The sequence below is a fragment of the Rhinolophus ferrumequinum genome, chromosome 23 (assembly GCF_004115265.2).
Source record: "Rhinolophus ferrumequinum isolate MPI-CBG mRhiFer1 chromosome 23, mRhiFer1_v1.p, whole genome shotgun sequence".
Taxonomy (NCBI): domain Eukaryota; kingdom Metazoa; phylum Chordata; class Mammalia; order Chiroptera; family Rhinolophidae; genus Rhinolophus; species Rhinolophus ferrumequinum.
In genome coordinates, this window is record NC_046306.1 from 5,064,699 (window position 1) to 5,207,142 (window position 142,444).

Consider the following 142,444-nt stretch of genomic DNA (forward strand, 5'->3'; position numbering starts at 1 on the left):
TCCCCTATCTGAGGCCTGAAACTTTCCGATGCTGTCGTGTACATTGTAGATAAATGAAAATTTGCGTACAGTTTGGACATGGATGCATGTCATCCACAGCCTCCTGAAGTCTGAAAATTTTTTTATTTATTAAAAAGTAGGTATAGTTAACAGATAAAATTATAACAGGTGCACTGATGTTTAAATGACCTAAGAGACAGGCTGTATTAAATCTGTAATGAGAACTCAAATCTCTTGCAAAACCCCTGCTAACATCCATGATTGTTCCCTCTCAGCTCTGGACTGTCTCTCTATTTGTTCCATTACTTATTACAACTATTGGGGGAAAGTCGACCCATTGAGAGGAAGGTGGACCTTTATGATTGGATGTTACCATGTTGACCAAAGTGAAACATAAAAAAGCTGAAAATATTCTCCATTTGGGGACAGAAAATATGTGGATATCAAAACTTTTAGGGCTTAAGATTAGGTTATCTGTTATTGCAACTATTGGGAATTAAAAGAAAATAAACCCTTTACTCAGTTGGTCCCTTGGTCTCTTATGATTTATTCTTACACCAATCACAAGAATTGTAAAGTCCGGGAGGGTAGGGACTTTTATTCCCTAATTATTTATTCCCCATTTTGTTCCATTGTTTCAGTGCCTAGAAGAGTCTTTGGCACACTCAGTAGTCATTTCCTTAATAAACCAAAAAAAAGTACAGACTCGTTCAGAGAGGGGTGCCAAGCCCAGTTTCGGCAGCCCCTGAAGCTGATAAGTACTACTGTGTTTCCCCGAAAATAAGACCTAACCAGAAAATAAGCCCTAGCATGATTTTTCAGGATGACATCCCCTGACAGAAGGCCTAACGTGTCTTTTGGAGCAAAAATTAATATAAGACCTGGTCTTATTTTCGGGTAAACACAGTATTAGAATCCCCTTTGCGGGTAAGGAAACAGAAGCCTGGAAAGATCAAATGACTTGTCCACGGTCACACAGCTAGTAAGTGAGAGAGCTGGGAATGAATGGGTTCCAAGGTTAGGTTCCCCCCTGACAGGACAGAAAATCAGATATAGAATAGCATAAACCCAAGGGTCTTTAGACAGTCCTCTTTTTTGGCAACTAAATCTGCCTCTCACCGAGTTCATTTGGGGGAGAAAAGATAAAAATAGGTGCTCCTTATTAAACCCTGACTGCACTAGGGGATTTGGAGGCATTCTTTCCTTTCTCTCCTCACAACAACCTTAGGAAGTAGGGGGTATAATTCCTCCTTTTTTTCCCAATGACAAACCTGAGAGTCGGATGCACAAGGTGTCTTGGGTCAGGTGAGTAGCAGGCGGGTGAGTAGCAGGAGTAAACCATGAGGGCCTTTCTCAAATGAGGCCCATCTGACAACAGCTGTGTTCCTTAACATTTCCCCCAGAAGCTGCTGATGACACCCAGCAGTCCTTCCTGGGCGGGCATGAAAGCTCAGGCGGCTGAAAGTTTTTCTCTTCCTCCTTGGTTTCCTCTTTTAGAATTTTGGTCTCTAGGATACTCCATGCCACAGACTATACACAGCTAACACCTTTATATGGTTTGTTACTAATTTTTGTGTTGAAAGAAGCTGGCTGTGTGTCAGGCACATTTTGATCCCCCAGCCAAACTGGGAAGCCGTTGTCATTATCTGCTGCTTCTTTCCGCTGCCTTTGTTGAATGAACTAGAAATGGGTATTTCTTTACAAGGGTGCTTGCTTATGATTTGGCCTCCCCCAGCCCCCAACCCATCGAGCCATGGATTTGAAGGGTGGCAGAGGAAGGAAATCATGAAAGAGAAAACCATCACCCTCCAGGAAAACCAGTATTTCTTAACCTTTTGGGGTCATTGGACCTCTTGGAACATTTGATGAAAACTTTCAACTTCTTCCCAGAAAAGTATCCATTAGGACATAGGAAATTTTGCTACCGTTTATACATGTATGCATTTTAGTCACAGCCTCCAGAGCCCCAGGCTAAGAACCAGTATTTGAAAAGTTTCTGCTATCCATTACAATAGTTTCCCAACTGTTCCAGACTTCTAAATTGCTGAGGGTTTGATTTCCTGTTAGCTCTACCCATGTGCTCTTCCATAGCTGCAATTTAAAATTCTTTCTGGAAAAAGCTGACATGCTGAGTAACTCATTTTAAGAGTTAGCATGAAACAAACAAACAAAAAAACCCAACCGAACAAATGAAAAACAACTATGAGTTAGGAGTCTTTAAGAATTCCACAACCATCACTTTAGGTTACTCTTAGGAAGATGTCCCAAAGAGGGTTAAAGTAAAATAAAGTGGGAAGTGGAGATAATTCAAGACAAAATTCCCTTTTAACTTGCAGCTTTAGGGAACTATGAAAGCTATTCCGGGAATGTGCAGGGCTTACATGAACTAGCCTTTGGCTAGCCCTCGAGCTCACACAGGCCTCTTTTCTCTCCCTTGCTCGCTCCAGCTCATTGGCTGTCCTTCTCGTACTTGACGTCTCCAGCTGCCCTTCCACTTCTGGGCCCTTGTCTTGCTGTTCCCTCTCCAGGAACACTCTTCCCTGGGTGGGGAAGAAGGGCATTAGCAAATAGTTTACACAAATGGGCAACTTTTGCAAATGTGCAGCTGTTGGCGACCTGGGGAGAACATAAAATTTTAAAAAGATGTTTTATTAAAAAAAAAAATTTGCCACCAAACCAGAAACATGGCTCCTCACTGCTTGTCACACTGGAAGATCTCACCACTTCCATCCTCCTGATTTTAACTTAATTGAGGTCAAGCTGTTACCACCATCACCGATACCACCATAACACCCACCGTTTCCTCTTCCTACCTTAAGAGGAAACACTACAGAATCCTGCGCCCTGACGAAAAACATTGAACGAAAAGATGCCAAAAGCTAAAACAAATGTGATTTTATGCTCCTATTAAATTTTTTTCAGAAGTAATTACGCTATTGAATTCATCAGTGAAACTCACCCCATAACTGCTGTTTTTCAAAAAGAATAAAAAAAAAAAGGAAGGAAACACATTTAGCTAAGAGCAGCACTTTTCGTTATTTTAAACCCAATGGTTTTGTACTTTGTCATCAAAGGTCCTTGGTTTAAACTTATTTCAAAGATAGATAGAGATAGATAGATAGATAGATAGATAGATAGATAGATAGATAGATAGATCTCTCCTTATACATCTATATCATTGATCTGTGCACCTACATACATATATAATATTCTGAACCCTACAGGGACATATTCATTACCTATTAGAGATTACGTCGCTTAAGAAGTACTAAATGAGTTAAAACATCTAAGGCATTAGAACAGTGTCTGGATTGTATTAGTCACTTACTACACATGTGTCATCACTATTATTGTGTAAGAGATAATTTGCCCGCTGAGCAAACACTTATTGGTGCCTGCCTGCAGCAATCCCTCCTTCTTCCGTAACTTCCCTGGCTTTGCTAGGGACTCCTGCTGGGGCACAGTTCTCCAGGGTTCTCTCGTGTTTCTTCACGTCTTCTGAGCAGGGGCATTGATGGCATTTTCTTCTGGACCCTCATTTCAAGGATGTCTGCAGCAAACACCGCGGGAAGACAGAGACCACGTCTCCCTACAGAGCAGAGGGCAGGTTTGTTTGCTGCCCGATGTAATCAAGATGCCATCTTCCTCTGAGGCGAAGCTTGGTCAGGTTTGCACACAGCCCGCTGAAAAAGGTGGGGGTTTCCTACGCTCAGGGCTCTCTGGCTTTGACACAAACCCACTGTGTGCCCACATGTGCCCCCCTTTGTATTGCCCATGGGACTTGGGGGCCATGGGGAAATGTAAATATGAAGCATAAGCTCTGTAATGCTGGAAGAAAGTCCTTTGTCTCTGCGCAAGAGTTGACACAGCAGTCCTGACTGATACTCTTAGAACGATATTGGGACATTAGGAGGTCCTTGCAAGGTTGGTCTTCGTTTGTTGTAGAGGAGCTCGGATCTGGGAGGGTCCCTACCACCGCCAGAGTTGGTAAGAATGGCTCAATGTGCCTAAACTATTTGTACAAACCACAAGACTCATGCTACATGCCTGCTTTCCTTCTGAGAGTCTGGAATTTTGGTACACGCCCCACAAAGGCTGCCCCAGTAAAAACCCTGGTTGTGGAGGCTGTCAGGAGCTCCCCTGGCTGGCAAGATTCCACATGCATTTCACAGTTTATTCTGGGGGGAAAGAAAGGGTGCTCTGTGACCACTGGGCCAGGACTCGGCAGCCTGAGCCTGGGTCTGTCTGCACTCGCCCCACTGCCTTTCCCTCTGCTGTATCCTCCCACTGTAAGGGTCATAGCCACGAGAACGACCACGTGCCGAGTCCTGTGAATCCTTCTGTGGGATCATTGGACCAGGGGTGGTCTTGGGGATCCCAGACATAGTCTCTGACCCCAGGGTCTCGTGTCTTCAGTCAACGTCTACAAAACTGTGGCAGACTAACTTGAATTTGGAGTCGGGGAAAATCTCAGACTCTTCACAGTTCTTGGCGGAGCCATCTCTGTCTCAGGACACATGGGAGTGCGTGCGTGCGTGCGTGTGTGTGTGCGTGTGTGAATTCCAGGTCTACGTCCACTTGTGTATCGCGTGCCCCACACACCGCGGAGCTTTGAGCTTCACGTACCTGATCTAAGCTAATCCAAGTAGTACCATCTCTTTCTTTTCCTCTGACCACAAACCAAGAAGAATATAATGTGGCGGCAGCTTCCTTACAGTCATGAGAGCTAACCTAGAGAAAATCGGACTAAGAAACTGGGCCTCATGGATACGGTTGGAGCGCCCCAAACCAGCAGGTCTCGGTCAGTCTGCCCCTGGACTATTTTAAGATACTTGAGTCGATGAATTTCCTTTATTGCTTAAGACAGATTAGATACGGTTTTTGATCCTGTGTAACAGAAGGAGTCCTAACTGATACAGATGACAGCTGTTCAGAGAATGTGGAAATCTCTGTTGTAGCATAGAGAACCAAGTCTCAGCAAGTGGGCTTCTTCTTCGGGAACCCTGAGACTAACAGCAAAAACAATCAGCCTTCCAGCAGCCAACAATTTAAAAGCACCTACTAAGTGCAGAGCAGTAGACAGGAACTGGAACCGGTAGCACTTCAGGGGACTTCCAGCCTGGAGATGCTGTTTCCAGGCAAAGGTGTTTAGTGGCTAAGATACACATAGGATCATAGCCCTTCACTTAAAATGCAGTAGGGATGATGTAACCATAGCAACATGAGCTAAAGACCCAGCTGCCAGGAAAAGAGGAAGAGGTGGTTTGAAGAAGAAGAGAGGAGCTCTGAGCCACTTCTAGATCTGTGCCCGGAAATGGGTATCCTGTCCACAGCACACTTCCTGGCTGTACCACGATGAGGGAGTGATGGCTTTGCTTTTCCCAGACTAGCCTTGAGAACAAGAACTTGGCCTCCACTGCATCTGCCCGCACACTTTGGGGAGCATTTGAATAACAAAAGTAAACACTGGAAGCTTTGTTTTGGTTCCAAAACAGGGATAACACGGATCAAAGACTTGCCAAAGAAAGGATTGTTGCAAAGGATGTTTCAATTCATGATTATATGTATATAATATTATAAATGATAACAGATTTGAGACTGTTGAGGTATAAACATTTGCTGATTGAGCATACTAAATTCATCAACACAGAATTCATAATGTACAAAATAAATTAATAAGGAACTTAACAGAACATGTTATGTTGCAAATACAACATGCATCTGTAACTCGGTTAAAATAAAATAGCAAATACATATACGATACAACAGAAATGAATCATTTGAAAATAATTATTTTCCCCCTCTCCTACTTTATTTTCTCCCTAGCACCCAATGTTATATATGCATTTCTCTATCACTTTATTATCTGTCTTCCCACTAGATTGTAAGCTCCCTGAGGGCAAGATTCTGTTTACTTTACTGCTATACGCTCAGCACCTAGAATTTAACATATAGTAGGCGCACAATAAATAAATAAGTGTTGCATGAATGAATGTAAAATAGGACACATTTAACCAACGTCAAAACTGGTTTCTACAATATCACTTTATATATGATAAATACTTACTTAAACAAGGTCCTTACTTCCTTACTTAACACTTGACTCTCTTCCCTGATACTCTGTGGGATAAGCCAATGGCCTGGGGTTGCCTAAACACTTGGTAAAACTGGCTTTGGGCACCATGGCTATTTCCCTCCATCGGTGTATCCCCAGGCTGGCCTGTCCAGTAGGACAGAGGTGCATAGGAGGGACGGAGCGAGGGAGGGAGGGTCATTCCAACGTTCCTCTGAATTGCCGTGTGTGGTGCTCCAGCCTCTGGGCCTCGGCCTGGAGGTGCCCCAGCGCGGTGGGGCTTGGGTACTCGAGCACAGCATGTTTGGTGGCCAGAGCTACATTCTTGAGCAGGCTGCAAAGGTGGCTGCTGCGGCAAAGGACCTCATTGCGTGTGTCCCTGTCCTGGGTCTCCTTGCACAGCGTGTCCACCAGCTTCTGCCCCACCATGATAATCAGCTTGCTCTGGGCGATAAAGCTCTCCGGGGGCTGGCTGTGGCTAAGGCTGTTGTTAAAGACGCTGATGGCTTTGAAGAGCGCCCCAAAGTAGAGCCGGCAGTGTTCCGAAAGGTGGATTTTCTTCTCGGGATCCTGGTGACTCCACGGGGGGTGCAGAGCGGGGCTGGGATTCTAGGGAAGAGGAAAAAAACAGTAGATAAGAGGTGGAGCCCATCAACAGGCTGTGCTTGTCTCCCTCTTCCTGGTTTTTCTCAATTTGCTAGACTTTTTAGAAGAAAAAGGGCAGTTTTGTTTGGGAAGCCCCATAGTGCAACATTGGCCTAACAAATTCGTGTTAATGTTTTAAAAGCATTTTAACCTTTAAAGCATATGTAACGTTTTAACTGTTACATAAAAAGTATTGTCTATATGTTGAGTATAATCTTAAATATTACATTATGTATATAATCTTACATATTTTATACAAACGTATGGAGTCTTATTTAATTCTCTCAACAAACCATTAGGAACCCATTCTAAGAAACACATTGACAATTGACTACATTTATAACTTTCCAAAACGCAAGAACACTTCATGGTGAGATGAAAACATGTGCTCGAACAACAGATTTTAAAAACCCTTTCTCTTATAATTCCAGTATCAGAGGTCAACCCTAACTCCAAAAATTTCCAGAAGAAATCCAAATATGCTGACCTACCTGCCTTAATAGTGAACTATGTCTCTTGCTTGCCAATCCAATGTTTCATCTAGAATTTTGCTTTCCCGGATTCCATTGTTTGGAGTACGGAACCAGTGTCACCCCAAAGCCTCTCTACTATTGAAAGATACTCAGCGTCTGACTTAGTGGCGACCACTCTAGGTAACAACTGAAAGCCCCGTTGTTGGGTTACAGGTGAGGGGACCAAAGCTCCCTGAAGAGAAGAGGCTGCATAGGGCCGTTTGATGAGTGAAATAAAGATGTAGGGCTCTTTGCCACGTCAGCCAGGGCTGCAACTTTCATTCTTTCTATTAAACTGCGCACTCTCTCAATCGCTATATGGTCGCAAAACGCACAGCCCAGAAGCACTCAGACAGGGTGAGGATCTGACTGTGTCCCCCCGGAATCCATATGTTGAAACTCTACCATGTGAATGTATTAGGAGATGGGGTCTTTGGGAGGTGCCTAGGATTACATGAGGTCATGCTGATGGAGACCCCATGGATGGGATTAGTGCCCTTACAGGAATCGTGTGAGACCTTGCTTCCCCTCTCTGCTCTCTGCCATGGGAGGACATGGTGAGAAGCCAGTCTGCGACCTGGAAGAGAGCTGTCACCAGAGCCGGACCACGCTGGCACCTGATCCTGGACTCCCAGCCTCCAGAACTGTGAGGATAAGTTTCTGACGTTTATAAGCCACCCCGTCTATGGTACTTTGCCTATAGCAGCCCCAAACGGACTAAGACAGACAGATAAAGTGAAGAAAAGATCGCGGTGTTGGTTGAGAGGGACTCTCTGGGGGCAGGAGGCATGAGAAGGATACAGCACAAGCAGGAATCGGGAAGCAACAACCTAGGCATCGGAATATCGGCATCTTAGCTTGAAAGCGGCAACCGTAGGCAAATAAACAATGTGCCGTGATTCTCCTCCTGGCATGTTGGACTCATGTGGAGATCTGTTTGGTTATCTCTCACATTGACTAGGAAGCAATGCAGGCAGTCAGAGGGCAGGGGCCAGAGGTACTGAGTGTCTGTCCCACACACTGGAGCACTGTCCACCCAATGTTCAGTGATGCCCACCCCACTGAGACACACGGCCAGTTGGAAGCAGCAGTTTTCCAAGTGTGGTGGGAACTGCTGGGAGTGGGGCCCAGCTCTCTGGGTGTTAGCAAGCCCTGTAGTGGACTGTGATACACTCTCCAGTTTGAGAAGCACTGGTTGAATACTTCATGTTGGACAAAACAACATGACCTTTCAGGAAATCTGGTAGGCCCAGACATTGGTGTTTGAGATTTGGGAAACTGAGTATCAAGGGGTCGGGGTTCCCGGCCTAGTTTGGCTCTGAGAAGACAAACGATCTTGTCCGCATGATTGGACATCTCTGTCCCTCTCTCTGCCACCCCACGCCCGGCCAGGGAGCTGAGTTGGTTCACTGCTTCCCAGGCTTCAGTTACTCAAAGCAAACTGTCACCAGTTCCGCCCTTCCTGCCTTCCTCTTAACTTCAACTTGCTTTGTCTTTGTCTTTAAACGGATCCACTCCTTCACTTCTGTCAACTTAAAGGAAACTTTTAAAATTGGTCAACGGAAAACTACTGTCATTTGCCACCAAGAGAGGGTCACCAATAAAAATAAGGACAATGGTAACATCTTTGATTAAAAAGAAAGAACATCAAGGGTCAAAAATTTTGAAGATACACAAGCCCCAAACCAAAATGGCCTTTGGGTTGTAATCGGGAGCATTCAAAGTGAATTGTCAAAGGGAACGTGAGGGAGTCCGTGCTGCTTTCTGCTGTGCCAGCACCACCCACGATTGCTTTGCAGGGCACCTAGGATTATTTCCCAAATGGTCCTAGGATCACAGTCTACATCCTGGGGCTCACTGGACTTGTTCATCTCCAGGGTTCCTTCTACCATAAAAAGGAAAAACTATTACAAAACCCAAATCTGCTCCCGAGCAGGTAATGGCCATAATGTGGACTTATTCATAGCAGGAGATATCTCTAGGGACAAAGCATATGTAGCAGAAGTATTTGAGAGGGAGCAGACTTTATTTGTGTTTCTAAGTCTTTGTTTTCAGCCAATCCTTGTTCCAAGATGGGTTTTTTTTTTCTCTCCTAAGTGAGTCAACTTCGGAAAAATACAATCCCTTTGAATTACCTCCCTGGGTGGTTTGCCACTGCTGTATAGTTGTTTAAGCTCACTTTCAAACTTGAGCATTCCTCTTTATATTTTTGTTCTGCCTATTGATTGATGCCTTTTTTTTAACAAAGGACACTTTGGCAGCCCAAGGACTGAATTTTGTCTACCAACATGGTCTAGTACAACGACACACAGTTTTTTGTGTGTGTTTTTAAAAAATTATATATATATATATATGTATATATATATATATAATTGGGAAATGAAAAATACCTAAATTTCTACCTTCTCTAGAATGTGTTAAAGTTCTTATACCCTAAGGCTTTTTAGCAGGATATCAAGACTGGGGCTGAAAGCACCAAGTTACCTCCCGACACAGCCCTTAGATGCCCTGTGGGTCCTCTTGAGACAAGAACAAAAGGTTCTTTTTCTCTAGTGTCTGAACTCATGTGGCAAAATACTTCTAAGAGTAACTAGAATCTGGAGGATGCTATGACCATGTACAATTTGGAAGAGTGTTCACACTTCCTCTTCTGTTTCTAAGAAACATGCTGACAGTGACCAAATTTATATCTTTCAAAAGTGCAAGAAACCTTGACAGTGAGTTTAAGACATGTACTCAAAGAATGGATTTCAAAAGGCTTTTAAAGTCCTGTCCAATCTTAGTATCAGAGGTAAACCGAAAACTCCCAAATTTCCGGAAGACATCTTATCTGCCTTAATATTAAAATATTTACCATACTTCTTAAAAAGACTTCATCAAGAATTGTACTTTTTGAAAAATGAACCATTGTCTCAAAAAGTCTATACAGCTATTGAAAGATTTTCAGCATCTAACTTACGGGACAACCACTCAAGATAAACACTGAAGCCCCTTTATATTATACCTCTCGGAACTCTGAACTCACCTGCTCACAGACATTTGTCCAATTTTTCTTTAAGACTTCAGGGGAGCGTTCACTTTCCCTGTGTTTAATAAAAGGAGCACTCCTCTGGTATGATTCAATTTCCCTTTGGGGAAGCTGGATGCATTTTGCAAGCTTACATTCTGCATTTAGAGTCAATTGCATGGTCTCTTCCTTGTCACAATTCTGCTTGAAAAGGAGCTTCCCGTTGGCAATGATAATGGAAGCAAACCTCTTGATGTCTTCTGGAACCATCCGCGCCACCATGACAAATCTCTCAAGGTCATCAGGGCTGTCTTGGACTTTGTCTGTCACAAGGACATCCAGGGACCAACTGCAGCGGTCCAGGCTTTCCTTTGTCTCAAGCAGGATCTGGTAGGAGTCGGAGATTGTCTGTAGCTGATCCCTAATTCTGGCCTGAAGGTTACTGTTGGTGAGGTTACAGGCGGTCCCACAGACTCCACGGGCAAAATCCAGAAATTCTCTCAAAGATTCTTCTATGTGGTCGGTGGCCCTGTGAATCGCACCGAGGTTGGCCTCCAGCTGGTCTCTGGACCTCCAATTCCTACTGACAAAGAGCATCAGGCCCGAGACGGCACCAGCTACCTTGTGCTGCAGAGCTGTGACTGCCCCTCTGGCCAAGTCCAGGTCCAAGGACAGCTCCTTTGTGGCCTCCTCCGAACAGGAGCTGGACGAAGACTCAGTGGATGTGATGGAGCACGAGGAGACGACGCTGACTCTGCTGTCAGAACTGTGAACGGACAGTGTGTCCGGCTCCGGGGAGGCCGACGTCACTTGTGTGGAGAACCAGGGGGGATTACTGTCTGCGGAATGCTCGAAAGCTCCATCGGCTTTCCCCGGCTTTGTCACCGCCTGACGGGCCACTGGCACGGCTTTAGGGATGTCATAAATGTTGGGTGTGGCATTCTGCTTTTCCACGCGGGGAATCAGAAAGCTTGAGGGAACCTTGTAGTCGACACCTTCGTCCCCGGGGGTCGGGAAGCTATAAGAAGGGATTTCTGGAAGGCTGAGTTTTTTCTGCACAGGCACATTTTCTTGCAGATGTGGAGTTGGGGACCTTGCTGTGCTCTTCGGAGGACTGTGGAAACTGGACATATACCTGGGGGGGTGATGAGGCGCTGATGCTTCCCCAAAGCTGGTGAGACAGGCATTTCTTACATCCGCTTTCTCTGCAGACACTGGAGTGTCATAAATCCATTCTGATTTCTGAGGGTTTGGTAGTGTGTTGTAGCAGGCTCTACGTAAGGCGACTGTTGACATCACGGGAACACTCTGCCTCTGGGAAGAACCACACAAAGTAACCCAGTTTAGTCAAAAAGAGCTGTGAGCAACTCATTTGACAAACGTGTATTATACCGAGGACTTACTAAAGGCTGCGCATGTGCATCTTGGCACCTTTTTGGTAAGGCCTTCCTTCCCTGATGACCTTGGGCATACACATACTTATTGTGTACATGTGACAGAGTCCAGGGCTAAACACAGATTACACACATTTCAAATTAAGGCATTTCTCCTATGTGCAGACAAAAACCTACTCTGACACGCCATGTCTCTGAGGTGTATACTAATAAGAAGCGTTTATCTAAGGTCTTGCTCTGTGCCAAGCACTGCACTGCGCCCTCTGCAGAGACTACGTGAATACTTGCAGTACATGTGTAATAGAAACGGAGACACGGTGAAGTGAGAGGACTTCTGCCAACCACGCAGCTCGTCCTGCTCCTGAACTCCAGTGCAGTGAGGGGACTCCCGTGAAATAAGGTCTGCTACCAGGAGCTGGCAGTCCTCACTGTGACCAAGCTATTAAATGTCCTCGAGCATGTTCAGAGTTTGTCATAGCCTCGAATTTCAGCATCTGCTTATACTTACACTTGGTTGGCCGCCGGGGGCGCCGTGTCCTGCTTTTCGGGGGCTGGCGGGTATGTCATATAACTGCTGCTTCACTGGCTCCTGGAGAAAGACCACAAAGGAAGACATGAAGCATGTCTTACACATTTGATGTACCCATTACTCACGAATAAATTAAAAAAGACCTAATATTTCACGTCTCAGGGATAACATTTCCTTCCTGATCCCATCACAAACTCTCCCCCACCAGTGATTTTTCCACGCGAAACCACAAATCACTGACGATTTGGGGGCTTTCAATCATGATGTTCTCTGGTGGAAGTTTATGTGCTGCCGTGGGTAGTTTCAACAGTGGACTTTGTACATTAAAAAGATGCCTCTTCACGGAAGGTGGGACAAACCGTGGAGAGAATGTACTACCGCTGCCTGAGTTAAACATGGTAGTCCTCTGCCTTCCGTAAGTTAGTCTTGAGATTGAATTACAGAAGAATAAATGAGATGGGGACTTCCTATGTCCTCTGCCTTTGTTTGTTTTTCTCAGTAGAATTTTTCCTGGGCTTATTACTTGTGTATTCATCCTGCAAATACTTACTGAGTACCTACTAGACACTAAGCCAAATGACATGTATACACGCCCAGCAATGAGCAAAAGACATGGTGCCTGAACAGGTAATATACATTTTTTGCGCCTTAATCAGAAAATACATGGATTAGGATGTGAAAGATAGGTTCCATGTTCCAAAGTGAGATGAGAGAGCACCAAGACAGGTTTTGCAAAGAGAGGGAAAGATGGAATGTGGAGAGGGGGTTTCTTTGGAGAGCGTGGGCTGTGAGTTTTCTACTGACCCCTTCTCAGGTGGGGAACATGGCGGTGCTTTTCACTAACCCTCATGCAAAGTGTGAAGGGCTCCAATGGGAGCGTCCATGGCTTGAGCTGTGCCACCTGAGCTTGGGGTCACAGTGCACGGGGGCTAACGCTGGCTTGAGAAAAGTTAAGGGTGAGAATCTGATGGCAAAGCTGGCTGGGAGGGCCTGTTCTCAGGGCCAGGATGACTGTGAGGTAAGTGCCGCCTTAGTCACAACATTTAAGGGGGCACATAAAAAGGAAGTAATCAAGGTAAAAAATATTGTCATGCAGTGTTTTTAAAAGTCACAATTCATGTGGAAAAAAAATCACGATGAACCAAATGTCAGCATTTGAAATAAAAATGGGATCCACAGTGCCAGGGGGAGGTGGAGGTAGGAGAGGTGAGTCCTGCGACTGTGTCTTCATGTAAAACTCTGGGGCCCACGTGAGGCCTTACTTGCTTCACATAGTCCCAGCCCAGGCTGTGCCTCTGGAATCTATCCCAGCAAAGGGAGGGTGTGCGTTTTCCATGGACCAGACATGGATCACAGGCGAGGTGGAGCAAGAGCCGGGCTGGAATGGGGAGAGAACCTCAGGAGGATGAGGCTGGAGGTGGCTCTCCTGCCTGGGGAGCTAATGGAGAAGCCTTCAGCCACCCGCCAGAGATGGAACTTGCAGGAATACCTCAGAAGAGAAAGGATCAGCTTTCAACACTCGCTACTTCCACAGAGTACCACTGCAACATGTCCCAACAGTACCCAGCAAGCAGGGTATTTCTACCTGTGGCCGCCCTCTGTCTCCGTGCCTGCCTCCTTCAGCCCTGCGGGAGCCTGAGACCAGCCGGGCAGGGGAGAGGAGTAGAAACCTAGCCTGGGGAGCTAGCACAGCACACAGCCAATCCTTGTGCCCGCTGCAGGAGCCTGGAGTGGCCAGCAAGCCAGGAAAGCAGGAGCTTTTGCTTTAGATGAAGTAGGAAGTCGGATTCTTGCCTGGCCTCAACATTTAAATTTCTCCACTGAGACTGAGGAGGTGAAAGTAACTTCTTATTACTCATGAGTGACCACCAGTAAGTCACAGAGCTGGCCTGAAGTTTCATTTAGACTAGAGCTGTGGCTCTCGGCCCTGGCGGCACTGCAGAATCACCCGGGAGCTGTAGTCTTTCTTCCTGCTGGCTGGTTCTAGTACAGACCTCAAACAAGAGTCTGTGGGGGTGGGACCGGGCAGCAGGAGTGATCAGAACTCCTGATGGTTCCCTGTGCATTGATGGGGCGCAGGAAAATGTGGCACAGAGCAGTTTCAATGTAAGAAATGAGCGAAGTTGTTTGCTGGTTACATGAAGCATGTCTGGCACATTTGATGTACCCATTACTCACGAATAAGTTAAAAAAGACCAAATATTTCACCTCTCAGGGATAACCAATGATTATCCTGTGATGCACAGCCTTCAAAATATTATTTTTTTAAAAATTCACATATACGAGTATATGAATACACAGAGGGTGCCAAAAAATGTGTGCATATTTTAAGAAAGGAAAAAACTGTATTAAAATTGTAATGCTCAATATATACCGATAACAAAAGATGAATACAAGTCACGTTTGAGTTCTGCAATAACAAGAGGTGCTCAAAGTGGTTACCATCAGCGTCCAGATATTTCTGATTATGGCGAACTACTGCTTGACCCATGTTGATGAAAGTGTCCACTTGTGTACATTTTTGGCACCCCTGTGTGTGTGTGTGTGTGTGTGTGTGTGTGTGTGTGTGTATAGATATAAAATATCTATTACAAAAGAAAAGCAAAAGTTTAAAAGAATATTCAGCACTCAGGTAGTCCTAATGTTCTCCTGAGCAGGTCTGGGCTTCCTGGGCACAAAGCTGGGAGCGAGGAGCGGACAGACACTCCCTCCACAGTCCTCTGTGGGTGAAGCTGAAATGGACCGTCCGTCCGCGTGACGCTGAGAACCCCACAGTCTGGGCGGAGAGGCCGGGGAGCAGGCCTGGACAAAGCTCACCTTAATGGCTGGGGGCCCGCGGCTGTGGACCGGCACGTCGTACAGCTGGGAGGACGGCGCTGACAAGGAGGCCTGAGCAGGTCTGGGAATCGTGAAGAGGGCCTTGGGGAGACAAAACCGAGAGAGAGGAGGCGTCACTGTGGAGTTCACAGATCATGTCCAGCGTCACCCGTCAGACAGAAAGTGAGCTGCGACCCTCTTGAGGCACTCCCCCACCACCCCACACCTGCAGCCTTGCTTGGAGCCTGGGAACAGCAGGATGCTGGTGGGGAGCGTCTGTGGTGGAGGGTGGTCTCCCTCACTGTGCCGGCATCAGCCTCATGTGGGAAGCAGGTTAAAATGCAGACGCCTGCACTCCATGTCAGTTAGAGCAATGGGCAGGGCCTGGGAACAGGCAATGTTATAGGGCAGTGGATGCTGTCTGCCAGGGGCCTAACGTCTACAGGGGAAAAAAGACGTGGGGACACCCAAGGCCCAGGTTGGGAAGTGGGACAAGGCCCGAGGAAAGGGAAAGCCCAAGTCCAGAGCCTCCAGCTGAGGGAGACTGTATTTCCCATCGGGCACCAGAAGCCATCACTGAAAGGTTGGATCTTACTATGTGGAGATGAGGGCAGAGAGCAGCGTCTGAGGGCAAGATCACTTTGTTCAGGACGTGACCCAGCTCTGTGCCTGGCAGGAGGTACGTGCTAGCCTCTATTTATTTGTTTGTTTTTGGTCAAAGAATGTGTACAGCTTGAGACAGCAGGCAGCAGATGAGTGGGGCCCACCGTGCATCAGTCTAATAACAGGAGCAGATAAAGCAGCTGCAAAGCAAACAGGACAAACGCTTCTCCCCAGATCACACTCAGCTGTCAAGTATCCAAACAACCTCCCTCTGAGGGACGACGGCTTTCTTACTCATGGAGGAACCTGGTTCTCTAAAATCCTAGGCTCTTGGAAGCACTGCTCCCTGAAACTCTATTAGTAAGAAGGAAGCATCCCACTCTTACCAGAGAAGTAGCCTCGGTTCCCACCCGCACGCGGAGGCTTGGATGAGGGGTGTCGGACAGACATTCCGCATCCAATTCAACTTCGCAGCTCCGGGGTGGGAGCAGCCTGCGTCCACTTTGCAGTCTGGGGTGATATGGACCCCTTTACTCACTGCCCTGCTTTGCATGGAGCCCAAGCAGACACAGCTTCACTTACATCTCACCTGAGCCCCGCTTTTCCGACGACCCCGTAAGTACGCTCTCTCTCTGTTAGAGACGCCTGTGGTTCCTCTGCTCTGTGACCCGCTCACTGCAGTAGGTCAGTAAACCTGACTTGGTCACTGCAGGTCTTAGGCTGACTGGTGTAGGACAAACGTGTCAATGGTGCCCCATTGTCCTCCGAATTAAATCCAAGCTCCTAACAGGGGAAGCGCCGTCCAACCCCGGCCACCATGTATGGTGTGTCCCTGGCCATCGGCCATCAGCTCCACTCTTCCTCCCTCTCTGCCTCCACTTCGAACACAGCACGATCTCTCCCACCTCTGAGCCTCCCCAAATGCTGTTCCATCGACTATTACTCTGCTAGGATCCCAGGCCTATTTGATGTATGCAGCTGACTCTGTAGGAACACCTACAGAGAGCAAAGGGACTTTCCTGTGTGTGGAATTTCAGGTGGAAGGAAGTCAGTTCAAAAACTCCCAGTGTTTCTTGGAAAACGTAGGTTCAAGATGACCATCAAGTAAGGAACATGTGTTAGGAATATGGTTTTGAAAGGTTTGGGGGTGGGAGGCAGAAGGAAACACCAGTTCAGGAACCAGTGGGTCCTAGAGCAGGTTCATCAGGAAATCTGAGACCGTTTTCACTTGAAATACTGAAGAGTCCCCTCTCTGAATTGAAAGCAAAATCAAATGTTTTCTAGATGGTGATATTTGTGTGTTTTTTTTAAAGTCAGGCCAGCATATTGTATCAAGGAAGTTGGAATAAAAAGTAAAACAAACTCAAGACTGTGGTTACTGGAGGGAAGTGGTTGGGAGAAGGCGCCAGGGGCTACAGGGGTGCTAGTTTTATTCTGTTCTGTTTCTTGATCTGGATATTGGTGATGGAGCTATACCCTTAGGATTTGCAGGTTAAATTTCAATAAATAGTACATGGAAAGAGTAGTTAGAGTCAGGCAAATGAAGATCCAGGGCGTGCCAGGGGCTGTCGGCAGTCTAGAGGTGCAGACAGACAGGCAGACACAACAAGAAGGTTTAGTGTCTGGTCGTTACCAGCCATGTGATGCCGGACGACCCTCCTCACTTCCCTAGGAATCAAGTTCCTCATTCGTAATATGAAGGGTTGTTCTAATCTAAAGACCCACAGATGTCTCTTCCAGCTGCAGAGACATCTGAGGCTGACACATAGACTCCCCTTGGAGGACAATTTGAGCAAAGTGACTTGTTTCCACCTTCTGGGTTTTTCATTTTTGGCTAACTTAATCTAGAGATAGTCTACCCAGGTGTAAAGGGCATCTGTGAAATGGGTCTCCCGGCTTGTGTTGGAAAACAGCTCAAAGCCAGTGGATTCGTTCTACCGATAACCGCTTCTGCTCAGGATGTATTTCTTGGGCAGTCTCAGACTCTGGTCTAACCACCAGATTACACAAGCAGGGAGGACATGTATGCCTGTTCAGTGTATTGGAAGATTCCTGATTATCATCTTCCGTTTCTTCTAGTTCCTTCCTTCTTGTAGTAGAAGCAGCAGCGAAATTATTTAGAGTCACCAAACGGTCCAACTGAAGGTGACCTTAGAGGTGGTCGGGTCCAGCCCTCTCATGATACAGAGGAAGAAAGAGAAGGTCTCTAATCGCCCAGTATAGCCATGGCTGCCCCAGAAGCCAAAGAAACCAGGACTCCTAATTTCTAAGCCATAGATGGCATCTCTTGCTCTAAGAGACCCCTCCCCCACCAAGCACAGAGAAGGCAATAAAAAAATGGGGGTTGGGTGGAGGAAGCAAAAATGCAGACAGGGATGCCATGGAGGGAGGGGACTTCAGCAGGAAGAAAAGGCAGAAAAGTTCCCCGGGTGTTTTACTGGAGCCACCTCAGGAACCTACTGGATTGACAAAGAGCCCCCGGTTTCTGGGTTTCTGAATTCCCCCTCGGCTGGTTGGTAGCTGTGGTTTGTGTGTCACCGCCACAGCCTGCAGAGGCGAGGCTTCCAATCCCTGGCACACTTCATGTCAAGGGCAACTCTTTCAGCTAATGCCCGACCCTTTTCTGTTGACACAGTAGACTCCCCTTTTCTTTTATGCCCGTGTCGGTCTAGACGTTGAAGTCCATGGTTACAAAGACTTAAATATTGTATCTGGTCCCGCCATTCATTCAGCAAACATTAAAAGTGTTGGGTGTTTGGGATACCTGGCAAACAGTGAACATTGCCTCTGTTTTCCTTTTAGGAAGGGTGGGGGTGGGGGAATGGCCTTTGTTTTTTTTTGTTTTCTTTAGTGGCTTTGAAAAGAAACTCAAATTAACTTCGGCAAAAGCCACCTGTTGCTCCTGGAGGAACCCCACCGAGGCCCCACTCTGAGCCAGCTCTCAGACAGCAGCTGAGCATGCCCGCCTAGGGGTGGGCCAGCTGTTCCAGACGAGCGATGGAGGGTCCACCTTATGGACTGCTGCAGAAGGCACAACCAGCTTCCTTCTGGTGTCTGTCGCCAGTGCCTGAGTAGCAGCTGTTCTGTGTAACAACTGTCTGGTTCTCTGCCCGGCAGCCCAGGGAGTTAGAAAATCTGAAGTATTCCAAATCTTTTGAGGGAATCACCACACCTTCCCATCTGAAGGTGGTGGAAGCTGGTGTGGAGGAGCCTGCGTAGTTAGTAAGCAAGACGTTCCCGGGGCCCCCAGCACGTATATTGGGGGAGCGGACGTCCCTGGACACAGACCTTGCCAGGACCTCTGCTCAGAGCTGTCACCAGGTGGAATGTGTCATTTGAGCTCAAAGCAAAGTGTATGGTGATGGCAGGAAATGCTCTCAGAGACTGAAGACCATGCCAATCTGTTCTGCATTCTTAACACGTCCCCAACGCCAAGGCTGGGGGACGCTGGGACATTATTTTTTTCCCTTTCTTTCTTAAATGCCTTTCCTTAAAAAAAAAAAAAAATTCATTCTGCATTTACTAGTGCTTCTTTTCCTTTTTTTTTTAATTGCTATTTTTAAAAATTGCAGATGTAATACATGCGCTATACTATACCACACGATCAACTTCCTAATCTCTTCAGCAAATGTTGGAAACCACCCCATTCTAGGCACAGTCCTGGATGCTGGGGACATAAAATAAAGTCACTGCCTAATGCCTTCTTTCACTTTCTCCTTAACCCGTTCCACTGCCTAAGGGTAACCACCACTGGTGTGTGTTCTTTTCAACATGTGTGCGCACGCACATAGACACACACGGGGATTTTTTTTTTAAGGTTTTTTTTTGTTTTTTTTTTTTTTTTAGTTTTTGTTTGTCTGCTTGGTTTTTACTTAAGTGTTTTTTTATTCCCCATATAAATATTTCATAGAACTACTTCATCATTTTTCACAACAGCACAGTAGCTCGTTGTAGGGGTATGCCAAAATTTATGTAACCAACTGCCCCCTTAACAAACATTTAGGCATCTTCAATTTTTCTTTATAACAAATAATGTTAAAAATGCTATGGCTTCCCCATCTAGGTATAGGTTTGCCTACTTGTGTATTTCTGGAGCGATTCTGGAAGTAAAGTTTCTGGGTTGAAGGGCATATACATTTTTTTTTTAACTTTTATTTATTTAAGTGTGTTTTTCCAGGACCCATCAGCTCCAAGTCAAGTAATTGTCTCAATCTAGTTGTGGAGGGTGCAGCTCACAGTAGCCCATGTGGGGATTGAACTGACAACCTTGTTGTTAACCAACTGAGCTAACCGGCTGCCCCAGACACTTTAAATTTGAGTAATTTCTTGCCTTTGAGCCCATGGAAATTCAACACCTCCATTTATCATCAGCAGTCCTACTATTCCTTCCCAGGGTAAGAAAAGACCACCGTGAACATCTATAATGCTTTCAGCACAGCTGGACTAAGCATTCAGTTTCCCACAAAGCATGGGTTCCTGGAGAGCTGGGGAATCACAGGGGTACCGAGAGAATGAATGACAACTGACCCGGGGCCAGATCTAAGCTCGCCCGACCACGCCAATGGTCCGCTTCCCGTTCTGCCCATTGGATCTACTGCACAGCGGTGATTCAAGGGCTGGGTAAGCCCCTGGGTGCTCCATACTGCTTGCCCTACCTCTCCCGTTTGGCAACATGCTTACCTGTCTCGGGATGCTCACAGTCTTCTCACAGACGATTCTGGCACAGGCAGGAGGGTCAGGGAATTCGTAGACTTGGATTGTGGGTGGCAGGGGTCCCTCCACCCAGCTCTTCATCTGCTCATAGATGGCGCCTGAAGGTGGGGCGTTGAGCAGGGTGGGCACGTGGGTGTCCTTGGAGCTGGCGAGAGCTTCTTCCATGCCTCTCAGCGAAGGGGGACAGGGCCTGTCTGCGGGGGCCTCCGTGAGGATTTGGAGGCGGTTGGCAGGGGCCAGGCCTTGCCTCCCATGGAGCAAACACTTCCACCAGCCCTCGCTTTCTGGCACGTTTTGTTCCAGAATGGTCAGGATGTCTCCTCTAGAGAAAGCCAGCTCTTCGGAGCAGTCAGCGCGGTTGTCATAAAGTGCCCTGGCCAAGAGTGTCTGCGGGTGGGAGAGGAGGAAGACGCCATGGTTATTGCCAGTGCCAACACCACTGCACCAACACCGCTCCTCTGGGGACGTTGGAGCATGTGCACGGCTGCTACCTATGTCCTTTCCTCCACGCCAGAGCTTCTTAGCCCTGCTGTTTCCCTGATTCATTCCTACCTGTCTTTGGGGGCTCAGGTGACATGTCACATCCTCAGGGAAGTCTTACCTGCCCCCTGAGGCCAGGTCCAGTCTCCCTAATACGCTCTCGTGGCCCTGACTTAACTTGTCCTGACCTTGACCCTCATCCTTACATAGTTGAGGGCAGCGTAGCACATAGTTGGGTTGAAACACTGGCTTTGTGATTTCCGAGCTGTGTGCAAATTAGCTACTCTCTTTAGGCCTCAGTTTCCTTGTCTGTAAAGTGGGAATATTGCTAATATCTTACCTGATGGAGTTATTGTGAGAATTAAATGGGTTGATATGTATATACAACTTGTTGAACAGCACCTGGCACTTAGTAAGTGCTCAGTAAAGGTTGGCTGTTACTGTCATAATTATTATATTGCACCTTATCTGGTTCTTGTTATTTTTCTCCCGAATTGGATGGGAAGTTTCATGACTGCTGGGACCCTATCTCGCTTATTTGCTACTCTGTTTCCAGCATCAAGGATGGACTCAGGTGGTTGGGAGATGCTCAATAAATGTTCATTAATGCGCAGACCATGAAACAAAGGCGCAGGGGGTTAGTGACTTACGCGTGGTCCCACAGCCAGGATCAAAACCCAGTCAGCCTCCCTAATTCTCAGACCCATGCTCTTTCCGTCCACTACACGGTTCTCCCATGTGGACCCTCTGCCCACCCTCAGAAGGGCCCAGAATATCATCGGCTCAGCTAGTGCGTTTGCCTAGTGTGAAGGGCAGGGATGCTTTTCCAGAGAACAGTGGGCTCGTATGGCCATCTACCCAAGGTGGACAGCAGTAGTCTTACTCTGGAGCCATACACGGCTTCCTTTGTACTTCCGGCCTACTGTCTACAGTGCAGCAGCCCATACCTTAAAGGAAGGAAGCTCCCAGCAAAGGAAAACCCTAAATACGTGGCTAGAACATGGTGCCCATCGGTGTGGTATTTTGTTATAATTGACATGGGCTGTGTGCATACCTCAGGCAATCAATTAATGTCTCTGCCCAGTCCTCCTCCTGTACCTTCCCTCCAGCCACGCTGTTTGCTTACTTTTCTCGGACATGCTAAGCTTGCTTCCACCCCAGCACCTTTACCCTTGCTATTGCTTCTGCCCACAACACTCTTCCATGGGATCTTTGCATGACTGGCTCCTCTTGCTTCAGATCTCAGCTCAAGTCATCACCTGCAGAGGCTGTCCCTGATCCCCAGGGGCGAGGCTCCGCCCCACAGTGTGGGGAGAACAGGAAGTAGCCCCAGCCGCCAATATCCTGCACCTCTGTTCCTGGCACTGTACCGGCCTCTGTCTAGATAACGCATGGGAGCAATTGATAAGCCTTGTCAAAGGAACTTAGTGACAATTGCAATCATCACGGAGGCCACTCACAGGGCATTTTTACAAATAGGGTGCTCATTTGGAAACGTGTGTGTAGATATTAAGAAATGGAAAAGGGTGTATGTTTATATTTTTGTTCCCTGTGGCACACAGGCAGTTGGATTCTGGGTTCGATGGAAGAAAGCTTCTTTACCAACTTCCAGAAAGGGCATCGCCCCCAAATGCCCATCTTTGTACAACAGCTGGGAGAGGGGAAAGGAAAATTAATAAGGATTTGGACGGAAGAAGGGGAAGGAGCTTACGGAAACAAAGGCAAAGAAAAAGACACTGCCTGTTCTCACGGTGATGGCAACCTCTCTGGGGACTGTCACACAACTGCCGGATGCCATGTGCTAGTCTAAACGGAATCAGCAATGAGACATGGGCATCACTAGCTACAATTGGAGGCGTCTGGGAGGCCATTCATCATTCATTCATTCATTCATTCATTCATTCATTCACCAAGACTGTATTGAGCCTCCACTATGTGCCCAGTGCTCTGCTGGAAATACAGCGCTGAACAGAACAGTTCCCGATCTCATGCCAATGCACGTTCCAGTGGACGAGACAAACGCCAATCAAATCAGAAATAAATACAGTTGACCTGTGAACAATGTGGAGGTTAGGGGCGCCGACCCCCTACAAAGTTAAAAATCTACCTATAACTTTCACCCCTGCCCCCAAACTTAACTACTAATGGCTTACTGTTGACAGGAAGCCTTGCCAATAACATAGTCGATTAACACGTATTTTGTATGTTGTATGTATTATATACTGTATTCTTACAATAAAGTAAGCTAGAGAAAAGAAAGTGTGATTGAGAAGGAAGAGAAAATACATTTACAGTATTTATTGAAACAAATAGGCGTATATTTTAAACGCCTGTTGTTCAAGGTCACCTCTAGAGAGTGTTACTTCAGAGCCATGAAGGAAGACACAGGAGCTCTGGGAGATTCTGGGTGCAGCGGGGCAGGGGTGGTTGGGGTGGAGGGCTCAGGGCAAGTTCCCCTGGGAGTGGGGCTGTGGAGGTTGTGACCTGGGCGTGAGTAGGCGTGAGTCAGATCACAAGCAGGGCAGAGATGATGTGGGCAGAGGAAATGTGTGAGGGCTGGAGGGAAGGATGGAGAGTGTGCCTGAAGTGAGTGGGGGTGTTGAAGGAACTGAAAAGCGACCAGGCTGCCTGGAGAGAAGTTCGCAGAAGATGTGGGGCTTGATTTCTTTATTGGCTGCTGTTTATATCTGGTTGCTGGGCGGAAAAGGCATTGGAGGGAGCCGGCGTGGAGCCCAAGAGGCTAAACAAAGGCAGTCGCCCAGCCAAGGTGAGATGCTCACAGCTCCGCTGAGGGTGAAGGATGGATTCAGGGTAGCTGTAGGGAGGAGGTGGTGAAAATTTGCGTGCAACGTTTGAGGTGAGTCTTGAGAGAAAGGCAGGATTATAAGAAAGGAGAACAAATGCACGATGGACCAGAAAAAGTAGGAAGCAGAGGGAGAACGGCTCCACGTTCTTTGTCTCCTACATAAAGAGCCAGCAGCAGCGGCTGATGTGACGTCATGGCCACGTCCATGTGTGAGCTGCTCATGCCTGGGGCTCTGTCTACCCTCTCCTGCTCCATCCCTCTTTCCCTTCACAGGGCTCAGAGCAGCATCCTGTGATCCTGCTTCCTCCTCCTTTCACGAGCGCCCCTTCCCCTCCAACTTGTACTCCTAAAATTAAATGAGTTAGCGGCCAGGGGAGAGAAGCATGGAGATCCTGAGATGGTTTCCCTCAAAGTAGCCAGAATATCATCAGTTCCTGAAGAAGGTCAACCAGACCACGAGGTCACCAGCTCACAGCAGGACGTAGTAGATGAGCAAGTGCCCCAAACCAGAGATGGAGATTGTCAAGTGGAAGGAACCCTGAGTGGCAAGTGTTCATTGGGCCCCTGTCCAACACGTCATGGAACCCCACTAGTAACAACATGGACGTTTTCCTTCTATTAAAATCCTTCCTTGAAAACAGGTCTGTGTTTGGCATTTTACCTCCTTTCTCACTGATTCCGTGACTTCCTTCCAGGAATTCCTAGTTCGTTTTAGAGGACGGTGGTGGAAGTGTTCATACTTCCCCTATGAGGGGCTATGACAGAATAGTTAGTTGTATATAAACCACAACCTTCTTAAATATTTCAAATCCTTTGCTGTCTGAGAAACGCAAATCCCTCAAGCTCACCAGGGCTTCCCCGGGACACGTAGCTTCTACTTTGAGTTCAGTGAAATAGTCTCTTATGTCTCTCTCTCTCTCTCTTATATATATATATATATATATATATATATATATATATATATATATATATATAAATTTTTTTTTTTAAGGAGGGTGCAGCTCACAGTGGCCCATGTGGGGATCGAACTGGCAACCTTGGTGTTATTAGCATCACGCTCCAATCAACTGAACCAACCGGCTGCCCCTTATCCTTATGTCTTTCTTTATGGGGAGGCGGCTGAGTCCAGGCTCAGAACAGCAGGACTCCATGCAAAAGGGAGAAAGCTCTTTGATTATCTTTAAAGACAGCCTTCTCCCCTTGAATGTACTTGGAAGTACTTCATGTTATGTAAATACACAGATTAAAGCAGAGAGAGTGGTGCAATCTGTTGGCTTGTGAATGTTTATTTTCCGTCATTTTTAAAAGCTCATTATGTAAAGTAAAAAAAAAGGGAAGAAAGAAGCGTTTCCAAGTGCGTGTAAGACAAATCCCTTCACCATCTTCATTTTCCCATCCACACTCTCCAAAAGAGGAAAGACAGAGGAAGCACAATCCCCCAGGAAGAAACGGAATATCTACACGACACTTCTTTTGATGGGTGACAACATTCTGTGAGACAACCTCTGGAAAGTTGAGAGAATGGCAGAAACGTTTTAAGGGGTCACAGCAAAGAGCTGGAAGGATCTCCACTTTGCAAACCCCACATAACCTGCAGACTTCTTACTCACTAATGCGTCAGCTAGTATAAATTCATCAAAGAGAAAAAAATTCTCTTTGATCTTTGGTATATCTATTCATTTAGGTACCTTCGTAGTTCGATTGTTTGCCATTATCCAGTGCTTCACTAATAAGGACAGTTCACAGGTTTTCAACTCAGCCAGGCATCACATAGTAATGTGATGTAAGTAATTAGTATTGAAAATCTCACTTGAGGTTCACCATCTCATGAAGCAGATGCCATTATCCGATTTAAGAGATGAGAAAGCTGAGGCACAGAGAGGGTGAGTCAGTACCCCAAGGTTGCTCAGAGAGCAGGAAACAGAACCAAAGTCGGAATCCAGGCAGTTTTGACTCCCGAGTCCACCCTGTTAGCCTACAAATTGGAGTGTTTGGCACAAACTGCATCACAAGACGGCACATTTGTTTCTGTAAGTGAGTGAACGACAACGTGTGCCTCTGGAGAAAGGGATGGGAAGCTGATAAAAAACATTTTAACTTGGTTGGGTAAGTTGTGTGGTTATTTACCAGAATTAGATTCTGCACTAAGAATCTGGGAAATAACTTAAATGTAATCACTGGTAAATAACAATACATTCGTATAGCTGAATGGCATACAGCCATCAAAAAGAACAAGGTAGAGTGTACATGAGCTGAAGTGGAACAATCTCCAAAATATGGTATTAAATTTTGTAAAAGGTAAGATGAGAAACTGTGCAAATGGTGTGTGTCCATTTGTGCATCTTCCTGGAAGATTTAGATAAATCGTTGGGGCTCCCCCTCTGGCCGGGGTAACTAGAGCCCAGGAAACTACAGAGATTTGGGATTTTAAAAAACAAACACGCTTTCAGTCTGTGTTCATTGGCACCATTTGAATCTTTAAGCCATGCGTACATGTTCTGCTTTTTCAATATAAAAATCTAGTTTTAAAAAAAAGGGTTCTGCTCTATTGGAAGAAAATGACTTCTGTGTTGGTGAACATAAGCTCCCGCCTGTTGTGACCCCTTCAGCCCCGTCTCCTCCCAGACTTGACAGAAGGGAACCTCCACTCCCAGTTAGTCTTTGTCTTGGCTGAAAGCAGTTTGGGCACAAAAGCATCTCGTGTCCCGGAAACCCTCTGTGAACTTCCGGACAACTCACACGGTGGACACAACTGCCATAGCCCCACCCTCAGAGGGCCTGTGCCGTTTACAGCATGCAAGATGCTGAAAAGTGCTCGAGGGGTTTCTGAGAAGCAGCCGATTCCATCAGTGCATCTCTCTCGCCCGCTCGCTGAGAGCAGAACCTCAGCTCTCAGGAAGGCATACAGAGCGCGCACACACCCGTTCCATTCAACAGGGTCTGGCTGCAGACCATCCAGAAACACAGTTTAGGCTGGAAGAAGCTTGAACGGTTTTTCTGTCCTGGCGCCCCCGCAAGTTAGAGAGGCAGCAAGTGAGTCGGCAGGAAGATGGGGGAGGCTCGTTGTCCCCTCATCCCTGCGCTGCCTCCCCTTTTGGTCGGCAGCAGAATGACGTGGGGCCTGTGCACAAACAGTAGACCAGACAGGATGGCCTCCCACGAGGGGACCGCCACCAACATCGAAAATTAGGAGAGCAGTCACAGGACACCTCAGCTGTGTCTTGCATGCATGTGACACTGGGGAAGGCAGTGAGAATAACCCTTTGCTACTTCCCTTGCGCGTGGAGTGGCGCTACGAGGTCTGCAGTTGAGAAGGGAACACCAGACAACCCGCCCGTGTCCTCCTCCTTTTCTCTCCTCATGGATCATTTCCTCTCTTTCCCTCCCTCATTTCCCTGTCTTCTGTTCGTCCCTTCATCTTCCTCACTTCCTCGGTAGTCATCTCCCTCGGAAATAGTTTCCAGGAAGCTGTTACCTTAACTTTTTATTTTTTCCTCGTGAGTTTCAGTAGCTTTCCTTAGTAACATTTACATTTAAAAGGAAAACTCCACAAGTTAGAGAGAACTGAGTCACTTAAGAGAGTTCAGCGGTGTACTCCATCATCAGAACTTGCCCTGAGACTTGCGACCATGTTAAAGTGATTTCCCTTTAACGTGTCCTGGCTGACGTACTGAGGGAATTAGTTTGCAGTGTTGCACAGCTGAGACACTAATCTGCATTTCATTCTCAGACATATTTAGAATTTTTTAAAGGAGGTGACAGCTAAGTAATTTCTTGCATCGTCTTAACAACATAAAGAAGAGTTGTTCTCTTGGAGCTGTTTCTAAAAAAAAATTAGCGAAGTCGTTAAGTGAGAGATGCTGAGAGAAAACTCTTTTTTGTGGTTAATATTGATTTGCCAGATAGGCTAGCAAAATACCCGAGCTTCTGCTTCAGATCCCCTTTTGCAAAAGTTGAAAAGTTTTTCCATGAGAGGCTCCAGAGTGTGTAGAAATGATCTGAAGCCATTTAACTGAAATTCCATTTTCCCAATTACTTTGATATTCAAAGTAACATTTAAGCTCTTAAAAAAAAAAACTTCACTGAGTAAAACATAGCTTTTTAAACAAAATATAAATTCTTTTTTGTTTCAAAACCTGGCCCATAAAACAACTTCCAACTATTTCCAGTGGCGTGATAGTTATGTGGGAAACAACCTACTTCCTTAACTCAGGGGTAAAAAAAAAATTGAAACAACTAATGGACATCTTTACACTGTTAACTCAGAGTCCCACGCAATTCCAAAGGTACAGGAAAGGGATGCCAGAGGAGAGAGACTCAGGTACTCACATTCGCCTTCATCTTCATCCTTTAAAGAAATTATTTTTAAAGGAGATTATTCCACACTCTTGGAAACACCGACAGAAACTGCTGCGGAAGGGAAACCTTCTGTACCACTCGGTACTGGAACGCGGTGAGGTTTGGGGTCTACAACACTTGTGCCCAAACAGAGCTCTTTCTGCAGCTGTCCTTGTCAGGCGATCTGGGCTGAGAACAACGGCCCTGGAGGGCTGGGGACGAGGCCTGTTACATAATACATGTCCTGTGGCTCCCTCCCATCCATCGGGATACAAATAGCATCACGGAGGATTTATTGGGAGGCACTGGGAGCACAGAAGGAAATAAACCTGGTGACCTTGGAAATGACAGGTGATTGAGAGAAAAAGAAAAACTTATATAAAAGAGGGATGCCTTGTTTCCCTAACACCGGTGAAAGTGACCCTGGGTGATGGCGTATTCTGTGAATAAGCACAAACACTAACTGATTTCTCTGTGATAACGTTGAACTCTGATCCCTCCAGCTTTGAATTCCTCCTGATGGTTCAGATGAAAAGGCCACTCATTACAGGGACTTCTGTAGCCGCAGAAGGCACTTTGAGGAAGAGGCTGTGGCCAGAAAAAAATTCCTAAGCTGCCCAGTGGAAATGAAACATTTTCTTCCCTGATGCCTCCACGCTGTGGTTTTCCAATCGGTTTGGGGCTTGAGCAGATAAGCTTGTTTGAATATACTACTCACGGGAATTTTGCTGACTGCACTTGTAGTGCTTCATTGATTCGACAGTTACTTATTAAGCACCTGCTATATGTCTGACAACCCGTGCAGGGCGGGGGGAGTGAGGTGAACCAGGTCCTTTGATTTAAGCTCAGGATTGAATGCAACAGTAGAGATCTCCCAGGCCTTCCAGTAATCGGTGTTTTTGGATATGGCCCAAGATGGTCCACATTCTACCAAACTGTCTCTGTAGCCTGAAGAGCCTGCAGATCCGGAGCCGGCTCCCCCACCTCTGTCCCACCCCCTTCAAGTCCACTCCTTGCTAGCCTAGGCCCTGAGTTATTGTTTAAGACACTTAGTTTGGAAAAGAAGAGCAGTTCCGAGCAATATTTCATGAGGGGAGTGTTTGAGGATTCAGCCCGTGCTGGTGAGAAACTCATGGAGGGAGGAGGGCAAGTAACTGAGAATGTCTCGGTCCTCAGTTTCCTCCTCTGAAACTGAGGGGGCTTTTAGGGTTCCCACCCATCCAGCTGCAGCGCCGATATTTTGCATGGCTTCCTTTCTCACTCTTATCTCTTAGTTCATGAAAACCATAGCAAGATGAAAGAAAATAACAGGTAGGTTCTTTTCCTTTCTCATTTCCTTTCTTTTTGGGGGAGGTGGGCACGGAAAGAAAACGCATGGAGACAAAAGAAGGTGTCGTGTGTTATTTGATTGGTCATAAGCAGTTATACCAACTCCAATTAGGAGAAAGTTTTGTCAAACACTGTTTCTTCAACTTTGTGTGTCAGCTACATGTTCCTGTCACATCCATGAGCCATCTGTACATTTTTTTTTTACATAAAGTAAAACATGAAACCAAGCCAACTAAAACTCTCCCTAAGCAATACTACCTATCAAATTACAAGTTTGATGAGCTCGTTTTAGTTTTTCCTAATGCACATTCAAATACATAACTAGCCTTAAAAAAATGCTCTATCTGTACACTGCACCTAAAATCATCTCATGTGCCAGGGCTCAAGGTCCCTGCGGGGTGTGATGTTTCTGATTGATTAGGAAGAATTAAAGCTATTTAATGGATCACAGAGACAGGAGTGAAGGTTCGCTTGTTCACCAAATTCTCCATTTTTCGGGGTCATTTTTAGGGGCGTTAGGCAAGCAAGGGGCCACCCTATTATTTAAGCTCTTTTTCTCCCATTCTGTTGGTGTGCGTTTATTCCAGCTCACTGGGTTTATTTGTTGTCAATAGTGGGCTACAGATAAACCCATCGCAAGCCTTATTTGGGACACCACAGGGAAGGTTAGGGAGAGGGTGTGTAACTGGCCCTAATGCTTTCTCAGGGCTTATTGATCCCCCCACTTTGGGGAATATCATGTAGGAAAGAAACAACTTTGAAGTACTTGCTTCTAGCAAGCGACTCTTGCCTTTTCAACCTCGCGGTGGATTTAAATCCTGAGCCCAAAGCACTCTTTACTTTTTGTTAACCAGGTGGCAAACCATCCAAGGCAGAGGGACCCTACTGCTCTCTTTTTCCAAAGCGCCCTTCCCCCGCCCCCCACAATGACGGACTGTCTGGTCAGGTCTTAACAAAAGCTGCTCTTGAGTCTAAGGAGAAGCAACAGTTTAAAGAAAAAGAGCAACACTTTACATTCACCAACTTATAAACGTATGGAGAAATTCTCTCTGGAGGAAGCAGCCGGATGAGGAGCCCAGACTCGCCCAGGAGCCACTTTTCAGTGGTTTGGAGGTGTTTTAAGAGGCGGCAAAGCCTCAGTGCAGAGCCAGGAGATGCTGTCCAGGTGCTGCGGGACACAGTAGCTGGATACTCCGTTCTCGGGTGCTTACACTGGGGTCCTCTTCCATTCCAATCAACAAAGGCTTATGAGGAACAACTTGGAAACGATCCCTAAAATAGTCATTTCCCCTTTTTGCAACTCATGTTGGAGCATTTGAATATCAGTCTCAGTGGCATCTTTTTTACCAGGCTCCCACCTTCCTTCTTTGAAGTTATTTCCTCTCCAGGCACTTGTCATTTCCTCCCTTAGTCATCACAGTTCCAAAACTACCATGCTACATTTCTACGGTCACTTCCCCATTTCATTATCGTGTAGGCCACTTGCTTTTGAATAGTTTTGTAGCAGACTTTTAAACTCTTGGGGTTTTGGTGCTCGGTTTAGCTTTCTTTGCTTTTGTTTTTTGTTTTTCTAGTGAGATCTAGAGCATAGATGTTGAGATTAAAGGTTATTAAGCTACTAAGCAGGGGAAAGGATAATATAAGGTTATGGATGTTTAATTAACTATAATGACAATGTTTCAAGTATTGAGAAAAAAGACTAGACATTTTTGTTTTTTGTGGCATTTAGAATAGTGCCTGAAACGGAGTACGTACTCCATAGCTGCTCACTGAACGAAAGGTTTTGTTTGTCTCTACAGAAAATGGAAGCAAGCAGGGTTGGTGGGAAAAAAAAAAGTTTCAAATAAAAAATCGAAAGGTATATAGCACTTGTAGTTGAATACAAGTATTCACAACATCATGTACTACTCTTTCTGCTCACATCCCCGGACAGTCTCAAACACCAAAAGTTTTGTTTTGTTCAAAAGACGGAGCCAGCAAGTCTTCTCAGTGTCCACTGAGAATAGCATGGCACCGTCCGAAATGGAAAGCGAAGCCGCCTGCCCTGTCTCCTAATTCATATCCTGCTTCTGTTGTTTCCTACTCACAATCCATTCACTGCATAGCAGCTTCAAAACATAAATCAGGCCATGTCACCTCGTGCTTTAAATAGGCCAGTGGCTTCCTTGCCAATTAGGAGGCACGTCTAAGTTCTTACAGGGCCCCCGGCTTACCTTTGAGATCTCACTTCCGACCACCCTCTCCCCTTGTCCACTCTGGTCCCACCACAACGGTTTTATCATGGATACTTTACTCTGCTGACTCCATCCTACTGCAGGGCCTCTGCACTCGCTGTGCCTTCTGCCTGCAGTGCTTTCCCCATCTCTCAGGCCTCCAGACAGGCCCTTTCTGTCCATCAGCTCTACCAGAGCACCTTGATTTCTTTTCTTTATGGCAGTTATCACCACCCAAAACCACTGTGTCCATTTACTCATTTACTGACGTTCAGAACCTCCAGAGCCCCATAACTGTGTTGGGTGAATGGCTGAACAATGAACAGTGAGTCGTATTTTCAAGCTGGGTGTTATGTCTGGGCTGTGTTGCCTTGTGAGGTGGGTGAAGGGAGGAAGCTTCTGGACAAGGTCAGAGGGCAGCCACAGGTCCTTGGGACCTTGACTTCAAGCCCTGTAACCTTGACTACAACTGCAAAGGCTCAGATCTAAGACAGCGTCTGACTATGGCAGAAGGAATGGGCCAAGTCTCAGGAATCTAGGCCGAATGTCGGACAGGCTGGGGCCAGGTAGGTGTCAGAGAGCTGCAAGACAGGGACAACCGCTGCTTCCAGACAACGAGGAAGTGCCGTTCCTGTCCCCTAGGCAGGGCTGTGTCACAAGGCTTCCATGTGCACTTCCTGTAACCTCCCATTCATCCCCACACAGCAACACAAAGCACTTATTGAGCATCTACTAAGTGCAGGCCCTGCTCTAGGCATAGAGATGCAGGGCTGAACAGGAAAGCCGGTCTGTCCTTCACAGAGCTGACTTTGCAGAGGGGGAGACAAAGGCAAGACAATTTCAGATCTTGACAAGTGAAGACGAGACAGACGATGAGAGTGGCGGGGTGTGTATGGAAGGGGAGGCGATTTAGAGAGGCCTCTGGGAGGGGAGGTGCTGGAGTGCAGGACCCATGCAATCCAGCCTCTGTGAGAGAGGAGCACTCCGAGGCAGGCAACCGCGGGGGAGAAGGGAAAGGCACGGAGGCAGGGGAGCTGGCAGGAGTGGGATCAGGCAAGGCCTGGGGCCACGGTGAGTCTCTGGGACCACACGTGATCCCACTTACCCTTCTTCAACAAAGACTGAGTATAAAATGCCTTGCTGACCATCTCAGAGCTGCTCAAGGTACAAGGGGGGCCTGAAACTGCTCCCCACTCAGAAACAACGTGACTCAGTAATCCTCCTTCACTTCCTGGGCATTTGCCCCCGTGAGACAAGATGTCTATGCACCAAGATGCTAATTTCAAGATCACCTCTACTGGTGTGTGCACGCAGACACACACACACACACACACACACACACACACACACACACTCAGAAGTAAACCCAATTTGCCACAAACAGGATTGAATCACTAACGTTTATGTAGACTCCATATTCACAAACAAGGCACTTTTTGAACTACCAAAAATCCAAAGCAAGGACTTACATATAATGAAACTACATATTCACCTTGTCTTTTAGACCTAATTTCATAGCATTTCTTGAGTGGCGCCAAACATGGAGTCAACCAGCGACGGTCCAGTGAGCCCAGGAAAGAGTTAGGTGTTACACTCACCACTCTGCACAATGATTTCCACCATTGTTCCAATCGTACTATTTGAGGCCAGCGTTTTCTATCACGAATACCATGATGTTTGTTTTTCAGTTGTCTCCTTGTTGTATAAAACAATTAGGGAAAAACATAATGGAAGCCAGACGAATTCCACGAAATATGCCATGCACAAAGGTCAAAGCTCCACTGACCTGGAACTTTTGGTCGGCCAACAACAACACTAGGGCATGGCTGGGAAGGGCAGTCAGTGCCCACCATCCAGTGAACACAGGCCATCTTCAGGGTCTGCAAGGTGACCTGGGTGTCCCGACTGAAAGTGCTGTAAAGCCCAGAGTCACCTAAGCTGAGAAGCACCTACGCGGTATGACCCCGAAAAGCATTGCGTTACCATTTGAAAAGCAATCGGACGACGACGTAGGCATTAAAAATAACGAGGTAGATCGACGGTGCTAAAATGAATGGAATGGAAATATGTGCTTTTCATTGTAAAAGGCCAGAACCTCAACCATCATTCAGTTACTGTTCCTATTTGTGTAAAGCCTTTTAAAAGTATAGTATTGTCTGTGTGTTCTGACAGTAAGGGAGGGATACCCAAGAATCCGTGAGCTGAGGTTGCCCCTGGACTGGGAGTTGAACACTGGGGTTCTTGCCCTGGTACGTACGTCATTACTGGGCGGACTTAGCCTACATGAGCTGAGACGCCATTCAAGGAAGACGGGGGCTGTCCACTATGGCCTATGGACCAAATCCGGATGACCCAATCGGAGGGTTCAGAATGATTTTCTATTTTTAAAGCGTTGTATAAACAAACAAGAATGTGCAACAGAGATCGTAAGCGGCCCTCAACACATAAAACACGATCTGGGTCTTTAGGAGTTTGCTGGCCCCTGGTCTAAGGCTCAGAATATAGTGAGCTGGTTAAGAGCTGGGGCTCTGGGTTCAGTCTGCCTGCGCTACACTCTCTACTCACTAGCGGGTGACCCTGGCAAGTCAAGGAATCCGACTTTCCTTGCCTGTAAAATGGGGTAAGAATAACACCTCTACGTCATGGAGACATGAGGGTGCAATGGAAAATGCAAGTAAGAGTACTGAGCATCGGGCCTGGCAGGTAGATAGCGGCACGTGCCAGCTCTTCTTATAAGTTACATGCATATGTTCATGTTAATTACAAATTGTAAAGGGCTATGGAAATTAGTTAGGCAGAGTAAGTGGCACATAAATAAAAAGAAGTCGGGACCATAAAAACATCTGGGATGTTCAGAAAAAAATCAACGTTCAGAAAAAATCAACAAAGCGTAGTAGATTGTTCTAGATGCAGGACGACAGAGACCTGACAAACAATGCAGCATGTGACCCTGGAATGAATCCTGGATTGAAAACAACAGACAAACACACAAATAACAACAGCCAAACAAAGCTGGAGGGGAGAGTTTTGGAAAATGGGAATGTGGGTTGAATATCAGAATGGCATGATTAATTCAATGGTACCTTTTCTCGGGTGTGATGATGATATTGGAGTTGTGTAGGAGAATGTCCTTGTTTTTAGGAGCCAGGTTGACATATTTAGGGGTGAAGTATCATTACAGCGGCAGTTTGTTTTCAAATAGTTTGACAAGATCAACAACAACCAACTGTGTGCCTGTGACTAAATGTATACAAATAAACACAGACACGTGACAAAGTGCCAGGAATCTGTGAAGCTCGGTAAAGGATACACAGGGGTTGACACAATGATTTGTTTTCCATTTTCCTAATGGCTAAGAAATTTTCAAAGAAAATAGCTGGGTGCAGTCTTCTAGCTAAGACATATGCACACAATCTGTATAGGAGAGGGTGTCCCGGGTTCCTGAGCTATAAATTTCACTAATGGCACCTATAATTACTACGGTAATAATAAATAACACATATTTAATTCACATAAGCAGGCTCCCCATTTAGTCATTGTCTCATTCCTTGTTTTCCTGTTCTACTTAAATTTTTAGAAGGGGTAGCAGATAATCCTTGAGCTTCACTTTCCTTGTCTCTGAGCAGTTTGTTTTTTTTTTTTTTTTTTGGTAGCCATTTCAACTTTCTAAATAGTGACTCCTTTGGATTCACGTCCCGGACTTGAGCTCTGCTCACACACATCAGCACAAAAGTGACCGCGAGAATAGCATGGAGCATACGCACTGTGGACTCAGCACGGGAGGCTGGAGCCCAGGTGCGGCTCTGTCTGGGGAAGAGCACAGCATCCGTCAGGACACTTGGGAGTGCCACTGGGTGACTCCAGCCTCTAGAGAAAGGAGAGCTCAGGGTGGGCTGAGGTCTCGCTTGAGAAGTTTCTTAGAAGGCGAATGGACACAAAGAGATAGGCTGCGTTCTCATTCCCCGAAGCTGGTTTCTGCTAGAAAGTCATTTCCATCCACCTCTGAATCAAACCGGTAAGGGCTTTACAGCACATACATTTGCACACTTCAACTTCCATCCAACCCTCCCTTCTCCAACTTACATCTGACTAGTACCCACCCTTTGATTCCATTAGGAACTCAGAACAAACACAGGTGACTGTCCTTAACTGTACCAGGTTGTTTGGCCCCCCGCCCACTCACACAGCCCCCAGCACTCACCTTGGGCGCCCCGTCCTTGAGGCTCGCTCCCTTCATGTTGGTGTGAAGCAGGTCCTCTGAGCTCCACGGCTGATATCTATGGCTTCAGAGGCGGGTTATGCAATGTCACTGCATGCTTCTGGCTGCTTCTCAGAAACTGAATTCTGTGGAGCTATCTGACGGCATGGGAAATTGTCAAGAAGATTGTCCCAACAGGCAGACTTTCTGGAAAGCAGGATCAGAGTACAACGCAAGGGGTGAAGGCGGGGAGACCAGAAATCCAGGCCACACTCAGTGCATGATGGTCTCACTTCATTTATAAGTAGGGCCTGTCACACATTTGCTGTATGAAACCACAAAAGAAGAAAAAAAAAAACCACTCTTCTGCTTTAATGGGTTCAGTTCCTACTTTGCAAAGCTCAGTGTATGGAATGCACAGCATCTCTGTCTCTCGAACACTGGAACAACTCCCACCAAACAGACCAAGCTGAGGCCACTAGCCTAGATTCCTGATGGCCATCAGTGTTCCATCCTTCCTGTTCCCTAAAACTTGCCCTGCGACAGCCAGGAGAAAACAAGCCAAGGGGACTGCCTTAAAGGACCTCGGCACACCAGACCTTCCCGGCTCAGGGCCACCCTTCTCCCTGCTCTGACCCTCGTAGCCCCCTTCTGGTCTTTGCTCCCAACACTTAATGGTGACCATTTCCTGAGGGCTGACTCTGCACGGGGGGCTAGGCTGAGCCCTTATCAATACAGTTATATTTATCTCTTAATCTCGCCAACCTACTGTCTACTTGAAACCACAGCCCTAGCTCATACAGTGTTCAGTGTTACTTGTTAAGTCTTTTTGCTTTCCCTAAATTCAGACTCAGCATCCAGAGAACCTACAGGGGAGCAGACTCCTTGACAGGCACGTTCGCAGTTTTATTTCATTTAGACAAACTAGTCCCCAGCCTTCCTAGCCAGGCTCACGGTCTGTCTCCAACAAGCTGTCTCACCACTTGCTCCCTTCCTGCGATGACCGCACTTACGGTCCAGTCTGCTGGTTATCCGTATGTAGTTCCTAAAAGTCTGGGCACTGGGTTCTACTGATAGAAAGAGCTGGCTGACTTCTGGCTGAGATGATCTGTATTTTAAATTGTTATCATTGTTGGAAGTTACAATGGGACCAAGTTACTTCTGGGACCAAGTAAGTGACGTGTTCCTGATGGGAACAGATAACAGGGAGGGAACAGGGACCCCGCAGAATGAACACAGACTGAGTATGCAACAAGTTGAAAGTGGAGATCCATAGACAGGAGGGCAGAGGTGGGAGAAGTGGGACGAACTGCTTCATGAGGAGGATAAAGTATGAGAAGCTGGGCAGATCGCTTTAGAGGCAGAGCTGGGACACCATGAATATGCAAAAAAAAAAAAAAAGGATGGAATTAGCAAGTTCCATTTAAGGAAAACAAGCACTGGTATGAAAGAGCAATGAGTCATAAAGGCTGAGGTTATAAATGGCAGCCTGGACTAGCGGAAGTGTTTTCTAGTGTTAGTCGTTACAGATAAGACACATCATTAAAACGGTACTACTGCAATGCAGTGACATCGGACGGCAAAGGGCCCTACAAAGCAGCAGGTGACTTCTGGCTTAAAAGGTCGGTGCGCTTCTTTGCCCCTGCATTCTGGCTCTACCAGATCTTCTGTGCTGGTGGGCATGGAACACGTAGCATCTCAGGGGAGGAAGGTGACGCTGTACTGCCGAGCCGAGGCTGAGGTTTGTTTTCCAGGGCAGGAATCTATAAACCCAGATTCGACACTTCCGTATATGTATCCATGGGGAAAAATTCCAAAATAGGATGTTCAGCCCATCCTTTTTCTTCATTATTTTCTAAAAATCACATATCCCTAATATTTGGGGGGAGAGGTTAATTTGGTCATACAACCAAATTACATAGTTTCTTCAATAAATAAACTGCGAAGGGGGGAAAAAAGACATGGAATCTATAGATTAAAAGAAATCTAAGAAAATAAAAACCACAATGAGATACCACCTCACCCCAGTCAGAATGGCTATCATCAATAAATCAACAAACAACAAGTGCTGGCGCGGATGTGGAGAAAAGGGAACGCTTGTGCACTGTTGGTGGGATTGCAGATTGGTGCAGCCGCTATGGAAAACAGTATGGAGGTATCTCAAAATTCTGAAAATGGAACTACCTTATGATCCAGTAATTCCACTCCTAGGTATCTATCCGGAGAAATCCAGAACTTCAATTCAAAAATCTCTATGCACTCCTATGTTTATTGCAGCACTATACACAATAGCTAGGACATGGAAACAACCAAAATGCCCATCGGTAGATGACTGGATTAAGAAACTGTGGTACATTTATACAATGGAGTATTATGCAGCCATAAAGAAGAAAGAAATCCTACCATTTGCAACAACATGGATGGATCTAGAGAACATTATGTTAAGTGAAATAAGTCAGACAGAGAAAGATAAGTACCATATGATCTCACTTATTTGCGGATTCTAAAGAAAAGAATAAGTGAATGAACTAATCAGAAACAGTTTGGGAGACAATGAGGAAAAACTGAGGGTTGCTAGATGGGCGGGGGGGGTGGGGGGTGGGGGGGAAGGTGAGGGGATTGGAGGGCAGTCGGTGACCACAGGATGGCCACGGGGTTTGAAAATTAATCTGGGGAACGTAATTTGGTGGTTACCAGAGCGTAAGGGTGTTGGGGGGTGGGGGATGAGGGTGAGGGGGATCAAATGTATGGTGATGGAAGGGGAGCTGACTCTGGGTGGTGAACACACAGTGTGATTTATGGATGATGTGATACAGAATTGCACAACTGAAATCTATGTAATTCTACTAACAATTGTCACCCCAATAAATTAAAAATAAATTAAAAAAAAAAAAAAGAAATCTAAGAGACACATCAAATCACAAGGAATGGGACTTATATGGATTCTAATTCAAAACAAATCATTGATTAGGAAATTTGAACACTGACTAGAGATGTGATAATATTAAGTAATTGATATTACTATTTTAAGGTACAGTTAGATTGTTTGAAAAAGTCCTTATCTGAGATATATCCTGCGATACTTATAGATAAAATATACCTGAAATTCATTTCAAAACAATGCAAGAAAGGGGAAGTGGATAGAGGTATAACAAGATTGGCCATGAGCTTAAATCTGGGGAGTCTGGGTGATGGGTACATAGGGATTCACTGTCTTGTACCATTGACACTCGATTAAAAAAAGAACAGTTTTATTAAGATAAAATTCACGTACTACAAAGTTCACCCTTTTAAAGAGTACATTATTTTTTCAGTGTATTCAGAGTCGTGCCACCAACACCACTCGCCAATTTCAGAACGTCACCCCAAAAAGAAACCCCGTATCCATTAGCTGTCACTCTTCATTCCCCTCTCCCTGAGCTCCTCCTGGTAGCCTTTTGTATACATTTGGGAAAAAGTAAAATGGAAGGATAGACACACTTGCTCAAGGTCACCCAGTGAAATGACAGACAAAATGTGAACCCAAGTCTTTTTTCTAAAAAAAGAGGCCGCTGGGGGTGCGGCCAACTCAGGTTTGGACGAGTCCCGTCAGCTTGTCAAACTCCTAACAGTGATTCTTCCTGATACTGAAGGGCCAGCCCGAAGTTGACAGTAGAGATCAGAATGCTGTAATTTTTTGCATGTCTTTTCTTAGGAAAAACAGCCTTGATCAAAAAACCAAAACCAAGACACAACGGTAATAGGATTTGGCCCTGAAATTAAACAGACTAACTCCTACATAGAAACTAGTGTAGTTTTTGTGAATACAACCTCGACTTCTCATCTGGTATTTGGTCCCACTACGATTTTTCTGAATGAAAGGCCTTGGACATTTTGTTGCAATCCATTTGTATTTACTTCTTAAGGCAAATGAGTCTCCTGCGTGCACACACACTGCACGAGTTCATTCTTCTAGGAAACTGGCTGGCTTTCGTAACATCCCGTTGACCCAGAGCTGAAACCGCTCGAGTTCAAAGGAACTAAGTTAGGGAGACGCTCGTGAGATAATTATCTCCCCTCTCCTGACAAATAGGCTACTGAGAACAGTATTTTGGATTAATTTCCATTTCCAAACCTCCTGAGTCTGTACTTCAATGAGCAACTAATACTGTATGTGCAGAAGACTGCTTTTGTGCACTGGTTTCTGTCCACTTTTCTAGTTTTCATGTGGCCTCCCAGCTCTCAGGCTCCTGGAGTGGTGGCAAACACTGAGCACTCGATAGCTGACTTATTATAAAGTAGAGCTGATCACCAGCCTTAGAATGTCCAATGCATTACAGGCTTGGCAGGAAATTGCAGACCGCACTGCTTTAAAACATCTGATTATTTGGTAGATTTTCACCTCACGAAGATCACTCAAACATAGCTGTTTTGGGCAAAGGAGAATTTCATCATTTGCCAACAAATTCATCTACATACCCTACTGTAGGGACAACAGAGGGAGGACTGCAATCTTACAGCCACCAGAATGAGTGGTGATAACTCAGCCCGAAAGCCTGAAATTTGATCCCAAAGTGGAGAGGGTAAAGGATGTGGAAACACTACAGGAGTGGAGGGGCATAAAGCTGGAGGAAAAGGCTGACAGGAGGTGGGGGAGCAAAAACCAGGAGGGCTGCCAAGGCACACGGTTACTACGGGATGAGCAGAGTGTGAAATGTCAATCCGTCAAAAGGTGACTGAAAAAGGCTTCAGAGATGAAGCACCCAGGGAGGCAGGAGGAAGGCCAAGGGTAAAAGTTCCAGAGAAAGGGCAAAAACGGAGCAGGAAAGCTATAGAAAAGCTGAATGTTTTCTAGAAGTTTTCTTTGTTGTTGTTTAAATCTACTTGGTCACTTTTGGAGTCTCCTGATCCTCGGTCCCTTTTTAGTTGTTCAGACTTAAACATTGCGCATCTGGTAATTCCTGTCTTTCCAAGTCTGACGCTTGTGTCCTGTTTCTGATTCTCTATGGTGGCGGTCGCCTCCCATATTTGATCGTGAATCTGATTCTCAAAGCTTCATCTGGGAGCCCCGAGGCCTGGGGCTAAGATGTGTTCTTCCAGAGAACTAGTGCTGCTTTGGGTCAGGCCCTCAGGCCCACTAGCACACCTCCCACAAGCACACCGCCTTGAACTCTCAAGCTTGCTTTTCTCCCAGCCGCATAGGTAGTCATGAGTTGTTCCAGGTTCCCTGAGAAGCAAACAGCTTGTGGACGGGATTCTTAGAGAAGACCCTCCCCCATGCCACCACTCCCCCAGCCCCTCCCTGCAAACCCGAGCCAAGTCCCCAGTCAGGCAGGTATCCTTCCTCTGAGGAAGGGTTTTTGTCCAATTCTCCCTCTCACTGAGGAGGGCACCTTTTGGGTTCTGGGCTTTCTTTCTGGGTCTTGATCAAAACTCCCACGATGAAGGCTCAGAGCGGAGAAATTAGGCCACGAGGGATTAAGAGACGTCCTTGGTGTAACTGGCTGGTGGCTGTCACTCCATAACCCTCTGGATTTGTGCTTTCTGGTTGTTTTTGCCTCTGAGGAAGCCCCTCACTTTCTTGCTAGGTTGGCTATTTGGAGCTAAAACAGAAATTCTATCCAGGCCTGTCCTGCAAGGGCTCTGAGTATCTAGTCTGCCGTGTTTTCTCAAAGAGAAGTTTTCCCTAAAAGTAAACGCCTTCCCCTTCTCCCAAATCTGTTTTACATCATGATGTGTTTTGAAATAAAAGGAGCCTCACTGAAGTGCATGTTGACGGTTTGGACTAAGCTCTTTCATCACAAAAGTGGAAGCTCTTGCTCAGAGGCATGACTCGCCTTACTACTCAACGAGTCAGGGATGGAGCTGAGACCCGACTCTCGCCACGGCACCGCCCTTCCAGAGAAACCAAAGCTTGAGGCCAAACGCAGGTTTTTCTGAGTGATCTGAAGCAATGGAATTGTACTCGAGTTCTTCAATTTGTAGAGTAGAAGAGCAAAGATACACAGCTAAAAGTGATTAAACTACAAAAATTTGACTTCTAGAACGAAGCACTAAAGAAACTGAAAAGTACCAGGTGAAAGTCATCACTGCTGTTCGAGAACTTATGTTCAAACATGGAAACATTCAAAGCAAGCTCCAAAAAATGAACTAGCATTAAGTTATATAAAAAAAGGTTTATTTTAGAAATCACATACCTTTAAAAAGTAACAGATATTATTCACCATTTGAATGCCGGGTGCTATGTGGTACAATTGATGGTGTGTGGATACCAAGTCCGTTTAACATTCCTGGCATTTACACCAGTTCAAAACCTTACTGTAATTTTAAAAAGAAAAAAAATTTAAAAAGTTCATTTTGGAAACACAAAAATATCTTAATCTTGTAAATAGACGTCCTGAAATTAGAGATCCATTGCTGAGACTCTCCTAAAAACTGGAAAAAGTAGGAATTATCATTTTAATTCAGGAAGAGTTAAAAAGATCCAGTGGAACTTACGAGGAGCTGTGTGGTCATTCTAGTGCATGTGCCAGAAGAATACAGAAAGTTAAAGCTCTCCTTTACAGGTGGACAGGTTGAAAGCAAAAGAAAAGGGACAAAAAGTGGGAGGTTTTGTTTGGTAATTTTTTGGTAGGATCGGTTATCCTTGTTCCGACTCAGGTTTCTCTTCGTCTGACAAAAACAGCAGCACTCACAGACGGCCAAGTTCAAATACTAGGGAATGAGGGCACAAAATAAAAACAAATTTTACTCACTATGGACTAAAAAATATAGCGCTGTAAATCTGAACCAAAACCCTGCGATTTAACATGTTAAGAATGCTTAAAATGGTTTTATAGACCAAAGGGCTAGAATGATCCTTAAAGGTGATGACTAAAGTTGAATTTTTATGCAATAAACTTCAGAGGACTTTACAATTCCTGTTAACACAAAACGATTACTTTAATCTATTTAATATTTTGATCAAATGATCCCAGATTCTATTTCTAGGTACTCCTACACAGATCACGAGGTATTTGTATTTGGGGATAAAGATAAACCTAAGTTATCCCTGGGAGGAGAAATTCAGGGTTTTCTGACCTAGCTAGAGCCAAATCCAGAGAACTAATGTCACCTCCTGAAAAGTTCCAAGAAAAAGAAAACTTGAGTCAGTTTTATTATAAAAAATCTTCTGAGAACATGTTGCCGTGGGCAACCATGATGAGTAGTGATAGTTCAGGCTGAAAAACAAGATTTAAAATTACATAAGAACAAAGTCCATCGACATTAATTATTTGGGAAGATAAGCAACACCTGAGAGCAGCAGTGGGCTCACCTGATTTCGATCAGACTGGACCAATCTCCAAAATTATGTTTCCCACCAAGTGGTGACAATCTTAGCAGAAATACATTTACTGAAGATAAGCATCGAGGTAATGAGAGCATAATGTGGGAAGGAGGATGAAAGATGTCTCCTGTCACTTTTTCAGGAAAACTGCCCATTAATTTTATTGAAGTGAAAAATGTGTAACAGTGAAGTTGCAGATCTGAGCTTTATTTTCAGAATGATGTCATTTTAGAATAGAACTGATAGAGTCTCTAAAATGGTTTTACTATGGTACAAAACTCTTGATTCTCAGAGCGGTATGCCTACTTATCCGCTAAAATGTCTTATGAAAGGAAACAGACACAGAGGAAGTGGAACAGGCACCAAAGATGACAAAGAACCCAATGAAAATTCCTCCCGACAGATCCACTTGAGATCTAGAAAGAGAAATGGCAAGTCCTGTATTTACAAAACCGATGAAAATCACACTGTAATAATCAGTGAATGCAGAACTGCGCAGATCTGCGATTCCCGCTTTTTCCACCATGATTCTACATCAAGGTAAAAAAAGATTCTTTTGTACAAATCCAAGAGGTGGCAGCCCAACTGCCAGAGATGGTTCGATGACTTACTACTGAGGCTGGTGACGGGACCCGGTGGAGGGGTGGGGGCAGGAGGGGCAGAGTCCTCAAGGACAGAACCCTCTGTGAGGAGGGCAGCGCTAGTCCGTGGTTGACCGCCGGTACCAAAACCTGGCTCTGAAGTCGTCGCTGCAGGTCATGAAGCCGGGGTTGGTGGGCGAGTGCACGATGCAGCGCACGATATTGTTGTGGCCCAGCGACAGCAGGTTCCGGCGCTCGGCCGTGCGCGAGTCCCAGCAGCACAGACTGATGGTCCTTTCGTCAGGCAGCAGCACGTAGTCCTCCGTGTGGTTGAAGACGGCCTGCGTCCGGTGCACCTGCCGCCCGCTCAAGCCGGCGCCTGCGCAGAGAGCGAGAGGTTAAGGGCCTGGCCTGGGAGCAGGCTAGCTAGCAGCTCTCCGAGTTCACGTCTTGGACTCCCAGACTGTTCTACTTTTGTTATTAACACTGTCCATGGAAAGAAGCATTTTAAAATTGTTGAAGCAATACACATTTATTGTGCAATTTTGGAAATTCTAAAAAAGTATGAAAAAAAATCACCTCGGGGCCCATTATCTAAGGCAGCTCTATTAACATTTACTTCTAGATATAAAAACCTATAAAAAAATACAAAACTCGTGCCACATTATATGTCTTTCCTATCATACTTTAAACCAACTTTCTGTTGGGTACAACCTCCCACCTTTTTCACCCGCTACAAAGTAACCCACTGTTTGGAAACACCATTACTTCTTTTCCTGGGAGACATTTAGTTTGTATCCAATTGCAAGTAACGTTATGATAAACATTCTTTGTATAGAACACATTTTTTCCTTAGGATTAAATTCCTACCAAGGGAATTACTCGGATGTATGAACATCTGCTCTCCAAAAGGAAGCTTGATGCTTTTTTATGACCATGAAAAAAGTACATTTTATGTTTAAATATTACATAAAGCATAAAAAATATAAACTGCCTGACAATTGTACACCAAGTCCATTAGTTTGATGACTATCCTTTCCAAATATCTCGGTGTTGTACACTCACTTGTAAATTCCATAAATCAGAGCATACACCATATCCTGTTTTTATTCAATACTATGTAGTGGAGCTCTATGGAGAGGGAATATACTTTCATGGATAAAAATACAAACTTATGGTGTCACATCTGGATTCAACACACTAGTGATATGACCTGGGACAAATTACTTAACACATCCTAAGCCTTAATTTTCTCCTCTGTTCGGTGGGGACAATTACAACGCCTACCCACAAGGCTGCTGTGGGGATCAAATGAGGTACAATGCACTTGGAGATCTCCTGTGTAAGTGTTCAACAAACGTTACTATGAATACTTTTAAAGGCTGCAAGCCACAAAAGGATGCATAACACTCAGTGCTTCTTGGTGGACATTTATGTTATCTAACCCCCACTGCTCCAGATAACGTTGGGATGGACACTTTTTTATGTGTGCATGTGCATGCCAGCCCAAGAATCTTTTTACATTGAATTTCTAAGAGTGGACATAGCGAGTCAAAAATATATGTTTTTAAAAATTTGATGTATGACACCAAACTGCCCTTCAGAAATACTTTACTAATTGACACCCCTGATTTCCTGAAGCGTTTATCAATAGTAGATAATATCAATCTTTAAAATTCCTGAAATCTGATGAGCACAAAGTACTTCCCTTTTCATGTTTCAGGTTTACAGTGAGGTTGGTCATTTCTTTTCTTGTGTTCACTGAACAGTACCCGACATGTGTCTATTATATATGCCATGGATATTCCACCCCCACTCCAGCATTTTAATTTGTTTAGTGTTTAAAATTAATTTTTAACATCAAAATTTCTAATGTTTACTTGGTAGTTTTTCCTTTTTCTTCATTATTTCAAGAGCCCTTTGAAGTCTAACTAAACATTAAAACTGGAAATACAGATCTAAATGTGCTGACACAAAGGGGACTTAACGCTGAATTAGAAAAAAGGATTTTGCATATAAATTCAGTATAATGTCATTTTAGAATCAAATCCCAATTCTACACCAAAACCAAGCAAGCCATCACATACAACCATGAAACATCCCAAACACTCATAAAAAAAACCAAACCAAATACAACAAATTCTTTCCAGCAGTCTGGTGTACCCTTCCGCATACGTCACACTCCTAACAGTGCTTGCTACGTCTAAAGAGGGAGGCTTCCCCATTTTTACTTCACTCACCTTTGTATCCTTTTTGCAACAACCAGTCTTTGCATAGTAACACTTAGATATTTTTCAAAATAGCTTTATACAAAAGTAAGTATTTCAATGAAATCTCCAAGAATTATGATAAAAATAACTCTTCACAAAACTTGCTAGTTGTACTATCTACATACTCGGATGCCAGAGACAACAGGAAGCAAACTGCGGTTTCAATGCGCCAAATCTAAGGTAGGTTATGCTGCACCCTAGTGGTTCACATGTCACCAACTCTTCAGTTTTCTTCCCTAAAATGCTAACTTAAAATCACACCACAGCAGAGCCCCTTTCAATAGTGTTTTCTTGTGAGTTTCTGAGTGACAGTCATGATGATTTTAGCACATGACACAAACATCTCACAACAGAGGAAACGAGCTGAAGTTGCTGGGAAAATTTTCTACCGAATAACAGCCTTTGTTTTGCCCAGGAACAGGAGACACAGTATTTTAACATTCACTATAAATAGACTTGAACAGACTACTATGATAGGATACATTAAAATCCCATCATAAACAAGGAGCTCGTAGGCACCACTGTTACCAGTTAGAGACCTACATGAATAATGGGAGAATCAGATCAACTTAATTTTGTTTTCCTGTCTGAAGGGCCCACTTTACATCTAGATTCAGAAGACTTGCGGTCTCATTTGGGGGCTACCTCTGCTCGCTTAGGAATGAGGCAAGATCTTCCCTCTCCGTCTGTCCCACACAGGCACACACTGAGGCTCTTCTCTGGACTGCTTTGATGTTTTTGTGGAAGAGGGCAGGCCATCAGTCTACAAATGGGCCACCAGGTTCTCAAATGTTACCGGCACTGAATCAGATCTAGTTTAAGCTGCAACGCATTGAGCAAAGGTAAGGAACTGTGGCTCTATTTCCAGCTCTGCCTCTTAGTAACTGTCGCCTTGGCTGAACTATTTAACTTCTAAGCCTTGTTTTCCTCTTATCTGAGAGTTCTGGAAACTGTAAAATGCTACACAAACACTTAGCAGTATCAATTTCTCACATACCCGTGTATCTGACCAGCGTTCGTCCTGTTGATATTTCCCAGAGCTTAGCTACAGAGTCTTTTCCACTTGAAAGAATGTATTTAGAATTTTTGGAAAAAATGGCAGAACAGACTTCAGCACCGTCATGCGCTTTCTCAAAAGTTGTGATGCATCGATTTGAAACACCATCCCATAGCTTGATGCAGCCGTCCTTGCTACCAGTCACATACATATTGGCACTGGGATTGTAATTGACAGAACAGATGGCGTCGGTGTGCTGGTCTTGGGGATTGCAGGAGACAAAACACTGAAATGTGTTGATATCATAAAGCCGAAGAGTCGGATGCTGAGTCCCAACAAGTATAAAGTCTCCAGAAGGGTGAAAGGAGATGGAGCGCAACATTTCAGCTTCCTGTTAGGACAGAGACAGTGACATTAAATGACCAACTGGTGAGCAATTATATCCAGAGGAAATAGGGAAAATATCTGGCTGACGCAAAGAATCTATGAAACAATGATCAGATATCACATAGCTATGAGAGAAGGAACGAAGTTCTTCTTTGAAATGTCTTTTGGACAGAGATTTCCAAAACTATTTACTGGTGAGATCGTGCCAAAAACCAGAGCGAGCGAACTTCATGATGTGGAAACGAACCCCGAGTGTGCAGAACAGTATCCACCTAGGATACATTCACACACGATTAACAAAGGAAGAGAAACGTAACGTACATAAGGAGAGCTTTTTTTCATTTGTCCCCAGGCTCCAAATATTGAGTAAAAAATTAAGTTAAATTATTAAAAGATGGAAGCCACCGCTACAACATCAGTATTCCTGAACTGCATATTCAAAATAAGGTCCCAAATGTCACTTTTCTAGGAAAACACCTGATATTAGGTCGGTGCAAAAGTAATTGCGGTTTCAAAGACTAAAAACTGCAAAAACCGCAATTACTTTTGCACCAACCTAATAATTTCAACTGAGTAATTTTTTATTCCCACGTTATACTTTAGAAAAGCCGGTGGTGTTTTGTGTTTACACGGGAATCTGCAACCTTTAAAGTGATACGGATTCTGAACGCTTGTTGCATGAACTATGACCAGCAGCGGTCCTGACTGGCCAGAGGAAGTGGGCGCATGACGGCACAAAAACTATGTGCAATGGAAAGTGACCCACATGCCACCTGAGGCGTACGTCCGATTGTACTTGTTTCTGGGATGATCACTGAAAGACTACTTTAAAACAAAAGAGAACAGTCATACAATAGCTCATTGTATTTAAGAAACAAAATGTAAAGCTTCTTCCCAAACATTCCTAACCTGAATGTACTTGAAGGCTCTTTTTGCAGATGGTTTGGAATAATCAAATAATTTAAGGGTGTAATCCCTTGAACCAGAGGCGAGGATCTGTTCTGTTGGGTGGAAGGCGAGACACGTGACTTCATCCACGTGGTCGTAAAGAGTCCGAATCACTGGGTGGTTTTCCATATTCTGTTGCGCAGTCTCATTCATCATGACCTAGGCCAACAAGATGTGCAAAACATGAAACGTGACTCCCAGCACACAATCTACAACTCTGCTCGGTGAAAGCCGGGTCAAACTATTCTCTCATTTCTCATGAATGAACAACAAAAGGCAACCAGTAAGCTGGCGCGGGGATTTTACCTCTATGGGCATGGCACTTTTGGCCAGCATTCTTTCGGTGTCGAGGATCTTTATGGAAGCGTCAGCGGACCCAGTGGCTATTAACTGCCCGTCTCTACTATAGGTAGCGACACGGCACGGCCCTTTGTGGGATGTGACATAGCAGGTTTCGTACTCTGAAGCCTCTGGGGACATAGTCTGGACATCGGCATCAAATTCCAGGTCAATTCCTGTGCCCGGGGCAACCGTATCTGAGCGACCAATTGCGTACTGAACTGCAGTATCGTCATTTTCCATTCCTGAAGGGAATAAAAATTAAGGGCATGAAAAATGTTTTAAAAGACCAAGACAAGCTCTGGGTCTAAAATCGGGCAAGATGTTTGCCAATGTCAACTCACTGTGTCGTGGAGGTACATGACTTAATACTTTACAAAACTAGGTACACCGACCAGGTTGCATGCTTGGAGACAACACTGTAAGGCAATGCGGGTTAGGCTTCAACACGCAAAGTCACCGCCCCCCAGTTTTTGCCTCCAAAATTCTCTACCTTAACTGCAACTACAGAAACTCAAAAACAGCATTCGGTAGTTAAATTGTCCATTTCTGCCCATTCCGGGTTTTAATATTTTTAGTGCTGAGATGTTAGCAGCTACGACGCTCATTATGTCAGAGGTAGTATTAGCATTAACATGAAACATTTGAAAGAATGCTGCTACTTTATCAACATGCATTTTTAAATTTAAAAATAATTCACGTATCATATAAACAATGTTTTCTAGCATAGGAAAATATCCATAGGAAGGAAAAAAAAAATGATCTTATGTCGCCCAACGGTAATTACTGTTAACATGGCAGTATGAATTCTTCTGGACCTTTCCCCCTGCACAAAGTTGTTTCACTTCTTAAAAATAGAAGAACCACACTATATGACGTGTTCATTTATTCACACAGAATAAACATCTAGCCAGTGTAATAAATGTTCATCTACGTCACGTTGTTGGATCCAATTGTATGGCTATCAGAACATTATTAACTAATGATACACGTTGTGCATTTCAGTTGTATTCATTGTATTTCCTCAGGACAAATTCTCACAATTGGCCCTGCCAAGTCAAAGGGTATAAGCATGTTTGGTAATTCTCTGTTTTACTGAGTGTTTTCCGTGACCCAGGCAAGCAGCAGGGTACACTGTCGAACAAGACAAGACAAGGTCCTGATCTGGCGCTTGCGCTTCTTTTGAAGGGGGAGGTATGGATTGTGTGGAAAACCTACAGCAATAAAGAACATTTCAGACAGTAATTCTGCTAGGAAGGAAATGGGACTGTTGTTTTAGAGAAACTGGCGAAGATGGTGGGGTTATTCTAGAAGAGGAAAAGAGGACTCAGAGATGACAATTTGAGCTGAGACTTGAAAAAAATTACACATGACAGAATGCTCCAGATAATTCGCATAAAGATGCTGAGGCTGGAACCAGCTCAAAGTCTTCATAATTTGGACGATCCTTACTCCTTCAGTATCTAGCACTGTATTTGACACATACTAGGCACTAAAATTAAGTGGAAATGTCTTGAAAAATTCTGATGTGTGAAAACATCTGAAACCTCGTCATGGGCTCAATCAACGTGCACTCCCAAGCTACCGAGTTTGATGAGATGCAGGAGCTGCTCTGAGGGCGCACAGACAGACTGCGGCTTGATCTCGTTGATGAGGCCATTGGCAATGCTGATGTAGCCGTCATACAGCAGCTGGCTAATGATCAGCTTGTAGAGCTGCTGGCGGTCCTTCAAGCCCACTTTGGTTCTGTACATCTTGAAGACGCGGAAGACACTTTCCCTGTCAGCTGCAAGAGAAAACGAGTGGCTGATGAGGGGGAGGGTCACCGGTAAATCACAGAAGCAACCAAGAAATCGGGTCAGATTTGCGGCTCATCAGTCACAGCTCTACCACCTGCATTATCTTTGCCCAGCGACCTCGTTTCTCAATCTGGTTCCTCAGCTGTTAAATAAGTTAGTGATGGCTAAACAAGATAGTGTATGTAGGGCATTTCTTCTCTGCTAAACTACCCACCTGTGATTTTCATTTTCTTGCTATCCCAGAATTTCCATTCCTTCTGTTAATAAAACATTGACTGGTGTTTGCAACAGGTAAGATAGCTGTTATTATTGGATGTCTAGGCACTACTGTTTCCACCAGCTGAGCTGTATGCTTACTAATGTCAGCTATATTCATTCTTAAAAAGTTTTAAAGCAACTGAGGTTGTTAAATTATATAATTTAATTAAACAGTAAATAAAATATGAAGGCAAAAAAGCTACTGTGCTATGAAAACTAAGTCAAGTGAATGCTTTGGAAAGATTCAAAGGTGAACTGCTTAATAAAATATGAACAAATAGCATATGGACAAAACAATAATAATAAATGGAAAAAAATGTAAAACTCTGAAAGACTGTACACTTAGATTGATTTATAAGTGTCTGAGTTCTCCCTCAGTCTTAGAAAGTGAAGAGAAAATGGTAGTGATGGTTTCTGGTTCATGCAAAAAAGAAAAGGACTCTAATAGGTGGACATGACTAGACAATATGATTATCAAAAGTCAACGTGTGTGGAGCCGGCCCGGTGGCTCAGGCGGTTGGAACACGTCCTCAACCACAAGGTTGCCGGTTCGACTCCTGCAAGGGATGTTGGGCTGTGCCCCCTGCAACTAGCAATGGCAACTGGACCTGGAGCTGAGCTGCGCCACAACTAAGACTGAAAGGACAACTTGAAGCTGAACGGCACCTTCCACAACTAAGATCGAAAGGACAACTTGACTTGGAAAAAAGTCCTGAAGTACACACTATTCCCTAATAAAGTCCTGTTCCCCCTCTCCAATAAACAATAAAAAAAATCTTAAAAAAAAAGTCAATGTGTGTATGTATTTGTACTCAGAAGGCTGAAGGAGCCTGGGGACAGCAATAAATAAAAGTCCCATGTAGTTATGGTAGAGAAGAAAACTGGAAGGAGAGCATGGGAGAGAGATGAATAAGAGGGAGGGGAGTGAGTGAACAGTAACACTAGCACTCCTGGTATTGCTGTACTTTACAGGGGTGACTCTGGAAGGGGGGTGTTATAGGAAAGGGGTGGGAAACCATGTTTTCTAACTACACAATTACTGAGGCTCCAGATCATAAGAGCTAACATCTACCAAGTGTTTACCATGTTTTAGCTCACGTATTCCTCAACACCATCCTATAAGGGAGGTCCTATAATCTTGTTTACGGAGGAGGGGAAATAACTTGCCCTGGGTCTCCCAATTTGTGCCTGGAGGAACCAGGACTAGAACAGAAGTGGTTTGACTCTATAGAGACCGTTATTCCTAACCACTTCTTGCAGTGTTCCTTAAAAACTTAACAATAAACTAGCTAAAATGTATTGGCCACTCAGTACAGTACATAACACATCTTGTAAGCAACTAACATGCATTACCTCATTCAATCCTCATCTAATCCTGTTTTAGAGATGGGCAACCTGAGGCCCAGAGAGATTTAACTCACCCAGAATCAAACAGCTTGTAAATGGCACAGCCTGGACCCTAACCAGTCTATTTGGTCCCAGGGCCCGAGTTTTACTGTGCTGTACTGATGGGTGTTAAGAACAACAGCTAACATTTATTAAGCACTTGCCAGACTCCATGCTAAGTACTTTATAAGCATTAGCTCATTGCATAACATCATTCAATGTATTTAAGTACAAGTAGAAGCGAATGTATATAAACCTATGCTTGTGTAGACACAAAAGAGATGATGAAACTGGATCAAAGAGACCCACTGAAAGTAAAATGTGGCTGAGTAACTCGTCCAAGGTGAAAGTGGCCGCCAAGACCGTCCACACCGGAGCCCAGAACTTAATCGCTTTCTATCCCGTCTCTCCACTTCTGCCAAGAGCAACAAGAGGTGTACACAGAGAGTTAAAAAAATTAAAGAGAGGACGAGCCCCGCTTCTCAACTCCCACGGAAAGTTCGTTCGCTGGGCTAGTAAGCGCCTAATTACCACCCCCGATTTGCAGGTGAGGACGCCCAGGCACGAGGACAGGAAGAACCCAACCCAGGAGCCAGAAGACGGACCAGGGAGGGAACACACACAGCTCAGAACTTAACGCTCCGCTACCGTCCCGACACAGAGGCAAAGTAAGGATGGAATGAGGGTGGGAGCGAGGCCTGTGTGCAGCAGGGGGGGTGCAGGCCCAACCTGGCAACTCAGGGCGCATGCCTCCTCGCTCACTATCGACCCTTCCCGCCTCACCCCAATCCTTCCCATGGTCCCCTAAAGGCCCCAGCCAACGGCACCAGCCACTCTCCACGTATCCGGGGCCCTCGTACCCGCTTGTCCGGTTCTCACGTTCTCCTGCTCTCCGCTAGAAAAATGGAGGCGCGAATCCTGCCCGATTGATCACTCCGAGCGCACCTTCATTGCGCACGCGCAAAGGACGCCGCACCGAGCGCTGCGCTATCGATCGGCCCACTCTCTCCGGTCCATCTCGCCATCTTACTTACTGGCGCCTTTAAGGGGTCCGTCCGTTCACCTCCTCCGACTTTATCCCCTACGAGACAACCCTGAAGCCAAGGGGCTTCTGTCTCAGACAAAAGTCAAGCCCTGGAGAACACGGCGGGCGCTAGAACAGCTACAGGCCTGCAGGGCCGTTGGCACCACCACTTCCGGGACCTAACGCGCAAGTACGCCTGCGCGCCGTGTCTGCCGTCCTTGGACGTGACTCAATCCGCAGAGTTGCCTGTGAACCAATGAAAATGCAGCGCCTCCCCAGCCCAGGCCAATCAGCTTTTGGATTAGAGAGTTTAACTCCTATTTAAAATGACTCTTTGAATCCTAACGGCTGGGCTCTCGGGAAGACTCGGCGGCTTTGGGTCGGAGGCGAGAGCCAACAGGTGCCTAGGCCTTGGTGTCCTTCTGTGAGGTGGGCAGGCAAAGGCGGCCGGGCTGGGTGGCTTTTTGAGCGGGCGGCGGGCCGGGTGAGAGGGAAGCGAGCACTGAGGCCGCGAGTCCCGGGCTGGAAGAGTCGGGGTGAGAAGGCCTCCCTTGGTTCCCCGTCCCCCTCTGTCCTACGCTTGTCCCTCCCTCCATCCTCTCTTTGTCCCCCTTTCCCTGTTCTCCGTCTCCCGTGCGCTTTGCAAACGCTCTCCCATCTAGCTGCTCCTGGGTACCAAGGCTCCCTGTGAAATGCCGCTTAGTGTTTACTAAACACCTGGCGTTAATGGCGTTGTTGGGGTGGGATGTTTTCTGTTGGGATTCTCCTATTCAGTGAGCGCCTGAGTAAGAAAAAAATACAGAAGGTGTGTGCTGTCTTGGAGTTTATTTCTAGTGGGGGTGGGGAGACAGACGACGAACTAGCAAGGGTAACTTCCAATAGTGATGAGTGGTAGGAAAGAGATAAAACAGTGTGTGTGCGCTTTACCGGGGGCTGCCTTGGGTAGAACAGCCAGGAAAGGCCCTTGCCCTGGCTGGATGGACGAGGGGGTGAATCCATGATAGTCAGAAGCCTTCCTGGGCTTTTCAAACCTTAGACCGCCTATATCGAAATTACTTGGGCGTTTTTCTTAAGCACAGAGGCCCACCCAATGAATCACGAAGGGCTTGGGCATAGGACTCAGGTGTCTACTTTTATCAAGCTCCCCAGGTGGTACTGATGTTTGACAACTAGTGATCTAGACCGGCGCATCTGGGAATGTTGTTAAAATGCAGGATCTGATTTGTTAGGTCTGGGGTGGGCCTGAAAGTCTCTATTTCGAACTGTCCTTGTGATGTATATGTAGCGACTGCTCTTGACGTCTAATGTCTCCTCCTCAGCTTTGCTTGTTTGAATTAAATCCTTTTCAGCAACATACCTCATTTCATTTCCTCTCCACCCCTCTTCATGTATGCAGATATTACTAGGTTGCACGAAGGAAGGAAAAGTCTAAGCCCACAGGGCTTATCTAACAGTTTTCCTGTGTAGAATACCAGGATCGCTGGTTTGAACTGCAGGGATCTTGTGAAGGTCATCTGGTCATGTGACTCCTGAACTTGGCTCCACACCAGAAGCACCTGAGAAGCTGTCTTCCGGGTGCTCTCTCCAGAATTTCTGGATCAAAATCTTATTCCTTGTGCTTATTATTATTAATCTACCTGAGAAGGATATCAAAGTGGAGCCCATGTCTGCAGTTTCTGTGGAAGAACGTTGAATAGGTGTCCTTAGGTCTACGTGATTTCCTTAGTCTGCTGCTTATAATTAATTGTTAGGGAGAGGAAAGCAAGCAGTAGGGTGTGTGAGATTAACATTTGCAACACATGAGCATATATTTCCTTCTCCTTTTTATCTATTGTTTCTCCTACCCACTGTTTGATATAAGGATGCTAACCTCTACAGCCCTGGTCCCATCTTCAAGGTGCAGTGATTTGCATGTACAATAAGTGGATGTGAAAGCCTAGTGTGGGAATGCTTTCTAATTGGATTCTAGAATTCAGAGAGCACCTGGGTGAGAAAAATACAGAAAGATTTCTGCTTATTGATGATCTACTTACTTGACAGGTTGCTGCCTGATTCACAGTATGGGCTTACCACGTGTTGTAAACTACTTTTATGGTTGATTTGCTTTGTTAATGGATTTATTTGTTCCCCATACATTGGCATACATGCCACATGCCAGGCGTGTTCTGGGTTCTGAGGGAGATAGTGAAAAAAATGGGACTGATTCCTTGTTCTCCTGGAGCTTACTCTCTTTGGAGATACTGAACAGGTAGCTGGAGTCTGGGTAGACAGGAAGCAAGTACAAGTAATGTTATGTAAGTAAAATGTTAAGTAAGGGATATGAAGAAAAACGCAGGAGAGGTGGTCTGATAGGGGACATTTGAGCATAGACTGAAGTGAAGGAGCAAGCCGCACTTCTATTGGGGGAAAAGCCTTATAGGTAGAGGGAACAGGAAGTGCAAAGGCCCTGTGGCAGGGAACTCCTTTGAGGAAAGAAAGGAACCCCGTATGGCTGGTGTGCAGTAGACAAGAGATAAGGATGGAGAGGTGGTCAGGGTCCAGGTTCTGAGACTTCATAGGCCTAAGTCTAAGCTAAGTGAAGAAAGGAGTGGAAAAGGAGCGATGGAGCTTGTCATGCTGCCTAGAATGCAAGTAAGATGGAGGCGGAGAATTGACTTTTGGTTTTGGATAGTAGGGGTCAGTCAGAAAGTTGACTAATAAATGGGAGCGGGCTCAAGGGAGGGTGTGAGAAAGAGCAGGTAGTAGAGATGACCGCGTGGACTGTTGCAGAGTTTTGCTGTTGAAAGGGGAGGTGAGAGATGTCATATCTTGAGTCCATTCTGGGGTAGAGGACTTTTTTTTTTTAAAGACCAGTAGGTATGCGAGCAGGCTTATATACTGATGGAAGTGATTCATTAGAGAGAAGATGACGGAGTAGGACGAGTCAGATCAGGAGTGAAGTCTGAGTACTGGGGAAGGGAGGGGATGGGACGCAGTGTATGGGGGGAGGTTGGTCTTATGGGGAAAAGCCCACACCTGTACGCTATATCACGAGAAAGCATTACGCCCTAATCAGCTTCTTGTGGACGAAGAAAAAGGGTAAAATTCTGTGTTGTTGAGGCTTTTTCCAGGCGCTGTCACCCTGATGCAGCGTAACAATACTTTGAAGCAGGTGGGTTTGTATAAATTAAAAGTTCTTCTTTATTCTTTTCAGACACCATGGACAAACCTAAGGAAAACTGCATTTCAGGGCCTGTTAAGGTAAATAAGCTGTGGTCTGAGTCCCATTTATAAAACCCGTATGGAGATCGGTCCTCTAGCTGGAATTTTTTTCACCTCCACTTTGGATTTGTAACTTTAGATCCCCCTACCACATTCCTGGGTATGAATTAATCATTTTTCTCAGCATTCAGTAACATTTTGTTGATTCTCTCACTGTCTTTTTTGCTCTGCTTCGTCTTTTAATTAGCTGTTTAAGTCTCTTTATTCCTCCACTGTATGCGGGATAAGCATGCACATAGTAGACGCCTAATACTTGCCTGTACTTTTTTGCTTGCTAGAAATGAATGTCTGCCATCGTTCTGGTCTCGATTCAGGGAGTAGTAAGCTCAGTGCTGAGTGGCGTGTTAGGGGACTTTTCTGGGACCCCACTTAGAGCCAGGCTCTGGGTCAGATGTGGGACGACAGTGGCGACAATACATGGTCTTTGACTTTGAGGAACTTAGAGCCCTGTTGGGGAGGCGTGTGAGCCAATATCACGCCTTCCTGTACATCTGCAGGACCTGAGTAATTCCGGGGAGGGTGCTCAGTCGGGTAGATTGCAATCCAGGAAGGCTTCACTGAGGAAGGAGCCCTGGTTCTTGGCATTGAATGAATATTTGTGGAGCAGTTGGGGTGAATGAGTCTCATATAAAGGTCCTTCAATGTAAAGAATCCTCAGATAGTTTCCTTTTAGGAAATCAGCCTAAGAATATAAATATGGCTTGAGTTTTGGGGGTGGGGTTTGCTTTTAGATGTCTTCATCTTCAAATAAATGGATACTAACCCTTTTTTACTGGCCAAAGGTATACAATGACCAATGAGAAAAAGGTTAACTTGAGTCACTGTATTTGATTCTCAGTTCGGATGCTGCTTATTTCAGAAGTAATTGACTTTTTACTTAGAAACCCTCTTTTGTAAAACACTCATACCAGTGAGCTGGTGACGGCCTCCGAGGCTTCCCTTTCCAGCACTGTTTCCTTATTTATTAGGAAATTTGTTGAAGCTAGAGGAAGCCCTCCGCCCCATTTTAGTTTGATTAGCTCGGGGTCTTAGAATTAACTATTTTTTAAGCTTGTGATATCCTACTTACAGGCATGTAAATAATATATTTTGGTAATAACTTTTTGAAGAAGCTATGTTTGTTTCCTTTTTGCCAAAGTTTTTTTGGCTCAGATTCATTTTGTTAAGTAGTACATGGAAAATGAAACCTTAGTAAATAATCAATAGTAAGAAGCTTTTTGTGGGAAATCTAGCAAATACGAAAATTCAGACGGTCTTTCAAAACTTCTTCACTCGAAGATCACCACTGTGGAACATTTTGATGTATTTCTTTCATTCCTTCTTCCAAACGTATTGTCAAAGAAATTTCAGTGTAATTGGGATTTTGGTATAAAGTTGCTGTGTTGCAGCTTTCTGCTAAATGGTAATTCCCAAGTCATTGAGAATTCCTGGTATTTGTCTTCCTCTTTAAATGGAAGTTTAGTTAATGAGCATTTGTTTATGGGAACATGGTCTGGAGAGCAGGGCATTGGGGAGGGCTTAGGAAGTATCACTCAGGCATTCCTTTCAGCCACGCACTAACCATATCCTCTGGAAGTTCTGATTAGATACCTTGCCCTGATCCCAGTGTCATCCAATGGCAGTCATGGTTTTGTTATACTAGAAAACAAACTTGGTGAAATTCTCAGGGTATTCAGCTTTTGTTCCTGAAGACCATCAAGTTTCTTTTATTTTCTCTCCCAACCTAGATTACAGTGCCACCTGGTGATGGTCCAAAACGTGTTCCCGTGATGCAGCAATTTCCTTGTCAGCATCCGTTATCTGCGAACAGTGGCCAGGCTCAGCGGGTCTTGTGTCCTTCCAACTCCTCCCAGCGAGTTCCTTCACAAGCACAAAAGCCTGTCTCCAGCCATAAACCGGGTCAGAGTATGAAGCAGAAGCCATTGCAGGCAACCAGTGTCCCTCGTCCTGTCTCCAGGCCACTGACTAACACCCCAAAGAGTGAGCAGCCCCAGCCACCAGCCCCTGGTAAATCAGCATTCTGAGACTTAACTAGACAGTCATTCTTTCTAGTTGCCAAAAAAAAAGAAAAAAGAAAAAACAAAAAACCCAAAAAATGAGTGTATAGACTTGTGTTGAGTGATGTGTGTTGCCCTAGCTTTTATATCGTTTCTACTCGGGGTGGGGAGAAAGTCTGATGTCAGGTCGAAGTAACAGTGTCTCCTGTGGGCCAGGCCTGTGCTAAGAGTGCAGACCTGATTCCTACCTCGTGGTACATTTGAGGCTGAAAAGTTCCCAGGTTCTGGAGTGTGGAGGGAAATCGGGAAAGTGGCTGGACTGAGGCAGGTGGGGCAGGGTCACGGTGGCACTGTGGGCACAGCCGGCCCAGTCGAGTGGGGCTTCGTGCCCTGTGCACTGGGAGGTGACTGGAAGGCTTTTAGGCAGAAGAGAAACTGAGTCGCCTTTTAGAAAGCTTCTTCTGGACATGTGGAATGAACTGGAGAGGAGCAGTGCTGGGCCCAGGGGACCAGAAGGAAGGCCACGGTGGTTCAGGTCCGAGATGGCAGGGGCCTGGTGGGGAGCAGGGTGGACATTAATGGTTACTCCTTACCACCTGTTGCTTGCTCACGCACAGTGGGCTCTGGGAAAAGTGCTCTCTTCATCCACGTTGCCTCATTCAGTCCTTGTAACCGCTCTAGGAAGGGAGTCAGAGTTAGTTAGTAACTCAGTTTCACGAAGCAGGAAGCTGAGTCTCAGAAGCTTTTACTCACCCAAAGCCAGCCAGGATACAGAGGTGAAGGAAATTGGGGTGCTCTCTTTGATGCAGACTGGCTAGAACTACTGGACGTAGGGATGGTGGTCGTACCGGCGGCATAACAGATACTAGTGAACCACGGAAGGAAAAACCAGTTTGGCCCCGCATTCAAAGATCTGAGCAGACTATGCTGTGCTACTGTGGAATTTGATGTGTCAGAGACAGTCCAGAGGAAATGTTATATATATATATATATATATATATATATGTATATTTTCTCTGGATAATAAAATAGTGATTTTGTCACCTTGTTTGTACAATTGGTTTATTTTACATTTTGCTAAATTGATGGCTTCTATTTCTATATTTTCCTCTTGACAATGAATGTAGTGGAAGGAAGGTGGCTGGCTTAGGTTTTGTTGCACATTGTTGATATTTGCATGTAGTGTGTGGACAGTTGGCTGGCCCACCTAGTGGGGAAAAGGTGATGAGGTGGGAGCTTGTCATGGAGGGGAAGACTGGTAATTCTGCCTTCGCAGCTCTTAATTTGGGGGAGAAGCTGCATAATCTTGAGTCTTCAAATTCCCGGAAGGCCAAACTGTATACATATCTGCTCATCTTTACTCTAGAAATCTGCAGACTTCATAAAGTGGCCCTCAGGTTAGGTTGTGGTAGGTTATTTTTGGCTTTTCTTTAAAGATAACTAAAAATGACCCAGATGTACAGTTCTGGACATACCATTAATATTTTGGTGACCATTTTTTGATTCATTTCTGTTCACAGGTTTTTAATTTATTCTGTATAGTTATTCTAAAATAACTATAGTTACTCTAAAAACAGATTTTTTAACTTATTCTATGTAGGAAATAATTCTGAAAAGGAATTGGCATCAAAACAGAAAAACGAAGAATCAAAAAAGTAAGTTTTATCTTATTTACAAAATTCTATGCTCTCAATCTATTAGAATGACCATTTAATTGAAAATTTAATTTTGAGAACTCTTTAAAAAATAAAAAGGTCTTGAAAATATAAATGTTTCCAAATTTCTAATCTTTATTGAAAACAGACGGAATTTTAATGATGAATGTTTACTTAGGGTCTCAAGTTTTTATGACTGCTTTTCAACTTTAGAAAAAGCTTGCATGAATCTGTTATAGAAATGTGTAAAAGTGCCTCTCTACCCTCAGAAGTAACCACATATGGTTTATGTTTGTATGCTTTTTCTATTCTTCTATAGAAGTGCAAGGTTGTTAAAAAATGGGGTCGTGTTGCAGAGTTGTCTACACACATGGCTGTAAGAGTATTTTGACAGTATGAATAGAATTATTGTATTCTTTATAATAAAGGTTGCCTATAATATCTTCCGCAGATATTTTCTCAAAGCCTGCTTTCAATCTCTGAACTGTCTAGACTTTAGAGCACAGTAGGAGGGCCCCGGAACGCACCCAGACTTTTTTGCTTTAGCTGCCTCATCGAGACTTTCGGAGGATCTGAATCCATAGTTCTTGGCCCACCGGCCTGTGGGATCCGTCCTGCTTGCTTTCCCAGAGTGGGTCTCCACCCCAGGGAGTGTTAGCATCTTGGGTTTGGAGGAGAGGAGGCTGTGGTTTGTAAGAGGCCCACAGAGGGTTCTGAGGCACCCTCCCTTCTCTGCCTTCTTACCGAATCCTCGTTATGGCCTTTGGGTGTTGTTAATAGGTCTGTACTTCTGAGCCTTGGGACTCTCCATGGGGTGCTTCAGCTCTGCAAGTCCAGAATGTTCCTGGTCACTGACTCACAGCCAGTGGAAACAGGTGGGGGAGTGGGGGTTTAATGTCTGGTGACGCATTAATGGTGGTTATTGGCTTGGTTCTTGCAGAGGGTACATAGTGAATACGGTAAATATAAAATTGTAGGGTGTGTCTACAACTTATTGTTAGAAAAGATGTGTTTTTCTGTACATTTTAAAATGATCAAATTCTTTCCTAGAAGGCAATGGGCTTTGGAAGATTTTGAAATTGGTCGCCCGCTGGGTAAAGGAAAGTTTGGTAATGTTTATTTGGCGAGAGAAAAACAAAGCAAGTTTATCCTGGCTCTGAAAGTGTTATTTAAAGCTCAGCTGGAAAAAGCAGGAGTTGAGCATCAGCTGAGACGAGAAGTAGAAATTCAGTCCCACCTTAGGTAAGTTTGCAGGTTAATATTCAAGAACTTAAATACAGAACTGAAGTTGCTAAGTGGCAAATGATTATAAACTTCTTTTTAGAAGACCTGTTTCATAATCCTTCCTGCAAAGAGTGATTAAATTTGTCCTTTTTCAAAGATTTGTCTAGACCTAAGTGCTGTGGTCTTGGAAAATCACTTGAAGGTGTATGTTAATGGAGTGATTTATATGAGCATTTTTTGGGGGGGGGGCGGGGGAGAATTAAGGGGAATGATGCTTTTATTCTGATTTGTAAGCAGAGGTTGCAGGTTAGCTTTGGCCAGCGGGTCTTGTTTTCTTTTGGCTTTCAGTGTTTTTTCAAACTTGAATCAGTTGCTAATACTTAAACTTCTGTCTGTATCATGTCTGTCTCCCTAGAGCTGGTGGCTTCGATGGGCTGTCGCTCACTGCCCGACGTCCTCGGCAGCATGTCTGCCGTTCTTGGACACCACTTTTCAGCTGTCTGTCTCACGCATTTGGGTCTCCAGCTACCGTGGGAATGCCTGTCTCTTTTTTTCATTTGCAGGGAATTAACAGTCAGCTGCATTTTCCCCCCTAAGAATAAAGATGGCTTAAAGGAAGGGAATAATAGTTTTCACTAACCCTGAGGTCCATTAATACCTTGAAATGCATGTAAACTGATACGCAGATGTATGTATTTTTCTTCGAGTGGGCCTGTAGTTTCTGATTCTCAAGTGGGGGGTGGTGGGGAGGGTCGTGTGTCCAGAACCAGCTTTCACCACTGCTTCTTACATGACGGTTTGTTTGGTTTTTGGTACAAGTTCTTAGAGCTGCTTTAACATCAGGTGTCAGAGTGTTTATCCTTTGTTGCAGGCATCCAAATATTCTCAGACTCTATGGTTATTTCCATGATGCTACCAGAGTTTACCTAATTTTAGAATATGCACCTCTTGGAGCTGTCTATAGAGAACTTCAGAAACTGTCCAGGTTTGACGAACAGAGAACTGCGACTGTAAGTTTCATTTATTGTCCAGACTAACTCCGTTTCCTCTGTTCCTGGCCTACATGGTGGTATTCCTTTCATTATAGTAGAATGGGTTTTGTTTTATGCAGAGATAGCTTAGTAGGATCGAATATTTGAAGTGGAAAAATCGAAACAAGTTTAATTGTACCATATATACAGATAAAATCACGTACCAGGTGGAAGATTGTGGCTGGTTTGTTTTCACAGCTGTTTTTCTGTGGAAATGTATATAAACAGTTGCCCACTTTAAAAAAAGAAAAAATTATAGACTAGTTTTAGATTTACAGAGTAATTGTGAAGATAGTACAAATCTATTTTCTTCTATTAATACACAATTTATCCTATTAACGTCTTACATTAGTCTGGTATAATACATTTGTCATAACTAATGAACAAATATTGATGCATAACTATTAGCTGAAGTTCATACTTTATTCAGATTTCCTTAGCTTTTTGCTTTTTTTCAGATTAGGCTAGTGTCAATGGGTTTTGGAGAGGAAGATCACAGAGATGAAATGCGTTCTCATCACGTATCAAGGGTACCTACTAGGAACCTGACTTATCACTGTGGGTGTTGACCTTGATCGCCTGGCTGAGGTCGCGTTGGTCACATTTGTCCACTGTAGTTATGCTTTCTCCCTTTCCATACGGTGCTCCTTCAAAGGAAGTTACTATACAGTCCTTAGATACACGTAAGGAGTGTATCTACGTAAATTTGGAATTCTGTACCAGAGATTCATCTGTTCTCCCTAAGCTATTTTTTTTAATACTTTTTTTCTTTTTAATTTTATTGGGGAATATTGGGGAACAGTGTGTTTCTCCAGGGCCCATCAGCTCCAAGTCGTTGTCCTTCAATCTAGTTGTGGAGGGCGCAGCTCAACTCCAAGTCCAGTCGCCGTTTTCAGTCTTTAGTTGCAGGGGGCCAGCCCACCATCCCATGCGGGAATTGAACCGGCAACCTTGTGGTTGAGAGCCTGTGCTCTAACCAACTGAGCCATCCGGCCGCCCCTCCGGAAGCTCAGTGGCAGCTCGTTGTCTTCAATTTAACTGTGGAGGGCTCAGCTCACTGGCCCATGTGGGAATCGAACCGGCAATCCTGTTGTTCAGAGCTCGCGCTCTAACCAACTGAGCCATCCATCGTCCCCCACCCCGAGCTATTTACTCAGTCATTTATTAATAGGGACTCATCAATATTTTATACTTTGAGTTACAATCTTATACTACTTTACTTTGTTGCTCATATTGTTCTTTTTTGTCCCCTGGGTGTTCTTTGACATGGTTCCTGTGTTTTTTTTTGACAAGCCCCCATCATTGTGGGTGTGTGGTGGTGGTTTTTGTGTTTTCTAAAGCACTATCTTGCTTTCTGATACCTACAAGATGCTCTGGCCTCATCTTGTGTATTTCCTGCCCCAGTCCTAGAATCTGCCATTTCTCCAAGGAGCCTGGGTTCCTTTTATTGGGAAATGTTATTAGAAACCAAGATCTGGGCGCTAGATGTGCTCATTGCTACTGGAGTGTCATTACTTATAGACTCTCAGCTGACAGAGAAAAAGGAAGTATGTGTGTATACTAACCTGTGTATCTATCAACATTTCTGTATTTCTCCACCTGTATCTATAGTAAGCAAAGCGTGAGTCCATTACTGCATGGATCATTCTACCTGCCTCCCCTTGCTTTTCTGTAACTTCTCAGTCCAGCATTGAGAAACCTGGATTCCATCTTCCCCTTTATTTATTTATTTATTCAATGCTTGTGTTGTGTATAGTGGTATCAGAACTGTTAACCAGTCATCCCTGTGAGAAACAGCGAGTATATGCATCTAAGATTCGTCTGTATCTCTTCAGGCGTTGATTTTTTTTATTGCTGAATCCTATTTCATTGTACCTCAGTTTATGGATGTACCTCAGTTTATGCCTTTACCTAACTAAAGGCATCTTGGTTACTTCCAGTTTTGGGTAATGCTGAAAAAAGCTAAAAACATTTGCATAAGATTTTATGGGGCATAAGTTTTCAAATCTGTTGGGTAAATACCAAGGGGTGCAATTGTTGGCTTGTATGGTAAGATTACGTGCAGCTTTGTAAGAAACTGTTAAACTGTTTTCCAAAGTGGACCTGCCATCTCTGCATTGCCACCGATGGAGGAGAGTTTCTGTTGCTCCTCGTTCTCGCCAGCCATTGGTGTTGTCAGCTCTTGTGGATTTCAGTCACTCTAATGGGTGTATAATAGCAGCTCAGTGCTTTAATTTACATTCTCTGATGACACGTGATGTTGACCATTATTTCATGGGCTTATTTGCCATCTTTACTGTCTTTGAGGTGTCTGTTCAGATCTTCTGCCCAGTTTTGATTTGTTTTGGTCATCTTATTGTTGAGTTTTAAGCATTCTTGTATATTTTGGCTGCATGTCCTTTATCACATGTGTTTTACAGGCGTTTTCTCCCAGTCTGTGGCTTGTCTTTTCATTCTCTTATGTGTGTCTTTCACAGGGCAGAAGTTTTTAATCTGAAAGTCCAACAGATCAGGTTTCTGTTTTGGGGGGAGGTGGTCTGTTTTTATCTTGTTCCTTTTTTTTTCACAGATTGTATTTTTATTTGAATGAAACTACTTATCTGAAGAAGTCAAGCATCTTAATTTGGGCTGTTTTTTCTGGAATTGGCCGATGATGGGCCTGTTGAATGGTGGCTACTTCCATTTGTTCTGTGTCTCGGGGGAGATCTCTGGGTACTGTGCACACTAATTTTGTTTCTTTTTGGCATTGATCTAAATGGAATTAAATTCTGGTGGTTTTACTTTAACCATCTGTAACCACAGTGCTTTTGGTGGAATGGCCCTATGGCCTTGTTTCTGCAGTGAGGACATACTGGGCTAAGTAGATGTAGGTCTATTTCATTTGCTTCTAAATGTTAGCTAACCAAGTTAGTTTCTTATTTAATTGGCGGTTAACATTTATACTACTTCTCAGTTGTCTTCAATTCAGATGGAGTTTATTCTGGTGTAACTAGGTAACTGTTTGAAAGAAAATAAGATTGGTTCTTTCTAAGATTCTGTGGTAGTTAGGATGAATATGTACACCCACTCACACATGCGCACACGCATGCCTGTTTTCCTTTTCTGATGAATTCAGGTAAAACTAATTGTAGAAAAATGTTAGGGACCTTTGCACGTACCCACAATCTAATGTGCAGGAAGTGGTGCCGGAGAGCTCTGGTTTGCTGACAGCTGCTTGACCTGACCTGAGCAGGGAAAACCCGTTCCCTCTGGAATGCTAATGTGGGCTCTTATCTTAAAGCATCAATACACGTTTGGTGTTAGAAGAGCTTTCCGTCCTCACTTTCACTTTATTATGATCTACATTTTGGTCTCTGGCTTTGGGCTGACAAAGTAAAAACTGTCCTGTTTGACAACATTTGGCTTCTACCCACTTGTGTAGTAAACGTTTTGGTGTAAAACAATGTTCAGTCCTGTATAGCAATTACTTTGGAAAACAAACTCTTCTCAAACTTTAGAGCTAAATATGTCCTTTCAGTATATACTATATAACAATTCTTATCTGTATGTTAAAGCGAATTCTGGACTTGCTAGTTCTTTCTTTAGTTGAGACGGAAACAAAACAAAAGGACTGACTTGCTTGTGTACCTCTAAGCTGATTGATTCCCCCAAATTTAACATGCTATTTAACGTGCCAGTGTACCTGCTTCTTGTTTGTTTATTGACTATTCAGGATTATTTTTTTTCCCCTGAGAATCTTAGTGTAAAGTTTTAGCTTCAAACACATCCTTTTGTAAATTGATCTTGGTTTTAAAAATGGGAATTGACTGTACTTAAAAGATTTTTTTTTAAATTGTGTGTTTTTTAAAAAATCGTTTGTGTCTGACTCCCTAATGTGTACTGATTGTTCAGTATTGACTTAATTCACGGCTGCTGGGCCATAGGTATCATTTGGGATGTAGTTTTAGGCCATAGGTGTTTTTTCTGTCTCAATATCCCATCTGCTGGATTAGCAAATAAGTAACGTAGCACCGAATACCTCATACTTAATACTGAAACTAATTTGGTTCAATTGATTTTTTTTTTTGTCATCAGTTGGTTCTAGCATTTGCTTTAAAATCTACAAAACATATTAAAATCTTTCAGAAGAGATGTCTAAAATTAACTTGTTATATAAAATCTAAAACACAGACTTTCGACACTTTCTTTTTAAATAGTACATCACAGAATTGGCCAATGCCCTGTCTTACTGCCATTCAAAGAGAGTTATTCACAGAGACATTAAACCGGAGAATCTGCTCCTTGGATCCGCCGGAGAGCTTAAGATTGCAGATTTTGGGTGGTCTGTCCATGCCCCATCCTCCAGGTAGGTAATTTTAGAGGTGGAACTTGTCTGGTTTAGCGAAAGCTCAGCCGGGCTAGTCATGAGCTGAACAGTAAAATACCTCCGCATGGGTGTTGTGCTGAATTGGGGCAGGTAACTGACACAGTACGTCGTTGGGGTACTTTAGGCCAGAAGTAAATTAGCGCCTCCAAGGACATTTTTATTCTGTAATCACTTGGGCTATGTTGTGTCCTAGGCCTGGGGTTAAAGACGCTTCATGTCCTTAGAGGCTAATGAATGCGACAAGTAAACAGGTATGACAAGTATCTGACAGAGGTGCAGTGCTGGGCTGATGCAATGGGGGGTGGGGGCAGGCACCCCGCTGCTTCCTGGACCCGGAGGCAGAAGTTCCGGATGGCGGCCGGGGTGAAGCTCTAGAGCTCAGAACACGGTTCTGCAGGGAACTTAAAAACCAAATTGGTTTGGACGGGACTTGCAGGGTGGTAGTTAAAGATCCTCTTTGGTCTGCGGTTGTCTGCGGAATGAATAATCCTTGTCCCCACTGAAAGCTAAAGAAGAGAGATCGCCTACTGAAACAACTTCAATCTTAAGTGAACTTTACAAAATGAGATAAAATATTCTGTTTTAAATATAATTTGGGTTTAAATAAACTTTTGAAACCACATGTGAGGTAGGGCATTTAAAAGCGTGCATCTAAAAGTTTGCTAACTGTGGGGTAGCATGTAAAATTATAACCAGATGACTTTGAGAAATAAAGCCAGTTTAAAAAGAAAAATCGTGTAGCCTCGAATAGGTGCCATGGGGTAGGGACAGCTTTGTTTTTGTTACAGACGACTTCTAATGGTTTCTAGCAATGCACTAAATCTGCTTTGCCGTCTCCCCTATTTTTAAAAATTTGGTTGTCACTAGTGGACACTGTTGGCACCTGGTGAGGTGAGGAATTGTAAGCAACCATGGAGACTTGTAAGCTTTGTGGCTTCACAGGCCCAAGCTGTCCCTTAACTGTCCAGTGGTGCCATCATGATGGGAAGGATAGCACCCTTTTCTGGAAAGGACATTTATGTAAATGTCATTGTCACTTCACCCGCCTCCCAAACGTTAATAACCGTAAGAACTCTCAGGGCATCGTGTGCCGTCACTGGACGCTCCCTGACTCTTAATGATTTTAGTGGCTGTTGTAATCATGGAACCAAGAGCATGTCAACCTGAGCCCCCTTGTTTCTAGGAGAACCACCCTCTGTGGAACGCTGGACTACTTGCCCCCGGAGATGATTGAAGGCCGGATGCATGATGAGAAGGTGGATCTCTGGAGCCTTGGAGTTCTTTGCTATGAATTTTTAGTTGGGAAGCCTCCTTTTGAGGCAAGCACATACCAAGAGACCTACAAAAGAATATCGCGGGTAAGACATAACCAGAAGGGATCCATCACTTGTGTGAGAATCCTTTTTGTCCTTATCGGCCTTACCTTCAGGCTGCGATCTGAATATCTGTACTGTTCTAAACCATGTTTTGTGACTGTCACTTACTGTACTCCAGGTTGAATTCACATTCCCTGACTTTGTACCAGAGGGGGCCCGGGACCTCATCTCAAGACTGCTGAAGCATAACCCCAGCCAGAGGCCGACCTTGAAAGAAGTACTCGAACACCCCTGGATCATAGCAAATGCCTCAAAACCATCAAGTGGCCCAAAAAACAAAGAATCAACTGGCAAGCAATCTTAACCCTGCTGCAGGGGGAGCAGCGGAGCAGCCCGTGGGGCAGGGCTGCTGGATAATGGGTCGGACACAGGCTCCTGACATTCTTACTGCTGCCTGCCTGCAATTGGACGCTCCAGAAAATGTTTGTTTTTGTACCGAGCAGCAGGACTTCGGCTGCCTCATTCAGAAAGTCCCACTTCAGTAAACATGACACTCTGAAGTGAAGTGGCCACGCGAACCGTGCTGATTTCACTGGTTTTATAATCCCAAGGCAGGGTTCAAGTTCAGCCGCCTGGCAGCCTGTTGGAGTAAGGCTTCCTTGTGGGAGGTGAACCTGGAGTCAGAGTGGGCAGAGCGGCCCCTCTGCCCTGACTTGATCGGTTCAAGAGCTGTGCAATAACCTTCCAAGCACCTGGGTGTGTGTGTAACTTATTGGGTGGCCGTGCCTGGTGAAGCTGTCAGAATGAGTATGGTAAATGTTAAAATAAAGACACGTGTATGGACTTGTGATTTTACTTCCATGGCGTCCCTTCAGGAATGCTGGGTGTCTGTCCATCACCGCTCTTAAGCCTGTTTATCTCGTCGTCCTTAACCACTTCCCTTCTGTCTGGGACTTTTGTAAAATAGGAACACGTGCTCTCTATCGCAGGACTTGCTTGGGACACGGAGCTGGTTCTCACTGTGAAGGGCTTTTAAAAAATATTTTTGATAGTTTGTATATTGTTTTTGTGAATACATTAAGATTTACAAAATGATGACTTTAAAATTCTGTGTATGACCTTGAAATTATAATGCATCCCTAGGGGCTCATATGTCTACCCTTTGAGAAACGCTGGGCGAAGCCTGGGACCAGATGGGAAGGCAGAGAGGCCCCTCGTGGTGCTGTCAGGGCTGAGATTCTGGAGCCAACCTGACCAACCACCCACACACACACCCATCCACCCACCCACCCAACCCCCCCCCTCACCCGCCTGACTGGGGACACGACTTGGCAGGATGGCGCTGTGGGGACCTGTGATGGGGAGCCATGGCCGTGTGACGAGATGGTGGAGGGTGTACCAAGTTGGGTGTGAGGACAGCCACCGCTCTCCCTTCATCCTGTAAGTTGTCCCATGTGCCCATGTTGGTCCCTCTTCCAGGCAATGGACACGCAGTGTAGTGCGTGACAGCCCAGCTCAGAGCTGGACTCGGGGTTCTCATCCTGGGGACTCAACTGATAGTTCACAGAAGTGGGTGCCCAGACTGAGCTGCGTAGGGCTCGGGGGTTCACCAGAGCTGCAGGTGGTCAGGACAAGGGGGGTAGGAGTCAGCCATCCACATCCCCACCTGACCAGCTCAGGGCTCTGCCCGTGGTCCCATACGTGGGATCAACTAGTTCTTTGCAAACTGATTTTCCAAGTGTGGCTTTTGTCTCAATTCTCCTGTGAAGGACTGTTTGCTTAACCAGGACCCCTCATTCCTCCCTGACCTAGGGATGTGGGTGCGGCCTGTGTTGTGGCTGATAAAAGTGGAAGCCCCTTCAACAGCCGATAGGGGCTTCTGTCTTTGCCCCTCTGGTCACTTGGCTCCATGGGATATCTGGGCGCGGTGGGGGGAGGGGCTTATTACAGTGGAGCTACGGCCTGTGTGTAAAATACACACACACATCTATGTGGAGTACCTGGGTGACTATTCACCTTTTCACTAGTGGCCTGGAAATGAGTAGGTACCATGAGAAGCAGGTCCGGCCCACTTCTGGTCTCTCATGTTCTCTGTTTCTGATGTGCAAAGTTACAGTTTGTTTCTAGCTGCCAATGTCACCAACCAAAGATGGTGAACTTGACAGCGATGAAGGGAACACTGAGACCTAGTAGAGAAACGCGTTGGCCGACTTCCAATGCAAGGGACTAAATATCAGAAATGTCCTAAATATAAGAAGGTGGCCAACATCAACTCCCGTGTCAAAGGCGATGCAGTAGGGAAACTGCAAAACCACTGAGGAAAGCTGCAGTGTCGTTAGCCCACTGGGGACAAAGGAGCTGTTTTTGGTTCCCAAAGCCTTGAGCTGACCCAACTTTCACCTTCCCAAAGTAGTACTATTCCATGTCCCATCCACCCCAGCTATAGTTACTATGACGTGACAACACCAGTGCTACCAAAGTGTCACTTCCCCAAACAGAATCCCACGCCAGCAAAGAAAATAGCTCGTTGTACAGGCACATTAAGAAACTAGTCACACACAGGGCTGCTTCCTCATGAGAAGACGAATAAAAAGTTCTTCCACTTTATAAAGACGTTTATTTGTTTCACAGAATTTAAGTTGCTCATTGTCAGATAAAAAAATTAGAGGTGAACTGTGGCTTACGTTTCTAAAATAGATCATCCATTTTATTCCCCTAGTTCCATAGAAAGTGTAAATACAAGCAATTTGTACACCTTGCTGGCGAATTGGCACAATGCTCCTGTCCCCTGATCCTTTGGTTTCCTCATCCTCTCCAGGTATTCTGTTTTGACCGCGGGCTGCAGGAGAGTGCAGTTGGGGCTTAGAGGAGAATGCTATGGCTATTTGGTGGGATAGTTGTATTGCTTGCCCTTTTGGTCCACTCCCACATCTCCAAACAGAGTCCAAGTGTAAGAGTTCAGCCCTTAAACCTGTAGGAGTCACTGTCAGCTTTTTCTGCATAGGCATTACTGGGGATGTCTGGTGGGGATGGTGGGGAGACGGTATGGAGGGGGGTCAGGAGCCTGAAGCCAACAGTTTAAATGAGGACGAGACGAGATGAAGGTGCTGGTCTGGTCCATGTGGGGAAGGACCACACTAGTATCGGGCATCCCGCGCAGCTGTGTGGATGCCCCTGGACTTACATCCTAGAGGCAGGTCCAACTTGACACTGGTCAGACCTTTTGGCAATGGGCCAATTGATTTAAAAGGAAAAAAAAGTACGGATCCACTTGAGAGATGTTGCAGTGGAGAAATTTGTTCACAAAGATTTTTTTTTAAATAAAAAGTGATGTGGGTTACTAAGAGCTAACTAGGGAACTGTCAACAGCCAGCCGTACAGCCAGGACGATCAGTTTATAGTTCCTTCACTTTTCTGATTGACCTAAATGTAATTAAACAAACTGAAAAACAAAAACCAAAAAACACTGGGAACCAGAAAGATAAATGCTACTAACGCCCTTGACCAGGGCGGCAGGGCAGAACTGGTTAAACGGGGGTTCCCAGGGTGGAGGGCAGCATGAAATGATGCCGCGTCCCACAGGAATGATCCAAGGGGGTTCGTTCCCCTCTGTCCCCAGGTCACAGCTGTCTTCCACTGACAGCAAGTGCTACTGATTTTCCTTTTCAGAAAGGGATTCAAAATCTTGGGTTTTTTTTTTTTTTTTTTTTTTTTTAAGATTTTATTGGGGAAGGGGAACAGGACTTTATTGGGGAACAGTGTGTACTTCCAGGACTTTTTTACCAAGTCAAGTTGTTGTCCTTTCAATCTTAGTTGTGGAGGGTGCCGTTCAGCTTCAAGTTGTTGTCCTTTCAATCGTAGTTGTGGAAGGCGCAGCTCAGCAACAGGTCCAGTTGCCGTTGCTAGTTGCAGGGGGTACAGCCCACCATCCCTTGCGGGAGTCAAGGAATTGAACTGGCAACCTTGTGGTTGAGAGCCCACTGGCCCATGTGGGAAACGAACCGGCAGCCTTCGGAGTTAGGAGCACGGAGCTCTAACCGCCTGAGCCACCGGCCCCAAAATCTTGTTTTTATTATACATTATTTTAACTCAGTTGAAAAATAGAAGTAGCAACACAATGTAAACATTGTGACAGCAATTCTGGAATGTCTGAAGTTAGAGAGAGGGGATTAGGCAAAGATCGTCTTAGCTTTCCGTGTGCAGTATCCAAACTCCTCTTAGGACACTGGCGTCAGGAACCAAGTGGAGCCATTATTGTTGGACGAGTTTCCATATTTCACCTCCAGAGACAAACGACCCTGACCTACTGTGATGAAATTTGAGGAAACCCACCTGAGGCAGGCCCCGTCACGCCCAGTTTTGAAGGGGTTTTGAGACCAATGAAATACACCAGAGATACTTGTTTTTGTTTCCCCAAAACACGTATAATGAATATGAAGGTGTTGTTGATTCTAATTTAGATCCTGATTACATATTGTTAAGTCTTAAATTCTGCTTCATTAATTGCAGCGCTGGCGGCTGTTTTGCAGAATATTGGATATTAAACCACAGGCAGCCTGACAACAAATATTGGAGGAAAGGGAATTTTAAAATTAGCTTAATGAATCGTTGCCCTTTAAGAATTTGAGCAAAAATTAACCCTTGGGGCTTTTGCAGAAAGACCCTCGCCAATGATCTTCCACAAGGAACATTTCATAAACCAACAGTTTTGTCTGAGATGACAACTCATTTGTGATGGTTTGCTGACATTTTAGATTATGGATACAAGCCCTATGATGAGTAGCACTAACAACATTTATAAAGCAAAAAAATTATAATTACTCAAAAACCTGAATTTTGCTAGCAAAAGTAAAACTTATCGATGAGAACGTAGCAATTAGCCCCTGCCCTTTGCACTCCCCCAAAACAAGACCACTACACCCCTAAAACCAATACAAAATCTGTAAGTTAAAAGAGTTTTTCAGGCCCACAACTGAAGAGTTCGTTAAGGCTTCGCAGCTGGAGGTTTAAAAAATCCCACTTTGCGAAAATATCTGACAATCAAGGGCACAGAAACTAAGGTAATACTGATTCTCACTGGTGCGAACAGCTTGTGGATGGCATAGGCCACCACAAAGGTGCTTGTGCCCGCGGCCACTTTGGATTGCACCAGTGACTCTTTAAATCCGAGCTTCAGCAGGATGGCAGACATGTCCACGCCACTGGAGGGGAACGAGGCCAAAAGAAAAAAGAAAAAGAAGGTTATGACAGCAAGGGGTGAAATTAAGACATCGGTGTGGCTCTGAGAGTTACAGTTATTTTTTTTTTTCAATGTGGTGACAGTAGCTAGATGAATAAAACGTCTCAGGGCAGAAAGCTCTTATTCAGAGACTCTTACATGCCAGTAAAACCCAAACGCTTGTTACGGTCAACAATCTTACCTCGAAACAACCATGTAAAATATGCCCAGGGAGACTAATGAGATCCCGATGTGCAACGACACGCCGACCGCCCCATATTCTTGAAAAATCTTTTTCAGCTGCTGCGACTTGCTTTGCTTTTTCTCCTCTGTGCTGACGTTACCGTCTGTTGTCGCAGTGATTTTGCCGGGGTCCTGGGCACAAACGAAAGAAGGGGATACTCGCTAAGGCAGGAGCAAGGACGTGGGTGGTCTCCACCAGCTTTCATACAAACGCAGTGTTTTACCCTCGTTCTGACCCAGTGACAGCTCAGGCACCCTCTTTCTTACTCAGAGAGCTGAAGCTCATGCCCACTTAGCCAGTAAGTGCAATGAAAGGCAGGGGCCTGGGTTTGACTGGCAGAATGATGGCTCCAAAGATGTCCAGGCCCTAGTCCCCAGAACCTGTGAATGTGTCACCTTACACGGCAAAAGGATTCTGCAGATATGATTAAGCGAAGGCTCTTGAGGTGGACAGACCACCCTGGATTTTCTCAGTGGGGTCCATGTAATCACCAGGGTCCTTAGAAGGGAAAAGAGGGAGGCAGGAGGCTCAGAGAAGCAGCTATGAAGACAGAAGCAGAGTCAGAGATTTGTAGTTGCTTCAATGAAGGTGGAGGAAGGGCTAGGAGCCAAGGAATGCAGGTGCCTCTGGAAGCTGGAAAAGACAGGAAATGGATTCTCCCCCAGAACCTCCAGAAGGAACCAGCCTGCTGACACCTTGACTTTCACTCCGTGAGACCAGTTTGGGCTTCCGACCTCCACAACTGTAAAATAACAAATGTGTGTTGGTTGAAGCCAGTAGGTTTGCAGTGATCTATTACAGCAGCAAGAGGAACTAATAACCGAGGGCTCACACTTGGGGACAACGATGACACTTTATTGAGCACTTTCTCTGAGTCAGGCTGTGCTCAGATGCTTCTCTCCATCTGCTATCTGCTTTTCCTCCTAACAACCTGTAGGTAGGTTCCCTTGTTCTTTCCACTTCACAGAGGAGCAGCACAGGCTTAGAGAGGCTGAGGAACTGGCCCAAAGTCACAAGACTAGAACGCAGGTCATCTGAGCATATGTCAATCATGCCAGACGCTACAAAACAAGCACCATGGGTACAAAACAAAATGGAGCAGAAGCTACGCTATATTGACTTCCAGAATCAAGATTTACCCCTGGGATCTGAACAGATCAAGGAAGGATCGATTTCCAGGCCATAAATACACTGGCCCTGGATTTGTGCAAACAGGTCTTTGCACGTGTCGTCCGTTAACATTTACTGAGCACTACAGGGTCTGGAGTGCTTGTTTGTTTCGTAGAAACAAGAAAATCCAACAACCCTGGGATGTTAAAAAAACAACAACAAAACGCAAAACTCCTTCCCAGTATGGATGTAAGGGCGACGGTGTACTTTTCAAAATTTAACAATTTAGTTTTTTTTTTCCTTTTCCTCTACCTGTTTCACTGACTCTGTCTTCTCGAGGCTATACGCATACCTCCTTAATCTGGTTAATAGGCAAAACTTTGACTTGAAAAAAACTGAGTTAGCCTTCCGCCATCTGGACACAGGCAGCCAGACTGCAATTTCCCGTCAGATGGCGTATGAGTCACCCTTCAATTGGGTCCGAGATAACCATCTCAGAACAAATCAGACCCCAGGAGGTATCAATCCCAAGAGTCGAATAACTAATTCCCCCTTTCCTTTGTTCTTCTTCTTCTTGTGTACCGATAAAGCCTCCTGACCAGTCTAGGAACAGAGAAGGTGGCCTTTGAGACAGGAATTCACTATCTTCCCAGAATGCTGGCATTTTGAATAAACCTACTTTTCTTTCCACCAACCCTCTCGATCATTGGCTCACCAGCGGCAAGTAGCCGAACCTCAGTTTGGTGACATGGAGAGCGCCTTTTTTATCAAAAGATTTCTTTAGCGACAGGCCTCAGATCTCTTCTCGGCAGATAGTATCTGGGTCAGCTCTAGTTAATGGACTTCGCAGAATCCCAGGATGGCTTCTGCCTTGTATTTTTAGAGCTTGCTGCTGTAGAGCCTCACCTGAGAGGCAAGAGGGAGGAGGACGACAGCCCAGAATCCCCCGGAGGTTGGGGCAGGACCCCTGGAATGAAAACGAAGTAATACCAGAGCCCAAAGCAGCACTGTACGGAGCAGTGGCCTCCAAACTCAACAAGGCTGCAGGAGGAGGTCTGGCCGTGCACTGCTCAGAATCATTCTTGACTGAATCAGACGTAACAGCTACACATTTGCCCTTCCTCCCCAAAAGCCTGTACGAAACTCAGATTTATTAGTTTAAAGAGACTTTCTTTTTTAACCTCTCAATTGAAAGAACATCTCTTTTGTTCCCAAACTGTAGTTGGAAGTGAAGGAAAAAACAAACAAAAACAAACCCAAAACACCCAGACGCTTTGGCCTTGGAGTTAATCTCCGTTTCAGTCTAGGCTGCTCAGGTGCCTGGGTAATTAAGTGCTAAGGCCACAGGCGTGTGGACGAACAGTACGTCATCGCTGCCTTTAGCTTTGGCTTCTGCGTGTTTTTTTTCAGACTTATGGAAACAAACACGTAAAAAAAGGGGAGGGCTAGTGAAATCCAGCAAGGGGCTACGGGATCCCAGAGACTGGATTTTGACAGGCAGTAAAGCAGAATGTGTTTTGAAAGGTTTAGGAAAACCACCAGTGTCCTCAGAATGCGCTTTCTATTGAGCCAGACGCTGGGCTTTGCCCGTTAAAGGTGTCATTTCAGAAACCTTGTCACCATCCTGTAATGTGGCCATCCTGTGTCTCCCTCTTTGACGGACAGGAGACTGAGGTCGGGGGGAAATGACGAGCGGGCTGGCAGCACCTAGACTGGTTACTGTGCTGATCACCACTAGGCCACACGACCTCTCAAATCATCAGCAGACTCCCCTTGCAGTCCTGAACATTCTTAAAGGAAGGTATTCCCAGAACTTAAAGGCTCTGGGGGCAGGGGGAGTAGGGAAATTGTCATCGGTCTCCTTTTGGTTGGCCAGCACATGTGACCTGCCTTGTTCTCGACGCCTTTGACTGTCTCTGCCACCCACCAGCCAAGATTGCTGTTCATCTGATAAAGAAGCCCACACCCACCTTTTGGCCGCGGAGGAAGTGCCACAGCTGGGAGTACTGCCAGACGGCAGGCCCTGATAGGACGAGCTGTCTAGTGTGCACTTCCAACTGCCAAACAACATTCGGAGTGAGGCTGGTGACGGGTGAAAGCCCCTCTCATTTCCCACCCTGGACACTTGGCTCCATCTGTCTATTCACAGGACTGAGCAGAGCTGTGTCTGTTAGGGGCCCTTTTCTTTACAACCCCTATTTTGGCAAAAGGCCTTTTGGCCAAAAACAAGAAATAAAAAGGGAGCAGACTTCCAGCTATAGAACAACCAGCATCTATTGCAAGACAGTGGAAGAGACAAAAATATTCAGACACAATGGACAATTTCCTGTTAGCTGGCATCAAGGCTAGTTTTTAACTTGCGAGAGTTAGAATCATCTTACTTGGACAATTTTGTCCTTTTGTCTTGGTAAAAGGAAATATCTTTAAGCATTGTGAGTCATGCGTTTTCTTCCTAGCCCTGGAGGAGACGAAAGAAGCTAAAATAAAAAAAATTTATGAGGGAGTGACGTACAAAGAATGGAAACTATTCACACATTCATTTCTTCGTGAACAATTCACCCTTAGTACCTGCCATGTTAGGCACCGCCCTGGATGCATATAAATTATACATCCCCCCGTGTCTGTACTCAGAATACTCTCAGATACTTGCACGTGTGTGTGTGTTTAATGCCCCCTCCAATACTCATTGATTGACTGATTGAATTTTTATAAGAGTTTATTTGAGCCAAACAGATGACATTACCAGAAGCAAGAGCTCAAACGCTCTCCACCTCCAATATTTATGAAAGTATAAAAGGCTCTGTTAGAAGGGGCAGGAAGGTTTGAGGAATGAACCAAAGATCTTGTGCACATTAGTTGGAGTGACACCTGTTTTCATTTATTCCATAAGTAATATTAGTAATAAACACGATCATGTATTTACTTTGTACCAGGCACTGTTCTGAGTACTTTGAAAATATTAATTGATATAATCCTCACAACATCCTTGTGAGACTGGTACTACTGTCATGCCCACTCAACAGAAGAGGATCCTGGAAGCTCAGAGAGGTTGCGTAACTTCCTGGGGACCACACAGGGAGCACCTGTGAAAGTTGGGGTCCAAACCTGCAAAGTCGGGTCCCAAGGCCTCTGCACTTAACAACTAGGCTCTGTTCCTCACTTAATTCATGAGTGTCTGCTCTGTGCGAGGCAGTGCTCTGAATGTGGGACACAGAGCGATGAACAGAGCAGACAAAACCTCCCCCTCAGGGAGCCTATGGTCTAGTGGGAGGGGCAGGACAGAAAAGGATGGGCCTGCTAGATGTGACAAGTGCTATTGAGAAACACCAAGGAGGGGAGGCAGACAGGTAGGACTGCGGGAAGGGACGTTGTCAGTCTAAAGGTCATCGGGGAAGGGCTCCCTGAAAAGGCAACATGTGACAAATGATGGAATGAGGAGGACACTGGGGCTCAGAGAGAGCAAGTCACATGCCTGAGATTTCCCTCCTCTAAGTGGTAAGTGTAGGCAGACCGGGCCGGGCTGCTCTGCCAGGTGACATGACATCGAGTCAGGTTAAGTGAAAAAGGCGGGTTTCTCCTGTGGCTTCACCTCGTTCCCTGTTAGAGCAGGGGCTCCCCACTGAAGGCAGAGGTGGATGTGTCTCCTGGGCACTTAACTAAATGCCTGGCATATTTGGAGACTCCAGCTGGGCACTGCACCCCCTCCTCCCAGTGAGGCGCCTGCAGGCAGCCAGGAACTGCCCGCAGGGGTGGTGCTGGGCTCTGGCCGAGGCCCACACCTCCATCCTCCTGCTCCCAGGACCCCTGGGGAATTGTTTCCTCAGGGAGATGACTATCTTTTGTCCTAACTTCCAGTTAGGTTCTGATTCCACTTGGATCCCACCGACCTACCTGAGCACAACTCATGTGGCTCTGTGATCGTAAATCCTCACGGAACGTTTGTTCAAGTGCGAGCTCGGCTGGCACTATGCTCAGGCCTACATCAGCTCATGGAACTGTCCCCCAAACTCTTGTTGTGGGGTGCTATTTTCAGCACCTCTGAAAGGTCAGCCAACAGGCTCAGAGGCCTTCTGCACTTGGCCTGAGGTCGCACCGCTGATGAATGGAGGGGTCAGATGGTACCCAGGCAAAGGGACTACAGGGCACAAAGCTTGAGGCAGCGACCCAGGAGGAGGCCAGGTTCTGCGTGTCCCAACTTGTGAGTCCCATATCGCCAGACTCCACTACTTACTACCGTTTTTCTTTAAGGGGACCCACTTGAAGAAAAAACAACTGTGGTAGATTTTTTTTTTTTTACAAGGAAAGCCTGTATTACCATTCCGCATGGAAACCTGTTTTCGCTTACCATACACAGACAGCAACCGAAACGAAACAGCACAGCGTTTCTTGCGGAAGTCTTGCCTAAAGTTTGACGGAGGCCTGCTCTTTTGGTTAGATAAAAAGGGAGTACCAGCAAATGCTGGGAGCTGTTAGAGACAGCGACACCCCCTGGAGCCTTTCTGCTTGGCCCAGAGACGAGGTTTCAATGACTTCAAAAGGGAACAACTCTGATGGCCCAGTGAAGGCCTTAATACCAAGTCTAGGTCCCACCTAAAACTCGCTCGGCTACCGCCGACGCTTTGGGAATTTGGGGGTCCCCCAGCTGGAGACTGTGACCTTGGGCAGATCACTATACTTCCTTGAGACTCAGTTTCTCTAGCTGTCAATTGTAAGGATCGCTTCCTTGGCTTGTAGAGATATGGGGGCTGGGGACCCTGGGGTGCTCGGTCTCGAGAAGCAGTGCCTGCAAATCTCTCATTTGGCCGAAGTGGAACCGGGATCGGGTCCGGGGTGGGGGTGGGGAGGCTTACCTGGCGGCCGCCGCAGCCCCCGCGGGTTGCGCCCAGGAGCCGGGCTTCTGGCCCCGGCCGGAGCAGCGGCAGGAAGAGGGGCGGCGGGGCGCAGGGGGCAGCGGCGCCCAGGAACCAGGTGGCGCGAGGCCGGACCCGGGCGCCCACCTTGCCCGCCGGGCCCAGCAGCGCCAGCAGCCGGGCCATGGTGCGCAGTGAGGCGCGGCGTCTCGCACACAGGGTAAGAGGGGGAGCAAGCGCGGGTAGGCGGGGCCCCGCGGGAGCCTGAGCCCCGAGCGGCGTGGGCGGGGCCAGAGCCGCGCGCGCGCCCTCCTCGGCCCCGCCCACCGGCCCCGCCCCTCCGGAGTCCGTGCCGCGCGGGTGAGGTGGGCGAGGCCGGAGGTGAAGCCCAGCTCAGAATGGGTGGGGCTGGAGATGTGTGCGCAATGCTTGACTCCACCCACCGGCCCCTCCCCTCCTTAGCCGGAGCCGCGTCCTGGGAGGGCAGGGCCTGAGCTGGAACCACTGGCCGAGTGGGCGGGGAGGACGGCCTTGGAATTCATGCAACCTCCATAAATATAGATTACAGTGGATATGTAGGTGATTCCTTTTTGTTTTTGCTATTACAGCTTGAACTTAATTGTCCAGTTCCCACTATACGCGACTTCTTGCAGCAACAGATCCTGTTGGTAACCCTCTCCTTCAAACAGTTTCATCCATTCATTTACTGGCTCATTCAACTCGTGCTTACTGGGTACCGAGTGCGTCTGTGTGGTTTGCTTCCCTCAGTGCCTACTGATTCTTCTCCCTCTGTGAGGCAGGGTCTTTGGAAGCAAACAGTTCAGAGTTGAGTTCTGGAGCTCGTGACAATTAGCTGTGTGGCCCTAAAGGAAGGTATGTAATCACCTTGAACCTCAGGTTTCTTTTTCTGTAATATGGGAATAAGGATACGTGCCTGTATGACTTCTTAAAAAAAATGGAAAGCAGTCCTATCTGTGCACATCAGGCGTGGTATCAGTGTCCCAAAGTCTTCACTCCCCACCCCCCTTCCCTCCATCTTGATACAAATGGCCTTGTGGGGCATAAGGCACCCCCTGCAGACCACTGCTGAACTGGAATCCATGAAATCAAGAGCTATAGTCTCTTGTAAAAGGAGATATATGCATTAGCTCATTTGTTCAGCAACTCTTCATCCAACATCCCAGTCATGTTTGGTGCTGTGCTGGGCACACAGGGAGACAAGAAATACAGGTCAGGGCCCTGGTTCTCGAAATGACAAACACAAAAGGAGAATTCGAGGTCATGCATTCCCAGGACATGGGACTCCCCCACCCCTTAGGCCAGGGTGGAGAATGTCACCACCTCAGAGTGACCCATTTCTCCTCCTGGCCCACTCTGTGAGGGTTCTGTCCCTGTTTGAACTTGGACTGATTTTGGATCCTTATCTCTGCTTTTCTCCATCAATGTGGGGAAGAATCATGGCTAAGAACATGGGCCGTGGAGGCAGACAGACCTGGATTTGATTCTGACTCAGCTACTTACTAACTGTGGCACCTGGCAAGTCACTTCACCGCTCTGCATTCACACACGATCCTCGTCTCTAACATGGGGACAGTGATAGTAAACACTTTAGTTTTGTGTGAGACTTAAATTGGTTGACATCTTTAGAATGCTTAGCCGAATGCCTGGCACTTGCATGGCAGGAGCTCAGAAAACATGATTGAGTTAAGAGGAATTCTGATTCCTTCCGCCCCAGGTTCCTGGGTTTTCTCTTCTTGTTTCTACAAATAAGGTGGAAGATTGGGCCAATGTGTTGGGACTAATGGATTTTATGGGTTGGGGCCAAGCCATGTGGCTTTGGGATCAGATTGCCTGGGGGTGCGTTCCCACTTTACTGGGCACTAACCGTGTGACTTGGCAAGTCACTCAACATCTCTGAACCTGTTTTCTTGTCTGTCAAATGGGAATTATAACAGTATCCACCTCATGGGGTTGCTGTGAAGATTAAGAGAAATGCACATAAGGCATTTGATATAGGGCTTGGCACACACAGTGCCCTCCAGAAAGCTAATTGTAGTTTGCACAGCGACCATTATTTTTTCACTTCATTCATTCATTCTGACAAGAGGCTGGATGTTGTGGGCATTTATTGCATCCACTGAGAAAAGTGGTAGTCCATTGGTGGATGGAGGTGCTGACAGGGCATTCTAAGACTCTCTTCTTGACTGCAGAGAAATAGATCACGTATCAATACTTAGGAAATATCTGGATATGCTGGGACTATGATCCCTGGAGAGTTTTTTTCTTTTTTTGTATGATGTCTGAAATTGTTGCTAATGAGAACGTCTGAAGTAGTTACTAATAACGATTTAAAGACCGCTGACTCATGTCTGCGAAGCATGGGGATTAACTGGAAATAAAATCAATATCTGTAAAGCAAACCAGCGCCTGCCTGTTCTATTGACAATTGTGGAGATATTAAAAGCTCAACTGATTTTTAAAAAATTATAGTAAGTAATACTTGCTCATTATAAAAAATAAACTTCAAATGACATGACCAAGAAGATCATTTATTCGTTCAGTAAACACATTTTGAGCACATACTCAATGCCAGACACACAGTCATGAAGAAAACGTCTCATGGAGCTTATGCTCTATTGGGGAAGAGATGTTAGGGAAATATAATTACAAACAAAATCTCCTGCCAACCCAGAAAACCTTTTCACAAAAGGAGAAGAGAAAGAAAACAGTATTATTATTGAATAAACATCTTTAAGCCAGAATGATGCATATCACAGGCAATCCACTAAAGAGATTGTAGAGACAAAAGAAAATTCAGGTTCTCAAGATAAACAATAACTAGTTCTCAAGTAAAAGGACTTGATCGGTGCCATTTGTCACACATAATTCACCCTATCCACTGGTAATTGGGGCAGCCATTGACATTTACTGATTGTCTTCATCCAAAGGAATAATAAACTTCTCATATCTCTATGACAAGCATATGAATATAATAGGGAGCAAATCAACTAAAGTGAAACCCTCACCTAGACCAGGAGATGAGGGCACTATCTTTCCTCGTTAACATTTCAATGAGATGGCTCTCAGACTCTTAAGAAATACAGGACTGGGTTGTAAAAATGGACAAAAAGCTTATTTCACTTTTAAAAAGTTTACAAGTTTTTAAAGGAAATGCTCTAAGAAGGGGGGGGTCATCTTTTTCTTTTTTGCACCATGGAAAATTAATTATTTTCTTTTTCAATTTGTCTTTACCTTTACAGAGACAGGCATCAAACAATTAAGTACTACATACCCTATGACGTCAGGCAGCAGTAAGTGCCATGTGGAAGCAAAGTAAGGGAATGGAGGAGAGTAACCGGAATGTGATTTTAGAGAGGACAGTGCTGTAGCTGTCCAGGAAGAGTTCCCAGATCCCAGCGCAAGAGAGCCAGGGAAAGCCCTGCCAGTGTCAGCGTGCTTTGCGTGTCCTTCCAGGCATGTTGCTATGTACGAACAATCACATCTGCCCTGTTTCCCCGAAAATAAGACTTAGTCGGTCTTATTCAGGGAAACAGGGTGGTTGTTGTTTTGATTTCTTTTTTTTTTTTTCCAAAAATGGGATTATAACATATATTCTCCATTTGCTTTTTTCACCCACTACCCATCAAGGACATCCATCCACGTTGATAGAGTAGCCTAATCTTTGTTTAAATGGCTGCATTGTATTCTTGCGGTGAATGTGCCAGACAGAAGTGGTTTACCTCCCTTCCTATTTGATGAACATTTAGGCTCTTCTCCGTGGAGGCTGAGAGCATGATTTCTGAAGTGAAGCCCACGCACAGGCTCGAGCTGTGCCACTTGTTTCCTGTATGACACAGGACAAGTGACTTATCCTGTGCCTCAGTTTCCACATATGCTAGACCGGGATAGTAATACCAGGTACATGATGGGGTTGAGGATTAAATGTATTAACACATGTATAGTACTTAGACTAGGAGCCGGTACGGAACAAGCCTGTATTTGTTGTAGCTATTATTATTATAAATTATATTCATATTTACTGAGGGTTCTTCCAGAAGGGCTGTATCTGATTTCTCATTCCTTCTCTCCCTATTTCCTTCCTCCCTCAAATATTCATCGAGCACCCATGATCTGCCCAGTAAGTACTAGGCCAGGCACTGGGTGATATAGGTGGACAGCCGTTACAGGGTCCCTGCTGTTGCCGTGCTTAGAGCTCTTATGGTGGGGCTCAGGTACAATGAACAAATAGCCAAGTGAGGACAACATGATGAATTGTGGCCACCGTTGGGTGATCAGAAACGCCTCCTCCAGGAAGCACTGGCCATCTGAAGGGGGCAAGGGAGCAGACATGGAGTTTTTAGTGGGAAGAGGCTGCAAGCAGAGGGAGAACAAGGGTGCATTTCCAAAGGAAGGAGAGAGCACAGCGTGTTGGGGACGGGGAATCAGACAAGGCCCGCGTGGCTTGGGCCCAAGGAGTGAGAGGTTGGAGCTGGGCTTGGAAGAAGTTGCCAGGAGCCAATCCTTCCGTTTCATTCCAGCTGCAGTGGATACATGTCGAAGGGTTTTAATCAGGGTAGTGACACAATGCAAGGACCACTGTGGACAGGTCCTCTGCTTGCTGTGTGGACAATGGGTTGGAGGCGGCAGGATAAGAAGCCGGAGCCCCACGGAGAAGATCTGCAGAATCCTCTGGTGAGCGGGGACGTGCCTGGGGCTCTGCTGGTGACACTAGGTCACCGGGCAGGACTCGAGAGACAGGAGAAGAAAGCCTGACCCACTCGCAGGGGCCTGGACGTGGGGCGAAGATTGGGAGGACTCGGAGGACCCGGAGAGCACGTGACCTCCCTTGACGACAAGCTGGTCCAGCAATCAGTGGGTCCTCCCTGCTCCCCTGTCCTTGGAAAGTACGTTCCGCCCGCCGTTCCTACAGCCGGAACTATTCTCAAGGACACAGCTTGAGAGACGACAGCGGGTGCTGGAATGAGGGGGTTTCTTCATCGCCCTTTCGTTATCCCATTGTTAAGATGCCGTAGGAGTGTAGCTCGTGTTTATCTCCATTAGCCAACGGCAATATTGGTTCTGTTATACGCCACTTAGCTTAAAGTCACGGACCCTATGCACATCGAGAAGTGAGGACGTAGTGTCGTGTGTTGAGACGGTGTGGACGGAATGAACGGTTACTGAGCCCCGCTAAGGCCTCTGTGTAAACCCGTGAGGTCCTGGAGGCCGGTGTGGAGACCTGCTCGTCTGTGGAGCCCAAGATAAGCCTGGAGTGTGTGTGCCTTGCTTGTTAAACTGCCACCTACAGCTTTGGAGCCGCGGTCTCCTCAGTGTCTCCCCGCCTTCCACGTGTGAAGGGCCAGGTTCAGGTTTCACCCGGAAGCTCCCGCGGTTGCGAGCAACAGGGGCGGCTTCAGGCCTCCACTGAGACCGCTGGGTGCTCGGGCATCTCCTGAACGAGGAAGCCTGGAGAAGAGCCCGCGTGTGGGGTCAGTCAAGAGTCTGCCTTTGGAAAAGTGATTCCAGGGTCTGAGCGATGCCAGGGTCGCCGTGGGAACTCAGGGCTCCGTTTGTCTCTGAAGGCACGTCGTTTCCCTACTGGTCTCTTTCACCCGCTGGGCCAGTTCTCAGACTTCAACACGCAGGGACATTTTACAATGACGTTGGTTCTTGGATTACCAGGGAGTGTGTGTTTGTGTGTGTTCCGATCTCTCATCTGTCTCCCAGCAATTGGCAAATGTTGCTCACCAGCCTCCATCAGTTGGCCTCCAGCACTGTCACCCGGGTCTTGACGCAGGTCAGTGTGGCCTAGAACACCGGGTTCCAGCCTGGCCTCTTCACCACTGCAAGTGATGTGAACTCATTAACCTAATGTGGTGTGGGGACAGAGAGCAGTTTCCAGGCTCCCGGCCTCACACAGAAAGGTGCTGGCTCTGGTAGTAGATGGCCGTCAGCTGTGACTAGTTGGCCATCAGCTGTAACTGGTTAGCCATTAGCCACTAATATAACTGCCGTGGCTACACGGGGGTGGGTTGGTTGGCAGAGAAGCGGAGGGCGGATTCCCGCTAGCAAGTGCGGTTAGCAAGCGGATTACCTTGCGGATCCTGTGGCTCCTGCGTCCTGTGTCTCCAGCCCAGCCGCCCGGGAGAATATAGTGGTGTGACTCCCCATCTATGGCTCCGTGGGTGTTCCTGTTTGGCCTCACCATGTCCTGCGTTCTTGTGCGGGGAGCCAGACCGGAGACCCTGCATGACATATGGATTCTCCATTTTCTCTCTGTAAGATGGGGACACACACCCAGGGCCACCATGCCAATGAGGAACTTGGCAGGCAGTAAAAGCCTTGTGGAGGGGTCTTTGGGGGAAAACAAAGCCTTTTGCTTCGCTTAATTTCCCATTTTTAATAGATTACCAAGTAAAAGGGTGGGAGGTGAGGAGAGATTTGACCTGCCAACATCTAGCCGGGAAGAAACATTTTCACTACTTCTAGAGGCAGGCTGCTTGGCATTTGAATTTTGGTCCTGCTACTTGCTTGCTGGCTGACCTTGGCCACGTTACTTAATCTCTCTGAGTTGATTTCCTTATCTGTGAAACGGGGATAATGATGTTATTGACGTTATGAGAATGTTTGAGGCTTGATACAGTAAAGGCTCTTAGAATAGATCCTGGCAGAGAGTAAATCCAGCGCGCCTGCTATGATACATACTCCTGTTAGATGGGATGACCACATTTATTATTCTTGTTATTATATTACTGTCATTCAGAGGAGAATCAGGCCCAACGTTAATATTAAATTGGCGCCCAAGTAATTGCGGTTTAAATGGTTAAAAATTGCAAAAGCCACAATTACTTGTGCACCACCTGCTACTTACTGCACGGTTTGCTGCCAGGCTCAGAGCGGATTGTCACATTTGTGCACCTAACAACAAGCCCACGGGGTTGGCATTGTCATCATTTCCATTTTGCAAGTGAGGGTATTAAGGAGGTTAAGGGCGGGCGAGTGGTCCGGGGCTCCTGGGCCCCCAGGACGTGAGAGGATAGATGCCCGCTCATTGAAGCCGTTTCTGTCAGCATCTCGGGTACGTTCGGAGGCTGAGGCGAAGGCGATCTGGGTCCCGAAGGTGGCAGGGGCTGCAGAGCTTCGGTCTCGGTAGCGGGTAGTAGGGGACCGGGACCTCTGGCTGCAGCTGGGTGGCTCGTGCAGGTCGTTCCGGGTCCTTGAGGGCCAGTCCGGGTTTTACCCTTAACAGTCCTGCCCTCCGCACTTATAACCTTATCTTAGGCGTCCTCGCCCAATAGGTGGCGCTGCAGGCCCTCCCAAGGCTCCGACTTCGGAGAGGCGAGGCACAGCCCGGGACGCTGAGGTTTGGGGCGACTTACAGTTTGCAAATACAAGGACCTAAGACAGTCCCGAGGCAACGGAGTCTGGATCTTTGAGCAAATCGCTTCTGTACTTGAGCCACGAATCTCCTTTGGCGAAACCTGGCTTAAATTCAGAGCTGAACAGGGAAATGACCTTAATCACTCACACCTCTGAGTGCTTTTTGGGTGGTGGTTTTTGTTTTGCGTTATTCTTGCCTAAATTTTTTTGTTACATCAAAATAGGTCCATATTTTATGGAAAAGCTGTGGATCGACTCACGTAATATCTTCAAGGAGAAGTGTACAAACTCAGCAGGTACATTTGTACAGATGAGAGACAGGTTTAGAAGAGACTAAATGAATGGAACCAGGAGGAGAACCCAGGTCTGTCTGGCTCCAAGGCTGATCTTTTTCTAAGTTCTCCAACTATTGAGTGATCACCCTCGTTTCCCATTTTAATCCCCGCCATTGATTCTCCCAGTAGGAAACAGGACATTTATTGGGGGGAAGGAAACAGGGTATATAGAAAGGAGATGTTTCCTGAGAAGTGAAAAGTGAGTCCAGGGATCTGCGCAGAGGTGTGGTCACGGAAGGAGACGGGTCTTTGGGTTTGATGGGGTAGGAGGTCGTTCTGGGATGGGGAATGGCAAACCCTGCTGCACCCACAGAGCCAGTGGGTTGTGTAAATGAACCAGCAAGGGCAAGGCTTGTGCAGAAGGGCAGTGTCATAACCCTCTAAGGGGCAGCTGCCTCCAGGCTCTAGCACATCGTGTGCTCAGGGTGGTCACATCTACTGATTTCTGAAGATAAGCTGTGTGCAAAACTGCAGAAATGGCCACAGGTCCTTCCCTTCCCACCCAGAGGTGGGGTCTATTTTTCCACCCCTTGCATCTGGGCTGCGTTGGCGGATAGAATGCCGTGGAAGTGATGGTGTGTGAGTTTTGAGCCCAGGCTTCAGGGAGCCTTGCACACTATGCTCTTGCTCTCAGAACTAGCCTGCTGGCAGTGGGGACCAGGGGGAGCAGAGCGAGTCATCCCAGCTGCGGCCATCCTAGACCAGCCAGCCCCCATCAGGTCCGGCAGCGGACCATAAACACATGAACAAGTCCAGCTGAGGTCAGCCCTGCCAGCCCAGATCAGCCCGAATTGGTGAAGCCCAGAATCATGAGACAGAATATGGTTGTTTCCCAGAAAGCGCTAATTGACCCAAGCTAGCTCTCTCCATTTAAGGAACGTAAAACCTCCTGATTTTTATTTATTTTTTATGCTTTATTTATTTTGACATTCAATATTATTTTATATTAATTTTAGGTGTACAGCATAATGGTTAGACATTTATATAATTTAAGTGATTCCCCCTGACTAGTCTAGTACCCACCTGGTACTATATATAGTTTTTGCCATATCATTGACTATAGTCCCTATGCTTTACTTTACATCCCTGGGACTATTTTGTAACTTCCAATTTGTACTTCTTAATCCCTTCACCTTTTTCACCCTGCCTACCAACCCGTCTCCCATCAATCACCCGGATAAATCTAGTACCCATCTGACACCATAGATAGTTATTACAATACTACTGACTATATTCCTTGTGCTGTACCCTATATCCCCATGACTACTTACTACGTAACAACCAATTTGTACTTCTTAATCCTTTTCCATTTTCACCTACCCCCAAAGCCCCTCCCCTCTGGCAACCATCAAAATGTTCTCTGTATGAGTTTGTTTCTGTTTTGTTTGTTTACTTTGTTCTTAAGATTCTACATAAAAACAAAATCACATTGCATCTGTCTTTCTCTGTCTGACATACTCCACTCAGCACAACACGCTCCGGATCCATCTATGCTGCCTCAGATGGCAAGAACCCATTCCCTTCCATGTCCGAGCAATATTCCATTGTATACACGTACCACCTACTCTTTATCCATTCAAACATCGACTGACACCCAGGCTGCCTCCGCATCTTGGCCATTGTAAGCAATACTGCAATGAACATATGGATGCACTTGTCCCCTTGAAGTAGCGTTTTGGGTTTCTTCAGATAAATATCCAGAAATAGGATTACTGGATCCTTCTTTGTCACTTATTATAGTCTTTCTTTCAAAGCCTATTTTGTCTGGTATAAGTATTGCTACCCCAGATTTTTTTTTGTTTGTTTCTATTTCCATGAAATAACTTTTTCCATCCCTTTACTTTCTGTCTGTGTCTATCTTTCAATCTGAAATGAGTCTCTTGTAGGCAGCATATATAAGAGTTTTGTGTTCTTATCCATTCAATCCTCCTATGTCTTTTGATTGGAGCATTTAATCCATTTACATTTAAAGTAATTATTGATAGATATGTAGTTATTGCCATTTTATTATTCATATTTTTTATTTTTTGGGGGGGGTTCTTAAAGAAGTCCTTCTAAAATTCCTTGCAATACTGGTTTGGTGGTGATGGACTCCTTTAGCTTTTTCTTGTCTAGGAAGCTCTTTATCTGTCCTTCTAAATGATAGCTTTGCTGGGTAGAGTAATCTTGGTTGCAGGTCGTTGATTTTCATCACTGAATATTTTCTGCCAATCCCTTCTGGCTTGCAAACTTTCTGGCCTGAGAAATCAGCTGACAGTCTTATGGGAGCTCCCTTGTAGGTAACTAACTGCTTTTCTCTTGCTGCTTTTAAGATTCTCTCTTTAACCTTTGGCATTTTAACTATGATATGCCTTGGTGTGGGCCTTTTTGGGTTCATCTTGTTTGGGACTCTCTGTGCTTCCTGGCTTATATGTCTATTTCCTTCACCAGGTTAGAGAAGTTTTTCATCATTATTCCCTCAAAAAGGTTTTCGATTCCTTGTGCTCTCTTTTCTTCTTCTGGTACCCCTATGATGCAAACATTGGTACACTTGATGTTGCCCCAGATGTCTTTTAAACGATCCTCATTTTTTTTTTTGGGGGGGGTTTCTTTTTTCTTTTTGCCATTCTGATTGGGTGTTTTCTGCTACCTTATCTTCTAAATTGCTGATTCAATCCTCTGCTTCATCTAATTAGTTGATTCCTTCTAATGTATTCTTCATTTCAATTACTGTATTCTTTATTTCTGTTCTTTTTTATGTTTTTTATCTCCATTTTTATGTTTCCTATCTTTTTGTTGAGGTTCTCCCTGAGATCATTGAGCATCCTTATAACCAGTGTTTGGAACTCTGCATCTGGTATATTGCTTGTCTCCATTTTGTTTAGTTCTTTTTCTGGAACTTTGTTCTGTTCTTTTATTTGGGACATGTTTCTTTGTCTCCCCATTTTGGCTGCCTCCCTATGTTTGTTTCTATGTACCGTGTTTCCCTGAAAATAAAACCTAACCAGACCATCAGCTCTAATGCCTCTTTTGGAGCAAAAATTAATATAAGACCCAGTCTTATTTTAATATAAGACCGGATTTTATATAATAATAATAATAATAATAATAATAATAACAACAACAACAACAACAAAACAACAATAATAATATAATTAATATAATAATAGCATAATATAATATATTAGATTGGGTCTTATATTAATTTTTGCTCCAAAAGACACATTAGAACTGATGGTCTGGCTAGGTCTTATTTTTGGGGAAACGTAATATTAGGTAGGGCTGCTATGCCGCCTGGTCTTAGTAGAGTGGCTTTATGCAGTAGGTGTCCTGTGGGACCCAGTGGAGCAGTCTCCCTTATCACCGGAGCCAGGTGCTCTAGGTATGTCCCTTGTATGAATTGTGTGTGCCCTCTAGTTGTAATTGAGCCTAGGTTTCTGTTTGCACATCAATGGCAGGGACGGACACTTGGACTGATTGGTTGTGAGGACTGGCCATGACTACAGTGGAGGAGCTGTGGTGCAAGGGCTGACCCTACAGAGCAGGGTTCATTTTTAGCAGGGCTCTGATTCCTGCCCAGTGTGCTGTTTGGGTGTGTCATCCTTGAAGGTGGCCAGGTGATGCTCCAGCATTGTCTGAAGCTGGCTACCAGGCATGCCAGCCCTCGGGCCTCCTGGGAAGGGACCTGCTGCAGGCCAAGGTTAGCCACAGCCCGTGCCATGCCCAGGACCACCTGGTATGAGCCTCAAAGCAATCTGCAGATGGATGCTGCCTGCATTGGGCTTGGAGATGCCTCAGGAGACCAAACCGTGAACCAAGGCTGGCTGTTGCTAGTGCTGGGCTTAGGGATGCTCAGCCAGAGGTGTGGGACACACTAAACCCAGATGCTGTTTGTTTGGGTTTTGGGAACCTTTGAGAGATTTTAGGAAAGTCTGCAGCATGAGCTAAGACAGGTTGTTTGCACAGGAAAACTACTGGAAGCAACTTGGGTGTGCCCAAAAGTTGGGTGGGCAGGGTCTCAGGGAATGACCAGGGTGGGGCAGATGAAAGGTGATAGCCAGTTGGATGGAGACTCAGACCTGGCATCGACCTGCATCTGCACGCAGGGAGGGGGAGGGCTCAACAAAGAAACAATGGCTTCCACCAGCTCCTCTATCCAGGAGAAAGCTGCCCCTCTAGCCCTCACCCTGAAGTTAGACACTTCAGTTCCTCCCTGTATGGCCCTGGTGTAATTCGAGTTGCTGCCACTGTGCTGGATCTCATAGTGAGTGAGTGTGTCAGCGAGGAAGTCCATGTACGGGCCCTTTGAGAGGAGTATCTGAGACTCCACCTGTCCTTTTCTCACTCACCTGCCCTTGTCTCACAATCGCTGCTGGTTTTCACAGCCAGAAATTATGGGAACTTCTCTCCCCAGCACTGGAACCCTGGGCTGGGGAGCCTGGTGTGGCCCTGGGACCCCTCATTCCTCCCAGGGGGGCCCTCCACAGCCGAGGTATCCTGAGGATTTTTAATGGTCACATGTGGGTGTGGGACGAGCCTGTTCCATGTCTCTGCCCCTCCTACCAGTCTGGAGGTGGCTTCTTCTGAATGTCCATAGTTGTAAGGCTTCGGTGCAGCTAGACTTCAGGCCATTCCCAATAATGGTTGTTCTGTGGTTTAGAGGTAATTGATGTGGTCCTGAGAGGAAGTGAATACAGCATTTACCTCCTAAACCATCTTGACTGGAAATCCAAAACCTCGTGATTTTTAAATGTTGGCAATGAATTAAAAAAAAAAAAAAACAAACCCAAAACCTCTACAGGTTGAACCAAACATTTCTGAGTTCCAGATGGGACCTCAGGAATCATCTGTTCGCAAACAATGCTGTAAAGCCTTTGGAATAGAAACAGATCTTGGTTTGGGGCTTGCAGCATTCTTGACACATGTACATTTTAGTTAATTTAGTTAATTTATAAATACTAATTGATTGTTAGTGTAGAGAATGATTTATTGTGATGACTCTCAAAGGGCACTCATCTGTGTGGCTGTCCTCCTGGGTATGGAGTTTCAATTTCTGTATCTATGGTTTTTTTCTTCAAGATGATCTCTGGTCCTGTTCAAAAATAGAATATTTAAGCTTCAATAATGTACAAAGTCCTAATCTTGTGACCCACTGCAGTGAGCCTGGGCACCAGCAGAGCGTTAACTTCTGCACATCGACTCGTTTTAATAACTTCAGTGGTGGATAGTCAATGGGTATTGACTGGGGTGAGGAAATGAATATTTGAATCAGCATCCCTGAGAAGAGCTAAGCGGTAGCAAGATGAGATGAGACTCTTTTCTCATGTTTCAGATTTTCAAGGTTTCCACGTTGTGTTGCCTGCATTGTCTGTGAGACGTTAAAGAGCCATTAAAAACAATCTTGGTCCTGAACACCTGACATCATGAAACAGATGTAATTCCCTCAAATTTACAAAACTGGGAAAGAAAATAAAAAGCCTAAGGAAGGTAGGAGTGGCCACTCATTCTTTTCAGGGGAGTTTTTCTTCGAGATAGTCGCTGGTGGATCTTTTATGAGACAGAGAACGGATGTGGTTGTATGCATTTTACACAATGGAACTCAGCTTGCCGTCCTCTGCCTTCAGACTTGAGAAGGCCTGGCTCATCTGTGCTTGCAAATGCTTTCAACGTTATTCCCATTTCACAAGCTGCGATCACTTCAGCTAATGGATCAGGGGTAGAGGAGACACCAGTCTTTAGAGCATCGTTAGAGCATCTTTTCTCTGAGTGTGGACGGGGACTACCTGGGTCAGAATAACCTGGGTGGGGCGGGGCACAGCTCCTTTTTAAAATTGAGATAATTGACGTATACTATTGTGTAAGTTTAAGGTGTACCTTTTGCAGTATGATTACTCCAGTAGCATTAGCTAACACACCTTTATCCTGTCACGTATTTGGCATTTATTTTCTGTGTTGAGAACAGTTAAGATTTAGTCTCTTAGCAACTTTGAAGTTTATGGTACAGTATTGTTGACTGTGATCACTACAGGGTATGTTAGACCTCCAGAACTTATTTCTCTACTAGTTGCAAGTTTGTCCCCTTAAGCAACATTTCCCCCACCTCCCAGCCCCTGGAAAGTACATTTATATTCTCTGTTTTCGCAAGTTCAGTTTCTTTTAGGTCCTGCATGTAAGTGACATCATACAGTATTAATCTTTTTCTGATTTATCTCACTTTGCATAATGCCTCCAAAGTCCATTCATGTTGTTACAAATGGCAGGATTTCCTTCTTTCTCATGGCTGAGTAATAAATATTCCATATATATATATGTTCTATATATATATTCTATATATATTCTATAATATATATAGTATATATATATTATATATAATATATAATATATAATATTATATATATATAATTATATATATATAATATAATATATATAATATATATATAATATATAATATATATAATATATATATAATATATATAGAATATATATATATTCTATAATATATATAGAATATATATATAATATTCTATATATATATATATATATAGAGAGAGAGAGAGAGAGAGAGAGAGAGAGATTTCACATCTTCTTTATTACTCATTTGTCAGCCCTATTCAGTGGGGGAGGGGATGATACAAAAATGGGAATACCAGGAGGTGAGGATCACTGGGGACCACTTTGAAAGCTGGCTGCTATGTGAACAATATTCACCTTCTCCCCAAAATAATAACTACGATTGATGGAGGGCTTACTATGGACTAAAAGCTGTACCGTGTTCTTTACACACAGAATCTCATAAATGTAAATGCTTATGGTTGGTTTTTCACTATTTGGAATTGATTCGGGCCAAGCATGAAAGACTTAGCTTATAAGTTCAGAGTTCAGACGAATTGTAAATAAGAATTGTTTAGAACCATAAAAGCAAATGGAAGGCCGGCCCAGTGGCTCAGGTGGTTGGAGCTCCATGCTTCAAAAACAAAACAAAACAAAACAAAATGAAAAAAATGCAAAGGGGTTTTGGATAAACTTTGTAGCGTGTATGGGAGGGAGGAGAAGTGGAGAGAAGCATTCTGCAGGCTCAGAATCTGTGGAAAGTTGATGGGACAAGACACAGAGGGCTGAGCCTATCACCTAATGTTCTAAAGAGTCACAGAGGGGTTGAGAAGTAGAGCTGTATCAAAACGTGAGATGGAGAGGGGAAGTTATGAGCTAACTCCTCTTGGTAGAGAGGCAGTATATGTTATCTAAATCCAAGAACAATCGTATATACATGTTATTTGGAGCTGTGGAGGTGAACATTGGGGGTTTGTTAGTTGGAAATTGGTGCTATGGGCCCAGATGAAATGATTCTGCTGAGGTGGAAGACGTGGAGACTGGACCAGATGGGAGAGGACTAGATATTTCAGGGACTTCCCAGGGAAGCTACCGATGTTCTCAAACTTGAACTTACACCAGAATCACCTGTTGGACTTGTTAGAATACAGACCGCCGGGCCCCATGCCCAGACTTTCTGCTTCAGTAGTCCTGGGGTGGTGTAAGAGAAAAAACTCGCATGTTTCTCCTCTACTGCTCACACAGAAACTTCTGTGACGAGATGTGTAGGCTTTATCTGACAAGAACCAATTTTCCAACCCAGCTGGGGGCCCTCCAGTTCAGTTCTGACACTATCTACCCAGGGTTAGCGTCTGATTCTACAAGATGAGGGCTCTGTGCCAAAAGACTGACCACACTTAGGATGCCAATCACAAGTTTCAGGTTGCCATCTGTGCTTCTGACCAACTGCCTATAAATCAGAGTTCCTGTGACCTCCAACACCCACCCCATTGGGGTTTGATGATTTGCTAGAACAGCTCCCAGAACACAGGGAAACACACGCCCTCTTCCCCAGACACTCAGCCCTGTCCTGAAGCTCCCATCACCCTAGCCTTTTCCCTTGGGGAGCTCTCAGCCTGAGGGAGGAAATGGCAAGATAAAGCATAGAGGAGATACGATTTTTAAAACCTTAAAATACAGGTGCAGACAATAAGACTAATGCCTTTCCATGCCTTTTCTTTCCACATTGAATTATTATACAGAAGCATGAATTCTTTTGAATTCAGTGACTAATTTTCCCCTGTAGTTTTATTTCAGAACAATGGATTCTTAGAGGTCTCCATGGTACCCAGGGAAATGATACAGGTGAACCTGAATACCACACAATGTATAGTAATATCTACTGTCTATGCAAAATATCACCCTTGTCTAGAACACCTGCTGAGAATTAGCTTCCTGTGTCATTCACTTATTTGTTCATTCACTCATTTATCCAACAAATATTTACTGGGTGTCTTCTATGTGCCAGGCACTGTTCTAGCTGCTGGGGATTCCACAGTGAATAAAGAAGACAAAATACTGTCCTGAGGGAGCTGACATTTTAGTGGGAGAGAAACCCTAAACAAGTAAATGCTAAATAGGATGTCAGATCACAATACAAGCTCTGGAGAGAAAAGAAAGCAGGCAAGAGGGAGAATGAGTGTCAGGGATAAGAGTGCAATCTAACATTTGGTAGTCAGGGACCACTGGGAATGTCACAAAGTGGTGACATTTGGTCAGAGACCTGAATGGAGTATGGGAGTGAGCCATGTGGCTACCTGTAGGAAAAGGATTCTACAGAGAGGGAACAGTACATGCAAAGGCCTGAGGCCAGAATGTGACTGAAATTTGTCATTGAGGGTGAAAAACAGGGGGATGAGAAGAAAAAAATTAGGTTTTCAGATCCATCTATGCTTCCTCAATCTCTGACTTACTGACCCAGTTTTTCCTTCTCCACTCTAGCCTCTGAATTATTAAAAAAAAAAGATGTATTGTCTTTATCACAGTAACTTGTGTAAGAAAAAGGAAAATATAAACCACAATTTCCCTTTAACTAGGATGGAATCTTGCTAAATGGAAGGCGTTTTGATTCTTGGTTTGGACATGTAAGAATGAGCATGGTACTGAATTGGAGCAAAGGGCTTCAGGGGAGTGGTATTTCTTTATGTAACAGAAAGAGGGAAATTTGGAGTTGGAAGGGAGTCCCCTGGGAGAGAGGGAGGGGGTAGGAAAAATATGGGAAAAGGAGGCAGGGGATGAAGGTTCTACAGGGGTGAAGGAGACTCTGAAAAATCTCCTGTGATGGGTGGCTGAAAGATTTGAAGAATAAGGTTTTTAAACCTGAAATAATAATTTATTGTTTTTGCAATTTATTTGAATACATTTAATGAACACTTCCTCAGCACTTAGCCAAGCATGGTCTTAAGTGCTGTTCAAAGTATTTTTTTGAGATACAACTCATATACCATAAAATTCACCCTTTTAAAAATATACAGTTCAGTGGTTTTAGTATATTCAGAAAATTGTACAAGAATAAACATTATCTAATTTCAGAACATTTTCATCATCTTTAAAAGAAACCTCATACCCATTAATAGTCATTCCCCAGATGTACAAACTATTTACTTATTTGATATTCATTACAACTCTGTGAGATCGAGACTAGAATGATCTATCTCTTCCCAGGGAGGAACTGAGCTCAGGGTTCATAGGAGGTAGAATTTGGGTTTGAACCCAGGTCATCTAGCCCCAGAACCCATATCTTAACCATGACTTTTTGCCCATAGTAAGAATTAATTTAATTACTTTAATTAATTACTTTAATTACTTTAATTAATTACTTTAACAAGTGAAGGCAGTTTTTCCATACCTCAGGGGGAGGAGTTTCAACAATAGTCATTCAAAGCAACATTAGTCAGCAAATCAGAAAACAAATACACTTATAAAATTTAACCACTGTATTTTGCTACCTCTCCTCTCTCACCCTCAATTTTTAGTACAAACCTTCTGATTTACATTCCAGTTTTAAACTAGTCTTATACTCTTCTCCATCTCTGTAAATACCACTTCCAACTGCCTGGTTTCTCAAGTCAAAGATTTAGACGAGTCTTTTGATTCCTCCTTTCTTCTCATCCCTAACACCAAATCCATTTCCAAGTCTAGTTGACTCTATCTCCAAACATCCTCAGTCTGTTCACTTTTTTCCATCAGTGTTGCTACTACTTTAATCCAAGCCATTACCATCTTTCATTTGGATTCAGCTAATTGCAATTCATCAAATGTGCCGTCCTGTGTTCTGCTTCTACAGTTTTGCATATGCTCTTTGCACTGCCTGGAATTCTCCTCCTCTTTTGTCTACTTGGTAAAGTTTTTCTTTACTTTCAAAACTCCTCTGAGGTCTCCTTCTGGACATACTACACGGTGGAGGCTGTGTGACTCACACTACGTCCCGATCCAGCTGATTTCAGCACCGCGGTGGTGGACAGTTCACTGCATGGTGCCTCGGCTTTGATGCCAGCCTTTCTCCAAATGTGACGCCCCTGAGAGCAACCTGACTTGATTCTCCTTCAGACGGCAAATCCTGGGGCGTATTCTACACAGTTTTTCAGTCAACTTTATTAAAATTAACAGCCTTTGTTCTTCAAAGGACATCATCAGGAAAGTGAGAAGACAGCCTGAAAAATGGGAGAAAATATTTGCAAATTGTTTATACGGTAAGGGATCTGTGTCCAGAATATATAAAGTACTCTTAGCTCAACAATGAAAGGACAAATAACCTAAGTTTTAAAATGGGAAAGAATTTGAAGAGATGGTTCTCCAAAGAAGATACACTAATAATGGCCAATAAGCATATGAAAAAATGCTTACCAGCATTAGTCGTTAGGGGACTGCAAATCAAAACCACAATTAGTTACCACTTCACACATATTTGGATGGCTGGCTACAACAAGAAAGGTGTGCAATAACAGGCGTTGGCGAGGATGTGAACAGACTGCACCCCTCATCCATTGCTGCTGGGAATGTAAAATGGTGCAGTCACTGCTGAAAACAGTTTGGCAGTTCCTCCAAAAGTTAAACACAGTATGACCATATGATCCGGCAGTTGTACACCTAGATATGTTCTCAAAAGAATTGAAAAAAAATATGTCCACGTAACAAGTTGTACATGAAACATTCCTAGCAGGATTATTCATGATAGTGAGAGATGGAAACAACCCAAATGTCCATCAATTGATGGATGGATAAAAAATGTGCTATATACATACATCTGTTAATCCAAACAAAAGGAATGGAGCGCTGACACATGTTACAGCATGGATGGATCTTGAAAACATGGCTAGTGAAAGTAGCCAGATACAAAAGGCCAAATATAATATGATTCCATTTATAGTAAATGTCCTGATTAGGCAACTCTATACAGACAGAAAGTAGATTCATGATTGCCAGGAGCTGGGGAAGGTAAGGATGAGGAGTGGCATGGGTTTTTTGGGGGGAGGGTGATAAGAATGTTCCAGAATTAGACAGTCCTGATGGTCGCACAATTTGAGGATATTCCAAAATCTATTGAATTGTACAAATTAAAAGAGTACGTTTTATGGTATATGAATTACATCAAATTAAAAAAAGAAGTACCCTTTCTTGCCTTTTCTACTTTGACCCCTCTTTGTCAACAAGCTTCATTTTCCTGAATTGCTCGGGTTCCTCGTCACATGAGTTCCCTAAAGGAGCAGGTGCTGGAGTGGGCACACCCCACCTGGAGTCACTTCAGTTACCCCGACCTCTTGGCTTCTTTCTGCAGGGAACAGCCTTCATCCTAGTGGAGATACACTGTAAGGCGTGGAGATGTGTTGTACCGAGGTAGAGAAGTGCCTGGCATCGTCTCCCATGAAGGGCCCACGCTACTTTGTTCCCAGCACTCTAAATGATACCTGTGCTACATAAACAATGACATTTTTCTCTGTGGACCCAGGTGGGGAGAAATGAAGCTTGCTCATAGTCCTCTGTACCTCTGAGCAATTAGGGGCAGGAAAATGATGTCAACCTCAAATGGTGGACAAAGCCAGATTGAAACCTCAGCTAACTCGAGGGTAAAATGTAGGAGGCCGTATGCCCTAGTGGAAACACTTCAGGCCTTGGGACCACAAAGACTTAGGTTGAAATCCTAACTCTCCTAAGTGACTTCCCTTATTTCTGAGCCTCCATTTCTCCGTTGGGAATCATTCTACCTACGGTGGGGGATGTGGGAGGATTGGAGGCGGTGAACAGAGTGTGCCTAGCACGAAGCTGTTGCCAAGTCAATAGTGGTCAGGCCTAATATAAAATACAATGTCACAGTGACCTTGTGGGTCTGATCTGTTAAACTTGGGGCTGGAATTAATCTGGAATTCGGTAGAAAGCACAGCACAAAATGTATATAAATGAAATCCGTTGTTTTCATTTTCTAAAGAACTTTCTAATGAAAGGGAACTTCCTAACCTGTGAAACGGGGAGGCCTGGCGAACTCAGTGCGGGGTAAATAGGCTTTTTTTGCAGAAAAACATCCAAGACCTCTTAACATTTAAATAGTACAAAGCAGTGCATTTTGTCTCTCAGGCAACCAACAAACTAGATTCCACTTCCAGGTAAAAAAATGTGTGTTCTTCAGGGAAGGCTTGCACTTAATGCATATATATATATATATATCAGAGACCACATTTCTCAACCCCAAATCTAAACCAGCCCGGGGAAGATATGCCCTGACCACTCTTTCTTCCTGCCCTGCCCTTTGCTCTCCTATCGGTGCCTTCTACTGGCCAAACCAAAGGGAGGATGGTTGGATAAGATGGTCCCAGGCCACCGAGCAGGGTGGAGAAAGTGAGAAGTAGCTGAGAGCAGGTGGCCAGCGTAAGCAGCTCACGAGGCAAGCAGTTAGTTGGAGGTCCACAGAACAACCCAATGCCAAAGAAAAAACCCTTATTTCCCTTATTTATATTATATTATGTATATATATAATATAATATAATATAATATAATATAATATAATATAATATAATATAATATATTATATATATTATATTAAACCCTTATTTTGGAGCAGAGAGCTCCAAATTGTTTTTGCAGAACGTGATGAGATTTTGGAGCAGCGGCCGAGCCAAGTGTTGGCCGGGGTGGATTTCTAGACCTCCTATTTTCCTGTAAAAAGTCTCCTTTTGTATCTGCTTTTTACTGGGCTTTTCCTTGAGATTGTGTCAGAAGAAAATGTTTCATGCATTAGAAGCCTATTATAAAAATCACTCTGTAGGGCTCTCTAACCCCTTCATGTCCCCTTGTCCATAAGTAATAGGTCACGTTCAAGCAAAATGCTCTACCAACTCCAACCTGAACTTTCCTTCACAATGTGGAATAGAAAATTCTCCTGTGATTGGTCTTCCCTCTGGTGTTCTGCCAAGGAACAGAGTGAGCAGCCCCCACAGAGGAGGCCTGACATTTAAGATGAAAACACGTTCATTCTTCTTTACATTTGAAAGAGGTGAGGGAGGGCAGGTGTGAGGTGATGTTTTGGACTCAATGCCTCCACTAAATTCTGCGTTGTTCCTTAGTTCATTAGGAAGGTAGCATGAGTTCTGCCAGGCAAGTGTGTTTTGAAACTCAGAGAAGGAACTCTCTTGGGGGAATGAGTCTGAGTGTGAAGAGGTTTTACTGTACCACTTAGAAAATTCTCTAATTTATGCATGTGTTTTTGCACTGCTTGTTTCTAAACAATATCATACATACCAAGTAGAAGAAACCTTGGTCTTCATCTGTCTTTAATTCAGCAGCACTTCTTGTGCTGGCAGTATCCTTTCCCTCACCTTCTTTTTGTGGTTTGTGGGATGGCTCCCTCCTATTCCAGAATCTATTCTAATTGTTAAAAATACTGATTTGGACTGAAAAATTTCTTCATCCTAAGGTAAGAGAAGGCAGTGAAGCCTCCTTTTAGATTAAATCCACATGTAACCTGGTCATCCGCTGGGAACACTAAACTTGGCAAGATCTTCAGGAATTGACATGACTTGGGCTCCAGGGCCTCCTGCCATCCCCAGCGATTCTAGAGTCAGAATCGCCTCTTGGTGACTCCTTGGCCTTATTTCCCTCGAAGCAGAGTTTCTCAACTTTATACCTTAAAAGAAGCCAGGCAGAGCATCCTGGTAGCTTATTTCTTTGTTCTGGCAAAAATCTCTGAAAAACCCGTGTTTCGGTAAGGATTGCGTATAACTCAGTGGTTCTCAGCTCATGAGGAAAGTGGTTTTGCTCCCCTAGTCGACATTTGGAGATGCCTGGAGACACGGGTGGGAGGGTTGTAGTGGCATCTAAAGAGCAGAGACCGGGGATGCCGCTGCTAACATCCTTCAGGGCACAAGGTGGCCCCCACAGCAGAGAAGGATCCAGCGCTGAACGTCCATAACGCCAAAGTGGGGAAACCCTAATACAACTGAAAGCAGCTCAGCAAGCGTGCGCATCCGTGTTGGGATCCTACTCCAGTGGAGACCCTTGCTGTGCACCTACCTGCGAACTCCCGATACTTTTATATGAACATTTAAATTCTTTCAACAATATTTATCGAGTGCCCATCCCATGCTGGGCACTAGTCTTAGCTCTGAAGACATAACGGCGAGTAAGACCAGGCGCTGTCTGCATGGAGCCCTCAGTCAGGAGGGAGCATTTTCTCCAATGGTGGCTCATCCTCTGCCTGTTGCTTTGTAAACCTGCCTCAAATGCTTTTCAGCCAGACTCCTCTGACCCTCTCCTCCTCCACCTGGGTGGGGCCTGGACTGGATGCTGCAAGTACTCAGATTGTTAACATGTCTCAAGAAGCCTTGTCTTGAAGACTGGAGACAGCAGACACTAGTGAGAGGAACATGGATTTTGGAGCCAGACGGAAGTGGGTTCGTATCTTGGCTCTGCTCTTTAAAGAAACTGTATTCCTCTTAATCTGTGCCTCACTTTTTGCATCTGTAAAATGGGGTGAATAAATATTCCTATCTTGATGCGTGATCATCAAGACTTGGGTAGAGCGTGTGTGGAATTCAATTACATAACTCTGAAGTCTCTGTGCCTTGCTGGTCGTATGACAGGAGAGGAAAGGGATGGCAGAGAAGCACTTCTACCAGGCAGAAAGCAGTCGTTCATCCATTCACACTTCCTGAGTGCCCCTTTGGGCCTGGCACTTGGCTAGATGCTGGGGAAGCAGAGATTAAACAGGCAGACAGGATTCCGACCACCACTGGTGCATACATTCTAGTGGTGAATTAGTAAACAACCAAAAGACATCATCCAAATGCAAGTGCTCCTGTGTGCTTCAGTGGAAATAAACAGGGTGCAGGGACAGAGTACGACATAGAGGGACCTACTGTGGATCGAGCATGTAGAGAAGGCGTCTTGGAGGCCTTTTAATAAAAGAAGAAATGACATTTCAGTTGGACCTGAAGGAAGGAGCCACCCAGCAAGAGCCAAGAGAAGAGCATTTCAGGCAGAGGGAACACACGTTGCAAAGGCCCAGAGGTGGGAAAGGACTGGTATGTTCCAGGTACTAGGAGAAAGATGATGGCCAAGAATGTATTTGATAAGGGGAGAATGGCGAGGAATGAGGTCCGGGAGGTCAGCAGGGTAGAGACCTTGCAAGGGCTTGTGGGTGTGGTAAGGAATTTCACCTTAGAATCAATTGAAGGCACCAGGAAAACAGTGGAGGGTATGGACCTTGTGGCCCCTGCAGTACAGCGGAGCTTGTAATTTTCCTTGTGCCATCTGCGCAGCTGTGTGGCTTCATGGCTGTCGTCTTGTTGGTGGTGGCCGCCTTCCAACACATGGCTTCACTACATGTTGAGCTCAGTAATTCAAGGGAGGCTGTCTTTCTCCTAGACTCACCCTAATCAATAGGCAATGGTTCCTCCTGAGCAAAGTAGGATCTCAGGGACTCACCGAACCACCTGGAACTCTCTCCTGCTTCTCAAAGGTACACATATTAGTTTTCAATTGCTGTGTGACAAATCACCATGAGCTTAGTGGTACTCAACATCACTAATCATCAAGTAAATGCAAGTCAAAACCACGGTGAGATTATCACCTCTCACCTGTTAGAATGGCTGTTATAAAAAGACGAGATAACAAGTGTTGGCGAGGGTGTGGAGAAAAAGGAACCCTGGTGCACTGTTGGTGGGAATATAAATTGGTGCAGCCACTGTGGAACACAGTATAGAGGGTCCTCAAAAAATTAAAACCAGAACTACCATTTGACCCAGCAATTCCATTTCTGGGTATATATTCAAAAGGAAGTGAAATCATTACCTTGAAGAGATATATCTGCACTTCATGTTCATTGCAGCCTTATTCACAGTAGCCAAGAGAGGGAAACAACCTAAGTGTCCATCATGAATGAATAAAGAAAATGTGACACACACACACACACACACACACACACACACACAGGAATATTATTCAGCCATAAAAAAGGAACCCCGCCACTGGTAACAACATAGATCAAACTAGAGGACGTTATGCTAAGTGAGATAAACGAGGCACAGAAAGACAGAGCTGATTTTGTTGGCAGGGCAGTGTGAGCAGCTAAAAACACGTGACTTCCTCTGGCCCGCCCTTGCAGCTCCTGGTCATGTGACCCAGTTCTGGCCAATAGGACACACGCAGAATTCCGCTGGGCCTGCTGGGAAAGCTTTGATTTCCTGACAGAGGCTCTATTAGAAGCAGATTCCAGTGCAAGTAATTTATGTGAGAGGTGGTGTCAGAAGACACTGGTAGGGGAGTGGGGAGGTGGGACGGAGAGAAGCCCGTCACCACTGGGCGCAATGACGGGAGACAGTGCAGACCGTGCACCTCCGAGTTACAACCCTCCCCCTGGGGGGATGGGCGGGGGCAGGGCCCGGGGTATTCACCCACCCAGTCCTACCGGCACTGATGGAAGGTTACTCCCTGGGGGTGCGCACTCCTCAGTTCGTATTCCCAGCTTGCCGCGTGCAGGCTGGGCAGGCTGTAGGCCAGAGAAGGTGCACGGTGGGCATTGGGAGTTCCCGGAAGAGAGCCCAGAAATGGTGAGGTGGAGGGGGGCGGCAGAGCCCCGGAAGCGTCCGCTCTGCGGTGTGTGCCTGGGAGGTGACCGTGCCTGGGAGGTGACCGGCCTCTCCTCTCTGGCTGGACGCTCGCGGGCCTTTCAGGCCTGTGGGGCACCCTTCTCCCCCCACCTCTGGGATGCTGTGGGAGCAGAGCATGAGCCAGGGCTGGGAGAGCCTGACATGTGGGCATTTGGCCACGGGCACTGGTGCCCACCTGTGGCCTGGAGGAGCCTGAAGGCGGGGGCTGCCTAGAGCAGCTCCCAGTGGCAGGGGTGGGAAGGAAAGGCCGCAGCAGAAGTTGCCTGCCTGTGCTGAGCCGTGGGGGCGGCAGTGGCCGTTTGCCCGTGGGTCAGGAGGATGCCGTGGAAAGGAGTGGAGTGTGTGTTACCTTGGGATGTCAGTCAGCGCCAGGGCCCAGGAGAGTAACTGGGGCAAGAACTGGGGGAGCATCGTGACGTGTAGGCTGGAGGTCATCAACCCCATTAGAGAATGATGTAATTCCAGAGGCTCTTAGTGGGTGGTGTGGTGCTGGGGGTGGGGCATTCTCTTTCAGAGCGAATTCTCTCTCTCTGGGAGAAATTTGGCAGTGCTATTAAAACACTGGGCGATTTTGTTGGTGAGAGTGTAAATTGGCAGAATCCCTTTGGAGGGCAATTTGAAAAATCTATTAAATGTAAAACGTACGTGTCCTTGGGCTCTCAGTCCTACTTCTGGGAGCTTTAGCTCCAGATGTGCTCCCAAAGCAGGGATGTTCAAGGCTACTGATGACAGTATCTTCTTGGTGGCAAAAGATGAAAGAATCTCGAAGTCTTTATCCATAAGAGCCAGCTGTACGATGGCCAGAGCTTATGGGGACACTGCAGAGTGTAAGCCATCTCTAGATTCAGGTAAGGGGTAACCTTCAAGATGGGGTATCAGTGAGAAAAATAAAGAAACAGAATAATGTGTACAGTACGCTACTTTCTGTGTGACCAGAAGGGGACACACACACACACACACACACACACACACACACACACAAGGTCTGGATGTCTGTAGAAGAATCTATTAGGAGTGGATGCACCTGGTCAGGAGAACTGAGATGCTGAAAGACAGAAAGAGGGAGGGAGAGCATACCCTTTTGTGCTTTTATTTTAGTATTTTTCTCATGTATGTCTGTCACCTATTCAAAATAAGTAAAAGTATCTCGGTAACAACTCAGTTATTTTCAACTTTGCTTGTAGGGCAAGGATTCGCAGCCCAGAGTTCCTCGGGTGGGTTCCCAGATGCACTCTGAGGGGAGGGTGTACACACTGCCAGTAACTGGCTACATAGCTGTGTACGCCGAGGTGCGTTTTCATGGGGTGGGATCTGTAGTTTTTTTCAGAATCTCAGAGTGGTCCAGAAGCTCAAGAAGGTTGAGGAAGCAGGATGAGTTTGCACAAGACGAAAGCCCCGGTCCTGGCTTGTTACCGGACTCTGGGCCACTCACTTCAGTCTTGCGGAGTCCAGAAGTTAATGCTGAATGGGAAGTGTTCTCAGTTCTTGCCGTTGAGTAAGCTGTTAGCTCAGGCCTGGTGTCTGGACTGTCCTGGGCGGACCAAGGGAACATGGTGTAGAGGACCAATGCATGCTGGCTGTGGCATTAGATGAGAGTCCAGATCAAGGCCTGGAATTGTTCATTATAAACTAATAAAAAAGAACAGGCTGGCTGACTTTTTGACCCAGTAAAGGACACCACCACTCTTCTACTTGCTCAAGATAAAAATCACTCCCAACTCTCCTTCCTCTCTTATTCTGCATCATCAAATCCTGATGATTTTACCTAAAAAAATACATTATGATTGACCACTTCTGATCCCCAGACGGTTCCTTGAACGTGCCAGGGATTCTCCTGCCTCAGGACCTTTGCATGGGCTGTTTTTACTGCCCGAAACACAATTTCCCCCGACTGTGCCATAGCTCACTCCATCATCACCTTCAGCTCTGCACTAAAATGTCACCTCGGTGAGATCTTCCCTGAAATCCCATCTTGTTAAAATTCTAATCCCAGTGTTCCAGGCAGCCTGGATTCCTCTTGTCTTGTTCTATTTTTTTCTCTATAGCATTCATTGCCCTCTAATTTGCTCTATAATTTGCCTGTTTATTATTTATACAGTTTGTCTTCCCCAAGTAGAATGTAAGGTCAATGGAGGCAGGGATTTTTATTTGTATTCCCTGTGCCTAAAGAAGAATTTGGGATATAGTAGGTGCTCAATAAATACTTGTTCAACATGTGAATGTCAGGCATTGTGCTAAGTGCTTTCATTCATTCATCTAATCTTCACAATAACCCTGTGAAGTACATGTTATTATTATTTCTATTTGTTATTCCACTATTTACATGAGGCTATAAACTGAGGCTCAAAAGGTAAAGTAATTTGCTCAGGGTCAAATCACTGGATATATACTTGGTACAAAATTATTTACTGCAAGAAATGAAAACCTCCCAATATTAGTGATATTGATAGCAATCTTATATTTTTGCATTGTAGTGCTGACATTTTGATCAGTATTTTGGTTTTTGAAAACTCATCCTTTGCTTTCAAGGGGAGAAGATCTAGTGAAACTTTCTACAGGAAAGTTCCACCAGACTTTGATACAGGCATTGGATGGATATTGAACCAAATATTGTATCAGTTTCAACAAATTTGGAGCACCAGGTTCTTTAAAGAAAAGTCCTTTCCATTTTGTAAGAGCTGTTTTGTTTTTTCCTAAACCCTTGAAGTGCAGTGGGTACTACAGCACAGCACAGACCGCCTCACACAAAAGAATGAAGATTGTCTTTTTGAGTGGATGTGGTGAAAACACTCAGCTTTGAAACTCATATGGCGAAATGTTAAACTTTTTCAAATTTGTGTGGTTGGTACACTGTCTGTTATTTTATTTTCTGTGAATAGAACATATTTCAGAATTACAAAATATTTCAAAGACTGCTTTCCTAAAACCCACGATTCTTAGCAGAGCAATTTCCGGCGCACCAGTGGTTCCCAGCTTTCTTTGTGTCTTATGCATGAGGTCAGCATGTGCATGAGCCTCGCCCAGGGGTACCCCCAGACTATAGCACGCATCAGTCAGGGTAAGCAAGCCTATGCTGAGGTAAGCAACTACAAAATTCGGATGGGTTAATGCCACAAAAGTTAATTTTTCTCCAGCTCCAGGTGGCCAGCACGGGTTGATGGGGAAGCCTCTGTTTCTGGCAGTCTGGTGACTCAGGCTGAGGGAGGTTCCGCCATGTGGTAGCTCTGTCCTCTGGAGGTCACACACCAGCTCTTACATGCCATGGTTTTGGGGTGACACATGGCATTTCTGCTCACAGTCTGTTGGCTAGAAGTAGTCACCTGGCTCCAACCTACAGCAGGAAGGCTCGGAAATGTGGAGAAGCACATGGATATTTGGTGGGGAATGAAGGTCTCTGTTTCATCACAAAAACAGGAGACCCTGGGTTGATACTTCATTTTGGCGACTCTTGCTGTAATGTCATTTTACCCTTTCCGTTTGGAGGAAGCAGTTTTAAATACAAGTGAGGATGGGTGATGTTCTTATAAGGAAAACCTTGATCTGATGTAATTTGGGGAAAATTGTGCATCCGTCACAAACTTTGGAGCTTACTCACCTTTGGAGTTTCTTATGAGCCATGTCACAATTGATCAAAACATATCAGTGTATCCCTCCTTAAGCACTGAGACACTTGACCTATTGCGCTAGACTGCATGTATGAACCCCTCCATTTCAAAGGTAAAAACTACCAACTTTGGTCCTGAGATGTGTTCATATATCCATCCATCCATCCATCCATCCATCCATCCATCCATCCATCCATCCCTTCCTCTCTCCAAGAAATATCCCCTGATAACCTACTATGGGGCAATTATTGTGTTAGGCAACAGATGTGAAAATTCAAAAGACAGACGTTGTTCCTACTCTCATGGAACTTGTCGTCTATTGAAGCAAAGGAGGTAACACTAAAAATCCCACCAGTAGCTATGGAATAATGACGGTGACAAGTATTAAGGAAAAGTGTACAGCATTGGGAAGAGACATGACGACTGAACTTGACCTCCAATAGCCAGCTCCTTCTCCCAAGTGCCTTACCTACGAGAACTTTTGATATTGATGTAGTGATTTGATGTTGTGACATGAGACTTCCTAGAAGTGGGAGCCACCTTAATAACGAATGTCCTTCTCTTGGAGCCTGGAAATAGTGTTATTTAATATTTGTACCTTATTTATTAAATTGAACTATCAATTGTATGATAAATGTTTAATTTTATATTGAGCTACAAACATGGATAAAATAAAAGGAAAATATATATATTTTTTTTTGGCAAATGCCAGTCTGCACAAGTATTGTTTGATTGGTTTTGTTTTTTGGGGGGCCAGTTCCTCAGCAGTTTTCTCCTGGAATATCTGCACTTCACCCCCCACCCCTCCACCTCCCAGACTTGGTAATAATTGGGAGGCCAGTACCAGTCAGTAAGTAGAAGACAAAAGTTAAACCTGAGGCAGACACTAGTTTCAGTGCCTTGAAAACCTTAATTCATTTACTCCTCGTGAGTGTCCTTGTGGACACTGTTATTATCCCCCTTTAAGGAGAGGGCACTAAGAAACAGAGGGGCTGCGGAAATTTCCCAGGGCCACAGAGCCGGTAGGTAGGGGAGCCAGACCACCAGCCTCCGTGGAAATTTCTTTAGTCTTGTTCACAGTATTATTATCTCATTGAATTGTGGGGTTCCTATACTCAGACACTAATAGGTGTGTCAACAGACGGCTTGCCCTCTGAGAGCAGACAGGCGCTGGGTGTTACCCCACATGAGCTGCTGTGCTCAGAGCATAGTAGGCCCTAAAGAAATGTCTGTCAATCGCAGGTGACTCTTCACTATTGGCCTCGGGGGAATTTTTCTCATGGGTCAGATCGCCGGGCCCAGCTACTTACATGATGTTCAAAGGAAAACCTTTCCAGAACAATGGCTGCTATCAAAAGTCCCTGGCATCAGTCATCAGTGCCCCCTCCTTGTACTCATTTCCCGTTATTCCATGAGTCTGACCAGGAAGCTATTTGAATAATGAATTGTTTTCCCCCTAGAACACAGGAAGCTCTTGTAATTAGGAGACACATTTGGAACTCTGCAACAGGGACATGGTAAGTAGCCCAGCATGAGTTAGAGAAAGCCTCCAAAGAGCTGAGCAGGTACACCTGCCCCAAACAGTCTGTTCCCTGACCCACGGAACGTCCAGGGCTCAAAACACAAGCCACTGTCCTGTCAAAAGCTCAGATGCTCACTGCACTCTACATAACGCACTGAAATTGGCTGGAGGCTCTAGAGTGTTGAAATTAACTGATTAAGTTAATCCACACAATTTATGTGCCACATTCTCATTGAGGAAATAAAAGGAACATTGGCTGCAAAATTTAATAAAGGCTGCTCTCCAGTTAACTGTAGAAACAGCCATGCTATGCAGCAGGGCTCTGGTTTAACTTTTGCATTTTGCTTAATGACTGTTGAATCAATTCAACCAGGTGCTGGTTTCCAAGTCATAGAAACTGGGGGCGTGGGGTGGGTGGGGGTGCAGGTAGGGAGAATGAACTGAGGATGTTCCAGGCACAAACTAGGGTGGAACTGTCAAAAAAAAAAAGGGGGGAGGGAAGAAAAGAAATCAGCCAAAGAAACATTTGTAGGCTGGCATTTGCAGAGAAATTATTTTCTTTTTGTTTAATCAAGTGTTTGTTAGTTTCAAAAGAAAGGGGGTGGAGGAGGAGAAGGAAATTATTATTCTCCGTCTGCCAAAATCAGGGCTAAGCATTTGGGCACTGACTTATCACAGTGAGATTTTCTCTAGTTGGCTGGAAGGGAAAGATGTCTCCAGTGAGGAGGGATCAGAGCTGGAGTTTTAGAGGCCGTTAGGATTTGGGACCCAGAGCTGGGACAGGGTCCATCGTGTTGGGAGTGGCTTTCATACAGAGAAAGAGAAGGCACAGGGAGACAACTGACAAGGGAGCCTGGAGACAAACGTCTCTTGTCACCTGGCTACTGTGCCACGGATGATGGAATACTGCTTAGAGCAATGGGGGCGAAGGGGAGACCGCCATGCTCGCATTTGCACAGAATGCCCTCCAGAGATGACGCTATCCAAGTAACTTGATTAGAATAGTCACAATAGTAGAAAATTCAGAGGCCAAAATGAATCATCAGCAACCCTGTCCCCACTGCTCCCAACACAGTTTTCCATCAGGATTTTTTTGTTGTCATAAATTACCAGATATTTTAGAAATAACGGAAAACAGAAAAATACCCAAAATTCCACCACTGAAACACAAACATGCTCACATTTGGGAATATTCCCTTTCAAACATAGATTGTTTTCATACCGTCGGAATCCTAACACCTGGGCTATTTGGTGTCCTCATGTTTCACTTATAGCTCATAAACATTTTCAACTTATGATACATACTTTAGAGCCATTGTTTTTAGGGGGAAGATAATATTCCACCCAGTGGATATAGAAGAATGACTTTATTATTCCTCTGCCTACCCCGGGTAGGTCAGTTGTTCCCTATTTTTTTCCTGCCAAATACAACAACTCCTGTTAATATAATCTTTGTGCATTTTCTCTTAAATTATTTCTTGGGATTTTGATTCCACTCATCACATGGCAGAGCCAGAGAAAATGAGCAAAAAAAGTCAGCTAAATAGAAAGAAGAGCTTACTGGGATCGAGCTGGCCAGGCACTGAAAAACAGCTCATCAGTGTTCCTTCTAAAACTCATGTCTTGCAAAAATATGGTTGTGTGAGCTGTCCGTGGGTGTAACGTTACAGGGTGATAGGACCAAAAAAGTATGGGAAACCATAGCCCTGCAGTTGTGTGTTCAAGGCTTTGACTTTACAAGGATTGGCAGCTTGCCAGCTGGTCCTGGAGGGCTCTGTACTGCTCTCTATCCTGCGGCTTCTGTATTGATTAAAAACTAAGGCTCACATTGCAGTAAAGCCCGGTGGGTAAGTCCTTTTGGACTCTGTGCGTGGGCGCGTTTGCAAATAGCGAGACCAGTTGGGAAGGGGCAGCGCTGCCCTGATCATCACTCAGGGCAGAGAACTGGTGCAGGTTCGGGGTTTAAGCCCAAGCCTTTCTTGACTCTTACCTGTGGGTGGCGCTGTGCACCTGCGGACCAGTCCCAGATTTGCAGTGACTTGGTCTCCTTGGGACACAGGTTGGCGTGTCTTCTTCGTCCTCTGGAGAATTGGAACAATCGCTGAGAACTTCCCCTGGCTTATGGACTGACTCACTGTGCTTGTCTCGTCTGCCTTCCCAGGACCAGAGGGTCTTTTCATTAATAACAGAAGCCTCTTGCACAACAGAAACAGCAGGCAGAGCAGGAGATTCTGTTCTAGTTGAATCCTTGAAGCAAACCAAATGAAAGCAGCTCGAAAACGGTGCTGGCAGGCTCTGTAGGGGACATCACAGAAATGGAAGGGACAGAGGCGCTATGGAGTGTCTGCAATTATGTGGAGATATTTCCCAGCTTCTCTTCTGGAGTGGGGAGGGTGGGGCATTGATCCTGTAGTTTCCTTCCTCCCGGTACTCTCATGCTTCCCTCCTGGCTAATGCTGGAGGAAGTGTGGGTCTTTAGAAGAGAGAGCTCTAGGCTGGGACTGTTGAATTCCCCAGAGGAAGGTGTCATTCAAAGCTCAATAATTAATACACCAACACTCACTAATCAAATACATCAGAAGGAAAGTAGCCTTGATGATCAATTGGTGATGGCTTAGAGAGCTGTGGGCTTTGTGAAGGAATTTTCAGCCATATTTTGCTCATTGGGAACGAACAGTAAAGGGGTGGTGATGGTGAGGGAGATTGATTTCCGGGGGAGTTCTTACTATTCTTTTTTTGGGGGGCAGGGTTTGTGAGCCCAGAATAGGCAAGTAGGCTGCAAGGTAATACTTGAAAAATGAGTTAAAGCTAGGAGGAAGGATGATGGTATTTGAGCCTCATAAAAATCCTGTAACATATGCACTAGGTGTGTGGCCTTGACCCTACTGTGTAGATGAGAAAATTAAGACCTAGAGGGCCTTAGGGAGCAACCATGGAGCACGTGCAGTAGTTGGCAGGCATAAGATTTAAGTTTAGGCCTTTCTACGAGAGTTACAAGGGCTGGACCAAGAGTGGTCGGAGTCCGGGCTCAGCTTTATTCTATCCTTCACCAGCACTGGGAGTGGGGCAAGGCTGCCAGGGAGGAAATTGCAACAATACAGCAGCTAAATAGCTTCTGACACCGAGGCAGATCCCCAGGTTGTGGGGACGGGCGACTGAGTGAGTGACACCGGCCAGCAGCTTCAATAGATGTTTGCTTGTCTACCTCCCTAAAAGCGTTTTGAAAAACTATGAATTCTATTCACACATTTTGAGGTTGACATTCACAATTTTTCTTTGTAAGCTTTAATAGTTGCAAAGAATATTACTTCTGGCAAAAATATAAATATTGAGGTTTTAAACTAGAGAAAAATGTTGCATGTTTGAAAAATTGTATCCATTGGATCTAAACACTGTAATGATGTGATACCCATCATTATTTAAAAATGGAGGAAAAAAATTCTTTAAAATTTTACATTGTCCCTTTTTTCTCCCTGAACTTACGATTTCTTTTTTATTTCCACACAGAGTTTTATTTGAATGAAATATATTTTTATGCTGCAGAGACTTTTTTTGATTGTTTTATCACGGTTCTCTGCAAGCAAACGTATACACGCATTGAAGCAAAACGTGGTTTTTCTGGTACCCTAAGGCTTTTAAGGCTTAAATATTTTTTTTTAGATTGAATTTGCAATTTGACTGTTATTAACATAATTGATCCACATGACATAAATTCATTTTAAAATATGAGGAAGTAATTATTGAGCTTTAATGGTAACATTTTATTGGACTGCCTCTCTTAATAAGATGGATGGGGCTTTTAAAAAAGGCTGTTCTAAAGGAGGAAATTACTTGTTACCACAATGATACAGGGTTCAGCATTAATTCTGCTCTTATTTTTCCTTTTTTTCTGCATGTAAGTCCTGAGAAACCTTGATCACACATGAATAAATGGATGGAAATGAAAGAGGTTTGTTACAGAGTCACATGGTAAGTGGTCAGAAAATTTATTTAGAATGATCTATGAGCTGATAACTCAGTTAGTTCTCTCTAGCTAGGTTAGGCTAACAATTTGGGATGGTTTCTGCCACAATACTTCTGAGAGCAGACAATTGGAAGCTCCTGGACTCGTGGAAGGAGTTCTCCCCAGACGCTAGAGTCATTCATTTTCTCAACACTCACTCCAATGTTCAGAATGGTCCTTTGATGTGACACCCCCAGAGTGTGTGGACGTGGGGATGCTGCGCCACAGTGAAATTCACAGAGTGGGGAGAAGTGGGCTTTTCTTTTGTAGAGAGGGAGAGGGTGATTATGAAAGGGAAGGGAAAAGCAGAGAGTGAGCAGGACGCTCAGAGCTCTTACGGGTGGACATCAGGAATGTGTTGAGATTGGATTTAGAAACAGCACTTTGAGATCCGAGAACCTGGGAACTGATTCTTCTAAGGCCGATCCCAGGGTTTTTGAGGTGCTTCTATCCTAGTGTGATTGCTGGTCCAGACAACGTGAGGTCAGGGCTGGGTTGCTACGGTCCGTGGGGGGCTCTGGGGCAGGTTTGCCGAGGTGCCTGGGCTTGGCAGAGACCCACGTAAAGGGGGTGCAATTTGGACAGAGGGAGGAAATGCAATGCGTTGGTTAAAAACATGGGCTTGGAAGTTAAAGGTCAGTTCAAATCCTGGCCCCACCTGTGGATGCCACGTCCTGGGAGTTCTTCAGCTTATTCTTCAGCCGCTGTTTCTCATGTGCACAGTGGAGATCGTAACAGTATTTGCAACCTTAGGTTCCTGGCCGGACCCGACAGAGACCGTGAAAGATGGTCTCAGGCTAGCTTAGTCCTTGTGCCCAGTGAGAGTGGCCTGGTCCCCAGCAGCATACGTCCCTTGTGAGTCAGGGGCTTGTGGCAGCACGGGGGCAAGGAGGCCGTGGCACGCGGGCCAGGTCCACCCAACCTCATGTCCTTTCTTTGGCACCACCTTTGGGTACCAGGACCCTGGAAGGAGTTCTCTCCTCACAAGTCCCCCCGCCTTCTCCGAGGGTCTGCACGTGTCTTTTCCCTGGATGTACCATTGTTGGGTGCCCCATAAACCTGAGGGGTGGCCAAGGCCCTGCAGGGTACTGACTGAGTCTAGGAAGGGAGGAAGAGGGCCAGGGCCAGGGCCAGGGGTGCTGTCAGTGGTGGTTGGGGGTTGGGGCACCTCGCAGGCAGAAGTTTCTAGGCCTGCGCAGAAAGAGGTCAGGAGAAACCTTATGGCCTCCGCGCTGGGTACACTTTATAGGTACCTGCGTGGTGGGCATGGGGGTGGGAGAGCAGTGAGCCATGGTGGGAGACGAAAAGACCTTCTTTTTCAACAAAAGGAAAAGAAATTGGTGTCTGTGGGTTGCACTAGTGATTGGCAGAAGGAGCTGGACCCGGCAATCTAGTGAGAGGCGGAATTTCTTTGCTATCTGTCTTCCTAGCCCCACCCCTGCTCCGAGCAAATCCCGGTCTTTGGCAGAAAATACAGTTCATTTCGGGGTTGTTTTACCCACAATTGTTTGGATGATGAATTGTTGCCTTATATGTGTTTTGTATCCCCATCCCCATTTTGTTGTTATGTGGGTGTATTTGTCAAGGTAGGAGGATAGAACATATTTTTAAAAACAATCTGTTACCTTAATTTGTAGCTTAAATATTGAGACTTATGGTACGTGGACTTCAGTTTGGACGTTTGCCCATGTCCTGCTAATGTCCGGGTCAGGACTAGTTCTGGTGCAATGAATATTTTCTTAAAACACAAAGAAGAGCAGCTGGGCAGGTTGTATGTAAATACAGGTCGTTCCCAAAGGGTGGCCATTCCTCTTGCTGGTGGCTGCTCATTCACCCTTGTACCAGGAAGAGCTCACTGGAGCCCCCCAGGCAGCGGTACAGAGCATTGAGACCTGGGTCCCACCCCGGAGATTCTGGGTCACTGGTCCTCCTTGAGGCCAGGGCATCGGGATATTAAGAGCTGCCCAGGTTATTACAATGTATAGTCAAAGCTGGGCAGTGGGCTAGAGGAACCCTTGATTAGCTACAGACAAGCTGAGTCAAGGTTTACTTTCATGGGGGTGGGGGATAGTCTTATGCCTGGTGAGAGAAACGGGACTAACTGGTTCTCTTAGAACTTGGACCTTTTGATCATTGCAATCGCCTTCTCGACAATTGCCTACCCACGGTATTGCCCAGTGTTAATGAATCTCTCTGTACCTCAGTTTGCCCATCTGTACAATGGGCGTAATAATAGTTTTTCATCTTTTAGCGTTGCCTTGGGAATTTGTAAAGTGTTTAGAACAGTTGCTGGCCCTGAGCAAGAGCTACATAGGTGCTTCATAAGTCAAAGCTAATTGGTTTCAGATACACACAGCATGAGTCATTCCTTTGTGGACAGCCAGTCAGTGACAGATTTCGGGGGCCCTGATTCATGAACCCAGGCTCCTTCAGCAAGCTTCTTCAGCAAAGGTACACAAGGTGGCTTGATTTGTTTCCGTACATTTATCCACAAGAAAACCAACACGCAGCTCTGTGCAGTCTGTACCAGCTCAACGAAGATGGTTATAAAAGGAGCAGTAAGGAGCAGACCAACATAGAATTAGCCGGGGAGGCAGTGTGGTTGGGTCTAGCATCAGCGTTCACAGGGCTTTTATTTTCCTGTCTTTCTGCCAACCTATTTTAAACGACAACTTTTTGAACCTGTTGTTTTGGTTGGTTATTGCTTTAGCACTTCTCTGTCTCCGGTTCAGCTCCCTTTGGCAGGCAACAGTGTCCAGCTAGAGTTTAATAATACTGCTCGTTCTTATTTTATCTATTTTTGGATCGGCTGTCCTCTCATGATGTATGTGGATGGGCGTCTGCACTGCTCACTGGTGTCTTGCTCTCCTCTGCTTTTGGGCTCCCAGCAGGACTATATTCCTCTGTCCTGTTGAGGTTAAACACGGTCACGTGACTTTCTTTGGCCAATGAAATGTGAGAAGTCATAGTGTCACTTAGAGGTGAAAGCATCCATTGCCGGCACTCAACTCTTTGGTTAGAGATTGTAGCATCAAATATTGATACGGAGGGCAGTAGGGGGGTGCAGGCTCAGGTTCTGGGTCTACAGAAGACTGCCACTGCCCTGGAGAGGGTTGCCTGACCTCTGGTGGACTTCGGTCAGCCATGAAATGAATTTCTGATGTGTCATGCTACTGAGCATGTGGGATCGTTTCTGCCACGTATCCCAGCATAGCCTGACGAACGTAGCAAATGGTCGTGTTTTGCATTTTAAGAATGGATATTCATTTTCCATCTGAAAAGATTTACTTAAGTTTAAAAGGATAGCACCTTAGAAATGTTGAGTCAATCTTAGGACACGTTGTAAACCAATCTGGTCATTGCTGTGAAGGTGAAACAAAAATATTTGAAATTTGGGCAAGGCAGGTTTAACGTATCATGGTAGAAAGTACAAAATGCCCAAAGAAGCGTTGGCTTTAGGGGAGATGTAGATTGTCTTCAGCTTGTTTTTGCATGTCATGCTTAGGCTGGATGTGGGTTTTGGGGAGGCAGTTGGCGTAAACAGTGACAGGGAGAAAAGTGGGTGAGTCCGGTTTAAGGTCTGAGGAAGGGCTGGAAGCGACAGGCGGAGTGTGATGTGACGAGATTTTATTGAAAATACAGAGGAGAAGCGTTAGATGGATGGCAGAGATCTAAACATGACTCTCTCAGCAAATGCTTCCAGATAGCCATCCACTGGGCTTCTGTATTATCCCTATAAAATTGTGCTTGGTGTGGTTTTTTTTTTTTTTTTTTTTTTACATACGCTTGGATGCAGGGGAAAACCAGCCTTCAAAATGGTGGCCTCAGTGTCTCGGAATGCAGGAAGGGGCGTCTCTGCCCAGATGTTGGACCTGAACACGACTGTGATGACAAATATAAATCTGTTTGATCAGAAAATAAAGATATGTCCACACATTCTGCATAGGGGCCATGTGCAGAAATATGTATCGAAATGACCCGTGAAGATTTCTGCCCTTCTCTCCCTTGACCAATAATTGTTCTGGGTGACTCACTGAAGCTTGTGAAAGTTTTGGCCAAGTTCCCTTAGGTAATCTTTACATAATATTTATAAAACCTTCCTGTAATTGTGACTCATGGTCATGCTTCTACTCAGAATTTTGTTAAAGCTGAGCATTTCGGAGAGAAAAATGCCTGAGTGATGTGGAAGCCTTTCAGAGAATTCGGTTAAGGCAGGCAGGACGCTCAAGGCCATCATTTGCTGCCAATGCCCTTAGTCACCGAAGCCCCAGTGACAGAGACACTATTACATTTCTTTTATATTAGTTCGCTTTCATTTTTTGGGGGGTAATGACATAGACATGTATTTTGGGCAAAAACATATATACATGCTTGTCAGGATATTCAAACATTACTCAAATGCACAAAAAGCAAAAGGGCAGGTTTTCTTACCCTCACCATTCCCACCCTGTAGACCTGACCATGCCTAACTCTTCCATGGGTGTGCCTCTAAGTCTTTCTATATGAACACACACGTTTTATTTATTTAGCCGATTACAGTTATGTTTTTCCTAAAGCAATATGTCGTCAATATGGAAAATACACAGAAGCATTTTCAAAAAAATATTTTACATTCAGTATTATTTTATATTAATTTCAGGTGTACAGCATAGTGTTTAGACATTTATATAATTTAAGAAGTGATCCCCCTGACTAGTCTAGCACCCACCGGGCACTATCCATAGCTATTACCATATCATTGACTATATTCCCTATGCTTTACTTTACATCCCCGTGACTGTTTTGTAACTGCCAATTTGTACTTCTTAATTTCTTCACCTTTTTCACACTGCCCCAACTCCCGTTGTATCTATCACCCCGATAAATCTCGTACCCATCTGACACCATACATAGTTATGCAATATTATTGACTATATTCTTTATGCTAAAGCCTACATCCCCATAACTACCACATAACAACCAGTTTGCACTTCTTAAATCCCTTTCCCGTTTTTCACCCACCCACCAAGCCCCCTCCTATCTGGCAATCATCAAAATGCTCTCTGTATCTATGACTTAGTTTCTGTTTTGTCTATTCTGTTATTTGATTATTTATTTATTTATTATTATTTTTAATTTTTCCCCCTTCTTCTGCCTCCCCTCCCCCCACTCCGGTTCAAGCCGTTGTTTCTCCGTCTAGTTGCGTAGGACACAGCTCCCTGGCCCGTGCTGATATTAGGAGCCTTGTGCTTCATCTAATCTACTGTTGATTGTCTCTAATGTAGTCTTCATTTCAGTTACTGTATTCTTTATTTCTGACTGGTTGTTTTTTTTTTTTTTATGTTTTTTTATCTCCATTTTTATGTTTCCTCTCTCTTTGTTGAGGTTCTCCCTGAGATCACTGAGCATCCTTATAACCAGTGTTCGGAACTCTGCGTCTGGTAGATTGCTTGTCTCCACTTTGTTTAGTTCTTTTTCTGGAGCTTTGTTCTGTGCTTTCATTTGGGACATGTTTCTTTGTCTCCCCATTTTGGCTGCCTCCCTGTGTTTGTTTCTATGTGTTAGGTAAGGCTGCTGTGCCTCCTGGTCTTAGTAGAGAGGCCTTAGGTACTAGGTGTCCTGTGGGGCCCAGTGGCTCAGTCTGCCTGGTCACCTGACCCACGTGCTCCAGGTGTGTCCCTTGTGTGGGTTGTATGTCCTCCTACTATGGTTGAGTCTTGGTTGCTGCTTGTCTATTGGAGAGACAGACCCTTGGGCTGATTGGTTGTGAGGACTGGCTGTAACTGTAGTGGAGGAGGTGCTATGCAGGGCCTGGACCTATGGAGCAGGATTCACTTTAGTGGGGCTCTGGTGCTTGCGTTTTGTGTGTGTCTTCTTTGGAGGCTGCCTGATGATGCTCTAGCTTGGTCTGAAGCTGGCCACTGGGCATGCCAGATCTGGGGACTCCTGGGAGGGGCCTTGCCAATTTCAGCTGCAGCCTATGCCCTGCCCAGGTCCACCTGGCATGAGCTACAAAGTACTCCACAGATGGCTGCCACCTGCACTTGGCTTGGAGGTATCTTGAGAAGCCAAGCTGCAAACCAAGGCCAGCTGCTGCTAATGCCAGACTTGGGGCCACTTAGCAAGAGGTACAGGGCATGCCAACATCAGATGCTGCTTGTTTGGTGTTTGTGAACCTTTGAGAGATTTGAGGAAAATCTGCAGCATGAGCTGAAATAGTCTGCTTGTATGGAAAAGCACTGGGAGCAGCTTGGTGTGCCCACAAGTTGGGAGGGGCAGGGTCTCAGGGAATCACCAGGGTGGAGCCAATGGTGTTAACCAGTTTGATGGAGACTCAGATATGGTGTCTGCCTGTGTCTGCACGCCGGAAGTGGGGAGGGCTCAACAAAGAAATAATGGATTCTGTCAGCACTTCTGTCTGGGAGAAAGCTGTCCCTCCAGTCCTCACTCTGAAGACAGACAACTTAAATCCTCCTCATTCATATGTCCCTGGTGCCCCCGTGCTGGAGCTCAGAGTGAGTGTGTCCACCAGCAGGTAAGTCCGTGTGCGGGCCCTTTAAGAGGAGCACCTCGGATTCCAGCCACTCTCCATTTCACTCAGCCTCCGCTGTTTTTCACAGCCAGAAGCAATGGGGACTTTTCTCCCCAGAACTGGATCCCTGGGCTGGGGAGCCTGGTGTGGGGCTGGTACCTGTTACTCTTCCTGAGGGACCTCCACAGCCGAGATACCCCTCCCAATTTTTAATGGTTGCACGCGGGTGTGGGACCAGCCCGTTCTGCGTCTCTGCCCCTCCTACCAGTCTTGAGGTGGCTTCTTCTGTATGTCTTTAGTGGTAGGACTTTGGTTTAGCTGGACTTTAAGTAATTCTCAGTGATGGTTGGTTCTGTGGTTTAGTTGTGATCTTGATGTCCTGAGAGGAGGTGAGCACAGCGTTTACCTCCTCTGCCATCTTGACCAGAAATCGCCCCAGAAACATTTTTTTAAACAGACACATTTCCAACTTTTTCCCCCTATATATTTACACTTACGAAAAGTGGTATCATGAAGTGACCCTGTGGACTGCAATTCTGTACCATTTTTCAGATAAACACATTTGGGCTTAACACACCTGACGCCACACAGTCTACAAGGGACCTAGCTGGGATGTGACCCCAGGTTTGTGTGATTTCAAAGCCCATGTCCTTGAAAACTACACCCTACCATTTGTATGTATCGTTTGTTTGATGAAAGAATATGAGTTACGTGTAATAAATGCTAAAGGCAGTCAGGAGGCATTGATTACTTGTACCCGGTGCAGGGGGCACAGGCTTCCTGCAGGAGGGGGCCTCTTGGCTGAACAGCCAGTTCTTAATTAAGAAAGAGAAGGGAGTTGTTTATTGTCCAAAATCACCTCTAAGATTTCAGGGAAACTTGAGTTCTCCTGGGAAACTCAGATTGTTGGAAAACTTAGGTTTTCAGGGCAGATCTGATTTTTTAACCAGCTCCCGCCAGAGGAAGCCAATGTGTTAAGCAGAGGAAGTCAATGTGTTAAGCAGTAGGATTTTCATCTTCCATTAAAGCACAAATGCCAATAATTATAAATAGAAATGCTTCTTAAAATGTGGCCTTTGTGTGCACCTACTGCACAGTCGCTCTTCGCCATAGTACATTAGAGCACTTTGTCCATTTCATTTTAAATGTTAGGCAACACCGTGGGGCTTACTTAATGAGTCATTAACTTGCAGCTTGTAGGGTCTGGAGCCGTGAGCGTGGTACCTAACAGATGTTTTCTTCTCAGTGCCTATAAAAGAAAACATGTTAACAGCTGTTGTGGTACATCAGCAGAGTGGAGGCATTCATAAAACTATAAAGTTATTCTCAGTTGTATTTGTCCTCATGCTTTCACCCACAGTGGAGTTCGCCTTGTGTCCTGCGGTGTGGGCAAACCGCAGGCCTGGCGTGCAGCTAGATCTGAGTTCAGATCCGCACTCACTCCAGTTTACCGTGCAGCCCTGGGGAATTTCCCTAGGCTCTCGGAGCCTCCGGAGGTTTTCTCACCCACTGAAGGGGGGGATAACAGCGATGGTGCAGGACTGTGGGGTTTTGGGGAGACACACCCGTAAAGCTTCCGATACAGAGCCCGAAGAGTCCCTTTCATCTTTCCCTCTTCTCTTTAAGGCTATCGGCGTTTGCTGCATTCCCGGTTTTTGGGTGCGTTTTTGTTGGGTGGCCCTGCAATGTGAATGACAAAAGCATGTTGTCCCTGCTCCCAGGGCCCTGGAGAAGACAGGCAGGCAGAGGAGTTCTGAGTTTTTTCCTGTTGGATAACAACCTGCCCCCAGATCTACCTGGTTCCGCTGAGTGCCTCTTCTGGGCTTGGCTCTGCACCAGGTTCTGGGGATCAGAAGGAAACAAAGCAGCCAGGTCTGTACTTAGGAGGCTGTACCAGCTGGGAGTCCCAGTCTCTCTTTCCCCTCCGGTCCAGGTCGTCTTTGCCCTTCTTCCCGGCCAACTCCATCACAAGCACCCTTGCCCTCTGGGGTCTGGTAAGAGAGATGTGTAAGGCTGGGGGTATGACATTTGCGGGCTGCCTCTGTATGCCCCAACCCCTCCCCAGCAGAAGGCGACAGCTCTTTTTAAGTCAGCTTTCTGTAACTTCTCTCTCCTCCAATTTTAGTGATTTGCTCTGGTTTCTTTGGGTTTAGGGCCTTGGGTTACTGCCCTCTCCGCTATGGTTCCCCTCCTCTACACTTCTGAATACATAATACCTTTGTAAACACATCCTATTTGAATTGTCTTAATTTGAACGGTCTATTTTCTGTGAGGGGGCGCGGGAGGGGCGTTCTGACCAATCACACATAATGAGCCTTCACTCTAACACCAGAGTAGAACTTCTCACATCCAGAACATTTCTGTGTGGAGTTCACGGTGGTGTCTATTAAGGGGTGAATTACAGCTAAAGGTTTCTCTACCTTGATTACATCCAAGAGAGGATTTTTTTCCAGTATGAATTCTTTGATGTACAATGAGGTATTTTTGTTTTTAAAGGTTTCCCACAGTGATTGCTTTCGTAAGGCTTCTCCCCATTATGACTTTTAGGACACATGATGAGATGTGACTTCTGCCCATAGGTTTTCCCACTTTCATTGCATTCAAAGAGCTTCTCACTATGTCACAGATTTGTTTCTTGGGTAAGAGATGGGCTATTATTGATTCCCATCCCCACTCAGATTCATTACTTTCATAGTGGTTGTCTCTTCGAGAAAATTTAACAATTGACATCTGATTGAAGGCTTTCCCACAATGATACTATTCACGGGCTTTACTCCAATATCAAGGACCTATGGAAAATGTTCCATGTAAAGTCAGGTGACTTTCTCCTTGTACAGTTTCTCTCATGATTAACCAAGTCTAGATGGAGTTTCAGATTCGTTCTACGTGAGTCGCACTGATGATTGTTTTATTTCTTGGAGAAGTAAGTTTGGAAGTTAAACCAAAATGTTTGCCAACACTATTATATTCACTGCGTGTCACCTTCGTCTGAGTTTTCCTGTAAGCAGGTGCCACTTGTGTAAAAGGCTCTCCTGTTTACCTATTGCCCGTCTGTCAGGTCATCATTTTCCTGTATATTTTATCCTAAAATAGAATGTAATAAAGTTCTTTGTGAGTATTTCCACTCTATGTAATGAATAAACACATCTTCAAAAATGTTTTGCCATGAGGCCGCCTCCTTAGTTTTAGGCTACATTTTAGTATTAGAGAAATCTCAAGTGCAAATATCCTGTCTCTTGGGTTCTGGGAAGGAACCTGCTAGATCGTACCTTCTTGGCTTTTCTCCCTCCTCCGTCCGTGGGTTTCCTCCTTGGTCCAGCTTGCCATGCACATTTGGTGTGCTGTCTCGATGTGGAGACGAGGATCCCTATGTCTCCAGCCTCGCGTCTCTGTAGAGTGCCTCCTGAGCTGTTCCTAGTGCTCCCCGGGAAATCCACAGCCCGTTTTGTGGGTGTCACCGATGCCTGGTACTTGGTCCTTTCAGAGTCTTCTTGGGCAGGAGCAGAATCCAGAGAAAGAGGAGCTGGCTCATCCAAAATTTTGGTTAAACCCTCTATCATTACATTGCCTCTTATGTTCTTGGAAGTGGGGACGTCACGGAAGATGTCCTTCCCTTGGGCATAAGGGTCAAAGAAAGATTCAGGCCCCCCAACCTCACGTTACTTCTTGGGAGCCTGGACTCCGCCCTGAAATCCTGCTGCAGGTCTCAGGGCAGAGGGGTCTCCTTTCTAGACAGACTGCTGCTCCTGACCCCAGAAAAGTCATGATTTTCCCTGTTGGGCTGGGACGACCACTCCCCTGAGGCCCTAAGCCCAGCAGAGGGGTTTTCCTGTCGCCCACCTTGCAGCCCAACCTGTGCCCACGTCATGCAGTGCTCACCTGCGGTGAGGCCAGATAAAAGGGGGTCCTTATGTATGTATTTTTTCTTCCCTTATTGTGGGTGAAGATGTTGCTAAATGTTCTGCCATTAAAAAAATCATGGCTGATCTTCTCTTCAGCCTCCAATAATGATTTCTTCACCATTCTTCCAGATTCTGTCTTCATGAAGCCTTTCTGAACTTCGCTTGCCACCCGGTCCCAAAGCCAATGCCACGTGTTGCAAGTTTTGGCATAGAAGCGTTCCACTTCCAGGTACCAAATTTGGTCTTGATCGTCTATTGCTCTGTAACAAATTACCCCAATTATTAATGGGTGAAAACAGCACTTTGATGTCATATCTCATGTTTTGGGTTGGCTGGGCTCAGCTGGGTCAATATTTGGCTGATCTGACTTTGGGTCTCTCATGCAGTTATAATCAGATGGAAGCTGGAGCTGGAATCATTTAGAGGCTCGATTGGGTTGGAATGTCCAAAATGGCCTCTTTACTTATACGTCTCTTGTTTCGGTGACCTTCTATCCATGTGGTTTCTCTCTTCAGCAGGGTAGTCAGACTTTTAAATGGCATCTGGGTTCCAGAGAGCACAAAAGCAGATGCTAGGTGCTTTCTAAAGTCGTAGGGCTGGGATTGGCACAGCTTCACTTCCTCCATGCTTTATTGGTTAAACTGAGTCACCAGACCAGCCTGGATTTAAGTGGGATGGCAGTACACAGGGCATGTGCACCAGGAACCATGAAAAATGGGTCTTGTGGCCCTCTCTCCTCACCCTCAAAGCACACAGAAACATCCACTTTCAACTCTTCTTTTTAGCTCCCCTCTGCCCCGCCCCGTATTTATTTCCATATTTCTAAATCACATGCCTATGTTGTAATTTTTTGTGCTGCAGTGACAAACCACCCTGAGACCTCATTGGTTTACAACACTATATATTTCTTTCTTTTTGTGTTTAAGAGTCATGTAATCACTGCGTGGGAGGTGACACATCTTATTCTCCTTCGAGTAAGTTCTCTCCCAGGATGTTCCTGGTGATCCCCCGTCTAAGTGGAGACTGGATGTCTTTGCTCTCCTAAATATGCCCAGATCCCAGGGTGGGCACCCGGTTTAGGCAACTGACTGGGGATTCCTGATGCATAAACCTGTCCCCACACAGGGACACTCGCCCTGTTTGCACCCAGGTCACTCTGCCCTGTCCTGCACCCACTAATTGGGGTTGCGCATAATTCTTTCTTTGATAGGTTGTGTATGTAGTGTGACTTCCCTGGACCTCCATGGCTTTTTGTCTTCCTTGGGGAGAGGTCATGACACCCCAACGATGTGCAATAAGGATCAATAAGAAATTGCTGCCTCCCTATGTAGACACCATGTATGCTGGCGCTGGAAGCCGCTGGGCACATCTGTACAATTTCAGATGATACTCAAAGCAGAATGAAAAGCAAAGTCGTCTCTTGCCCATCTCAGGAGTAATTATTCTAATTAGCGTAGCGTATATCTTTTTAGACTCTTTAAAACTAGTTTTCATCCTCATAAAAGCATGCAGAATCAGTTTTTCTATGTATGTGTGTGTTTTAACATAAATGTGATAACATTGTAGACCTTATCTGTAACTTAATTTTTTTCACTTATTTTGCAGTTTTTCCCATGTTCACAATTCTTATTAATGACTGTGGGGTATTTATGTCACGGATCGATGTGTCAAGCAGTCCCTTGTGGTTCATATTTAGGTTGTTTCCAAATTTTCACTGGTCTGAGCAGGGCTGGAACGAATTCTTTCACACTAGTATGTGTCTCTTTGCACACGCATGCATCTCTTTTTCCTCTAGGGTGGACGCGAGGGGAGGTGCACTGAAATTTAAGCAGTCAAACTCTCCTTCCTGAAGGCTTTAGCAGTTCACACGCCCACCAACAGAGAGGGTCCCTGTGACCCTGTGCTTGGCAATATTTGATGTAATTCATCTTTTCACTTTTGGCCAATCTAATGGGTAGAAAATGGTATGCTTAGTTTAGCAGTTAAAAAAAATTTTTTTTTAAAGCTGGTACAATCTTTTCTTCACATAAAACCTAATGTTTCAGGAGAGGCAGAGTAACATTGGTTAGGAGCTAAGATTCAGAGCTGGGACGCCGGTTCTTATCCTGGCTCCTCCATTCACTCTCTGGTTAAGTAACCTCTCTGGGCCTCAGTTTTCTTACCTGTCAGATGGAGACGCTGACAGTAACTTACCTTACTGAACTGAGGTGAGGATCACCCAGCTAACACACAAAGCCCTTAGGACAGTGCCTGGTGTGTAGTGAGTGTCATGCAGGTGTTCAATATTTTTTTAGCCCAGCAGGCACAACACGGAATCTGTGCAGAATCTCACCTCTGTGGTCCCCGAGCACCTCAGAACTCAGCCTAAACGTTGATGATGAAGTTTAGCGTCTTCGTTTACAGACGGAAAGTGAGACCACACGAAGGTCACTCGCCTGCCCAAGGTCACACATCCTGATACTGCCGGATCCAGGACGAGAACCCAGTCTCCCGTTCCCAGTTCTGCATCTTCTCTCCCCTCAATCCTGTACAACCCTTCTGCTCAGCCAGTTTTGTTTACAGATAAAAGCCAAGAGAGGAGCCCTCACCTCTCAGAGATGAAGGCTTTCAGTAAAGGGCTTTCAGAGCAAAGCATAAACATGGGGATTTGCTGAACAAAAGTCCTGGAATCTCCGAGTGTCTCATGCAGGACCACAAGCCAATCCTAAATGGCGTTAACTCAGTCGGTCACTTTGGCTTTGGGCAGCGTCCTCAGGCACTCACAAGACGGACAAGCTGCAGGTTGCAGATGACGAAGGAACAGTGTGTCTCAGATGTAGCATCTTTGCTCTTCAAGGACTCGCCTGATGCAGTGATTTGTACCCGCCCAGGGTGGTTTGTTCCCTGCACGGCACACACAGGACATGGAAGAAGAGGACGCCGGGTGCTCAGAGCAGCTTTTGAAATCGACTAAAACATTGGAGATGGAACTTGACTGCTTTAATGGCTAATGGTTCGTGTGACAGTTTGATTGGGTAGGCCAGCCTGACCTTGCATTTTGGCCGATGATGTATAATTATTAAGATTTTTTTTCTCTCCAGGCAACAGCAATCACTTCTTGTGCCATTAAGTTAAATTAATTAGTTATTTCTGGTGTACTGAACATCTAATTGTTATCCAGTCACAGACATGTAAAGCCACACAGGTTTTGGTCTTTTTTTTCTTTTTGGAAGTTTAGATTTATGCCTTAAAGATTTATGCCCATCTTATCAAAATTGCTCTTGGATGTGACACAAACAGTTTCGACTTTGAGGTTTGGCAATTTTCTTTTTTAAACACATGCTAGTTTTTTTCTTTGTAAATGAAATCCTTTAACCATCTATTTCTTATTATGAAAGGATTGAGATATTTTCTCCCAAGCTGTCTGATGAATCGCATTATGTTGCCGTAGTAGAAACAGCTCTGGCTTCTGGCTCCGACCTGGGTCCCCATCGTGGCTTTTCTACTGTCCAGCTGTGTGACTCTGGCTGAGTGTCTTCCTTCTCTGAGCCTCAATATAAGCATCAATAAAATGAGAATGACTTCTCTGTGGTTTTGAAGACGAAATAAAATTAAAGGAGAAAATGACACCACCGACTCAGGTGTGTGTAAATATGTTTAGCACAGTGACTGGCTTAGAGTCAATCCCAGGAAGCAGTGGCCGTTTTCAGTGGCATTTCGGATGATGCCCAGGGGGTCGGCAGTAGACTCAAGGTCTAAAATCCCCGTAACCTGATTCTATGACACAAGCTCTTTACTAAGGATGACATTTGCTTCCTGGACCAGTTTCCAACCAATCGACGGTTGATTCTTAGAACTTGTGTCATTCAGAGTGTGGCCGCTCACTGGCTGCCTGTCTTTGGTGTGGTTGCTTCCCCACTTCATGCCTCAGTTTTCTTCTTCGTAAATGCAGGATAATAAACAGTTTCTACTCCCAAGGCTGTGAAGGGAATGAGATTAGCACTAAGTTAAATAAATGACCACATGTAAAGCACTTGGGGTGATGCCTGGTGCGCGGTAAATGCTCAGGAAGTATTAATTCTCTTTCTTGCTGTGATCGTACTGTGTGCCATGGTCCCTGGCTTCATAGCCTGTCGCGTCCAGCGCAACACAGGCAGTGAGGGTGCGAGGAGTGGCTTTGGGTTAAGTTTTTAAGAAAGAAACAAGCAGAGACTTAATGCAGTTAGATCTCAGAAGGCCAGGGGTCTCACAGTTCTGAAAGACTGGAGCCCAGAATAAAGCCGACTGGAGGTTTTTATTCATAAGTATACAAATACAAGAAAGTAACATTGTTTCTTACACGGTCTGTGAGACTCATACATCATAGCAGAAAAATGTTTATTCCAGTCACCCTTTGTCTGTTAACAGCCGGAGCACAAGGTCCCATGATGTCTTACTTAAGGTACTACCCTCTCAGGGTCAAGTCTCTCATATGGTAACAGTTCCGTTGAGATAAGTGAGAGAACTGATCTTTATTGCCCTCATGACTTCTCTCACAATCAGGTGAGAGAGGAAAGCCAGAGTCAGCAATGGGGGGAAGGGGAGGCTAGGCTCCTTTTTGGATCTTCTAAGGCAGCTCATTGGGGGTCCCCACTTGGTTCCGCCTGGCTTGAGTTGTTCCCCCCTCTCCCCCATGGGGAATCTTACTCGTCATTGGCTGCAAACCACCTTTTGGGGACCAGACAGAGAGACATAAGGTGTAAAACATAGAGATAAGCAAAGTCCTAAAAAGGCACAGTCTCACAGACTTTTCTTTCCTCTAGGAAAGACACGGGGGACAGTCGGCTAGGCTGTTGTGTGACTACAATAGCCCAATACAACGGAGGTGCTTTACAAATGGTAACTATTAGTGCTACAGGCACTTCCGGAGCAAAGGGCTGGCTGGCCCTGTGCAAAGACCTTTTCCTTTTCAGCAAGAGAAGCTGCCAGTGGGTCTCTACAGAGAGAAAAAGTTACAGATGCTCTTTGTTCTGTGAAGTTCCTCTGAGTTACACTAACTTGTGGTACGGAAGTGTTCCCTTGCTTAGAGAAAAACGAGGAGGCGGAGTTTTTGTTGGACTTAGCCAGGCTGCCCAGACCTTTGCAATGTGGAGTTTGGTAAAAGGAGGGCCAATCAGCAGAGGAAGCCCTCGAACCTTCTGGGAAGAAAAGGTTGATAACACAACTGCCTCTCCCTGGGATTTAAGCCAGGGAGACCTGCTGTGTGTATGGCTGGGGCTCCCACAAAGATCCAGGACAGGGAAGAGAAAGACTCTCAGGAAATGAAATAGCTACGGAAGTCGGGTTGCCAGATTTAGCAAATGAAAATACATCTCGTTTGAATCATCTCATTTGTTCCTTATGTAGGCTTGCAAGATGAAATAAATGGCGAATCATTTTTTATTATAAATGTCCCAGTCAATATTTGGGATATACTTATATTGAAAAAGTATAGGTTGTTTATCTGAAATTCCCGTTGAACTGGACATCCTCTATTTTATCTAGCAACCTACATAGCGGACGAGTGCAAGGACCCCTGGGGGTGGGTCTGATGTGGAACTGGGAGTAGACGGAAGTGGTGAGTTTAGGTTGCTGAACAGAAGGCCAAGCTGTGGAAGGTCTGTGCCCTGGAAATCTGCAGCTGAATGAGGATACGGGGTTTCGGGGTCTGGTCCATGCTGTAGTGGAGGTCTGGGTGGCTGTGGGTGGGGTATGGTCTTGGGGGAGTGGGATCCCAACGTGGTCGTCACTGGTCTTAAAGAGCTTGTGTCTCATTTGTTCTTGGAGATGAGTGTAAGCAGGACTGGCCTGTCCCTGTGACACTAACAAAAGTAAAAGGTATTGGATGGAGTGCCTTCAGGGGGTGGTCTTGACGTCCTGCTAACACAGGTAGCTGGTCACTGAGCACTGCATTCTGGGACAGCCTGCCAGCATCTCATTTAATTTGCCTATTTTTTTTGCAGGTTTACTTTTTTAAACAACTTTATTGAGATATAATTTACATACCACAAAATTCACGCATTGTAAGTGTACTATCACTGACTTTTAGTAATTTTACGGAGTTGTGCAATGATGTTTTTACTCACAACACTTCCGACACCAGTTTTCCAACTCTCTGGACACCAACTGGGTGTCCTACAATTCAGTTCTCACACTAACTGCCTGGAGTTAGTGCACACCCCATAATTTAAGGGCTCAGTCCCATAAGACTGACCTCATGTCAGATGCCAGTCACCGTCCCAATTGTCACCTGTACTTCTGACTGACCAGCTCTACACTGGGGGTTCCCACCACCCCCTCTTCAGGTTTGGCAAGTCGTTAGAATGACTCCAGAACTCGGGAAAGTACTTTACGTATGATTACTATTACTATATTATCCTTGTTAGAGAGGATACCTCTCAGGAACAGCCAAATGGAAGAGATGCGCAGAGCAAGGTGTGTCCCTGAGGCACGTCACCCTCCCAATACCGTCATATGTTCACCAACCTGGAAGCTCCCCGAACCCTGTCATTCAGGAGTTTTTATGGACGTTCCATTGCTTCGGTGTGATTGAGTAATTCACTGGCCAGTGGTGATAACTCACCCTCCAGCCCCTCTTCCTTCCCTGCAGGTCAGGGGTTCAGGTTGAAAGTTCCAACCCTTGAATCATGCCTTGGTCTTTCAGGCCACCAGCCCTCATCCTGAAGCCATCTAGGGGTTCCCCAACCATGAATCACCCCATTAAACATATAAAAACCACTCTTATCACTCTGGAGATTTCAAGGGTCTTAGGAGCCATGTGCCAGGAACCAGGGTCAAAGACCAAATATTGATTTTTTTTTATTATTATATCACATATACGCACACCACAATCCAGTTTTGGGGGTGTTTCGGTCACCCCAGTAAGATTTCTTGTGGCTGTTTACAGTTAATCCTCATTCCCACCCCCAGCTCTAGGCACCCACTGATCTACTTTCTGTCTTGTGACTTTGTTTTCTAGATCTTTTGTATAGATGGTATCATATCAAATCTAGTCTTGTGTCTGGCCTCTCATGTAGCACAATGTTTTTGAAGCCGTCCATGTTGTAAGTGTACTTCATTCGTTTCTATGGCTGAGTGTTATTTCGTTGTATGGATGTACCACATCATGTTTATCCCTCATTAGTCCATGGACCATGGCTTTTTCCACTTTTTGGCTATTCTGAGTAATACGGCTAGAACACTTGCATGAATAACTTATTTATTTTTAAGAATCTGTGTGTGCGAGTGAGTTGGAGCGGAGGAGGAGAGTTTCAAAATGGAAGTGATTTTCACTTTATAGGATGGCTTTGAAAGTTAAGATATTGTTTCCTTGTGTTCTCTCTGATTCATAATACGCACCCACTTGATTAATTCTGAGGAGGACGGTGGCCCAGGAAAAAAACCAAAGATTCCCTCTAGTCATATTGTGACACCAAGGCCAAGCAAGACCCGGGATGAGAAACAAACCGTTTAGCAAACAAACTAGCTTACGTAAGCCCTTGAACGTTAGAAACAAAGAACTAGAAAAACAAGCTTGTAGGACCACTGATCAAAACCAAATACCTTTTTTTTGCGTAGACTCTTTTAAGGTTATTTCAGTATTTGAAAATGAATATACTGAAAAGTTACCTAAAAATGACAAAAGAAAGCCTGAAGGCGGCCTCTAGAATTGCCGTAGTGGGAGTATTTGGGGTCAGGGGTATAGAGGGAGAGAGAGGTGGGTAATGACTGATTCTATCCGTCTGTTTTGGGAGCGGCACTCAGTCTTCTTGTGTGGGACCTCCTCCCCGTCTCCCATGATCCACGGTGGCCGATGCCCCCACGCCAGCTCCAAGGTGGGAGCTTTATCCAGCCCTGAGCAAACACTCGGCCATAGCGATGGGTTCAGAGGTTTGCATGTGATTTCAGTTAGTTGGCCTGAAATTGGCTTTCTGCTTTTTTTGGGTGGTGGGACATGGGTAGGGTGATGGTTGGGAAAGACAGGCTGGTTTTCTGCTGGAGTTGGTGAGCTGACAGAAGTCTCATTTTATCGGGTCCACTGTGTGAAAAGACACCTGTCCAAGAAAGAAGCCAAAGGAGAGGAAGTTAGTCTCAAGAGACAGAAATTGCTGATGACATCATTTCAGAACCCAGAGGGAGCAGGGCCTGGGTAAATTCCTTCCTCCTTTTTCATTTTGCCTGAAGCCAGTCTGAGATGGGTTCTTGTTGCCTGTAATTGAAAGTCTTAACTCTGCTCATGTTTGGAATAAATCGAGGTCAACAGCATTTGATTTAAAAAAAAATGAGAGTGACATACTGTCTCTTGTTCCTGAGTGTTTAGACATGGACCTGTTCCTGCGTTTCTGGCTGAGGTTTGGAACATGCAAAATAATGTGTTAGCCTTTGTCTTGGGTCACTGTTGCCTTTTCTCTCTCTTCCCCTGTCGGGGAAGTGACCTGAGATTGGGGAGGGAAGTCTTCAGCAATTCAAAGTCCTCTTGGGGAAGCGTTCCTTATTACCTTTTTAGCTTGCTAACCCACTTAGGGCAGCTGGTCAGAACAAGAGCCATTCATGTTACAGATGAGAAAATGGCAGCACAGAAAGGCTAAGCGATTGGGTCAAGGAGACACAGTGAAGACATCCGTCTGCCTGGAGCTGTGTGTTTCTTTGCCTTTACACTTGTACTTTGAAAGGGAATCCAGACCTTGCTTGTCCAAAGAAGGTCTCTTTCCCAGTGTACTAGGCTCCCTGGGGACAGGGTCCACATTACATCCCCAGCAGCTAGTATGGCAGCTGGTCCATGTTAAACACTCAACAAAGATTTGTGATGACAGAAGAGAAGAAGACTCAGACCTGGCAAGGAAGACAAGCTGGGCTCGGAAGAGAGCACACATTTTAGGTGCCGAGTTACGGTCAAGTTGAGGCCTCCCATCTTCTGAAAATGATCAAGGAATTGTGCAGTTGATGATTCTTCAATCGGCCTGGGATTGTAGATAAGCTATCAGTTCGAGAAGCCAAGAAAATTCTGACAAGAAAATGCACAGGGATGTGACCACGTGTGAGTAGAGCACGTTCACTTTTTATCTGTCGTGCTGACCATGGCTCCGAAGCTGCTTGTTATTCCGTTGCACACGTGGAAGACGGGGATGGAGGGGTCAGCGTCGCCACCACTGATGGCATCCCCACCCCAGCCGATTCTAAATATCCAAATCACCACGTTGGAGCTTAAAAGAAAGGTCCCCATACCCGGGCTGCCCTGCCTACCAATTAAATCACCTTCTTTGAAGGGTAGAAGCCAGGACCAGAATTTTAAATGTTTTGCAGGTGCCTCCAAATTTGATAACCACTTTTCTGGGTGCTTCTGGTTCACCCAGAACCAGTGAGGATGGTTCTAGAAGCGTTCGTCCACCTTACTGACCCCCGTCTTCCTGAAGCTTCACGCTTTGCTTGCTTTCTCAGCTCGCGTTACTCTCCGGAGTTTTCTGGTGGGACTTTGTATCGATGGAACCAGCTCCATCGTGTGTGACTCAGACAGTGGACCATCTGCTGGGTGATTCATGGCCACGTCTGTGGGACCGGCAATTCACCTGCTTGCTTCGTTTTATCCCAAATGGGTGGCTGCTGTGCGGAGCGGCTGCCTGAGCCGGGAGCGGGGAAATGGAAAACGATTCCTTAAGAAGAAAAATTGCTGATTTTGTTTCGTTCCGAGCCCCTTTGCTTTCCCAAGGCTTTTCCTTTGGTCTGATGGGACAGAGTCAATGTGATTGCGTTTTGGAGGAGGCGCCTCCGCCATGGCTTTCAGCTTTGGAACATCATCTTGTCCTGTTTTGGTGCCACGGGAGGCCTCACCATGCCTCTGGCTGGCAGCATCAGCACCAACTCAGCGCCTGTTAGAAATGCAGTGTCCCGGGCCCCATCCCCGCCCTGGAAATCAGATGCTGGCATTTCAGCAAAATCCCAGGGGGGTTGGGGTGCGTGTTACTGGTTGAGAAGCCCCATGGGCTGTGCCCAGAATGTGATATGGTGACCCACTCATGATGCTGTCTGCAACAGGAATTATGTTAAGGGGTCCCAGGCACCCTGCTAAGGAGTCTTTTATGTGTTATTTTCATTGAAACTTCTCAACAACGCTTGACCTAGGTGCTAACATTGCTCCCGTTTTTCTTGGCGAGGAAACAAACGCATGCTGGTGAGAGGTGGTGAGAAGCAGGGCCCCAGACTGCACTTAGGTCTCGTCTGCCTCTGAAGTTCACGACCACGGGCTCTGTGCCATGATGTTAACCTGAATGACGTGAAGACGACGTGAAGACGAGAGCCCGCGTTGCTCACGTCCGTTCACTCGCTCACTCCTCAGATGTCTTCTGGGTGCTTTGGACCCGGCACTGGCGTGACTTGGAGCAGAACAAGATGGGTTGCCTCTAGGCCAACCTTGAGATAGAACCCAGCTCGCTGTTGCTCCCCAAAGGGTAGAGCCATTGCTCCAAGCAGTGGTGACTATGTGCATGCTAGATTTGTGTCCCCACTGGACTTCTAGACCTGCCTCGTTCCTTCTGCAGACGCTCAGCTCTCTGCCCACTGGTCCACAGGACCTGAGATCCCGCTGCCCACCGAGTTTCTCAGAGCATCCACCCAGCAAAGGCGTCTTTCCCTTGGGATTCAGCTGCGGTCACTAAGGAGGAGGTGAGTGGCTCACCATACCGGAAACGTTGGTTTTGTTGTCCAATTCTCTACCTTCCTTTTTCTGCCTTAATTAGAAATGTTTCTGTGGAGTTCTGCTTGCCTTCCCCTAAGTTTACTAGGAGAGCAGATCACAGGTTGCCTTGAATCATCTGCCCTAGTGGTTCGTTTTTGTTTTTGTGTCTTTTCTAGCTAATTCTTTTTGCAAGTTTAATTTTATGTGTCAGCTCAGTATGCACGCCAGATCACAGCAGAGACGGTCTCCTCGAGCGTAGAGCTCGTCCCGCTCTCAGCCCTCTTTTCCCTCCTTCCTACTCCTGACCCCTCCCTCCCAATGTGGCTTTTTCTCTCACCCCTCACCCCCTCCTCACTGGCCTTGGAGGAGTCAATGCCATGGCCTCCATATCTGTCAGATGCTGTTGCTTACGAATAACTAGCTCAGTAACAAAGTACAGGCGTAGGCTTAGCTTCAAGCATAGCTGGATGCAGGCACTCAAATGCTAACAGCAGGAATGTTCTCTCTTCTGCCTGCTTTCTGTCACGCTGGCTTCATCTCGGATCGACTGGTCCCCCACTCCCACAGCCCCAGGCAGCTTGGTGCCCAGAGGTCCAGGGGAAGGGGGGCCTTCCTTTCTCAGTAGTTCAAGTACAGGTCTTGAGCTCCCTGGGCTGCCTTGGGTCACGGATGTGGCTGCAGCGCCCAAGAGTTAGGGGACCCCAGTTAATTCTTGTGGCTGGTGTGGAGGTGGGGGTCTGTGTCACCTGAGCCACCCAACAGCCAGCAGTCCTGTGCCACCACCGTGGACAGGGACAAGGGTTGAAATCACCCATTGAGTCCAGCTCTGCCAGTGGCACAGATGCATGATTGAGCCCAGAGAGGGTGACAGACTTACTCGGACCCACATGAGCCTAGAGCTGTGCTTGGTCGCAGGCTCTCCTGAATTTCAGCTCAGAGTTTCCTCCAGTTGGCCCCTCAAAAGCGTTTTCTTTCCTGCTCAACAGAGTCCTTTAAAGCCACTCTAGTGGCACTCACCCCAATTTGTGACACTGCTCTTGTGTCTCCTCTAATGCCTAGTGGGATGGGCCAAGCTCTTCAAAATCCAGCACATCACGGCATACGTGGAATAAACACCAGGAAGGATCCTTTCCCCTATAATTAAAAACAAAGGAAACACTGCCAGCATCGAATACACATCTATTTTGAAAGTCAGCCCGTGCTATATGAGGAAAGCCTTTAGAAAAATGAGCTAATTACTCAGGTATCTCATGGGGAATGCATTTCTTTGGTTTGAGCAACCATGTTCTTCTCTTCCACTCGGCTGCTGGCGCTGGGGGCCACACGTGCCTTCTGACGCCTGGCAATGGCAAACAACATGGCAAAAAGGAGAACTTGTAAGAGCTTTTCTGTATAATTATTACACTTTCATTGAAACGTACACAAATAATGAATTTTTACAAGTGGGTTTAGAAATGGAATGCTTCCAACGCCCCAGAAAACCCCCCTCCAAATGCCAGAAAAGAATTTAATTAGAAAGCCCCAGGGTAGTGGCTGCCGGATTTCTACTTGGTTTTTGAGAATTCACATTCATCCTGCAGGATGTGGAAGACACAGGATTCGAACACAGGTCCATCTGACCTCAGAGACTGGAAAACAGTATCAGACAGGAACTCTAACAATCAGGGTTTCCTTGTGCCTCTGTGTTGTTATTCGCAAACTCCTGTGTCAGAGGCCCATGCTTATGTTTGTTGCATTTACTAGTACCCTCTCTGCCTTCCTACGTTCAGCTTGGCTTGCAGCCTGTTTGAAAGGAGAGAGGAGTTCACAGAAAAATTAAATAATGTGGTGAAGGGCGACGGGCGGGAGAGCTTTGCCGAAGGCCATTCAACCCTGGGGCACGTTGCTACAGGCCATTGTGCCACCCACCACAGTGGGACAGCCTTGCGGGTCATAGAGGGATGGTGTGGGGAGCCCGGCTGTGGCTTAGGCCCTGGCTGTGCCTCTCATCTCTGAGTCGCCTGGTTAAGATGGTTGACGTCCCCCATGAACCAGTGTCCTTTTCTATAAGGACAACACCGCACAGGGTTTCGGTGAGAATTCAATGAGTCAATACATCGAATGTCTGGCATCTATTACCATCACATAAAGTCTTTGATGATTCTTTACTGACTTGGCTCCCAAATAAATGTTCTTAGATGAGAAACGTTGAGTTCTTTTGTGGAAAGTTTTGCCTTTGTTCTGCATTTTGTCATCTGGTTCTTCCCAGTTTCTAGATTTCTGTTGGTTCTTGAATGGCCCAACATTAATTGCAGGTACTTTATGTCCTGACAGGAAATGGTAATGGGAAGGAAATTCAAGCTCTGGGGGTGCTGGTTTTTGTTATTCTTAGGAAACAGGCAGTGCTTGTTGGTTAAGGGGGTTTCCCAAGTTTGGGGTGCATCACAACCACCTAGAGATGTTTAAAATTTCAGATGCCTAGCATTACCTCTGATTGACTGGATCATCATTTTCAGAGAATGGGCTGTTTTTCTCAAACTCACCAAATGTGAGGATCACTGGTGTCTTATATTCTCTTTGGTTAGAACTTGAGCTCACATTTAAGTGTCTTAATGAAGTCACTTATTCACTCAACACATTGTTTAATGACCGGTTTTACATGTTAGGTACTGCTTTCTAGTGGGAGATATTGATGATAATGAAACAAATAAATTAATAAGAAAATATAAAATAGAAATAAAGTTTGTGACCAAACAGCACTTCATGTGTGTGAGTGGGTCTTCTTTAGAAAGAGTAGTCACGGAAAGCATCTCGGAGGATTGCGCTGGAGCATGAATGAAAAGAATCATGAGGAGATATGGTGGGAAAGAGACTTCAGGAAGAGGGAACAGCAGCTGCAAAGGCCCTGGGGCAGGAATAAGTATGATGAGTTTGAGTCAGTGGTGGGGAAGAGGAGTGTGGGGGAGGGGCGGTGTGTTGAGGATATACCAGAGGAGATCAGATCCTTAGGGCTTTGGAGGGCTGGGTAAGGAAGTGACATTTTACTCAAAGCCATTGAAGAGTTTTGAGAAGGAGTGTGATATGATCTGACTTATATTTTGAAAATGATTTCAAACAGGCTGTGTGGAGAATGGATTTTAATGGAGGTGAGAGTGGGTAAATGTTTTCAGCCAAGGAGGCCTGACTGGACTGTGTTGTAGATCCCAGCCCTACAGAAAAACATCACATTGAAGCTTGGAAGTTCTATTTAAAGAAGGACAAAGATTTCTAAGGACCCAGGGTGTCAACCACTGCATTGATTCTGCCTTGGGAATAAGGTGTGAAAAGTGAATGCAGCTTAACAAATGAATTAAAATCATGATGTGCTTTTATTTTCAAAAATGAAGCATTTCCAAAGCTGACTTTCCTGCAGCTTAAAATGTTCTGTGGGTTCCTACATGAAGATCTGGGAATGTGGTCGTGGAGGACATAGTGACAACCTAACATTCAGGGTTCTTCACCCTTAGAAATGGATACACTTCTGGGGCTACCCACAGACTTGGGAAATGATCACAAGTCAAATGACTGAGTGTGCTTCTTCGTTTTTAGGACATCTTTATGGGATCTCTTATGAACATCTGGACTCATGAGCTATAGCATGATGCATTGAAGTCTCCCTCCATGGCAGCACAAGTGTCTGACGTCATTGGGTCATGGCTCAACTGTCCCCCATTTCCATGATTGGTGCTGGGGTGTCGAGGTTGGACTTGGGGGTGTGAGTTGGGCAGCCCAAGTTTGAATCTCTGCTTCTCCTCTTGTAGCTGAGTTTTCATAAATAAGCTCCTTAACCATTGTGAGTTTCAGATGCCTCGTCTGTCAAGTAAGGTTGACCATAGTGTCTACCTCATGGAGTTATTGCAAGGGGCAAAGAAGCAAATGCCCAGTTAGCACAGTTCCTGGTGTGGGGTCAGCCCTCCGCGCAGACCAATACTTTTGGCTTTGTGTGATGCTCGTTTGAAAGTCCTCCGTGCCCTCTCTATTTAAAAGGTGGTCGCCAGACAGCAGCCACATTCTCTGGGAGATTGTCAGAATCAGAAATGCAGAATCTTAGGCTCCATTCCAGACCTGCTGAATCAGATTTTGCCCCTGAACAAGATCCCAGGTGATTCTTGTGGGTATTTCTGTTTGGAAGTGCTTCTCTAAGCCAGAATGTGTATAGGAAGGAGAGCCGGGTCAGTTTTCACTAAGGAAACCTGTTGGGAGCATCATGTTGGTGTAAAAAGACATCAGCACCCAGACACAAAATATACTGTGACCCTCTCTGGCTGAGCATTCTTGGACAGCCACGTAACCCTCCCGGGACTAAGTTTCATCATCTGTGAAATGATTCCCCTATTTTAGAGGTTCTTTGAGAGGATAAATGAAATAATGTAAAAGCTGATACCAAAGAGCGAAAAGTAAGTTATTTTTATCTTATTTACATAGAAAAAGGACGTCATCATCCTATAGCTGTTAGTACAATTTTCAAAGAATCCGATTCTCCATTTTCCACATTTGCTTGCCTGGTGGCAATGGACAAGACCTATTATTTGGTGTGTCGATTAAAATAATGGAGAGTGACAGTAGCCCGGGAACTACAGCCTGATATTTTCAGAAATTGAATGGGAGAGTTTTGTATTTTGGCTAAAAGGCACTGCCCTAGAAAAGACTAGCACGGTGGCAGTGGGGATGTTTATGCCATTTACGAAACAGGCAGAATTATAGTGCGATGTACCATGGCCAACGGCAGAAGGCACCGGGATGCTTCCAGGTGGTGTGTTTTAATAAGTCACATGTTTAGCAGCCACAAAAGCCTTTTATTATTTCCAGACATCACAATCAAAGCAAGAAACAAATGATATTGTTTATATTAGCTGGATGTCTTCAAATATAACAAAGAAACACCTCCCCTCCCCCATATATACCAGCACAAGAAAAACACACAATTGTACGCCAAAGATACAACATAATAGAAGCATTCTGGGGGCACAGGGGAAGTGTGTGAGAACAGGCAGAAATCACAAGCTGAAGTTGTCAGGGTAGAAAAGGGTCTGATGGGCACATGCAGCACGGTGATACACAGCGCTAGTCAGGGAGCTCGCCCTACGCTCACGGGAATGAAGTGCTTTCCTTGATAAGGTGCAGACCATGACGAGCGAAAGGAGCAGTCATCCAAAAGATTTCTCTTTCCTGGACCACATTCAGGAAACCATGTGACAGAGAGCAAAACCAACTTCCAAGAAACCACATGCATTTCCACAATTTCTCAAGCTCTCAGCAACTACAGTAAAACAATTTCTTGAGACACATGCCCTGCCAGCCACGATTCCCTCTCTTGTTGTAAAGACAGAAAAGGAATATTAGGAGAAAAGACTTTATTAAAATCGGGAAATCTATACCTTAAAGTAGTAGCAAGGTACTAAATATTTTGTACACAGGTATGTTCTGAATTTCCCAAGTACTTCATCTCCTTTTCATTAGAATTTTGAAAGCTGCCTTCTATTTCCTGCATAAAGCACAACAGCAGCAGCAGCAGCAGCAGCAGGAAAAACAGAAGCGGGTTACATTTTGATGCTCTTTTTCAGGCAGAGGCTGGCGAGGGGTGTGGGGGGCGGGGGGGGGGGGGAAGAAAAGGGGCAGCAGCATTCATTGCTTCTTTCACCAAGAGTTCCTTGTTTGGGGGACACTGTTTTTACTGCGAATGGAGTAACAGAATAGACACTCAGCGTCTCATGAAATAAGGGCAAAGCCATCTATCTGAGCAGCTGGCCGCGAGGCCCGGGCAGGTGGAATAGGTTTGCCTGGGAGAGCGTGCAGCCACCCTGCTGTCAATGAGAAGCCTTCGGTCGGGTGTGACCCGAGGCCAGGAAGCAGGAGAGCAGGCCGGCAGCAGGAACCCTGCGTGTGTGGAAGCGCGTGCAGCCCGCGCCCGGAGCAGCCCTCCCGGGGCTCTCCCGGGACGACCGGAATTTGGGAAGTCAGTTTGTGACTTACCCAGCCTGGAATCCTTTCAGAGCGCCTGTCCCACACAAGGCTGTGCAAGCTTAGAAACATAGGGCACGCAGCGTCGTGGCCGCTGCCACGTTTTCACACCTTCCCCCCCCCTTCTTCTGTCTAAGCTCGGGGCCGGGTGGAGGGTGAGCAGTGAGCAGACAGTTCCCAGGCCCGCGGCCCTGGCGTCCTACCCCAGGCGTGACCTACCCCAGGCTCACGCCGTTGCAGCCGCACAGGATCTCCCGGAAGGTGTTGCGCAGCTCCGGGCTCCGGAAGGCGTAGATGACGGGGTCGATGACCGAGTTGCACATGATGAGGACCAGGTAGGTGTTGAAGTGGGCGGTGTAGCAGACGCAGCGCGGGTCCGCGGGGCAGGCGATGATGAGCACGAGGTGGAGGAAGAAGGGCGCCCAGCACACCACGAACACCCCCAGCAGGATGGTGATGGTGACGGCGCCCTTCATGCACGAGTGGTGCTGCGGGGCCGCCCCGTCGGCGGGGGGCAGGGCGGCGATGCGCTTGACGTGCAGCCGCGCGAACAGGAGCATGTGCACGTACAGCGTGCCCATGACGAGCAGCATGGCGAAGAACATGGTGATGAGGCACACGATCACCATCTTGCTCTCGGAGTAGACGATGAACAGCACGCCGCACACGCTGCAGCACAGCCACACGGCGGCGATCAGCGCCAGGGCCTTGCGCACCGTCATGATGCTGTGGTAGCGGAGCGCGTAGAAGATGGTGACGTACCTGTCCACGGCGATGGCCAGGAGGTTGCAGATGGACGCCACCAGGGAGATGCAGATCATGGAGTCGAAGAGATTGTCCATGTGCTGGATGAACCGGTCCTCGAAGGTCAGGTAGTCGCTGTTGACGATGGCGATCACGATGGTCTCCAGGGCGTTGGACACGCTCACCAGCATGTCAGCCACGGCCAGGCTGCAGAGGAAGAAGTACATGGGCGAGTGCAGGTTGCTGTTCCTGACCACAGCCAGGATGACCAGGACGTTTTCCAGCAGGCTGGTGATGCCCAGCGCCAGGAAGACCTCAGGTTGGATGAAGACCTGCTCGCAGAACCCGCTGGCGCTGCGGTTGCTGGAGGAAGGGGCTGCAAGGTGCTCTGAGCCATTAGGCAGCGGCGGCAGAGCAGACAGCAGGCAGCACGAAGCGTTCATCCCTCACAGACAGGCTGAGCGGCGCTGGGGCTCCAGCAGCGTCCAGAGGGTGCTGCTGCTGCTGTTTCCGGGAAAGGAGGAGATCTGCCTCCTGACACTTGGTACAGATGCTTGTCCCGTCTACACTTAGATTTTGTTCTCCCCAGAATGAAAGGCTGGAGACAGAAAGAGACCGAGTCCCCTTGGAGACATACAGATAACTTTCCTCTGCTTCTCCAAGACGAATAGCTTTATAGATATTCTTACCTGCCGTCTTCCTTCTCTCTCCCTTACCGGTTACCTCTTCTCACATCCCCACTTGGGAACAGAAAACCTGCCACCGGTTGCTACAGTTACGGCTGTTTTCTTAGCAAGACAGGGGATGTACCCGTTGTTAGAAGTAAGGGGTGAACACTCAATTTTCAGAGACTGGCTGGAGGCAAACAACTCCTACTTCATCTTCAGCGCAGTGAAATGACCACTGAGCGTCAGGCGCCTCTGACTGGCAGCAGGTCCCAGGGCTCCAGCAGGGACATTAGAAAGCGTGCTGGTGCCCTCTGCAGGCCAGACGGCTCATCTCTTTGCAGGCTCGGCTGAGCAATTTTTGTCCGGGAAATTGCCACAGGCATCTATCTGTTCATTCTTTTACTCGTCCAGTCATTCATTTTTTAAGCAAACATTTCCTGAGCACCTACTATGTGTCAGGTCTCTGCTGGGTGCATTATATACATAGTGGTGAGCAAGACAGACACGTCATCCCTCCTTCCCCCCAAACTCAGACTCTGGGGTGGGAGATGAGAAATCACGGAATTGTATTTCAGTGTGATGAATGCTTGAGTCAGGGAAGGCCAGGGGGCTGGGGGAGTATAGAGCGGGGGCCCTGAGCTGAATGGCCAAGGAGAGTTCCTGGAGGAAGGAACATCTAAGCTTTGAAGGAAGAATACGCCATGTCCAGTGGTGAGGTGGGGGCTGGGGTTGGAGAAGGCCTTGTTCCAGGCAGAGGAATAACATGCCCACAATTCAGAGACAAAAAGCAGTTGTTTCCCACCCACCCTGGCTGTGGGAACCATCTGTAGGATGTGGGTACAGAGATCCCACTTGGCCCCTGGAATCAGAATCACCCAGGGGTAGGATCTGGGCACGTGTGTGTTCAACTTTGACAGGTGAGCAAAGGCATAGCCAGGGCTTTGATCTACTGA

At 45.7% G+C, this 142,444-nt stretch overlaps 5 protein-coding genes across 7 annotated transcripts; 1 reads left to right on the top strand and 4 right to left on the bottom strand.

The window, feature by feature from the left end:
- Positions 1-6,077: 6,077 nt before the first annotated feature.
- Positions 6,078-35,936, bottom strand: CASS4 (Cas scaffold protein family member 4). The gene is made up of 6 exons (XM_033094968.1): positions 35,661-35,936; positions 20,261-20,680; positions 14,978-15,079; positions 12,140-12,220; positions 10,256-11,551; positions 6,078-6,682 (listed from the first exon to the last, which is right to left on the bottom strand). The coding sequence occupies exons 1-6, from the start codon at positions 35,694-35,696 to the stop codon at positions 6,272-6,274; spliced, it is 2,346 nt and encodes a 781-aa protein (XP_032950859.1). The 5' UTR covers positions 35,697-35,936; the 3' UTR covers positions 6,078-6,271.
- A 6,144-nt stretch (positions 35,937-42,080) lies between these two features.
- Positions 42,081-53,138, bottom strand: CSTF1 (cleavage stimulation factor subunit 1). 2 transcript variants are annotated; one of them, XM_033094791.1, is made up of 6 exons: positions 52,963-53,138; positions 50,071-50,271; positions 48,453-48,730; positions 48,108-48,305; positions 46,812-47,202; positions 42,081-43,923 (listed from the first exon to the last, which is right to left on the bottom strand). In XM_033094791.1, exons 2-6 carry the CDS (start codon positions 50,237-50,239, stop codon positions 43,664-43,666), a joined length of 1,296 nt encoding a protein of 431 aa, XP_032950682.1. In that variant the 5' UTR covers positions 50,240-50,271; positions 52,963-53,138; the 3' UTR covers positions 42,081-43,663. The 2 variants fall into 2 exon arrangements, with proteins under 2 accessions (XP_032950682.1, XP_032950681.1); XM_033094790.1 differs by having other exon boundaries at positions 52,789-53,138.
- A 122-nt stretch (positions 53,139-53,260) lies between these two features.
- On the top strand, positions 53,261-68,787 carry AURKA (aurora kinase A). Of its 2 annotated transcripts, none has more exons than XM_033094792.1 (9): positions 53,261-53,381; positions 56,146-56,192; positions 57,941-58,220; positions 59,811-59,865; positions 60,916-61,107; positions 61,961-62,099; positions 66,317-66,465; positions 67,670-67,844; positions 67,981-68,787. In XM_033094792.1, exons 2-9 carry the CDS (start codon positions 56,151-56,153, stop codon positions 68,164-68,166), a joined length of 1,218 nt encoding a protein of 405 aa, XP_032950683.1. In that variant the 5' UTR covers positions 53,261-53,381; positions 56,146-56,150; the 3' UTR covers positions 68,167-68,787. The 2 variants fall into 2 exon arrangements, with proteins under 2 accessions (XP_032950683.1, XP_032950684.1); XM_033094793.1 differs by having other exon boundaries at positions 53,279-53,352; positions 67,981-68,166.
- A 2,978-nt stretch (positions 68,788-71,765) lies between these two features.
- Positions 71,766-79,465, bottom strand: FAM210B (family with sequence similarity 210 member B). The gene is made up of 3 exons (XM_033095486.1): positions 79,225-79,465; positions 73,223-73,395; positions 71,766-73,003 (listed from the first exon to the last, which is right to left on the bottom strand). Exons 1-3 carry the CDS (start codon positions 79,408-79,410, stop codon positions 72,787-72,789), a joined length of 576 nt encoding a protein of 191 aa, XP_032951377.1. The 5' UTR covers positions 79,411-79,465; the 3' UTR covers positions 71,766-72,786.
- A 60,829-nt stretch (positions 79,466-140,294) lies between these two features.
- On the bottom strand, positions 140,295-141,621 carry MC3R (melanocortin 3 receptor). The gene has a single exon (XM_033095122.1). The coding sequence runs from the start codon at positions 141,264-141,266 to the stop codon at positions 140,295-140,297; it is 972 nt and encodes a 323-aa protein (XP_032951013.1). The 5' UTR covers positions 141,267-141,621.
- Between the last annotated feature and the right edge of the window lie 823 nt (positions 141,622-142,444).

Coding starts and splice junctions, on each gene's coding strand:
- CSTF1 (XM_033094791.1), bottom strand. CDS start 50,239: ATGTACAGAACCAAAGTGGGCTTGAAGGACCGCCAGCAGCTCTACAAG. Junction 48,306..48,452: donor AAAGTGCCATGCCCATAGAG/GTAAAATCCCCG, acceptor TTGTTGGCCTAG/GTCATGATGAATGAGACTGC. Junction 47,203..48,107: donor GAGCCTTCAAGTACATTCAG/GTTAGGAATGTT, acceptor CTGTCCTAACAG/GAAGCTGAAATGTTGCGCTC.
- MC3R (XM_033095122.1), bottom strand. CDS start 141,266: ATGAACGCTTCGTGCTGCCTGCTGTCTGCTCTGCCGCCGCTGCCTAAT.
- CASS4 (XM_033094968.1), bottom strand. CDS start 35,696: ATGAAGGGAGCGAGCCTCAAGGACGGGGCGCCCAAG. Junction 15,080..20,260: donor CTGTGAGCATCCCGAGACAG/GTAAGCATGTTG, acceptor TGTCTCCCCAAG/GCCCTCTTCACGATTCCCAG. Junction 6,683..10,255: donor GGACAAATGTCTGTGAGCAG/GTGAGTTCAGAG, acceptor CCTCTTCCCTAG/AATCCCAGCCCCGCTCTGCA.
- FAM210B (XM_033095486.1), bottom strand. CDS start 79,410: ATGGCCCGGCTGCTGGCGCTGCTGGGCCCGGCGGGCAAGGTGGGCGCC. Junction 73,396..79,224: donor GGGGCTGCGGCGGCCGCCAG/GTAAGCCTCCCC, acceptor GTTTGTGCCCAG/GACCCCGGCAAAATCACTGC. Junction 73,004..73,222: donor TTTTACATGGTTGTTTCGAG/GTAAGATTGTTG, acceptor GTTCCCCTCCAG/TGGCGTGGACATGTCTGCCA.
- AURKA (XM_033094792.1), top strand. CDS start 56,151: ATGGACAAACCTAAGGAAAACTGCATTTCAGGGCCTGTTAAG. Junction 58,221..59,810: donor GCCCCAGCCACCAGCCCCTG/GTAAATCAGCAT, acceptor TATTCTATGTAG/GAAATAATTCTGAAAAGGAA. Junction 59,866..60,915: donor AAAAACGAAGAATCAAAAAA/GTAAGTTTTATC, acceptor ATTCTTTCCTAG/AAGGCAATGGGCTTTGGAAG.